At 42.4% G+C, this 144,179-nt stretch overlaps 1 protein-coding gene, 5 long non-coding RNA genes and 5 pseudogenes across 8 annotated transcripts; 7 read left to right on the forward strand and 4 right to left on the reverse strand.

Moving 5' to 3' along the window:
* Nucleotides 1-4,033: 4,033 nt before the first annotated feature.
* On the forward strand, nt 4,034-5,431 carry LOC113031812 (uncharacterized). The gene is made up of 3 exons (XR_003273793.1): nt 4,034-4,163; nt 4,435-4,856; nt 4,967-5,431. It is a non-coding gene; the product is annotated as an uncharacterized LOC113031812 (long non-coding RNA).
* Nucleotides 5,432-10,320: 4,889 nt separating this feature from the next.
* LOC113009562 (TBC1 domain family member 2A-like) lies at nt 10,321-13,491 on the forward strand (annotated as a pseudogene).
* Nucleotides 13,492-20,893: 7,402 nt separating this feature from the next.
* LOC113031842 (uncharacterized) lies at nt 20,894-21,261 on the reverse strand. The gene is made up of 3 exons (XR_003273811.1): nt 21,206-21,261; nt 21,061-21,121; nt 20,894-20,972 (listed from the first exon to the last, which is right to left on the reverse strand). It is a non-coding gene; the product is annotated as an uncharacterized LOC113031842 (long non-coding RNA).
* Nucleotides 21,262-23,854: 2,593 nt separating this feature from the next.
* On the forward strand, nt 23,855-27,025 carry LOC113009568 (TBC1 domain family member 2A-like; annotated as a pseudogene).
* A 7,109-nt stretch (nt 27,026-34,134) lies between these two features.
* Nucleotides 34,135-35,322, reverse strand: LOC113031774 (uncharacterized). Its single transcript, XR_003273779.1, has 5 exons — nt 35,179-35,322; nt 34,988-35,064; nt 34,737-34,860; nt 34,346-34,503; nt 34,135-34,220 (listed from the first exon to the last, which is right to left on the reverse strand). It is a non-coding gene; the product is annotated as an uncharacterized LOC113031774 (long non-coding RNA).
* Nucleotides 35,323-37,384: 2,062 nt separating this feature from the next.
* LOC113009574 (TBC1 domain family member 2A-like) lies at nt 37,385-40,555 on the forward strand (annotated as a pseudogene).
* A 9,206-nt stretch (nt 40,556-49,761) lies between these two features.
* LOC113031802 (uncharacterized) lies at nt 49,762-50,924 on the reverse strand. Of its 2 annotated transcripts, XR_003273791.1 has the most exons (4): nt 50,721-50,924; nt 50,571-50,631; nt 49,984-50,456; nt 49,762-49,895 (listed from the first exon to the last, which is right to left on the reverse strand). It is a non-coding gene; the product is annotated as an uncharacterized LOC113031802 (long non-coding RNA). The 2 variants fall into 2 exon arrangements; XR_003273790.1 differs by lacking the exon at nt 50,721-50,924 and having other exon boundaries at nt 50,571-50,714.
* Nucleotides 50,925-52,738: 1,814 nt separating this feature from the next.
* On the forward strand, nt 52,739-55,909 carry LOC113009577 (TBC1 domain family member 2A-like; annotated as a pseudogene).
* Nucleotides 55,910-58,374: 2,465 nt separating this feature from the next.
* On the forward strand, nt 58,375-60,445 carry LOC113031816 (uncharacterized). The gene is made up of 3 exons (XR_003273801.1): nt 58,375-58,504; nt 58,776-59,197; nt 59,308-60,445. It is a non-coding gene; the product is annotated as an uncharacterized LOC113031816 (long non-coding RNA).
* A 4,535-nt stretch (nt 60,446-64,980) lies between these two features.
* On the forward strand, nt 64,981-67,726 carry LOC113009587 (TBC1 domain family member 2A-like; annotated as a pseudogene).
* A 1,100-nt stretch (nt 67,727-68,826) lies between these two features.
* LOC113031719 (TBC1 domain family member 2A-like) lies at nt 68,827-100,063 on the reverse strand. Of its 2 annotated transcripts, none has more exons than XM_026184076.1 (16): nt 99,775-100,063; nt 93,322-94,327; nt 93,122-93,236; nt 84,794-84,914; nt 84,572-84,687; nt 81,252-81,511; nt 80,900-81,169; nt 79,273-79,401; nt 78,967-79,077; nt 78,667-78,839; nt 78,378-78,489; nt 70,448-70,648; nt 70,150-70,337; nt 69,942-70,062; nt 69,672-69,857; nt 68,827-69,048 (listed from the first exon to the last, which is right to left on the reverse strand). In XM_026184076.1, the coding sequence occupies exons 2-16, from the start codon at nt 94,324-94,326 to the stop codon at nt 68,869-68,871; spliced, it is 3,288 nt and encodes a 1,095-aa protein (XP_026039861.1). In that variant the 5' UTR covers nt 94,327; nt 99,775-100,063; the 3' UTR covers nt 68,827-68,868. The 2 variants fall into 2 exon arrangements, with proteins under 2 accessions (XP_026039861.1, XP_026039852.1); XM_026184067.1 differs by lacking the exon at nt 99,775-100,063 and adding an exon at nt 99,320-99,387.
* Between the last annotated feature and the right edge of the window lie 44,116 nt (nt 100,064-144,179).

The raw sequence follows: 144,179 nt of genomic DNA on the forward strand, positions 1-144,179 counted from the left end.
ATTAGCCCTGTTGTCAGTTCAAATCACTTCAATCTATAGCGCACTTTAAGGTCTTTAGACCTTAAAAAGTAATACACTGCAAGGTAAGCTTGCAGCATCTTACTTTAAGGTCAACTGTGAAACTTTGTGGAAAGCCTGAGACAAGTTGATGAGTCAGTGAAGCGCACTTCCTTCTGATGACGGCTATACTGAGGTGAGTTTTTAAGCATATCCTGAACTTTATTCATTATTAGACTTCTGACACCTGGCAAATAAACTCTCACGCGATATGAGAACATAACAGCAAAAAGCCAGTAGCTGGTACATGAATGGATAAAAATTGGATCCCTCAGGGAGGCGCCACCACTTGATCTTCTCCACCGTCGTGGTTGGTGTTCTTCGTCGTCGTTGGCCAAGGTTGAGTCGGAGATCCATCACAAGTAGCCGATGTTGAGGGCCAATATTGGTTGATGGTATGACTTTTACGTTCGTGACTAGGCTGAGATGGGGTCTTCGGACTAGCCAGTAGTCGATTTGGGTGTCTCTGCCGCCGCTGGAGTACGTGATGAGGTGTGCCGGCTTCTTTTTGAAGAAGGTGTTGGTCACGGCAAGATCGTGGGCCTCTGCGTAGTCCAGTACCCGGCAACCGTCGTCGTTTCTGGTCCCAAATCCTTGGCCGCCATGGAATCGGTGATATCCGTCTCTCCCCTTGCCTACATGTCCATTTAGGTCGCCGCCTACCGCCACGTGTTCCTCAGGGCTAATCGTTTGCAGGTGGTCGTCGAGGGCGCGCCAGAATTCTGTCTTCTCCTCGTCGGGGCAGTTGGTCTGTGGTGCATAGCAGGAGATCAGGGGGGGGCTAGAGGGGCTTGAGCACCCGCCCCTTTCCTGATGAGTGCCCAAAGTGCCCTTTTGTTGAGGCAACTTTTAAATTTTTTTTATTTATTTATTTATTTATTTTATGTGTGTGTGCGTGCGGAGTCCTGTCTGTGCCCCTCAACAATAATATTTAACTATTAATCATAGTTTTGCTAAATAAAAGGATCTGGCTTGCATCAGTCACATGATCACATTTAACCAATGATCGCCCTCGACGGCAGAACGCGCTGGTTACGAGCCGGGAACGAGCTCACAAAGAGCACGCGCATTTGTTGCGGTCCGGAGCTGTAGGAGAAACACAAGTTAACTCAGAGACACAGACTGATGCGACAAACCCAGTAAGTAGGTGTACAGCGCACACTGTAGTGTGTAGCACACAGGAGTATTAGCTTATTACATACACGTTGGTAAGCTGTCTTGTTGCAACTGACGAACTGAAACAAACGAGCGTGCTGTGTGTGCAACAGTGTGACAAACATTACCTGTCCTTTTATTAACTGCACAAGTAGTGCTGGTCATAGCTGCTGGCTACCTGTGTAAGGCTGTCATGGGTCTGTAGCTCTGTCACCGTTTTAGGGAACATATTTAGTTTTAAAGTAAGTTTCTGGGCATTTCCTGCCTTTCTGGAGGGATTATATTTCACTAAAAAACGATCTAATATGCATGTCCACATAATAATAATTATAATATATTAAAAAACACACGCTGTATTTTAAAGAACATACATTAAGAAGCAGATTATATTAGATTTATATTTTAAATAAGACAAAAGTTGGATTTTACAGCAGTAAAATGATTGTATCTCTACAGTTTAAAAATGTAATAAGCTTTGCCCTGCACAGAGTGGATAGTGAAACAAATGGAATCATCATAAATACATTATTTCATATTTATTACTTCCCCCTCCTCATTGCTTTATTATTGTAGCTCTAGTAATAAATAATAATGTAAGGATGCCCATAGTATATACAGTATTCTGAAGAAGGTCTAAAATGTCACTGTGTGTGCATGTGTGTGTTTTATTTAGCTGGATTTAAAAAAATATTACTCATGATATAACATTGTGCAGACATGGCTGGTAAGGACATGAGGAGGAAACAGTAGGAGCTGTATGAGGCTACTAAAGGCAGGGCTATAACATTTTGCTGTCATCATTTTATTATAGATTAAGTGCAAGAGTTGTTAGGTGTGGATAATTAGATTATAGTTTATTGCAATAGCAAGTTGTGCCTTGTTCTCAGATAGACAGCAAGTGGAGAGTGATATATGAAATGATGGGAAGGAAGGAAGAAGAGAAGCAAAGAGTGATTCACAGGCAGAGCCGAGTTTATGTCACAGTTTTTCGTTGCCTTATGGTTCCAAGCGCTGTCACCAATCTTTGCATTTTGTTATTATCTCATGAAACTTGTTTAATCAGCTACCATCTCTCCTGTGGACTTTTTAATGTCTACAGTCTCAGATCAACACAGCCCTGCCCTTCCCATATTAGATTCTTGATGAATGTGTGTTGTTGTTATTCAGCATGGTTCAATGTGCCCCTTTTTAACTTTGAGCACCCGCCCCTTTAAACCTCTCTGCACGTCCCTGCAGGAGATAATCCGTAGGACGGTCGGGTCGGCGTCGATCTTCACTGACATGATGCGATCCGATATGCGGGTAACTTCGACCACGTTGTGCCGGAGCTTTATTATTAGACTTCTGACACCTGGCAAATAAACTCTCACGCGATATGAGAACATAACAGCAAAAAGCCAGTAGCTGGTACATGAATGGATAAAAATTGGATCCCTCTTAGATTGAATTGGTTGCCCTCTTATATTACGTTGTTTTGAACCTAACCGCATCCACTGAATTAATGCAGTTTTCAGGACAGTAAAAACAGAGAACTCTGATATACACAATTTCTGATTGCTGATAGTGTTTCTTAATGCAAAATGGGCTTCCATTTAAAATGCAATTGCTTTATGTTCGATCTTTAGTGAAGAAGGGTCATTTTTGATTCTGTGGACAAGGGATGCAAATGGAATGTGAAGGCAACAGGTAGTAGGGTGAATTAGGGTTTCGTGTGGTCTTCAGTGCATGAATTTTATTGCCACTTTATTTCAACTTTTTATTAATGTACTCAAAAGAAAAACAAGAACCACAAAGGAGATTCTTGTGATTCTTGTTTGTGCTATCTGTTTGTGAAAGAAAGCACATTTTACCACATCATACTGTGTTTGCTGCCATTTATTTTACTCGTCCTGCCTGAGTGTCTGGGCTGCGTTTGTCTGTGCACCTTTGTTCTGGCCTTCTGCTGATGGGTTTCACATGCTGGGCTTTCCCTCTTGGTCCACACCCAGCAGCCTGCTGCTGACCACACACAGCCTACAAACTGATCCATCCATGCATCCATCCATGCATGCATGGCCTGGTTATTGTTGAGTTATCACCTCCAGCTCCTTGCTCATAACCAGGTAGATACTGGGCTGGGCCTGATCTCTGAGCTCAATAACAATGACAAAAATGCCAAACACTTTACTCTTCATGGTAAAAAATGTTTATAATACAGTAAAAACTGGATGTAGCCAAAATCAGTGTTTTATATACAGTGTAAGTGAACAACATTGCTACACTGCTGGTGTTTGATTGATAGAGGCTTTCTTTATAAGAACTATGATATCATTTCTTTTGCTGATTAACAGTTTTTATATAATTTTTATATCATATATAGCTTTCAAGAAGCCAAAGATCACTGGACGAAAAGACTACAGACCTGTGGCTCTGACATCTGGTCAGGAAGTCTTTTGAGCGCCTGGTTCTCTCCTATCTTAAGACCCTCACGGCCCCCCTCCTGGACCCCCTGCAGTTTGCATACAGAGCCAACAGGTCTGTAGACGATGCCATCAACATGGCCCTACACTTTGTCCTGCAGAATCTATGCTAGGATCCTGTTTGTGGACTTCAGCTCTACCTTCAACACCATCCTTTCAGACCTTCTTCAAGGATTGCTTTCCCAGATGAATGTGCCTGATCCCATCTGCCGGTGGATCACTGACTTCCTGACGGACAGGAAGCAACCAGTGAGGCTGGGGAAGAATGTCTTGGACTCCCGGACCATCAGCACGAGCTCCCCTCAGGGCTGTGTTCTTTCTTCTATGCCCTTCTCCCTGTACACCAACTGCCGCACCTCCAACCACCAGTCTGTCAAATTAATTAAGCTTGCAGATGACACCACCATTATTGGACTCCTCTCAGACGGGGATAAGTCTGCCTACAGGATGGAGGCTGAACATCTGGTGTCCTGATGCAGCCGCAACAACCAGGTGCTGAATAAGTGTTATTTTCATTTACCACTGGCCCAAGTACATTTTTATTGGCTTGTGAACAAAGCTGTAGTTTTTGTATTTTTAAATATTAACGCAATTTAATTGAGACATTATTTATATTATTTCACTTTCAATGTGAAAAATGCTGTAAAAACGTTGAAACTAATGGTCACCCCTGTTCGCTGCAATGTAAAATAGTACAACTGCTGTCAGCCTTCATTAAGTTGCATCATTTAAACATTTGCATATTTTTATTCAACTTCTGCAGGATGCTTTGATGAAAGACTCCCTTTTCCCAAGTAGAGGCTTTACTAGAGGTCACAGGAACAGCGCTGCTGTTTTGGATGCGGAAAAATGTTGTCTTTCACTCTACCTGAGCTCAGTGTCCCAGTAAGGGCTCCGCCTCATTGTAGCTGACGCTGAAATGTTTGTGTGGGTTGCCATGACAACACCAGAAGTGCATCTGAGATCGTGTCCAAATTCATGGGCTGCATCCTCCTGAGGACTCGGTGTTCTGACAAAACGTCTTACTTTGGCAAAACGTCCTACCGTAAGTAGTTCATGCGTTCTCGGCGGCTCTAGTGACCCTCGAACTCTCGGCTAGCTATCGAGGTGGTGGATAACATACGTCTCCCCCACAAGAGCACGAATCTACAACTTTTCTACTACTGGTTTTACAAGGCGTACAAGGTAAAAACATTATGCTGTTATTTGTTAAGCACTTGTGCACCTTGTGAAAAGAAATAAGTGGCTGAGATGGATGTCATATGTGCTATTGATATTATTTTACTCGTTTCTAGTTTTCACGGTGCTCCATGATTGTGAGAGGAATAAAAAAGAATTGTGGACATCAGTACGAAGCATGGATTCTTTTGACCAGAGTAGATACACTGGTCCCTTGAATATACTAATCTTTTTGAGGTGGGTGACTGTTCCTGTGTATTTACAGAAACAATGGTTGTGATAACCTCAGCTGTTTCAGAGGGTGACTGTTCGTTGCTTTGCGCACTTTTAAATCTGTACACAATGGTTTGTTCCCTTTATGTGTTCTGAGGTTTAAACAAAGATGTACTAGATGTATTATACCGGTCCCTCGAATCTACAAATCTTTTAGATGTGGATGACTGTTCATTTTCATCTGTGTTTACAGAAACACTGGGTGTTGGAACCTCAGTAGTTTCTTTTTGGCTGACAGACTCTGGAGCTGTACAAGAGGAATAAAGAGCTGCAATGCTTTTGTGAACCTGACCTGGGAAGGGAGAGAAATATATTTTTGTTTTGTTTTTGTATGTCTTCTTGTTTTATTTGATTCCTTGTGGGATTTGGATCCAACAAGTAAAGTATGCATATTATGCACACACACAAACACACATGCAGCTATTACCATTTCATGTATTCTTGAATAAAGACATTGATCTGACACATTTAAAATGCAGCCAATTGTTTTTATTGTTATATTATTAAGAAAAAAGAAAAGGTGGGGTTGGGGGGATGTAAAGAAGAGCTTAAAGGAAAGGGCTAGAGGAGAGAAAACCCCAACAATTAGCAGGGCATTTTTTTACTTGGACAAATTGTTAATAAAGTTTCCATATCTGTAACAATGATGACAGTATAATTGTTTATAAACAATTATATTGACAATTATATGTGTCCAGTATGTTGGCTCATTTTCTTTTACTTTTTGCATTTGAAAATAAAAGTTGGGCTGATTTTGACACCATTACAAGAAGTGTTGTTAATGATTCTTTTTGAATTAAAATCAGGTTACCACAAATTGTTTTTGAATTTAATTTAATTTGAAATGTTTGTCAGTGGGTAAACAATTCGTAATGCAAAGTCAGAAACATCGAGTTATTCTTGTACTGCATGCTTGCAATAAATAAGTTGTCCTAACAGTCAGTCAAAGAAGCTTGGAAAGAAAAGCGTCTGGACTTCTTTGAGTTGAAGTGACTGATATATATATTTTTTGTCTGTTTGTTTTGTTGGTTTTTGTTTTTTGCCCTTTATCACCATTCCTCTTCCCTGCTGTTTTTCTTTCCCTCTTTCTTTCTCCCCTTTCTTTCCCCCAGTCATGTCTGTCCTATGTGTAGCAAGTGAAAATAAAATAAACAATAAAAACAAAGGTGAATCAAATAGACCAATACGGCAAGGCCGGGATGGTCCATTTGGTAAAGTAAATCCGTTAGTTATATTTAACATAATGTTAAATGGCAACATTCTGTTTACAATGTTACCATTTTACATTGTGTTAAATGGTAACATTCTGTTTACAATGTTACCATTTCACATTGTGTTAAATGGTAACATTCTGTTTACAATGTTACCATTTTACATTGTGTTAAATGGTAACATTCTGTTTACAATGTTACCATTTTACATTATGTTAAATGGTACCATTCTGTTTACAATGTTAACATTTACATTATGTTAAATTGTAACATTATGTTTACGATGTTACCATTTTACATTATGTTAAATTGTCAGTAGGCCTGGTACCGGAACCGGTACTGGACCCCCTTTTACTTTCAGCCATCAGAAGAGGGTACACTGTGGTCATAACAATACTCAGACTGTAGCATTTAAAGGTCCCAAAGTGTACCAGGAAAATATCCCCCGCACGATTACACCAGCAGCCTGAATTGTGAATGTGAGGGAGGATGGATCCATGCTTTCATGTTGTTCACTCCAGGCTGATATAAAAATGATATAACTAATACTACTTCTACTAATAATGACAATAACAACATAATAATAATAATGTCAAAAATACCAGTAATAATAATAACAATAACAACATAAACAACAACATTACTACTAATAATAATAAAGATAAACAAATGTATTAAAAAATTAATAATGATAATAATAATAATAATAAAACTGATCATAACAGTAACAATATCAATCATAACAACAACAGTACTAACAACAATAATAACAATAACAATGAAGGTGTTGCTGCAGATCTGAGTCCCGACTCTGCTGCCTTTCTAGTGCGGCAAAGAAAGTAAGAAATAGAAAAAGAAAAACACAAATAAACTGAGTGTGAGGGTTTTTCTACAAGTTACACTGAATATTTGCACAGACATGCTGACTGTTTGCTGGGAGACGTCACCTGTCTTTTATAGAATAGCAGGTAAGCTGTTCTCTGCCGCTGCTCACACACAGACTCACACGTGGTCTGGCAGACCAACTCGTCATCGTACGTGAGCCGGCTGTCTGTGACGTCGTCTCTTCCGCTCATCTGGTGAACGCCGTCACAGACGTAATGTCCTGAGAGGAGAAGGCGCACTTATTAACGTCTCATAAACTTTCAAAGTTGACCTGCATTCAGCACATGTGTCTGAAAGCACCCACTCACCGCTGTAAGCTGCGGAGCCCAAACGACTGATCACGCTGACCAACAAATAGCGAGCAGTTTCCTGGGAGAGGGCAGCGGCACCACCCGTTAGCTTAGAAATGGGCTCCATCCATACTTGAAATGAACGGTGTGCCTTTTCCCTTACCTCTTCAGTAAAGGCTGTGTCCTGGCTGATCACCAGCTGCTGTGTCAGAACAATGGGGCTGTTCTTCTTCTCCACGGTGAACGATGGAGTGAATGTAAACCACTTCAGCTGGAGGATCAGCACACTGAAAGAGATGAGACAAAGAGGAGAGGCTCAAAGGAAGACGCAAGGAGGACATGACATGAACAAAACTGACACCGACTGAACTGTGGTGGTTTGAGGCCTTTGGGGACCGATTTGAGGTTACTCACTTTGGCAGGTTCAAGAACAGCAGCTCCTCTTTGATCTTCTTAGCTCCGCACTGGCATTCGTAGTCCAACAGGCCGCCCTGCAGCAGGGAGCAGGAGGAACAGGTGCATTAGAGTTAAACTCTTTTACAGATGAATTCACATATTCGTGGGAGCAAGCCTGTTCACAGAATAGAGTCTAAACGAGCTCTTACTTTCAGACTCCAGCCCCGCCCTTCAGCAGCATCCTGCTGGCTGGCACAACCTTGCCATTGGCTGCTGCCAGGGACTCAACAGGTTAGAACAAAAATATAAATATTATATCTGAGTTCTTATGTGGACCCGCCTTCCAGGCAGAACCTCACCTTCCATGAATGTCCACAGGTTAGCGGCCCTCGCTCTGCTGGTCCTCCAAAGTAAGAAAAAATGAGGAAAAAATAAGGAGCAGACCAAGCAAAAGAGGGTATTTAAAGAGACAGTGCTCTTAAGGTGCATTTTTGGCGAGTTTTATTATCTAAATGTCATTGTGTCACTTTCTTATGAGGCTTCAGTGAACTGAAAAAGCTTCTGGGATGAGAGGCGAAACGTCTTCAAAAAAGTTAAAGAAGTCCGGTTGCTTTTTTCCCCCAAGCTCCTTAGAGTTCTCTGAAAATGGTCAGGTAGAAGGACTGGACTGAAAATGAGTAAAAAAGCAGCCAAAGCCCAAGGAAGTTGAAAGACTGGAAACTATTGCTGAGGTCATGTCAGTGTAAAAAGTTACCTACAAGTCTGGCACCTTGGAAGCAAAACATAAAGAAATAAGGTGTAAGGCCAAATGTTTGGTCCTGCAGCCAACCGGACCATGAAATATAGAGCACAGGTGAACAAAGTGAGGCAGCAGTTTGCTGATTTCCACCTTGTGCCTTTCATGTTGATCAGCTTAGTAGTTTGCCAGCTTTCTAGCTGTTAAAGACTTTTGGCGAGAGGTTATTCATATTTGAACTCTAATTGAACCCCTCTTTTTTTTACTGTTTTTTTGTTTGTTTGTTTTTGGGTTTTTTTGTTGTCTTAGATGGCCTGACTCAGCAGGTGGGGGCAGTTTCTGAGTTTACCTTCGTTCAAACAGTGCAGAAATGGTTTCGCTATGCTCCAGACCGGATGGGTGGTGCAGGACGCCCGATATCCAGCCCCATCATGGAGTAAACTAAAAACAGTAAATAATACATTTAACAAACAAGCAAGCTCTAAATTTAAGCGGAGAGACTGCAGACATAGCCGCACCATTCCAGGGATTTTTGGTTAGCATGAGGGGTCTAGCCAGGACCCTTACTGGATACTGGGTGGGAATCGAACGTGCGACTCCAAAGATGTGTAGTATTACCACTACACTATCCAGCTGCGCTACACTATCCAACAAAAAAAGTTTTTAGAAAATTTGATAAAGTCTGATGCTTAATATTGTAGGGATATTAATCTCCCTATGATATTAATACGGATTAATAACACAGAGAAGTCATACTTCTGTTATGACAGAATTAATTGGGTAAATTATATTTACAATTGTAACATTGTAAACTTAATGTTACGATTTTACATTATGTTGCAATTTAACATAATGTGAAATTGTAACATTGTAAACATAATGTTACAATTTTACAATTGTAACATCCATCCATCCATCCATCTTCATCCGCTTTATCCGAGGTCGCGGGGGCAGCAGCCTAAGCAAAGAGGCCCAGACCTCCCTCTCCCCAGCCACCTCCTCCAGCTTATCCGGGGGAACACCGAGGCGTTCCCAGGCCAGCCGAGAGATATAATCTCTCCAGCGTGTCCTGGGTCTGCCCCGGGGCCTCCTCCCGGTGGGACATGCCTGGAACACCTCACCCAGGAGGCGCCCAGGGGGCATCCTTGTCAGATGCCCGAACCACCTCAGCTGGCTCCTTTCGATGTGGAGCAGCAGCTGCTCTACTCTGAGCCCCTCCCGGACGGCCGAACTTCTCACCCTATCTCTAAGGGAGAGGCCAGCCACCCTTCGGAGGAAGCTCATTTCTGCCGCTTGTATACGCGATCTCGTTCTTTCGGTCACTACCCACAGCTCGTGGCCATAGGTGAGGGTAGGGATTGTAACATTGTAAACATAATACAATTTTACATTATGTTACTGTCAGAGTCGGACGGTGCCCCGACCGGTCGACCTGTGTGTGTGTGTGTTTTTTTGTTCTCCTCTCTCGCTCCGCTTTTTCTCCGCTGCGATTGTTACGCGGTCGCGTAGCAACGGGAGACCTCCGACCCGTAAGTGCTGCCGCTCTGAGCTGCCTACTAAGCCTGGACGCGATCGAGACGGAGAGACGGAAGGGGACACTTCACTGATTCTAGGGAGTTTTGTGGACACACGAGGGGAGACGGGGAGAGGAGCACTGAAGGGACTTGCACTGTGGATAACTGTGGATTGATTTTGGCTTCACTGTAAATAAAGACACTGTTCAACTTAAACGAGAGGTCCGCGTCTAGGTTCGCTAACTCACCACCCTTAACAGCTACAATTTAACATCATGTAAAATTGTAACATCATGTTACAATTTGTAAATTGTAACATTGTAAACATAATGTTACAATTTTATATGATGTTAAACTGTAACATAAAGTAAAATTGTAACATTATGTTTACGATGTTACAATTTTACATTATGTTAAATTGTTACATAATGTAAAATTGTAACATTATGTTTACAATGTTACAATTTGTAAATTGTAACATTGTAAACATAATGTTACAATTTTACTTTATGTTAAACTGTAACATAATGTAAAATTGTAACATTATGTTTACAATGTTACAATTTTACATTATGTTACATTGTAACATAATGCTTAACAGATAATGGTTATCCTCTTTTTATATCATACATCATTGTCTCTGTAGGAGGGTCTGGAGCACTCCCTGCTGAGCCGCTGGGTTCAGTACCTTGCAGGCAGGTCCGACGATGACTTCATCATCTCACCTGAGCTCAAAATTCTGGTGCGTGAAGGCGTCCCTCGGGAGTATCGGCAGAGAGTGTGGCGCTGTTTGGTCCGAGCCAGAACTTTGACAAGCCAAGAGTGCCACACGCAACGCTATCAGCAGGTACAGCTGTAGAGAGAGAGAGTGCTTTATCCGCACCTGAGCACAGGTGGCTCCTCCTTCTTCCTGTTGGGAATGCTGGCGAGCACTCAGTAATCCTGTTCTGTTTCCAGCTGTGTGAGAAGAGTCGGACAGCTCCTAATCCTGCCTCCAGGCAGGTCCAGCTGGACCTTCACCGAACCCTGACGACCAATCAGCACTTCTCCTCGCCGTCCAGCCCCGCCCTCCAGCCCCGCCCTCCAGCAGCTCCGCCGCATCCTTCTGGCCTTCTCCGGGCATAACCCTGCCATTGGCTACTGCCAGGTACTCAACAGGTCAGAACAAAAGTATAAATTTTATATCTGAGTTCTTATGTGGACCCGCCTTCCAGGCAGAACCTCACCTTCCATCAATGTCCACAGGTTAGCGGCCCTCGCTCTGCTGGTCCTCCAAAGTGACGAAGACGCCTTCTGGTGTCTGGTGGCAGTGGTGGAAGCCATCATGCCTCAGGACTACTACACCAAGAATCTGGTGGCCTCTCAGGTCAGCAGACACACTCACCTGCTTGCCTGCTGTGATCTGTTTTAGTGATCAGTGAGGCTGATCTCTGTGAGTCTTTGTGCTCAGGCGGACCAGCGCGTGCTGAAGGACTTCATGGCGGAGAAGCTTCCTCGCCTGGCATCTCACTTTGAGGATCACAACATTGACGTCTCTCTGGTCACCTTCAACTGGTTCCTGGTGGTTTTTGTGGAGAGTCTGCCCAGCGACATCCTGATGCCTCTGTGGGACGCCTTCCTGTATGAGGGTACCAAGGTACCATACACCCGAACACACCATGACAGAAATGCAGACAACACTTGAATGCACCACAGTAGTGTCCATGGAAACAAAAATGATTTTGTTTTCACCTTTAGATGTCTTTATTTACATTTTAGGAGTAATAAGACATTGTTTACTAAGCATGGGGAACTGTCATGTGACATGAAATAGGAGTGGGAAAGCAGATCATTCTAGTAACGACCTCACAGTCTACCACAAGCAGCGTAAATCCAGACGATGAGCGGGACAATGGCTTTGGGCTTGTTTCTGCAATGTGACAAATGCAGCGCAGCTTTTACATCGTTTGTCTCAGGAAATAAAATCACAGTTCAGACACAGAAATATATACCACACAGGGATAAATGCTGACAACAGCTTCAGCCACGTAGATCCAACCCAAAAGTTTAATTTAAACTTAAAGCTCAACTACCAAGTAAGTTAATATTATCTGGCAACTGAGGAACCAAGTGGCTTATTGGAAATCGATCAGAGCTGTAATGAGTAAAGGGCCCAACTGCACCACAACTGAAAGAGTAATTTTATGACTCACCTCCTCAAAGTTTCCAATTAATTGTGTGGCGTGAGTGTCCTGTTATGAAATGCGTGTCTGTGCTGCAGGTGATCTTCAGATACACTCTGGCTCTGTTCAAATACAAAGAGGACGACATCCTGAAGATTCACGACAGCGTGGAGATCTACCAGTACCTACGCTTCTTCACAAAGACCGTCTCCAATGCCAGGTACGCACTCGCCTCCACCCGCCTTAATCTACGAGCTGTTACACTCTCAGAAGTGTAGCGGATGTGGCTGTTGAATCTTTGAGCTTCAAACCCTTTTTACTGAAATTTTGTGAGAAGTTTAAATTTCCCTGATCACAGTAACAACGATTTAAAGATTTTTAAGTATCTGCAGCTCTCGGATACATGTGGTCCAGTCAGTCCAGTATTTCCTGCTCAAACTGCAGTACCTGAAGTATCAAGCAGCATAAAACAGAAACACTCAAGCTGATCAGTTTCCAGTTCCTCTGTGTTGGTGATCGAGTCCTTTCCACCTGCGTGTGTCCATGCAGGAAGCTGACCAGCATCGCCTTCAACGACATGAACCCATTCCCCAGCCGGCTGCTGAGGAACCGGCGAGTGCTCCACCTGGAGCGCCTGCAGGCAGAGCTGCGTGAGCTGGAGGAGCAGCACAAGGAGTTCATCACCGAGAGCGTCGTACGGAAAGACAAAGAGCTCGACGTCATGGTGAGCGAGGATGACGAGGACCTCTGATCACACGGGACGCTTCAGCTGCTCACTTTGAGACGACGATGAGTTTTCCATGAGTTCAAGAGAATTTTACTAAACCGGCTGTTAACTGGTTTCCTTCACACCAAACACAGGATTGTGTCAGGTTCACCATCTCTACTAACACTACAAGGAAACAGACGCATACAGATTTAACTGCATCACATCTCTGAAACAAGCTTGCAGTAAACAAATGTGTACTGTGTTCACGTGTGTAATAAGTCAGGCTGCAGAAATGTGCAGATGTATTTCAGTGAATTCATTTGGATTAATATGTGATAGCTTATTTATTTCATTGCATCTTTTGCTTTATACCTAAAAATGCGTGACATTTCTAAATGTAGTCACATCCCTATGAAACATGGTTGATTATCAGCTGTAGTCACAGCTGGTGATAAAGTAATTAAATGTCCAGCTATTCAAAAATAGGGCATTCTGCACAATGAGTACTTTTTGGTACTTGAAGTATATTTTGATGCTGATGCTTCAGGGCATTGTGCTGCATTGTCGAAGCTCTCTGGGCTTCCGGTTAGAACGACCTCACAGTGTTTTATTTTGATCTGGTGTAAAGTGCATTGTGCAGAAATGACAGCATGATAGTCACATGATAAAACTGACTTTTCTTTTCTTTTTTTTAAATTTTACTGGGTGTGCATCTTGTTCAAATGTCTTTTTCAGCATTTGTACATAAATATTCTGTATATAAATATTTGATTTTCATTTATTTTACAGAGTCCTTTATTTTGTTTCACAAATATGACATTCATGTCAAATGACATCTGCAGACTTTATAATGACCAGCAGGGGGCAGTGTATTGCAGTCTATGAGAACATTTACTGAGACCTGTTTCATGCACTAGTTTCATGTCTCATTGAATCCAACATGATGTTGATTTTGTAAATTAAGGTCACATCTTCATCACATCTAATTTCAAAACACTGATCAATTTTTTTTAAAAATGAATTCCATACCAATTGCAGGAATAAAATAGGAATAAATAACAAACGAGAAATACATACAAAACAAGAGAAAGGCACACATGAGAGAACAGGTCACATGACAGCACAGCATTATCTACCCACAATTTGAACTAAATAACAGATAGCACAGGCAATGAAAACAAACGGAAATCAGAATAAATTTAAAAACTTTTATTGATGTTAACTTGAAGTGCTGAATTAGCCCTGTTGTCAGTTCAAATCACTTCAATCTATAGCGCACTTTAAGGTCTTTAGACCTTAAAAAGGAATACACTGCAAGGTAAGCTTGCAGCATCTTACTTTAAGGTCAACTGTGAAACTTTGTGGAAAGCCTGAGACAAGTTGATGAGTCAGTGAAGCGCACTTCCTTCTGATGACGGCTATACTGAGGTGAGTTTTTAAGCATATCCTGAACTTTATTCATTATTAGACTTCTGACACCTGGCAAATAAACTCTAATGCGATATGAGAACATAACAGCAAAAAGCCAGTAGCTGGTACATGAATGGATAAAAATTGGATCCCTCTTATATTACGTTGTTTTGAACCTAACCGCATCCACTGAATTAATGCAGTTTTCAGGACAGTAAAAACAGAGAACTCTGATATACACAATTTCTGATTGCTGATAGTGTTTCTTAATGCAAAATGGGCTTCCATTTAAAATGCAATTGCTTTATGTTCGATCTTTAGCGAAGAAGGGTCATTTTTGATTCTGTGGACAAGGGATGCAAATGGAATGTGAAGGCAACAGGTAGTAGGGTGAATTAGGGTTTCGTGTGGTCTTCAGTGCATGAATTTTATTGCCACTTTATTTCAACTTTTTATTAATGTACTCAAAAGAAAAACAAGAACCACAAAGGAGATTCTTGTGATTCTTGTTTGTGCTATCTGTTTGTGAAAGAAAGCACATTTTACCACATCATACTGTGTTTGCTGCCATTTATTTTACTCGTCCTGCCTGAGTGTCTGGGCTGCGTTTGTCTGTGCACCTTTGTTCTGGCCTTCTGCTGATGGGTTTCACATGCTGGGCTTTCCCTCTTGGTCCACACCCAGCAGCCTGCTGCTGACCACACACAGCCTACAAACTGATCCATCCATGCATCCATCCATGCATGCATGGCCTGGTTATTGTTGAGTTATCACCTCCAGCTCCTTGCTCATAACCAGGTAGATACTGGGCTGGGCCTGATCTCTGAGCTCAATAACAATGACAAAAATGCCAAACACTTTACTCTTCATGGTAAAAAATGTTTATAATACAGTAAAAACTGGATGTAGCCAAAATCAGTGTTTTATATACAGTGTAAGTGAACAACATTGCTACACTGCTGGTGTTTGATTGATAGAGGCTTTCTTTATAAGAACTATGATATCATTTCTTTTGCTGATTAACAGTTTTTATATAATTTTTATATCATATATAGCTTTCAAGAAGCCAAAGATCACTGGACGAAAAGACTACAGACCTGTGGCTCTGACATCTGGTCAGGAAGTCTTTTGAGCGCCTGGTTCTCTCCTATCTTAAGACCCTCACGGCCCCCCTCCTGGACCCCCTGCAGTTTGCATACAGAGCCAACAGGTCTGTAGACGATGCCATCAACATGGCCCTACACTTTGTCCTGCAGAATCTATGCTAGGATCCTGTTTGTGGACTTCAGCTCTACCTTCAACACCATCCTTTCAGACCTTCTTCAAGGATTGCTTTCCCAGATGAATGTGCCTGATCCCATCTGCCGGTGGATCACTGACTTCCTGACGGACAGGAAGCAACCAGTGAGGCTGGGGAAGAATGTCTTGGACTCCCGGACCATCAGCACCAGCTCCCCTCAGGGCTGTGTTCTTTCTTCTATGCCCTTCTCCCTGTACACCAACTGCCGCACCTCCAACCACCAGTCTGTCAAATTAATTAAGCTTGCAGATGACACCACCATTATTGGACTCCTCTCAGACGGGGATAAGTCTGCCTACAGGATGGAGGCTGAACATCTGGTGTCCTGATGCAGCCGCAACAACCAGGTGCTGAATAAGTGTTATTTTCATTTACCACTGGCCCAAGTACATTTTTATTGGCTTGTGAACAAAGCTGTAGTTTTTGTATTTTTAAATATTAACGCAATTTAATTGAGACATTATTTATATTATTTCACTTTCAATGTGAAAAATGCTGTAAAAACGTTGAAAATAATGGTCACCCCTGTTCGCTGCAATGTAAAATAGTACAACTGCTGTCAGCCTTCATTAAGTTGCATCATTTAAACATTTGCATATTTTTATTCAACTTCTGCAGGATGCTTTGATGAAAGACTCCCTTTTCCCAAGTAGAGGCTTTACTAGAGGTCACAGGAACAGCGCTGCTGTTTTGGATGCGGAAAAATGTTGTCTTTCACTCTACCTGAGCTCAGTGTCTCAGTAAGGGCTCTGCCTCATTGTAGCTGACGCTGAAATGTTTGTGTGGGTTGCCATGACAACACCAGAAGTGCATCTGAGATCGTGTCCAAATTCATGGGCTGCATCCTCCTGAGGACTCGGTGTTCTGACAAAACGTCTTACTTTGGCAAAACGTCCTACCGTAAGTAGTTCATGCGTTCTCGGCGGCTCTAGTGACCCTCGAACTCTCGGCTAGCTATCGAGGTGGTGGATAACATACGTCTCCCCCACAAGAGCACGAATCTACAACTTTTCTACTACTGGTTTTACAAGGCGTACACGGTAAAAACATTATGCTGTTATTTGTTAAGCACTTGTGCATCTTGTGAAAAGAAATAAGTGGCTGAGATGGATGTCATATGTGCTATTGATATTATTTTACTCATTTCTAGTTTTCACGGTGCTCCATGATTGTGAGAGGAATAAAAAAGAATTGTGGACATCAGTACGAAGCATGGATTCTTTTGACCAGAGTAGATACACTGGTCCCTTGAATATACTAATCTTTTGAGGTGGGTGACTGTTCCTGTGTATTTACAGAAACAATGGTTGTGATAACCTCAGCTGTTTCAGAGGGTGACTGTTCGTTGCTTTGCGCACTTTTAAATCTGTATACAATGGTTTGTTCCCTTTATGTGTTCTGAGGTTTAAACAAAGATGTACTAGATGTATTATACCGGTCCCTCGAATCTACAAATCTTTTAGATGTGGATGACTGTTCATTTTCATCTGTGTTTACAGAAACACTGGGTGTTGGAACCTCAGTAGTTTCTTTTTGGCTGACAGACTCTGGAGCTGTACAAGAGGAATAAAGAGCTGCAATGCTTTTGTGAACCTGACCTGGGAAGGGAGAGAAATATATTTTTGTTTTGTTTTTGTTTGTCTTCTTGTTTTATTTGATTCCTTGTGGGATTTGGATCCAACAAGTAAAGTATGCTGTAAACGACCACGGCAGACCCAGTGGCATTTTGATGCTTTTATTAATCCCTACACGGTTGCTGTACATTCGCACTCAGAGCTGCAGCTCTCCCGCTTCCAGCTCAACATAACACCAACAACAACAACCACAGGACCCAGTACAATATTTAATTCGGCGGGGCGTGATTGCGGATGCCGTGCAGGTGCGTCCGCCTCCTCTGCACGGCACCGCAGGCCACGCCCCGCCACATACCCCCATCGCCCGACTGAGGCCGGGGAACCATCCGGCCGAACGTACTCCCCCACCGCGAGCGGGAGAGGGGATCAGCCCGGACCGTCGGCGCCCCCGGGCCCTGGCCAAGCGACGGGGAGTTGTGAGTTCAGGTGGCCGCCTGCGAACCCAGCAGCGTCGGCGAAGCTGGTCCGGAGGTCGGCCGCGTGGCAGGTGGACGCGGCGCTGTTGGTACGGTCGTGCGCCCCAGCTCGCAGGCGGCTGGGCAGATGTCCGGCAGGCACCGGCCTCTGGTGGAGGTGAGGCCGCTCTGCTCACCCCGCTAACCTTCGGGCTTCGGTGGCGCGGACTCCCTTAGCACGTGCACCACCGACTTATCCCGCGGCTTTCTCCGCCCTCCCGGTGGGAGCAGCTCACGCTGCACCTCCACCGCTGCCGCTGGAGCAGCTCCCCTCGCTGCGCCTCCGGCGCTGCCTCTACCGGCTGGAGCAGCTCCTCGGGCGCCGCCTCCACTGTTGTCTCTCCCGGCTGGAGCGGCTCCTCGGGCGCCGCCTCCACCGCTGCCGGCTCCGCCGCCTTCTTCCGAGGCGCAGGAACGGGCACCGGGCCCTGCAGAGCCCCTGCGGCTCCCACGCAAGGTGTGGGGACAGGCGCTGTGGCAGGCTGCGTGCTAGTTGGTCGCAACCTGGGGGCCGGCACGGGCGCCTGCACGGACTGGATCTCCTCCACTCCAGCGCCATTGGAGAGCGCTGGTGGGGGTGGCGGTGGTGTCGGGCAGGACCGGATCAGCGCCGCCAGATTCTCCATCCTCTGCAGGTGGCGTTCGGTCTGGTCCTGCAGCTCTTCCCGCCTGCGGCGCCACACCGCCGCCTGCTCCTGCTGCGTGGCCGCCAGCTCGGCCACCATTCTCGCCAGGTCCTCCCTCTGCTGGCCCACTCCTGGATCTGCCGTGCCTCCCGTCCTGGGTTTCGGCACCACTGTAAACGACCACGGCAGACCCAGTGGCATTTTGATGCTTTTATTAATCCCTACACGGTTGCTGTACATTCGCACTCAGAGCTGCAGCTCTCCCGCTTCCAGCTCAACATAACACCAACAACAACAACCACAGGACCCAGTACAATATTTAATTCGGCGGGGCGTGATTGCGGATGCCGTGCAGGTGCGTCCGCCTCCTCTGCACGGCACCGCAGGCCACGCCCCGCCACATATGCATATTATGCACACACACAAACACACATGCAGCTATTACCATTTCATGTATTCTTGAATAAAGACATTGATCTGACACATTTAAAATGCAGCCAATTGTTTTTATTGTTATATTATTAAGAAAAAAGAAAAGGTGGGGTTGGGGGGATGTAAAGAAGAGCTTAAAGGAAAGGGCTAGAGGAGAGAAAACCCCAACAATTAGCAGGGCATTTTTTTTACTTGGACAAATTGTTAATAAAGTTTCCATATCTGTAACAATGATGACAGTATAATTGTTTATAAACAATTATATTGACAATTATATGTGTCCAGTATGTTGGCTCATTTTCTTTTACTTTTTGCATTTGAAAATAAAAGTTGGGCTGATTTTGACACCATTACAAGAAGTGTTGTTAATGATTCTTTTTGAATTAAAATCAGGTTACCACAAATTGTTTTTGAATTTAATTTAATTTGAAATGTTTGTCAGTGGGTAAACAATTCGTAATGCAAAGTCAGAAACATCGAGTTATTCTTGTACTGCATGCTTTGCAATAAATAAGTTGTCCTAACAGTCAGTCAAAGAAGCTTGGAAAGAAAAGCGTCTGGACTTCTTTGAGTTGAAGTGACTGATATATATATTTTTTATCTGTTTGTTTTGTTGGTTTTTGTTTTTTGCCCTTTATCACCATTCCTCTTCCTGCTGTTTTTTCTTTCCCTCTTTCTTTCTCCCCTTTCTTTCCCCCAGTCATGTCTGTCCTATGTGTAGCAAGTGAAATAAAATAAACAATAAAACAAAGGTGAATCAAATAGACAATACGGCAAGGCCGGGATGGTCCATTTGGTAAAGTAAATCCGTTAGTTATATTTAACATAATGTTAAATGGCAACATTCTGTTTACAATGTTACCATTTTACATTGTGTTAAATGGTAACATTCTGTTACAATGTTACCATTTTACATTGTGTTAAATGGTAACATTCTGTTTACAATGTTACCATTTCACATTGTGTTAAATGGTAACATTCTGTTTACAATGTTACCATTTTACATTGTGTTAAATGGTAACATTCTGTTTACAATGTTACGCATTTACATTGTGTTAAATGGTAACATTATGTTTACAATGTTACCATTTTACATTATGTTAAATGGTAACATTCTGTTTACAATGTTACCATTTTACATTATGTTAAATGGTAACATTCTGTTTACAATGTTACCAATTTTTACATTATGTTAAATGGTAACATTCTGTTTACAATGTTACCATTTCACATTATGTTAAATTGTAACATTATGTTTACGATGTTACCAATTTTACATTATGTTAAATTGTCAGTAGGCCTGGTACCGGAACCGGTACTGGACCCCCTTTTACTTTCAGCCATCAGAAGAGGGGTACACTGTGGTCATAAACAATACTCAGACTGTAGCATTTAAAGGTCCCAAAGTGTACCAGGAAAATATCCCCCGCACGATTACACCAGCAGCCCTGAATTGTGAATGTGAGGGAGGATGGATCCATGCTTCCATGTTGTTCACTCCAGGCTGATATAAAAATGATATAACTAATACTACTTCTACTAATAATGACAATAACAACATAATAATAATAATGTCAAAAATACCAGTAATAATAATAACAATAACAACATAAACAACAACATTACTACTAATAATAATAAAGATAAACAAATGTATTAAAAAATTTAATATGATAATAATAATAATAATAAAACTGATCATAACAGTAACAATATCAATCATAACAACAACAGTACTAACAACAATAATAACAATAACAATGAAGGTGTTGCTGCAGATCTGAGTCCCGACTCTGCTGCCTTTCTAGTGCGGCAAAGAAAGTAAGAAATAGAAAAAAGAAAAACACAAATAAACTGAGTGTGAGGGTTTTTCTACAAGTTACACTGAATATTTGCACAGACATGCTGACTGTTTGCTGGGAGAACGTCACCTGTCTTTATAGAATAGCAGGTAAGCTGTTCTCTGCCGCTGCTCACACACAGACTCACACGTGGTCTGGCAGGACCAACTCGTCATCGTACGTGAGCCGGCTGTCTGTGACGTCGTCTCTTCCGCTCATCTGGTGAACGCCGTCACAGACGTAATGTCCTGAGAGGAGAAGGCGCACTTATTAACGTCTCATAAACTTTCAAAGTTGACCTGCATTCAGCACATGTGTCTGAAAGCACCCACTCACCGCTGTAAGCTGAGGAGCCCAAACGACTGATCACGCTGACCAACAAATAGCGAGCAGTTTCCTGGGAGAGGGCAGCGGCACCACCCGTTAGCTTAGAAATGGGCTCCATCCATACTTGAAATGAACGGTGTGCCTTTTCCCTTACCTCTTCAGTAAAGGCTGTGTCCTGGCTGATCACCAGCTGCTGTGTCAGAACAATGGGGGCTGTTCTTCTTCTCCACGGTGAACGTGGAGTGAACGTAAACCACTTCAGCTGGAGGATCAGCACACTGAAAGAGATGAGACAAAGAGGAGAGGCTCAAAGGAAGACGCAAGGAGGACATGACATGAACAAAACTGACACCGACTGAACTGTGGTGGTTTGAGGCCTTTGGGGACCGATTTGAGGTTACTCACTTTGGCAGGTTCAAGAACAACAGCTCCTCTTTGATCTTCTTAGCTCCGCACTGGCATTCGTAGTCCAACAGGCCGCCCTGCAGCAGGGAGCAGGAGGAACAGGTGCATTAGAGTTAAACTCTTTTACAGATGAATTCACATATTCGTGGGAGCAAGCCTGTTCACAGAATAGAGTCTAAACGAGCTCTTACTTTCAGACTCCAGCCCGCCCTTCAGCAGCATCCTGCTGGCTGGCACAACCTTGCCATTGGCTGCTGCCAGGGACTCAACAGGTTAGAACAAAAATATAAATATTATATCTGAGTTCTTATGTGGACCCGCCTTCCAGGCAGAACCTCACCTTCCATGAATGTCCACAGGTTAGCGGCCCTCGCTCTGCTGGTCCTCCAAAGTAAGAAAAAATGAGGAAAAAATAAGGAGCAGACCAAGCAAAAGAGGGTATTTAAAGAGACAGTGCTCTTAAGGTGCATTTTTGGCGAGTTTTATTATCTAAATGTCATTGTGTCACTTTCTTATGAGGCTTCAGTGAACTGAAAAAGCTTCTGGGATGAGAGGCGAAACGTCTTCAAAAAAGTTAAAGAAGTCCGGTTGCTTTTTTCCCCCAAGCTCCTTAGAGTTCTCTGAAAATGGTCAGGTAGAAGGACTGGACTGAAAATGAGTAAAAAAGCAGCCAAAGCCCAAGGAAGTTGAAAGACTGGAAACTATTGCTGAGGTCATGTCAGTGTAAAAAGTTACCTACAAGTCTGGCACCTTGGAAGCAAAACATAAAGAAATAAGGTGTAAGGCCAAATGTTTGGTCCTGCAGCCAACCGGACCATGAAATATAGAGCACAGGTGACAAAGTGAGGCAGCAGTTTGCTGATTTCCACCTTGTGCCTTTCATGTTGATCAGCTTAGTAGTTTGCCAGCTTTCTAGCTGTTAAAGACTTTTGGCGAGAGGTTATTCATATTTGAACTCTAATTGAACCCTCTTTTTTTTAACTGTTTTTTGTTTGTTTGTTTTTGGGGTTTTTTTGTTGTCTTAGATGGCCTGACTCAGCAGGTGGGGGCAGTTTCTGAGTTTACCTTCGTTCAAACAGTGCAGAAATGGTTTCGCTATGCTCCAGACCGGATGGGTGGTGCAGGACGCCCGATATCCAGCCCCATCATGGAGTAAACTAAAAACAGTAAATAATACATTTAACAAACAAGCAAGCTCTAAATTTAAGCGGAGAGACTGCAGACATAGCCGCACCATTCCAGGGATTTTTGGTTAGCATGAGGGGTCTAGCCAGGACCCTTACTGGATACTGGGTGGGAATCGAACGTGCGACTCCAAAGATGTGTAGTATTACCACTACACTATCCAGCTGCGCTACACTATCCAACAAAAAAGTTTTTAGAAAATTTGATAAAGTCTGATGCTTAATATTGTAGGGATATTAATCTCCCTATGATATTAATACGGATTAATAACACAGAGAAGTCATACTTCTGTTATGACAGAATTAATTGGGTAAATTATATTTACAATTGTAACATTGTAAACTTAATGTTACGATTTTACATTATGTTGCAATTTAACATAATGTGAAATTGTAACATTGTAAACATAATGTTACAATTTTACAATTGTAACATCCATCCATCCATCCATCCATCTTCATCCGCTTTATCCGAGGTCGCGGGGGCAGCAGCCTAAGCAAAGAGGCCCAGACCTCCCTCTCCCCAGCCACCTCCTCCAGCTTATCCGGGGGAACACCGAGGTGTTCCCAGGCCAGCCGAGAGATATAATCTCTCCAGCGTGTCCTGGGTCTGCCCCGGGGCCTCCTCCCGGTGGGACATGCCTGGAACACCTCACCCAGGAGGCGCCCAGGGGGCATCCTTGTCAGATGCCCGAACCACCTCAGCTGGCTCCTTTCGATGTGGAGCAGCAGCTGCTCTACTCTGAGCCCCTCCCGGACGGCCGAACTTCTCACCCTATCTCTAAGGGAGAGGCCAGCCACCCTTCGGAGGAAGCTCATTTCTGCCGCTTGTATACGCGATCTCGTTCTTTCGGTCACTACCCACAGCTCGTGGCCATAGGTGAGGGTAGGGATTGTAACATTGTAAACATAATACAATTTTACATTATGTTACTGTCAGAGTCGGACGGTGCCCCGACCGGTCGACCTGTGTGTGTGTGTGTTTTTTTGTTCTCCTCTCTCGCTCCGCTTTTTCTCCGCTGCGATTGTTACGCGGTCGCGTAGCAACGGGAGACCTCCGACCCGTAAGTGCTGCCGCTCTGAGCTGCCTACTAAGCCTGGACGCGATCGAGACGGAGAGACGGAAGGGGACACTTCACTGATTCTAGGGAGTTTTGTGGACACACGAGGGGAGACGGGGAGAGGAGCACTGAAGGGACTTGCACTGTGGATAACTGTGGATTGATTTTGGCTTCACTGTAAATAAAGACACTGTTCAACTTAAACGAGAGGTCCGCGTCTAGGTTCGCTAACTCACCACCCTTAACAGCTACAATTTAACATCATGTAAAATTGTAACATCATGTTACAATTTGTAAATTGTAACATTGTAAACATAATGTTACAATTTTATATGATGTTAAACTGTAACATAAAGTAAAATTGTAACATTATGTTTACGATGTTACAATTTTACATTATGTTAAATTGTTACATAATGTAAAATTGTAATATTATGTTTACAATGTTACAATTTGTAAATTGTAACATTGTAAACATAATGTTACAATTTTACTTTATGTTAAACTGTAACATAATGTAAAATTGTAACATTATGTTTACAATGTTACAATTTTACATTATGTTACATTGTAACATAATGCTTAACAGATAATGGTTATCCTCTTTTTATATCATACATCATTGTCTCTGTAGGAGGGTCTGGAGCACTCCCTGCTGAGCCGCTGGGTTCAGTACCTTGCAGGCAGGTCCGACGATGACTTCATCATCTCACCTGAGCTCAAAATTCTGGTGCGTGAAGGCGTCCCTCGGGAGTATCGGCAGAGAGTGTGGCGCTGTTTGGTCCGAGCCAGAACTTTGACAAGCCAAGAGTGCCACACGCAACGCTATCAGCAGGTACAGCTGTAGAGAGAGAGAGTGCTTTATCCGCACCTGAGCACAGGTGGCTCCTCCTTCTTCCTGTTGGGAATGCTGGCGAGCACTCAGTAATCCTGTTCTGTTTCCAGCTGTGTGAGAAGAGTCGGACAGCTCCTAATCCTGCCTCCAGGCAGGTCCAGCTGGACCTTCACCGAACCCTGACGACCAATCAGCACTTCTCCTCGCCGTCCAGCCCCGCCCTCCAGCCCCGCCCTCCAGCAGCTCCGCCGCATCCTTCTGGCCTTCTCCGGGCATAACCCTGCCATTGGCTACTGCCAGGTACTCAACAGGTCAGAACAAAAGTATAAATTTTATATCTGAGTTCTTATGTGGACCCGCCTTCCAGGCAGAACCTCACCTTCCATCAATGTCCACAGGTTAGCGGCCCTCGCTCTGCTGGTCCTCCAAAGTGACGAAGACGCCTTCTGGTGTCTGGTGGCAGTGGTGGAAGCCATCATGCCTCAGGACTACTACACCAAGAATCTGGTGGCCTCTCAGGTCAGCAGACACACTCACCTGCTTGCCTGCTGTGATCTGTTTTAGTGATCAGTGAGGCTGATCTCTGTGAGTCTTTGTGCTCAGGCGGACCAGCGCGTGCTGAAGGACTTCATGGCGGAGAAGCTTCCTCGCCTGGCATCTCACTTTGAGGATCACAACATTGACGTCTCTCTGGTCACCTTCAACTGGTTCCTGGTGGTTTTTGTGGAGAGTCTGCCCAGCGACATCCTGATGCCTCTGTGGGACGCCTTCCTGTATGAGGGTACCAAGGTACCATACACCCGAACACACCATGACAGAAATGCAGACAACACTTGAATGCACCACAGTAGTGTCCATGGAAACAAAAATGATTTTGTTTTCACCTTTAGATGTCTTTATTTACATTTTAGGAGTAATAAGACATTGTTTACTAAGCATGGGGAACTGTCATGTGACATGAAATAGGAGTGGGAAAGCAGATCATTCTAGTAACGACCTCACAGTCTACCACAAGCAGCGTAAATCCAGACGATGAGCGGGACAATGCCTTTGGGCTTGTTTCTGCAATGTGACAAATGCAGCGCAGCTTTTACATCGTTTGTCTCAGGAAATAAAATCACAGTTCAGACACAGAAATATATACCACACAGGGATAAATGCTGACAACAGCTTCAGCCACGTAGATCCAACCCAAAAGTTTAATTTAAACTTAAAGCTCAACTACCAAGTAAGTTAATATTATCTGGCAACTGAGGAACCAAGTGGCTTATTGGAAATCGATCAGAGCTGTAATGAGTAAAGGGCCCAACTGCACCACAACTGAAAGAGTAATTTTATGACTCACCTCCTCAAAGTTTCCAATTAATTGTGTGGCGTGAGTGTCCTGTTATGAAATGCGTGTCTGTGCTGCAGGTGATCTTCAGATACACTCTGGCTCTGTTCAAATACAAAGAGGACGACATCCTGAAGATTCACGACAGCGTGGAGATCTACCAGTACCTACGCTTCTTCACAAAGACCGTCTCCAATGCCAGGTACGCACTCGCCTCCACCCGCCTTAATCTACGAGCTGTTACACTCGCAGAAGTGTAGCGGATGTGGCTGTTGAATCTTTGAGCTTCAAACCCTTTTTACTGAAATTTTGTGAGAAGTTTAAATTTCCCTGATCACAGTAACAACGATTTAAAGATTTTTAAGTATCTGCAGCTCTCGGATACATGTGGTCCAGTCAGTCCAGTATTTCCTGCTCAAACTGCAGTACCTGAAGTATCAAGCAGCATAAAACAGAAACACTCAAGCTGATCAGTTTCCAGTTCCTCTGTGTTGGTGATCGAGTCCTTTCCACCTGCGTGTGTCCATGCAGGAAGCTGACCAGCATCGCCTTCAACGACATGAACCCATTCCCCAGCCGGCTGCTGAGGAACCGGCGAGTGCTCCACCTGGAGCGCCTGCAGGCAGAGCTGCGTGAGCTGGAGGAGCAGCACAAGGAGTTCATCACCGAGAGCGTCGTACGGAAAGACAAAGAGCTCGACGTCATGGTGAGCGAGGATGACGAGGACCTCTGATCACACGGGACGCTTCAGCTGCTCACTTTGAGACGACGATGAGTTTTCCATGAGTTCAAGAGAATTTTACTAAACCGGCTGTTAACTGGTTTCCTTCACACCAAACACAGGATTGTGTCAGGTTCACCATCTCTACTAACACTACAAGGAAACAGACGCATACAGATTTAACTGCATCACATCTCTGAAACAAGCTTGCAGTAAACAAATGTGTACTGTGTTCACGTGTGTAATAAGTCAGGCTGCAGAAATGTGCAGATGTATTTCAGTGAATTCATTTGGATTAATATGTGATAGCTTATTTATTTCATTGCATCTTTTGCTTTATACCTAAAAATGCGTGACATTTCTAAATGTAGTCACATCCCTATGAAACATGGTTGATTATCAGCTGTAGTCACAGCTGGTGATAAAGTAATTAAATGTCCAGCTATTCAAAAATAGGGCATTCTGCACAATGAGTACTTTTTGGTACTTGAAGTATATTTTGATGCTGATGCTTCAGGGCATTGTGCTGCATTGTCGAAGCTCTCTGGGCTTCCGGTTAGAACGACCTCACAGTGTTTTATTTTGATCTGGTGTAAAGTGCATTGTGCAGAAATGACAGCATGATAGTCACATGATAAAACTGACTTTTCTTTTCTTTTTTTTTAAATTTTACTGGGTGTGCATCTTGTTCAAATGTCTTTTTCAGCATTTGTACATAAATATTCTGTATATAAATATTTGATTTTCATTTATTTTACAGAGTCCTTTATTTTGTTTCACAAATATGACATTCATGTCAAATGACATCTGCAGACTTTATAATGACCAGCAGGGGGCAGTGTATTGCAGTCTATGAGAACATTTACTGAGACCTGTTTCATGCACTAGTTTCATGTCTCATTGAATCCAACATGATGTTGATTTTGTAAATTAAGGTCACATCTTCATCACATCTAATTTCAAAACACTGATCAATTTTTTTTAAAAATGAATTCCATACCAATTGCAGGAATAAAATAGGAATAAATAACAAACGAGAAATACATACAAAACAAGAGAAAGGCACACATGAGAGAACAGGTCACATGACAGCACAGCATTATCTACCCACAATTTGAACTAAATAACAGATAGCACAGGCAATGAAAACAAACGGAAATCAGAATAAATTTAAAAACTTTTATTGATGTTAACTTGAAGTGCTGAATTAGCCCTGTTGTCAGTTCAAATCACTTCAATCTATAGCGCACTTTAAGGTCTTTAGACCTTAAAAAGTAATACACTGCAAGGTAAGCTTGCAGCATCTTACTTTAAGGTCAACTGTGAAACTTTGTGGAAAGCCTGAGACAAGTTGATGAGTCAGTGAAGCGCACTTCCTTCTGATGACGGCTATACTGAGGTGAGTTTTTAAGCATATCCTGAACTTTATTCATTATTAGACTTCTGACACCTGGCAAATAAACTCTAATGCGATATGAGAACATAACAGCAAAAAGCCAGTAGCTGGTACATGAATGGATAAAAATTGGATCCCTCTTATATTACGTTGTTTTGAACCTAACCGCATCCACTGAATTAATGCAGTTTTCAGGACAGTAAAAACAGAGAACTCTGATATACACAATTTCTGATTGCTGATAGTGTTTCTTAATGCAAAATGGGCTTCCATTTAAAATGCAATTGCTTTATGTTCGATCTTTAGCGAAGAAGGGTCATTTTTGATTCTGTGGACAAGGGATGCAAATGGAATGTGAAGGCAACAGGTAGTAGGGTGAATTAGGGTTTCGTGTGGTCTTCAGTGCATGAATTTTATTGCCACTTTATTTCAACTTTTTATTAATGTACTCAAAAGAAAAACAAGAACCACAAAGGAGATTCTTGTGATTCTTGTTTGTGCTATCTGTTTGTGAAAGAAAGCACATTTTACCACATCATACTGTGTTTGCTGCCATTTATTTTACTCGTCCTGCCTGAGTGTCTGGGCTGCGTTTGTCTGTGCACCTTTGTTCTGGCCTTCTGCTGATGGGTTTCACATGCTGGGCTTTCCCTCTTGGTCCACACCCAGCAGCCTGCTGCTGACCACACACAGCCTACAAACTGATCCATCCATGCATCCATCCATGCATGCATGGCCTGGTTATTGTTGAGTTATCACCTCCAGCTCCTTGCTCATAACCAGGTAGATACTGGGCTGGGCCTGATCTCTGAGCTCAATAACAATGACAAAAATGCCAAACACTTTACTCTTCATGGTAAAAAATGTTTATAATACAGTAAAAACTGGATGTAGCCAAAATCAGTGTTTTATATACAGTGTAAGTGAACAACATTGCTACACTGCTGGTGTTTGATTGATAGAGGCTTTCTTTATAAGAACTATGATATCATTTCTTTTGCTGATTAACAGTTTTTATATAATTTTTATATCATATATAGCTTTCAAGAAGCCAAAGATCACTGGACGAAAAGACTACAGACCTGTGGCTCTGACATCTGGTCAGGAAGTCTTTTGAGCGCCTGGTTCTCTCCTATCTTAAGACCCTCACGGCCCCCCTCCTGGACCCCCTGCAGTTTGCATACAGAGCCAACAGGTCTGTAGACGATGCCATCAACATGGCCCTACACTTTGTCCTGCAGAATCTATGCTAGGATCCTGTTTGTGGACTTCAGCTCTACCTTCAACACCATCCTTTCAGACCTTCTTCAAGGATTGCTTTCCCAGATGAATGTGCCTGATCCCATCTGCCGGTGGATCACTGACTTCCTGACGGACAGGAAGCAACCAGTGAGGCTGGGGAAGAATGTCTTGGACTCCCGGACCATCAGCACCAGCTCCCCTCAGGGCTGTGTTCTTTCTTCTATGCCCTTCTCCCTGTACACCAACTGCCGCACCTCCAACCACCAGTCTGTCAAATTAATTAAGCTTGCAGATGACACCACCATTATTGGACTCCTCTCAGACGGGGATAAGTCTGCCTACAGGATGGAGGCTGAACATCTGGTGTCCTGATGCAGCCGCAACAACCAGGTGCTGAATAAGTGTTATTTTCATTTACCACTGGCCCAAGTACATTTTTATTGGCTTGTGAACAAAGCTGTAGTTTTTGTATTTTTAAATATTAACGCAATTTAATTGAGACATTATTTATATTATTTCACTTTCAATGTGAAAAATGCTGTAAAAACGTTGAAAATAATGGTCACCCCTGTTCGCTGCAATGTAAAATAGTACAACTGCTGTCAGCCTTCATTAAGTTGCATCATTTAAACATTTGCATATTTTTATTCAACTTCTGCAGGATGCTTTGATGAAAGACTCCCTTTTCCCAAGTAGAGGCTTTACTAGAGGTCACAGGAACAGCGCTGCTGTTTTGGATGCGGAAAAATGTTGTCTTTCACTCTACCTGAGCTCAGTGTCTCAGTAAGGGCTCTGCCTCATTGTAGCTGACGCTGAAATGTTTGTGTGGGTTGCCATGACAACACCAGAAGTGCATCTGAGATCGTGTCCAAATTCATGGGCTGCATCCTCCTGAGGACTCGGTGTTCTGACAAAACGTCTTACTTTGGCAAAACGTCCTACCGTAAGTAGTTCATGCGTTCTCGGCGGCTCTAGTGACCCTCGAACTCTCGGCTAGCTATCGAGGTGGTGGATAACATACGTCTCCCCCACAAGAGCACGAATCTACAACTTTTCTACTACTGGTTTTACAAGGCGTACACGGTAAAAACATTATGCTGTTATTTGTTAAGCACTTGTGCATCTTGTGAAAAGAAATAAGTGGCTGAGATGGATGTCATATGTGCTATTGATATTATTTTACTCATTTCTAGTTTTCACGGTGCTCCATGATTGTGAGAGGAATAAAAAAGAATTGTGGACATCAGTACGAAGCATGGATTCTTTTGACCAGAGTAGATACACTGGTCCCTTGAATATACTAATCTTTTTGAGGTGGGTGACTGTTCCTGTGTATTTACAGAAACAATGGTTGTGATAACCTCAGCTGTTTCAGAGGGTGACTGTTCGTTGCTTTGCGCACTTTTAAATCTGTATACAATGGTTTGTTCCCTTTATGTGTTCTGAGGTTTAAACAAAGATGTACTAGATGTATTATACCGGTCCCTCGAATCTACAAATCTTTTAGATGTGGATGACTGTTCATTTTCATCTGTGTTTACAGAAACACTGGGTGTTGGAACCTCAGTAGTTTCTTTTTGGCTGACAGACTCTGGAGCTGTACAAGAGGAATAAAGAGCTGCAATGCTTTTGTGAACCTGACCTGGGAAGGGAGAGAAATATATTTTTGTTTTGTTTTTGTTTGTCTTCTTGTTTTATTTGATTCCTTGTGGGATTTGGATCCAACAAGTAAAGTATGCTGTAAACGACCACGGCAGACCCAGTGGCATTTTGATGCTTTTATTAATCCCTACACGGTTGCTGTACATTCGCACTCAGAGCTGCAGCTCTCCCGCTTCCAGCTCAACATAACACCAACAACAACAACCACAGGACCCAGTACAATATTTAATTCGGCGGGGCGTGATTGCGGATGCCGTGCAGGTGCGCCCGCCTCCTCTGCACGGCACCGCAGGCCACGCCCCGCCACATACCCCCATCGCCCGACTGAGGCCGGGGAACCATCCGGCCGAACGTACTCCCCCCACCGCGAGCGGGAGAGGGGATCAGCCCGGACCGTCGGCGCCCCCGGGCCCTGGCCAAGCGACGGGGAGTTGTGAGTTCAGGTGGCCGCCTGCGAACCCAGCAGCGTCGGCGAAGCTGGTCCGGAGGTCGGCCGCGTGGCAGGTGGACGCGGCGCTGTTGGTACGGTCGTGCGCCCCAGCTCGCAGGCGGCTGGGCAGATGTCCGGCAGGCACCGGCCTCTGGTGGAGGTGAGGCCGCTCTGCTCACCCCGCTAACCTCGGGCTTCGGTGGCGCGGACTCCCTTAGCACGTGCACCACCGACTTATCCCGCGGCTTCTCCGCCCCTCCCGGTGGGAGCAGCTCACGCTGCACCTCCACCGCTGCCGGCTGGAGCAGCTCCCCTCGCTGCGCCTCCGGCGCTGCCTCTACCGGCTGGAGCAGCTCCTCGGGCGCCGCCTCCACTGTTGTCTCTCCCGGCTGGAGCGGCTCCTCGGGCGCCGCCTCCACCGCTGCCGGCTCCGCCGCCTTCTTCCGAGGCGCAGGAACGGGCACCGGGCCCTGCAGAGCCCCTGCGGCTCCCACGCAAGGTGTGGGGACAGGCGCTGTGGCAGGCTGCGTGCTAGTTGGTCGCAACCTGGGGGCCGGCACGGGCGCCTGCACGGACTGGATCTCCTCCACTCCAGCGCCATTGGAGAGCGCTGGTGGGGGTGGCGGTGGTGTCGGGCAGGACCGGATCAGCGCCGCCAGATTCTCCATCCTCTGCAGGTGGCGTTCGGTCTGGTCCTGCAGCTCTTCCCGCCTGCGGCGCCACACCGCCGCCTGCTCCTGCTGCGTGGCCGCCAGCTCGGCCACCATTCTCGCCAGGTCCTCCCTCTGCTGGCCCACTCCTGGATCTGCCGTGCCTCCCGTCCTGGGTTTCGGCACCACTGTAAACGACCACGGCAGACCCAGTGGCATTTTGATGCTTTTATTAATCCCTACACGGTTGCTGTACATTCGCACTCAGAGCTGCAGCTCTCCCGCTTCCAGCTCAACATAACACCAACAACAACAACCACAGGACCCAGTACAATATTTAATTCGGCGGGGCGTGATTGCGGATGCCGTGCAGGTGCGTCCGCCTCCTCTGCACGGCACCGCAGGCCACGCCCCGCCACATATGCATATTATGCACACACACAAACACACATGCAGCTATTACCATTTCATGTATTCTTGAATAAAGACATTGATCTGACACATTTAAAATGCAGCCAATTGTTTTTATTGTTATATTATTAAGAAAAAAGAAAAGGTGGGGTTGGGGGGATGTAAAGAAGAGCTTAAAGGAAAGGACTAGAGGAGAGAAAACCCCAACAATTAGCAGGGCATTTTTTTACTTGGACAAATTGTTAATAAAGTTTCCATATCTGTAACAATGATGACAGTATAATTGTTTATAAACAATTATATTGACAACTATATGTGTCCAGTATGTTGGCTCATTTTCTTTTACTTTTTGCATTTGAAAATAAAAGTTGGGCTGATTTTGACACCATTACAAGAAGTGTTGTTAATGATTCTTTTTGAATTAAAATCAGGTTACCACAAATTGTTTTTGAATTTAATTTAATTTGAAATGTTTGTCAGTGGGTAAACAATTCGTAATGCAAAGTCAGAAACATCGAGTTATTCTTGTACTGCATGCTTGCAATAAATAAGTTGTCCTAACAGTCAGTCAAAGAAGCTTGGAAAGAAAAGCGTCTGGACTTCTTTGAGTTGAAGTGACTGATATATATATTTTTTATCTGTTTGTTTTGTTGGTTTTTGTTTTTTGCCCTTTATCACCATTCCTCTTCCCTGCTGTTTTTCTTTCCCTCTTTCTTTCTCCCCTTTCTTTCCCCCAGTCATGTCTGTCCTATGTGTAGCAAGTGAAAATAAAATAAACAATAAAAACAAAGGTGAATCAAATAGACCAATACGGCAAGGCCGGGATGGTCCATTTGGTAAAGTAAATCCGTTAGTTATATTTAACATAATGTTAAATGGCAACATTCTGTTTACAATGTTACCATTTTACATTGTGTTAAATGGTAACATTCTGTTTACAATGTTACCATTTTACATTGTGTTAAATGGTAACATTCTGTTTACAATGTTACCATTTCACATTGTGTTAAATGGTAACATTCTGTTTACAATGTTACCATTTTACATTGTGTTAAATGGTAACATTCTGTTTACAATGTTACCATTTTACATTGTGTTAAATGGTAACATTATGTTTACAATGTTACCATTTTACATTATGTTAAATGGTAACATTCTGTTTACAATGTTACCATTTTACATTATGTTAAATGGTAACATTCTGTTTACAATGTTACCATTTTACATTATGTTAAATGGTAACATTATGTTTACGATGTTACCATTTTACATTATGTTAAATTGTAACATTATGTTTACGATGTTACCATTTTACATTATGTTAAATTGTCAGTAGGCCTGGTACCGGAACCGGTACTGGACCCCCTTTTACTTTCAGCCATCAGAAGAGGGTACACTGTGGTCATAACAATACTCAGACTGTAGCATTTAAAGGTCCCAAAGTGTACCAGGAAAATATCCCCCGCACGATTACACCAGCAGCCTGAATTGTGAATGTGAGGGAGGATGGATCCATGCTTCCATGTTGTTCACTCCAGGCTGATATAAAAATGATATAACTAATACTACTTCTACTAATAATGACAATAACAACATAATAATAATAATGTCAAAAATACCAGTAATAATAATAACAATAACAACATAAACAACAACATTACTACTAATAATAATAAAGATAAACAAATGTATTAAAAAATTAATAATGATAATAATAATAATAATAAAACTGATCATAACAGTAACAATATCAATCATAACAACAACAGTACTAACAACAATAATAACAATAACAATGAAGGTGTTGCTGCAGATCTGAGTCCCGACTCTGCTGCCTTTCTAGTGCGGCAAAGAAAGTAAGAAATAGAAAAAGAAAAACACAAATAAACTGAGTGTGAGGGTTTTTCTACAAGTTACACTGAATATTTGCACAGACATGCTGACTGTTTGCTGGGAGACGTCACCTGTCTTTTATAGAATAGCAGGTAAGCTGTTCTCTGCCGCTGCTCACACACAGACTCACACGTGGTCTGGCAGACCAACTCGTCATCGTACGTGAGCCGGCTGTCTGTGACGTCGTCTCTTCCGCTCATCTGGTGAACGCCGTCACAGACGTAATGTCCTGAGAGGAGAAGGCGCACTTATTAACGTCTCATAAACTTTCAAAGTTGACCTGCATTCAGCACATGTGTCTGAAAGCACCCACTCACTGCTGTAAGCTGCGGAGCCCAAACGACTGATCACGCTGACCAACAAATAGCGAGCAGTTTCCTGGGAGAGGGCAGCGGCACCACCCGTTAGCTTAGAAATGGGCTCCATCCATACTTGAAATGAACGGTGTGCCTTTTCCCTTACCTCTTCAGTAAAGGCTGTGTCCTGGCTGATCACCAGCTGCTGTGTCAGAACAATGGGGCTGTTCTTCTTCTCCACGGTGAACGATGGAGTGAACGTAAACCACTTCAGCTGGAGGATCAGCACACTGAAAGAGATGAGACAAAGAGGAGAGGCTCAAAGGAAGACGCAAGGAGGACATGACATGAACAAAACTGACACCGACTGAACTGTGGTGGTTTGAGGCCTTTGGGGACCGATTTGAGGTTACTCACTTTGGCAGGTTCAAGAACAACAGCTCCTCTTTGATCTTCTTAGCTCCGCACTGGCATTCGTAGTCCAACAGGCCGCCCTGCAGCAGGGAGCAGGAGGAACAGGTGCATTAGAGTTAAACTCTTTTACAGATGAATTCACATATTCGTGGGAGCAAGCCTGTTCACAGAATAGAGTCTAAACGAGCTCTTACTTTCAGACTCCAGCCCCGCCCTTCAGCAGCATCCTGCTGGCTGGCACAACCTTGCCATTGGCTGCTGCCAGGGACTCAACAGGTTAGAACAAAAATATAAATATTATATCTGAGTTCTTATGTGGACCCGCCTTCCAGGCAGAACCTCACCTTCCATGAATGTCCACAGGTTAGCGGCCCTCGCTCTGCTGGTCCTCCAAAGTAAGAAAAAATGAGGAAAAAATAAGGAGCAGACCAAGCAAAAGAGGGTATTTAAAGAGACAGTGCTCTTAAGGTGCATTTTTGGCGAGTTTTATTATCTAAATGTCATTGTGTCACTTTCTTATGAGGCTTCAGTGAACTGAAAAAGCTTCTGGGATGAGAGGCGAAACGTCTTCAAAAAAGTTAAAGAAGTCCGGTTGCTTTTTTCCCCCAAGCTCCTTAGAGTTCTCTGAAAATGGTCAGGTAGAAGGACTGGACTGAAAATGAGTAAAAAAGCAGCCAAAGCCCAAGGAAGTTGAAAGACTGGAAACTATTGCTGAGGTCATGTCAGTGTAAAAAGTTACCTACAAGTCTGGCACCTTGGAAGCAAAACATAAAGAAATAAGGTGTAAGGCCAAATGTTTGGTCCTGCAGCCAACCGGACCATGAAATATAGAGCACAGGTGAACAAAGTGAGGCAGCAGTTTGCTGATTTCCACCTTGTGCCTTTCATGTTGATCAGCTTAGTAGTTTGCCAGCTTTCTAGCTGTTAAAGACTTTTGGCGAGAGGTTATTCATATTTGAACTCTAATTGAACCCCTCTTTTTTTTACTGTTTTTTTGTTTGTTTGTTTTTGGGTTTTTTTGTTGTCTTAGATGGCCTGACTCAGCAGGTGGGGGCAGTTTCTGAGTTTACCTTCGTTCAAACAGTGCAGAAATGGTTTCGCTATGCTCCAGACCGGATGGGTGGTGCAGGACGCCCGATATCCAGCCCCATCATGGAGTAAACTAAAAACAGTAAATAATACATTTAACAAACAAGCAAGCTCTAAATTTAAGCGGAGAGACTGCAGACATAGCCGCACCATTCCAGGGATTTTTGGTTAGCATGAGGGGTCTAGCCAGGACCCTTACTGGATACTGGGTGGGAATCGAACGTGCGACTCCAAAGATGTGTAGTATTACCACTACACTATCCAGCTGCGCTACACTATCCAACAAAAAAAGTTTTTAGAAAATTTGATAAAGTCTGATGCTTAATATTGTAGGGATATTAATCTCCCTATGATATTAATACGGATTAATAACACAGAGAAGTCATACTTCTGTTATGACAGAATTAATTGGGTAAATTATATTTACAATTGTAACATTGTAAACTTAATGTTACGATTTTACATTATGTTGCAATTTAACATAATGTGAAATTGTAACATTGTAAACATAATGTTACAATTTTACAATTGTAACATCCATCCATCCATCCATCTTCATCCGCTTTATCCGAGGTCGCGGGGGCAGCAGCCTAAGCAAAGAGGCCCAGACCTCCCTCTCCCCAGCCACCTCCTCCAGCTTATCCGGGGGAACACCGAGGCGTTCCCAGGCCAGCCGAGAGATATAATCTCTCCAGCGTGTCCTGGGTCTGCCCCGGGGCCTCCTCCCGGTGGGACATGCCTGGAACACCTCACCCAGGAGGCGCCCAGGGGGCATCCTTGTCAGATGCCCGAACCACCTCAGCTGGCTCCTTTCGATGTGGAGCAGCAGCTGCTCTACTCTGAGCCCCTCCCGGACGGCCGAACTTCTCACCCTATCTCTAAGGGAGAGGCCAGCCACCCTTCGGAGGAAGCTCATTTCTGCCGCTTGTATACGCGATCTCGTTCTTTCGGTCACTACCCACAGCTCGTGGCCATAGGTGAGGGTAGGGATTGTAACATTGTAAACATAATACAATTTTACATTATGTTACTGTCAGAGTCGGACGGTGCCCCGACCGGTCGACCTGTGTGTGTGTGTGTTTTTTTGTTCTCCTCTCTCGCTCCGCTTTTTCTCCGCTGCGATTGTTACGCGGTCGCGTAGCAACGGGAGACCTCCGACCCGTAAGTGCTGCCGCTCTGAGCTGCCTACTAAGCCTGGACGCGATCGAGACGGAGAGACGGAAGGGGACACTTCACTGATTCTAGGGAGTTTTGTGGACACACGAGGGGAGACGGGGAGAGGAGCACTGAAGGGACTTGCACTGTGGATAACTGTGGATTGATTTTGGCTTCACTGTAAATAAAGACACTGTTCAACTTAAACGAGAGGTCCGCGTCTAGGTTCGCTAACTCACCACCCTTAACAGCTACAATTTAACATCATGTAAAATTGTAACATCATGTTACAATTTGTAAATTGTAACATTGTAAACATAATGTTACAATTTTATATGATGTTAAACTGTAACATAAAGTAAAATTGTAACATTATGTTTACGATGTTACAATTTTACATTATGTTAAATTGTTACATAATGTAAAATTGTAACATTATGTTTACAATGTTACAATTTGTAAATTGTAACATTGTAAACATAATGTTACAATTTTACTTTATGTTAAACTGTAACATAATGTAAAATTGTAACATTATGTTTACAATGTTACAATTTTACATTATGTTACATTGTAACATAATGCTTAACAGATAATGGTTATCCTCTTTTTATATCATACATCATTGTCTCTGTAGGAGGGTCTGGAGCACTCCCTGCTGAGCCGCTGGGTTCAGTACCTTGCAGGCAGGTCCGACGATGACTTCATCATCTCACCTGAGCTCAAAATTCTGGTGCGTGAAGGCGTCCCTCGGGAGTATCGGCAGAGAGTGTGGCGCTGTTTGGTCCGAGCCAGAACTTTGACAAGCCAAGAGTGCCACACGCAACGCTATCAGCAGGTACAGCTGTAGAGAGAGAGAGTGCTTTATCCGCACCTGAGCACAGGTGGCTCCTCCTTCTTCCTGTTGGGAATGCTGGCGAGCACTCAGTAATCCTGTTCTGTTTCCAGCTGTGTGAGAAGAGTCGGACAGCTCCTAATCCTGCCTCCAGGCAGGTCCAGCTGGACCTTCACCGAACCCTGACGACCAATCAGCACTTCTCCTCGCCGTCCAGCCCCGCCCTCCAGCCCCGCCCTCCAGCAGCTCCGCCGCATCCTTCTGGCCTTCTCCGGGCATAACCCTGCCATTGGCTACTGCCAGGTACTCAACAGGTCAGAACAAAAGTATAAATTTTATATCTGAGTTCTTATGTGGACCCGCCTTCCAGGCAGAACCTCACCTTCCATCAATGTCCACAGGTTAGCGGCCCTCGCTCTGCTGGTCCTCCAAAGTGACGAAGACGCCTTCTGGTGTCTGGTGGCAGTGGTGGAAGCCATCATGCCTCAGGACTACTACACCAAGAATCTGGTGGCCTCTCAGGTCAGCAGACACACTCACCTGCTTGCCTGCTGTGATCTGTTTTAGTGATCAGTGAGGCTGATCTCTGTGAGTCTTTGTGCTCAGGCGGACCAGCGCGTGCTGAAGGACTTCATGGCGGAGAAGCTTCCTCGCCTGGCATCTCACTTTGAGGATCACAACATTGACGTCTCTCTGGTCACCTTCAACTGGTTCCTGGTGGTTTTTGTGGAGAGTCTGCCCAGCGACATCCTGATGCCTCTGTGGGACGCCTTCCTGTATGAGGGTACCAAGGTACCATACACCCGAACACACCATGACAGAAATGCAGACAACACTTGAATGCACCACAGTAGTGTCCATGGAAACAAAAATGATTTTGTTTTCACCTTTAGATGTCTTTATTTACATTTTAGGAGTAATAAGACATTGTTTACTAAGCATGGGGAACTGTCATGTGACATGAAATAGGAGTGGGAAAGCAGATCATTCTAGTAACGACCTCACAGTCTACCACAAGCAGCGTAAATCCAGACGATGAGCGGGACAATGCCTTTGGGCTTGTTTCTGCAATGTGACAAATGCAGCGCAGCTTTTACATCGTTTGTCTCAGGAAATAAAATCACAGTTCAGACACAGAAATATATACCACACAGGGATAAATGCTGACAACAGCTTCAGCCACGTAGATCCAACCCAAAAGTTTAATTTAAACTTAAAGCTCAACTACCAAGTAAGTTAATATTATCTGGCAACTGAGGAACCAAGTGGCTTATTGGAAATCGATCAGAGCTGTAATGAGTAAAGGGCCCAACTGCACCACAACTGAAAGAGTAATTTTATGACTCACCTCCTCAAAGTTTCCAATTAATTGTGTGGCGTGAGTGTCCTGTTATGAAATGCGTGTCTGTGCTGCAGGTGATCTTCAGATACACTCTGGCTCTGTTCAAATACAAAGAGGACGACATCCTGAAGATTCACGACAGCGTGGAGATCTACCAGTACCTACGCTTCTTCACAAAGACCGTCTCCAATGCCAGGTACGCACTCGCCTCCACCCGCCTTAATCTACGAGCTGTTACACTCGCAGAAGTGTAGCGGATGTGGCTGTTGAATCTTTGAGCTTCAAACCCTTTTTACTGAAATTTTGTGAGAAGTTTAAATTTCCCTGATCACAGTAACAACGATTTAAAGATTTTTAAGTATCTGCAGCTCTCGGATACATGTGGTCCAGTCAGTCCAGTATTTCCTGCTCAAACTGCAGTACCTGAAGTATCAAGCAGCATAAAACAGAAACACTCAAGCTGATCAGTTTCCAGTTCCTCTGTGTTGGTGATCGAGTCCTTTCCACCTGCGTGTGTCCATGCAGGAAGCTGACCAGCATCGCCTTCAACGACATGAACCCATTCCCCAGCCGGCTGCTGAGGAACCGGCGAGTGCTCCACCTGGAGCGCCTGCAGGCAGAGCTGCGTGAGCTGGAGGAGCAGCACAAGGAGTTCATCACCGAGAGCGTCGTACGGAAAGACAAAGAGCTCGACGTCATGGTGAGCGAGGATGACGAGGACCTCTGATCACACGGGACGCTTCAGCTGCTCACTTTGAGACGACGATGAGTTTTCCATGAGTTCAAGAGAATTTTACTAAACCGGCTGTTAACTGGTTTCCTTCACACCAAACACAGGATTGTGTCAGGTTCACCATCTCTACTAACACTACAAGGAAACAGACGCATACAGATTTAACTGCATCACATCTCTGAAACAAGCTTGCAGTAAACAAATGTGTACTGTGTTCACGTGTGTAATAAGTCAGGCTGCAGAAATGTGCAGATGTATTTCAGTGAATTCATTTGGATTAATATGTGATAGCTTATTTATTTCATTGCATCTTTTGCTTTATACCTAAAAATGCGTGACATTTCTAAATGTAGTCACATCCCTATGAAACATGGTTGATTATCAGCTGTAGTCACAGCTGGTGATAAAGTAATTAAATGTCCAGCTATTCAAAAATAGGGCATTCTGCACAATGAGTACTTTTTGGTACTTGAAGTATATTTTGATGCTGATGCTTCAGGGCATTGTGCTGCATTGTCGAAGCTCTCTGGGCTTCCGGTTAGAACGACCTCACAGTGTTTTATTTTGATCTGGTGTAAAGTGCATTGTGCAGAAATGACAGCATGATAGTCACATGATAAAACTGACTTTTCTTTTCTTTTTTTTTAATTTTACTGGGTGTGCATCTTGTTCAAATGTCTTTTTCAGCATTTGTACATAAATATTCTGTATATAAATATTTGATTTTCATTTATTTTACAGAGTCCTTTATTTTGTTTCACAAATATGACATTCATGTCAAATGACATCTGCAGACTTTATAATGACCAGCAGGGGGCAGTGTATTGCAGTCTATGAGAACATTTACTGAGACCTGTTTCATGCACTAGTTTCATGTCTCATTGAATCCAACATGATGTTGATTTTGTAAATTAAGGTCACATCTTCATCACATCTAATTTCAAAACACTGATCAATTTTTTTTAAAAATGAATTCCATACCAATTGCAGGAATAAAATAGGAATAAATAACAAACGAGAAATACATACAAAACAAGAGAAAGGCACACATGAGAGAACAGGTCACATGACAGCACAGCATTATCTACCCACAATTTGAACTAAATAACAGATAGCACAGGCAATGAAAACAAACGGAAATCAGAATAAATTTAAAAACTTTTATTGATGTTAACTTGAAGTGCTGAATTAGCCCTGTTGTCAGTTCAAATCACTTCAATCTATAGCGCACTTTAAGGTCTTTAGACCTTAAAAAGTAATACACTGCAAGGTAAGCTTGCAGCATCTTACTTTAAGGTCAACTGTGAAACTTTGTGGAAAGCCTGAGACAAGTTGATGAGTCAGTGAAGCGCACTTCCTTCTGATGACGGCTATACTGAGGTGAGTTTTTAAGCATATCCTGAACTTTATTCATTATTAGACTTCTGACACCTGGCAAATAAACTCTCATGCGATATGAGAACATAACAGCAAAAAGCCAGTAGCTGGTACATGAATGGATAAAAATTGGATCCCTCAGGTTGGCGCCACCACTTGATCTTCTCCACCGTCGTGGTTGGTGTTCTTCGTCGTCGTTGGCCAAGGTTGAGTCGGAGATCCATCACAAGTAGCCGATGTTGAGGGCCAATATTGGTTGATGGTATGACTTTTACGTTCGTGACTAGGCTGAGATGGGGTCTTCGGACTAGCCAGTAGTCGATTTGGGTGTCTCTGCCGCCGCTGGAGTACGTGATGAGGTGTGCCGGCTTCTTTTTGAAGAAGGTGTTGGTCACGGCAAGATCGTGGGCCTCTGCGTAGTCCAGTACCCGGCAACCCTCGTCGTTTCTGGTCCCAAATCCTTGGCCGCCATGGAATCGGTGATATCCGTTTCTCCCCTTGCCTACATGTCCATTTAGGTCGCCGCCTACCGCCACGTGTTCCTCAGGGCTAATCGTTTGCAGGTGGTCGTCGAGGGCGCGCCAGAATTCTGTCTTCTCCTCGTCGGGGCAGTTGGTCTGTGGTGCATAGCAGGAGATCAGGGGGGGGGCTAGAGGGGCTTGAGCACCCGCCCCTTTCCTGATGAGTGCCCAAAGTGCCCTTTTGTTGAGGCAACTTTTAAATTTTTTTTATTTATTTATTTATTTATTTTATGTGTGTGTGCGTGCGGAGTCCTGTCTGTGCCCCTCAACAATAATATTTAACTATTAATCATAGTTTTGCTAAATAAAAGGATCTGGCTTGCATCAGTCACATGATCACATTTAACCAATGATCGCCCTCGACGGCAGAACGCGCTGGTTACGAGCCGGGAACGAGCTCACAAAGAGCACGCGCATTTGTTGCGGTCCGGAGCTGCAGGAGAAACACAAGTTAACTCAGAGACACAGACTGATGCGACAAACCCAGTAAGTAGGTGTACAGCGCACACTGTAGTGTGTAGCACACAGGAGTATTAGCTTATTACATACACGTTGGTAAGCTGTCTTGTTGCAACTGACGAACTGAAACAAACGAGCGTGCTGTGTGTGCAACAGCGTGACAAACATTACCTGTCCTTTTATTAACTGCACAAGTAGTGCTGGTCATAGCTGCTGGCTACCTGTGTAAGGCTGTCATGGGTCTGTAGCTCTGTCACCGTTTTAGGGAACATATTTAGTTTTAAAGTAAGTTTCTGGGCATTTCCTGCCTTTCTGGAGGGATTATATTTCACTAAAAAACCATCTAATATGCATGTCCACATAATAATTATTATAATTATAATATATTAAAAAACACACGCTGTATTTTAAAGAACATACATTAAGAAGCAGATTATATTAGATTTATATTTTAAATAAGACAAAAGTTGGATTTTACAGCAGTAAAATGATTGTATCTCTACAGTTTAAAAATGTAATAAGCTTTGCCCTGCACAGAGTGGATAGTGAAACAAATGGAATCATCATAAATACATTATTTCATATTTATTACTTCCCCCTCCTCATTGCTTTATTATTGTAGCTCTAGTAATAAATAATAATTTAAGGATGCCCATAGTATATACAGTATTCTGAAGAAGGTCTAAAATGTCACTGTGTGTGCATGTGTGTGTTTTATTTAGCTGGATTTAAAAAAATATTACTCATGATATAACATTGTGCAGACATGGCTGGTAAGGACATGAGGAGGAAATAGTAGGAGCTGTATGAGGCTACTAAAGGCAGGGCTATAACATTTTGCTGTCATCATTTTATTATAGATTAAGTGCAAGAGTTGTTAGGTGTGGATAATTAGATTATAGTTTATTGCAATAGCAAGTTGTGCCTTGTTCTCAGATAGACAGCAAGTGGAGAGTGATATATGAAATGATGGGAAGGAAGGAAGAAGAGAAGCAAAGAGTGATTCACAGGCAGAGCCGAGTTTATGTCACAGTTTTTCGTTGCCTTATGGTTCCAAGCGCTGTCACCAATCTTTGCATTTTGTTATTATCTCATGAAACTTGTTTAATCAGCTACCATCTCTCCTGTGGACTTTTTAATGTCTACAGTCTCAGATCAACACAGCCCTGCCCTTCCCATATTAGATTCTTGATGAATGTGTGTTGTTGTTATTCAGCATGGTTCAATGTGCCCCTTTTTAACTTTGAGCACCCGCCCCTTTAAACCTCTCTGCACGTCCCTGCAGGAGATAATCCGTAGGACGGTCGGGTCGGCGTCGATCTTCACTGACATGATGCGATCCGATATGCGGGTAACTTCGACCACGTTGTGCCGGAGCTTTATTATTAGACTTCTGACACCTGGCAAATAAACTCTCACGCGATATGAGAACATAACAGCAAAAAGCCAGTAGCTGGTACATGAATGGATAAAAATTGGATCCCTCTTAGATTGAATTGGTTGCCCTCTTATATTACGTTGTTTTGAACCTAACCGCATCCACTGAATTAATGCAGTTTTCAGGACAGTAAAAACAGAGAACTCTGATATACACAATTTCTGATTGCTGATAGTGTTTCTTAATGCAAAATGGGCTTCCATTTAAAATGCAATTGCTTTATGTTCGATCTTTAGTGAAGAAGGGTCATTTTTGATTCTGTGGACAAGGGATGCAAATGGAATGTGAAGGCAACAGGTAGTAGGGTGAATTAGGGTTTCGTGTGGTCTTCAGTGCATGAATTTTATTGCCACTTTATTTCAACTTTTTATTAATGTACTCAAAAGAAAAACAAGAACCACAAAGGAGATTCTTGTGATTCTTGTTTGTGCTATCTGTTTGTGAAAGAAAGCACATTTTACCACATCATACTGTGTTTGCTGCCATTTATTTTACTCGTCCTGCCTGAGTGTCTGGGCTGCGTTTGTCTGTGCACCTTTGTTCTGGCCTTCTGCTGATGGGTTTCACATGCTGGGCTTTCCCTCTTGGTCCACACCCAGCAGCCTGCTGCTGACCACACACAGCCTACAAACTGATCCATCCATGCATCCATCCATGCATGCATGGCCTGGTTATTGTTGAGTTATCACCTCCAGCTCCTTGCTCATAACCAGGTAGATACTGGGCTGGGCCTGATCTCTGAGCTCAATAACAATGACAAAAATGCCAAACACTTTACTCTTCATGGTAAAAAATGTTTATAATACAGTAAAAACTGGATGTAGCCAAAATCAGTGTTTTATATACAGTGTAAGTGAACAACATTGCTACACTGCTGGTGTTTGATTGATAGAGGCTTTCTTTATAAGAACTGAAGAGAAAATCTCCGTCCCGGTTTCCCTCCAAGGCACGAGCACCAATAAGCAGAGTTCTGTCCTTTCTTTATTAGATTCCTAATTATTCAAAGTAACACTCAAGTATGCCGTTCAGCTGGGTTAGTTACAGCGCCGGGAGTAGCTTGGGAGAACAAGGAAACACAGACTGCTTCAGGTTGCTCTTCCAAAATCAACTCAAAGGTTTATTCAGTACAAAACAGCTTATATAGAGGAAAAAAAGGTTCGTGTGTCAGCAAGTTCTCAGTTCAAACCGGTACAGACCAAATAAGGAAACGTCTTCCTGCCTTGTGAGCAAAGAAGTATCCTTTGTGTAGTTTATCAGTTCAGCTACAATTTATGATCATTCCAGCAAAATACACTCCTAGACATAGAATACAGAGTTCTTTCATTAGTGAATTCTGAAACAAACCACCTGGCCTTTAACGAGCCTTTTTCTAAGAGATAAAGAAGGGAGGATGGGAGTAAGGAAGTGGTCTCGTCTCTGTGGTATTTTCGACCTTGGGGTACCAGCCTGTGAGTTTTACACATCAATTCTTGGGTCAGAGAGAAAGAGAAAAACAACTAGTAAATGGGCCTTATTGAGTAACTCTTTTCTGTATAATATCACTACAAAACAATATCCTGTAAATGCTACCATGGTATCAAAATATCAACACAAGAACTATGATATCATTTCTTTTGCTGATTAACAGTTTTTATATAATTTTTATATCATATATAGCTTTCAAGAAGCCAAAGATCACTGGACGAAAAGACTACAGACCTGTGGCTCTGACATCTGGTCAGGAAGTCTTTTGAGCGCCTGGTTCTCTCCTATCTTAAGACCCTCACGGCCCCCCTCCTGGACCCCCTGCAGTTTGCATACAGAGCCAACAGGTCTGTAGACGATGCCATCAACATGGCCCTACACTTTGTCCTGCAGAATCTATGCTAGGATCCTGTTTGTGGACTTCAGCTCTACCTTCAACACCATCCTTTCAGACCTTCTTCAAGGATTGCTTTCCCAGATGAATGTGCCTGATCCCATCTGCCGGTGGATCACTGACTTCCTGACGGACAGGAAGCAACCAGTGAGGCTGGGGAAGAATGTCTTGGACTCCCGGACCATCAGCACGAGCTCCCCTCAGGGCTGTGTTCTTTCTTCTATGCCCTTCTCCCTGTACACCAACTGCCGCACCTCCAACCACCAGTCTGTCAAATTAATTAAGCTTGCAGATGACACCACCATTATTGGACTCCTCTCAGACGGGGATAAGTCTGCCTACAGGATGGAGGCTGAACATCTGGTGTCCTGATGCAGCCGCAACAACCAGGTGCTGAATAAGTGTTATTTTCATTTACCACTGGCCCAAGTACATTTTTATTGGCTTGTGAACAAAGCTGTAGTTTTTGTATTTTTAAATATTAACGCAATTTAATTGACACATTATTTATATTATTTCACTTTCAATGTGAAAAATGCTGGAAAAACGTTGAAAATAATGGTCACCCCTGTTCGCTGCAATGTAAAATAGTACAACTGCTGTCAGCCTTCATTAAGTTGCATCATTTAAACATTTGCATATTTTTATTCAACTTCTGCAGGATGCTTTGATGAAAGACTCCCTTTTCCCAAGTAGAGGCTTTACTAGAGGTCACAGGAACAGCGCTGCTGTTTTGGATGCGGAAAAATGTTGTCTTTCACTCTACCTGAGCTCAGTGTCTCAGTAAGGGCTCCGCCTCATTGTAGCTGACGCTGAAATGTTTGTGTGGGTTGCCATGACAACACCAGAAGTGCATCTGAGATCGTGTCCAAATTCATGGGCTGCATCCTCCTGAGGACTCGGTGTTCTGACAAAACGTCTTACTTTGGCAAAACGTCCTACCGTAAGTAGTTCATGCGTTCTCGGCAGCTCTAGTGACCCTCGAACTCTCGGCTAGCTATCGAGGTGGTGGATAACATACGTCTCCCCCACAAGAGCACGAATCTACAACTTTTCTACTACTGTTTTTACAAGGCGTACAAGGTAAAAACATTATGCTGTTATTTGTTAAGCACTTGTGCACCTTGTGAAAAGAAATAAGTGGCTGAGATGGATGTCATATGTGCTATTGATATTATTTTACTCGTTTCTAGTTTTCACAGTGCTCCATGATTGTGAGAGGAATAAAAAAGAATTGTGGACATCAGTACGAAGCATGGATTCTTTTGACCAGAGTAGATACACTGGTCCCTTGAATATACTAATCTTTTTGAGGTGGGTGACTGTTCCTGTGTATTTACAGAAACAATGGTTGTGATAACCTCAGCTGTTTCAGAGGGTGACTGTTCGTTGCTTTGCGCACTTTTAAATCTGTATACAATGGTTTGTTCCCTTTTTGTGTTCTGAGGTTTAAACAAAGATGTACTAGATGTATTATACCGGTCCCTCGAATCTACAAATCTTTTAGATGTGGATGACTGTTCATTTTCATCTGTGTTTACAGAAACACTGGGTGTTGGAACCTCAGTAGTTTCTTTTTGGCTGACAGACTCTGGAGCTGTACAAGAGGAATAAAGAGCTGCAATGCTTTCGTGAACCTGACCTGGGAAGGGAGAGAAATATATTTTTGTTTTGTTTTTGTTTGTCTTCTTGTTTTAATTGATTCCTTGTGGGATTTGGATCCAACAAGTAAAGTATGCATATTATGCACACACACAAACACACATGCAGCTATTACCATTTCTTGTATTCTTGAATAAAGACATTGATCTGACACATTTAAAATGCAGCCAATTGTTTTTATTGTTATATTATTAAGAAAAAAGAAAAGGTGGGGGTGGGGGGATGTAAAGAAGAGCTTAAAGGAAAGGGCTAGAGGAGAGAAAACCCCAACAATTAGCAGGGCATTTTTTACTTGGACAAATTGTTAATAAAGTTTCCATATCTGTAACAATGATGACAGTATAATTGTTTATAAACAATTATATTGACAATTATATGTGTCCAGTATGTTGGCTCATTTTCTTTTACTTTTTGCATTTGAAAATAAAAGTTGGGCTGATTTTGACACCATTACAAGAAGTGTTGTTAATGATTCTTTTTGAATTAAAATCAGGTTACCACAAATTGTTTTTGAATTTAATTTCATTTGAAATGTTTGTCAGTGGGTAAACAATTCGTAATGCAAAGTCAGAAACATCGAGTTATTCTTGTACTGCATGCTTGCAATAAATAAGTTGTCCTAACAGTCAGTCAAAGGAGCTTGGAAAGAAAAGCGTCTGGACTTCTTTGAGTTGAAGTGACTGATATATATATTTTTTGTCTATTTGTTTTGTTGGTTTTTGTTTTTTGCCCTTTATCACCATTCCTCTTCCCTGCTGTTTTTCTTTCCCTCTTTCTTTCTCCCCTTTCTTTCCCCCAGTCATGTCTGTCCTATGTGTAGCAAGTGAAAATAAAATAAACAAGAAAAACAAAGGTGAATCAAATAGACCAATACGGCAAGGCCGGGATGGTCCATTTGGTAAAGTAAATCCGTTAGTTATATTTCACATTATGTTAAATGGTAACATTCTGTTTACAATGTTACCATTTTACATTGTGTTAAATGGTAACATTCTGTTTACAATGTTACCATTTTACATTGTGTTAAATGGTAACATTCTGTTTACAATGTTACCATTTTACATTGTGTTAAATGGTAACATTCTGTTTACAATGTTACCATTTCACATTGTGTTAAATGGTAACATTCTGTTTACAATGTTACCATTTCACATTGTGTTAAATGGTAACATTCTGTTTACAATGTTACCATTTCACATTGTGTTAAATGGTAACATTCTGTTTACAATGTTACCATTTCACATTGTGTTAAATGGTAACATTCTGTTTACAATGTTACCATTTCACATTGTGTTAAATGGTAACATTCTGTTTACAATGTTACCATTTCACATTGTGTTAAATGGTAACATTCTGTTTACAATGTTACCATTTCACATTGTGTTAAATGGTAACATTCTGTTTACAATGTTACCATTTTACATTGTGTTAAATGGTAACATTCTGTTTACAATGTTACCATTTCACATTGTGTTAAATGGTAACATTCTGTTTACAATGTTACCATTTCACATTGTGTTAAATGGTAACATTCTGTTTACAATGTTACCATTTCACATTGTGTTAAATGGTAACATTCTGTTTACAATGTTACCATTTCACATTGTGTTAAATGGTAACATTCTGTTTACAATGTTACCATTTCACATTATGTTAAATGGTAACATTCTGTTTACAATGTTACCATTTCACATTATGTTAAATGGTAACATTATGTTTACAATGTTACCATTTACATTATGTTAAATTGTAACATTATGTTTACGATGTTACCATTTAACATTATGTTAAATTGTCAGTAGGCCTGGTACCGGAACCGGTACTGGACCCCCTTTTACTTTCAGCCATCAGAAGAGGGTACACTGTGGTCATAACAATACTCAGACTGTAGCATTTAAAGGTCCCAAAGTGTACCAGGAAAATATCCCCCGCACGATTACACCAGCAGCCTGAATTGTGAATGTGAGGGAGGATGGATCCATGCTTTCATGTTGTTCACTCCAGGCTGATATAAAAATTATATAACTAATACTACTTCTACTAATAATGACAATAACAACATAATAATAATAATGTCAAAAATACCAGTAATAATAATAACAATAACAACATAAACAACAACATTACTACTACTAATAATAAAGATAAACAAATGTATTAAAAAATTAATAATGATAATAATAATAATAATAAAACTGACCATAACAGTAACAATATCAATCATAATAACAACAGTACTAACAACAATAATAACAATAACAATGAAGGTGTTGCTGCAGATCTGAGTCCCGACTCAGAATAGCAGGTAAGCTGTTCTCTGCCGCTGCTCACACACAGACTCACACGTGGTCTGGCAGACCAACTCGTCATCGTATGTGAGCCGGCTGTCTGTGACGTCGTCTCTTCCGCTCATCTGGTGAACGCCGTCACAGACGTAATGTCCTGAGAGGAGAAGGCGCACTTATTAACGTCTCATAAACTTTCAAAGCTGACCTGCATTCAGCACATGTGTCTGAAAGCACCCACTCACCGCTGTAAGCTGAGGAGCCCAAACGACTGATCACGCTGACCAACAAATAGCGAGCAGTTTACTGGGAGAGGGCAGCGGCACCACCCGTTAGCTTAGAAATGGGCTCCATCCATACTTGAAATGAACGGTGTGCCTTTTCCCTTACCTCTTCAGTAAAGGCTGTGTCCTGGCTGATCACCAGCTGCTGTGTCAGAACAATGGGGCTGTTCTTCTTCTCCACGGTGAACGATGGAGTGAACGTAAACCTCTTCAGCTGGAGGATCAGCACACTGAAAGAGATGAGACAAAGAGGAGAGGCTCAAAGGAAGACGCAAGGAGGACATGACATGAACAAAACTGACACCGACTGAACTGTGGTGGTTTGAGGCCTTTGGGGACCGATTTGAGGTTACTCACTTTGGCAGGTTCAAGAACAACAGCTCCTCTTTGATCTTCTTAGCTCCGCACTGGCATTCGTAGTCCAACAGGCCGCCCTGCAGCAGGGAGCAGGAGGAACAGGTGCATTAGAGTTAAACTCTTTTACAGATGAATTCACATATTCGTGGGAGCAAGCCTGTTCACAGAATAGAGTCTAAACGAGCTCTTACTTTCAGACTCCAGCCCCGCCCTTCAGCAGCATCCTGCTGGCTGGCACAACCTTGCCATTGGCTGCTGCCAGGGACTCAACAGGTTAGAACAAAAATATAAATATTATATCTGAGTTCTTATGTGGACCCGCCTTCCAGGCAGAACCTCACCTTCCATGAATGTCCACAGGTTAGCGGCCCTCGCTCTGCTGGTCCTCCAAAGTAAGAAAAAATGAGGAAAAAATAAGGAGCAGACCAAGCAAAAGAGGGTATTTAAAGAGACAGTGCTCTTAAGGTGCATTTTTGGCGAGTTTTATTATCTAAATGTCATTGTGTCACTTTCTTATGAGGCTTCAGTGAACTGAAAAAGCTTCTGGGATGAGAGGCGAAACATCTTCAAAAAAGTTAAAGAAGTCCGGTTGCTTTTTTCCCCCAAGCTCCTTAGAGTTCTCTGAAAATGGTCAGGTAGAAGGACTGGACTGAAAATGAGTAAAAAAGCAGCCAGGTCATGTCAGTGTAAAAAGTTACCTACAAGTCTGGCACCTTGGAAGCAAAACATAAAGAAATAAGGTGTAAGGCCAAATGTTTGGTCCTGCAGCCAACCGGACCATGAAATATAGAGCACAGGTGAACAAAGTGAGGCAGCAGTTTGCTGATTTCCACCTTGTGCCTTTCATGTTGATCAGCTTAGTAGTTTGCCAGCTTTCTAGCTGTTAAAGACTTTTGGCGAGAGGTTATTCATATTTGAACTCTAATTGAACCCCTCTTTTTTTTACTGTTTTTTTGTTTGTTTGTTTTTGGGTTTTTTTGTTGTCTTAGATGGCCTGACTCAGCAGGTGGGGGCAGTTTCTGAGTTTACCTTCGTTCAAACAGTGCAGAAATGGTTTCGCTATGCTCCAGACCGGATGGGTGGTGCAGGACGCCCGATATCCAGCCCCATCATGGAGTAAACTAAAAACAGTAAATAATACATTTAACAAACAAGCAAGCTCTAAATTTAAGCGGAGAGACTGCAGACATAGCCGCACCATTCCAGGGATTTTTGGTTAGCATGAGGGGTCTAGCCAGGACCCTTACTGGATACTGGGTGGGAATCGAACGTGCGACTCCAAAGATGTGTAGTATTACCACTACACTATCCATCTGCGCTACACTATCCAACAAAAAAAGTTTTTAGAAAATTTGATAAAGTCTGATGCTTAATATTGTAGGGATATTAATCTCCCTATGATATTAATACGGATTAATAACACAGAGAAGTCATACTTCTGTTATGACAGAATTAATTGGGTAAATTATATTTACAATTGTAACATTGTAAACTTAATGTTACGATTTTACATTATGTTGCAATTTAACATAATGTGAAATTGTAACATTGTAAACATAATGTTACAATTTTACAATTGTAACATCCATCCATCCATCCATCTTCATCCGCTTTATCCGAGGTCGCGGGGGCAGCAGCCTAAGCAAAGAGGCCCAGACCTCCCTCTCCCCAGCCACCTCCTCCAGCTTATCCGGGGGAACACCGAGGCGTTCCCAGGCCAGCCGAGAGATATAATCTCTCCAGCGTGTCCTGGGTCTGCCCCGGGGCCTCCTCCCGGTGGGACATGCCTGGAACACCTCACCCAGGAGGCGCCCAGGGGGCATCCTTGTCAGATGCCCGAACCACCTCAGCTGGCTCCTTTCGATGTGGAGCAGCAGCTGCTCTACTCTGAGCCCCTCCCGGACGGCCGAACTTCTCACCCTATCTCTAAGGGAGAGGCCAGCCACCCTTCGGAGGAAGCTCATTTCTGCCGCTTGTATACGCGATCTCGTTCTTTCGGTCACTACCCACAGCTCGTGGCCATAGGTGAGGGTAGGGATTGTAACATTGTAAACATAATACAATTTTACATTATGTTACTGTCAGAGTCGGACGGTGCCCCGACCGGTCGACCTGTGTGTGTGTGTGTTTTTTTGTTCTCCTCTCTCGCTCCGCTTTTTCTCCGCTGCGATTGTTACGCGGTCGCGTAGCAACGGGAGACCTCCGACCCGTAAGTGCTGCCGCTCTGAGCTGCCTACTAAGCCAGGACGCGATCGAGACGGAGAGACGGAAGGGGACACTTCACTGATTCTAGGGAGTTTTGTGGACACACGAGGGGAGACGGGGAGAGGAGCACTGAAGGGACTTGCACTGTGGATAACTGTGGATTGATTTTGGCTTCACTGTAAATAAAGACACTGTTCAACTTAAACGAGAGGTCCGCGTCTAGGTTCGCTAACTCACCACCCTTAACAGCTACAATTTAACATCATGTAAAATTGTAACATCATGTTACAATTTGTAAATTGTAACATTGTAAACATAATGTTACAATTTTATATGATGTTAAACTGTAACATAAAGTAAAATTGTAACATTATGTTTACGATGTTACAATTTTACATTATGTTAAATTGTTACATAATGTAAAATTGTAACATTATGTTTACAATGTTACAATTTGTAAATTGTAACATTGTAAACATAATGTTACAATTTTACTTTATGTTAAACTGTAACATAATGTAAAATTGTAACATTATGTTTACAATGTTACAATTTTACATTATGTTACATTGTAACATAATGCTTAACAGATAATGGTTATCCTCTTTTTATATCATACATCATTGTCTCTGTAGGAGGGTCTGGAGCACTCCCTGCTGAGCCGCTGGGTTCAGTACCTTGCAGGCAGGTCCGACGATGACTTCATCATCTCACCTGAGCTCAAAATTCTGGTGCGTGAAGGCGTCCCTCGGGAGTATCGGCAGAGAGTGTGGCGCTGTTTGGTCCGAGCCAGAACTTTGACAAGCCAAGAGTGCCACACGCAACGCTATCAGCAGGTACAGCTGTAGAGAGAGAGAGTGCTTTATCCGCACCTGAGCACAGGTGGCTCCTCCTTCTTCCTGTTGGGAATGCTGGCGAGCACTCAGTAATCCTGTTCTGTTTCCAGCTGTGTGAGAAGAGTCGGACAGCTCCTAATCCTGCCTCCAGGCAGGTCCAGCTGGACCTTCACCGAACCCTGACGACCAATCAGCACTTCTCCTCGCCGTCCAGCCCCGCCCTCCAGCCCTGCCCTCCAGCAGCTCCGCCGCATCCTTCTGGCCTTCTCCGGGCATAACCCTGCCATTGGCTACTGCCAGGTACTCAACAGGTCAGAACAAAAGTATAAATTTTATATCTGAGTTCTTATGTGGACCCGCCTTCCAGGCAGAACCTCACCTTCCATCAATGTCCACAGGTTAGCGGCCCTCGCTCTGCTGGTCCTCCAAAGTGACGAAGACGCCTTCTGGTGTCTGGTGGCAGTGGTGGAAGCCATCATGCCTCAGGACTACTACACCAAGAATCTGGTGGCCTCTCAGGTCAGCAGACACACTCACCTGCTTGCCTGCTGTGATCTGTTTTAGTGATCAGTGAGGCTGATCTCTGTGAGTCTTTGTGCTCAGGCGGACCAGCGCGTGCTGAAGGACTTCATGGCGGAGAAGCTTCCTCGCCTGGCATCTCACTTTGAGGATCACAACATTGACGTCTCTCTGGTCACCTTCAACTGGTTCCTGGTGGTTTTTGTGGAGAGTCTGCCCAGCGACATCCTGATGCCTCTGTGGGACGCCTTCCTGTATGAGGGTACCAAGGTACCATACACCCGAACGCACCATGACAGAAATGCAGACAACACTTGAATGCACCACAGTAGTGTCCATGGAAACAAAAATGATTTTGTTTTCACCTTTAGATGTCTTTATTTACATTTTAGGAGTAATAAGACATTGTTTACTAAGCATGGGGAACTGTCATGTGACATGAAATAGGAGTGGGAAAGCAGATCATTCTAGTAACGACCTCACAGTCTACCACAAGCAGCGTAAATCCAGACGATGAGCGGGACAATGGCTTTGGGCTTGTTTCTGCAATGTGACAAATGCAGCGCAGCTTTTACATCGTTTGTCTCAGGAAATAAAATCACAGTTCAGACACAGAAATATATACCACACAGGGATAAATGCTGACAACAGCTTCAGCCACGTAGATCCAACCCAAAAGTTTAATTTAAACTTAAAGCTCAACTACCAAGTAAGTTAATATTATCTGGCAACTGAGGAACCAAGTGGCTTATTGGAAATCGATCAGAGCTGTAATGAGTAAAGGGCCCAACTGCACCACAACTGAAAGAGTAATTTTATGACTCACCTCCTCAAAGTTTCCAATTAATTGTGTGGCGTGAGTGTCCTGTTATGAAATGCGTGTCTGTGCTGCAGGTGATCTTCAGATACACTCTGGCTCTGTTCAAATACAAAGAGGACGACATCCTGAAGATTCACGACAGCGTGGAGATCTACCAGTACCTACGCTTCTTCACAAAGACCGTCTCCAATGCCAGGTACGCACTCGCCTCCACCCGCCTTAATCTACGAGCTGTTACACTCTCAGAAGTGTAGCGGATGTAGCTGTTGAATCTTTGAGCTTCAAACCCTTTTTACTGAAATTTTGTGAGAAGTTTAAATTTCCCTGATCACAGTAACAACGATTTAAAGATTTTTAAGTATCTGCAGCTCTCGGATACATGTGGTCCAGTCAGTCCAGTATTTCCTGCTCAAACTGCAGTACCTGAAGTATCAAGCAGCATAAAACAGAAACACTCAAGCTGATCAGTTTCCAGTTCCTCTGTGTTGGTGATCGAGTCCTTTCCACCTGCGTGTGTCCATGCAGGAAGCTGACCAGCATCGCCTTCAACGACATGAACCCATTCCCCAGCCGGCTGCTGAGGAACCGGCGAGTGCTCCACCTGGAGTGCCTGCAGGCGGAGCTGCGTGAGCTGGAGGAGCAGCACAAGGAGTTCATCACCGAGAGCGTCGTACGGAAAGACAAAGAGCTCGACGTCATGGTGAGCGAGGATGACGAGGACCTCTGATCACACGGGACGCTTCAGCTGCTCACTTCGAGACGACGATGAGTTTTCCATGAGTTCAAGAGAATTTTACTAAACCGGCTGTTAACTGGTTTCCTTCACACCAAACACAGGATTGTGTCAGGTTCACCATCTCTACTAACACTACAAGGAAACAGACGCATACAGATTTAACTGCATCACATCTCTGAAACAAGCTTGCAGTAAACAAATGTGTACTGTGTTCACGTGTGTAATAAGTCAGGCTGCAGAAATGTGCAGATGTATTTCAGTGAATTCATTTGGATTAATATGTGATAGCTTATTTATTTCATTGCATCTTTTGCTTTATACCTAAAAATGCGTGACATTTCTAAATGTAGTCACATCCCTATGAAACATGGTTGATTATCAGCTGTAGTCACAGCTGGTGATAAAGTAATTAAATGTCCAGCTATTCAAAAATAGGGCATTCTGCACAATGAGTACTTTTTGGTACTTGAAGTATATTTTGATGCTGATGCTTCAGGGCATTGTGCTGCATTGTCGAAGCTCTCTGGGCTTCCGGTTAGAACGACCTCACAGTGTTTTATTTTGATCTGGTGTAAAGTGCATTGTGCAGAAATGACAGCATGATAGTCACATGATAAAACTGACTTTTCTTTTCTTTTTTTTTAATTTTACTGGGTGTGCATCTTGTTCAAATGTCTTTTTCAGCATCATTTGTACATAAATATTCTGTATATAAATATTTGATTTTCATTTATTTTACAGAGTCCTTTATTTTGTTTCACAAATATGACATTCATGTCAAATGACATCTGCAGACTTTATAATGACCAGCAGGGGGCAGTGTATTGCAGTCTATGAGAACATTTACTGAGACCTGTTTCATGCACTAGTTTCATGTCTCATTGAATCCAACATGATGTTGATTTTGTAAATTAAGGTCACATCTTCATCACATCTAATTTCAAAACACTGATCAATTTTTTTAAAAAATGAATTCCATACCAATTGCAGGAATAAAATAGGAATAAATAACAAACGAGAAATACATACAAAACAAGAGAAAGGCACACATGAGAGAACAGGTCACATGACAGCACAGCATTATCTACCCACAATTTGAACTAAATAACAGATAGCACAGGCAATGAAAACAAACGGAAATCAGAATAAATTTAAAAACTTTTATTGATGTTAACTTGAAGTGCTGAATTAGCCCTGTTGTCAGTTCAAATCACTTCAATCTATAGCGCACTTTAAGGTCTTTAGACCTTAAAAAGGAATACACTGCAAGGTAAGCTTGCAGCATCTTACTTTAAGGTCAACTGTGAAACTTTGTGGAAAGCCTGAGACAAGTTGATGAGTCAGTGAAGCGCACTTCCTTCTGATGACGGCTATACTGAGGTGAGTTTTTAAGCATATCCTGAACTTTATTCATTATTAGACTTCTGACACCTGGCAAATAAACTCTAATGCGATATGAGAACATAACAGCAAAAAGCCAGTAGCTGGTACATGAATGGATAAAAATTGGATCCCTCTTATATTACGTTGTTTTGAACCTAACCGCATCCACTTAATTAATGCAGTTTTCAGGACAGTAAAAACAGAGAACTCTGATATACACAATTTCTGATTGCTGATAGTGTTTCTTAATGCAAAATGGGCTTCCATTTAAAATGCAATTGCTTTATGTTCGATCTTTAGTGAAGAAGGGTCATTTTTGATTCTGTGGACAAGGGATGCAAATGGAATGTGAAGGCAACAGGTAGTAGGGTGAATTAGGGTTTCGTGTGGTCTTCAGTGCATGAATTTTATTGCCACTTTATTTCAACTTTTTATTAATGTACTCAAAAGAAAAACAAGAACCACAAAGGAGATTCTTGTGATTCTTGTTTGTGCTATCTGTTTGTGAAAGAAAGCACATTTTACCACATCATACTGTGTTTGCTGCCATTTATTTTACTCGTCCTGCCTGAGTGTCTGGGCTGCGTTTGTCTGTGCACCTTTGTTCTGGCCTTCTGCTGATGGGTTTCACATGCTGGGCTTTCCCTCTTGGTCCACACCCAGCAGCCTGCTGCTGACCACACACAGCCTACAAACTGATCCATCCATGCATCCATCCATGCATGCATGGCCTGGTTATTGTTGAGTTATCACCTCCAGCTCCTTGCTCATAACCAGGTAGATACTGGGCTGGGCCTGATCTCTGAGCTCAATAACAATGACAAAAATGCCAAACACTTTACTCTTCATGGTAAAAAATGTTTATAATACAGTAAAAACTGGATGTAGCCAAAATCAGTGTTTTATATACAGTGTAAGTGAACAACATTGCTACACTGCTGGTGTTTGATTGATAGAGGCTTTCTTTATAAGAACTATGATATCATTTCTTTTGCTGATTAACAGTTTTTATATCATTTTTATATCATATATAGCTTTCAAGAAGCCAAAGATCACTGGACGAAAAGACTACAGACCTGTGGCTCTGACATCTGGTCAGGAAGTCTTTTGAGCGCCTGGTTCTCTCCTATCTTAAGACCCTCACGGCCCCCCTCCTGGACCCCCTGCAGTTTGCATACAGAGCCAACAGGTCTGTAGACGATGCCATCAACATGGCCCTACACTTTGTCCTGCAGAATCTATGCTAGGATCCTGTTTGTGGACTTCAGCTCTACCTTCAACACCATCCTTTCAGACCTTCTTCAAGGATTGCTTTCCCAGATGAATGTGCCTGATCCCATCTGCCGGTGGATCACTGACTTCCTGACGGACAGGAAGCAACCAGTGAGGCTGGGGAAGAATGTCTTGGACTCCCGGACCATCAGCACGAGCTCCCCTCAAGGCTGTGTTCTTTCTTCTATGCCCTTCTCCCTGTACACCAACTGCCGCACCTCCAACCACCAGTCTGTCAAATTAATTAAGCTTGCAGATGACACCACCATTATTGGACTCCTCTCAGACGGGGATAAGTCTGCCTACAGGATGGAGGCTGAACATCTGGTGTCCTGATGCAGCCGCAACAACCAGGTGCTGAATAAGTGTTATTTTCATTTACCACTGGCCCAAGTACATTTTTATTGGCTTGTGAACAAAGCTGTAGTTTTTGTATTTTTAAATATTAACGCAATTTAATTGAGACATTATTTATATTATTTCACTTTCAATGTGAAAAATGCTGTAAAAACGTTGAAAATAATGGTCACCCCTGTTCGCTGCAATGTAAAATAGTACAACTGCTGTCAGCCTTCATTAAGTTGCATCATTTAAACATTTGCATATTTTTATTCAACTTCTGCAGGATGCTTTGATGAAAGACTCCCTTTTCCCAAGTAGAGGCTTTACTAGAGGTCACAGGAACAGCGCTGCTGTTTTGGATGCGGAAAAATGTTGTCTTTCACTCTACCTGAGCTCAGTGTCCCAGTAAGGGCTCCGCCTCATTGTAGCTGACGCTGAAATGTTTGTGTGGGTTGCCATGACAACACCAGAAGTGCATCTGAGATCGTGTCCAAATTCATGGGCTGCATCCTCCTGAGGACTCGGTGTTCTGACAAAACGTCTTACTTTGGCAAAACGTCCTACCGTAAGTAGTTCATGCGTTCTCGGCGGCTCTAGTGACCCTCGAACTCTCGGCTAGCTATCGAGGTGGTGGATAACATACGTCTCCCCCACAAGAGCACGAACCTACAACTTTTCTACTACTGGTTTTACAAGGCGTACACGGTAAAAACATTATGCTGTTATTTGTTAAGCACTTGTGCATCTTGTGAAAAGAAATAAGTGGCTGAGATGGATGTCATATGTGCTATTGATATTATTTTACTCGTTTCTAGTTTTCACGGTGCTCCATGATTGTGAGAGGAATAAAAAAGAATTGTGGACATCAGTACGAAGCATGGATTCTTTTGACCAGAGTAGATACACTGGTCCCTTGAATATACTAATCTTTTTGAGGTGGGTGACTGTTCCTGTGTATTTACAGAAACAATGGTTGTGATAACCTCAGCTGTTTCAGAGGGTGACTGTTCGTTGCTTTGCGCACTTTTAAATCTGTATACAATGGTTTGTTCCCTTTTTGTGTTCTGAGGTTTAAACAAAGATGTACTAGATGTATTATACCGGTCCCTCGAATCTACAAATCTTTTAGATGTGGATGACTGTTCATTTTCATCTGTGTTTACAGAAACACTGGGTGTTGGAACCTCAGTAGTTTCTTTTTGGCTGACAGACTCTGGAGCTGTACAAGAGGAATAAAGAGCTGCAATGCTTTTGTGAACCTGACCTGGGAAGGGAGAGAAATATATTTTTGTTTTGTTTTTGTTTGTCTTCTTGTTTTATTTGATTCCTTGTGGGATTTGGATCCAACAAGTAAAGTATGCATATTATGCACACACACAAACACACATGCAGCTATTACCATTTCTTGTATTCTTGAATAAAGACATTGATCTGACACATTTAAAATGCAGCCAATTGTTTTTATTGTTATATTATTAAGAAAAAAGAAAAGGTGGGGGTGGGGGGATGTAAAGAAGAGCTTAAAGGAAAGGGCTAGAGGAGAGAAAACCCCAACAATTAGCAGGGCATTTTTTTACTTGGACAAATTGTTAATAAAGTTTCCATATCTGTAACAATGATGACAGTATAATTGTTTATAAACAATTATATTGACAATTATATGTGTCCAGTATGTTGGCTCATTTTCTTTTACTTTTTGCATTTGAAAATAAAAGTTGGGCTGATTTTGACACCATTACAAGAAGTGTTGTTAATGATTCTTTTTGAATTAAAATCAGGTTACCACAAATTGTTTTTTAATTTAATTTAATTTGAAATGTTTGTCAGTGGGTAAACAATTCGTAATGCAAAGTCAGAAACATCGAGTTATTCTTGTACTGCATGCTTGCAATAAATAAGTTGTCCTAACAGTCAGTCAAAGGAGCTTGGAAAGAAAAGCGTCTGGACTTCTTTGAGTTGAAGTGACTGATATATATATTTTTTGTCTGTTTGTTTTGTTGGTTTTTGTTTTTTGCCCTTTATCACCATTCCTCTTCCCTGCTGTTTTTCTTTCCCTCTTTCTTTCTCCCCTTTCTTTCCCCCAGTCATGTCTGTCCTATGTGTAGCAAGTGAAAATAAAATAACAATAAAAACAAAGGTGAATCAAATAGACCAATACGGCAAGGCCGGGATGGTTCCCATTTTGGTAAGTAATCCGGTTAGTTAATTTAACATAATGTTAAATGGCAACATTCTGTTACAAATTGTTACATTTTCACATTACGTTAATGGTAACATTCTGTTTACAAATGTTACCATTTTACATTGTGTTAAATGGTAAACATTCTGTTTAAATGTTTACCATTTTAACATATGTTAAATGGTAACATTCTGTTTACAATGTTACCATTTCACATTGTGTTAAATGGTAACCATTCTGTTTACATGTTACCATTTACAATTTATGTTAAATTGTAACATTCTGTTTACAATTTACCATTCACATTATGTTAAATGGTAACATTCTGTTTACAATGTTACCATTTCACATTATGTTAATGGTAACATTCCTTGTTTACCAATGTTACCATTTCACATATGTTTTTAAATGGTAACATTCTGTTTACAATGTTACCATTTACATTATGTTAAATTGTAACTTCTGTTTACAAATGTTACCATTTTCCCTTAATGTTAATGGTAACATTCTGTTTACCATGTTACCATTTCACCATTATGTTAAATGGTAACATTCTGTTTACAATGTAAACCATTTCAACATTATGGTTAAAGGTAACATTCTGTTTACGATTTACCATTTACATTATGTTAGAATTGTCCAAGTCAGGAACCTGGTCCGGAACTGGACCCCCTTTTACTTTCAGCCATCAGAAGAGGGTACACTGTGGTCATAACAATACTCAGACTGTAGCATTTAAAGGTCCCAAAGTGTACCAGGAAAATATCCCCCGCACGATTACACCAGCAGCCTGAATTGTGAATGTGAGGGAGGATGGATCCATGCTTTCATGTTGTTCACTCCAGGCTGATATAAAAATGATATAACTAATACTACTTCTACTAATAATGACAATAACAACAAATAATAATAATGATGTCAAAAATACCAGTAATAATAATAACAATAACAACATAAACAACAACATTACTACTAATAATAATAAAGATAAACAAATGTATTAAAAAATTAATAATGATAATAATAATAAAACTGACCATAACAGTAACAATATCAATCATAACAACAACAGTACTAACAACAATAATAACAATAACAATGAAGGTGTTGCTGCAGATCTGAGTCCCGACTCTGCTGCCTTTCTAGTGCGGCAAAGAAAGTAAGAAATAGAAAAAGAAAAACACAAATAAACTGAGTGTGAGGGTTTTTCTACAAGTTACACTGAATATTTGCACAGACATGCTGACTGTTTGCTGGGAGACGTCACCTGCCTTTTATAGAATAGCAGGTAAGCTGTTCTCTGCCGCTGCTCACACACAGACTCACACGTGGTCTGGCAGACCAACTCGTCATCGTACGTGAGCCGGCTGTCTGTGACGTCGTCTCTTCCGCTCATCTGGTGAACGCCGTCACAGACGTAATGTCCTGAGAGGAGAAGGCGCACTTATTAACGTCTCATAAACTTTCAAAGCTGACCTGCATTCAGCACATGTGTCTGAAAGCACCCACTCACCGCTGTAAGCTGAGGAGCCCAAACGACTGATCACGCTGACCAACAAATAGCGAGCAGTTTACTGGGAGAGGGCAGCGGCACCACCCGTTAGCTTAGAAATGGGCTCCATCCATACTTGAAATGAACGGTGTGCCTTTTCCCTTACCTCTTCAGTAAAGGCTGTGTCCTGGCTGATCACCAGCTGCTGTGTCAGAACAATGGGGCTGTTCTTCTTCTCCACGGTGAACGATGGAGTGAACGTAAACCACTTCAGCTGGAGGATCAGCACACTGAAAGAGATGAGACAAAGAGGAGAGGCTCAAAGGAAGACGCAAGGAGGACATGACATGAACAAAACTGACACCGACTGAACTGTGGTGGTTTGAGGCCTTTGGGGACCGATTTGAGGTTACTCACTTTGGCAGGTTCAAGAACAACAGCTCCTCTTTGATCTTCTTAGCTCCGCACTGGCATTCGTAGTCCAACAGGCCGCCCTGCAGCAGGGAGCAGGAGGAACAGGTGCATTAGAGTTAAACTCTTTTACAGATGAATTCACATATTCGTGGGAGCAAGCCTGTTCACAGAATAGAGTCTAAACGAGCTCTTACTTTCAGACTCCAGCCCCGCCCTTCAGCAGCATCCTGCTTGCTAGCACAACCTTGCCATTGGCTGCTGCCAGGGACTCAACAGGTTAGAACAAAAATATAAATATTATATCTGAGTTCTTATGTGGACCCGCCTTCCAGACACAACGTCACCTTCCATGAATGTCCACAGGTTAGCGGCCCTCGCTCTGTTGGTCCTCCAAAGTAAGAAAAAATGAGAAAAAATAAGGAGCAGACCAAGCAAAAGAGGGTATTTAAAGAGACAGTGCTCTTAAGGTTCATTTTTGGCGAGTTTTATTATCTAAATGTCATTGTGTCACTTTCTTATGAGGCTTCAGTGAACTGAAAAAGCTTCTGGGATGAGAAGCGAAACGTCTTCAAAAAAGTTAAAGAAGTCCGGTTGCTTTTTTCCCCCAAGCTCCTTAGAGTTCTCTGAAAATGGTCAGGTAGAAGAACTGGACTGAAAATGAGTAAAAAAGCAGCCAAAGCCCAAGGAAGTTGAAAGATTGGAAACTATTGCTGAGGTCATGTCAGTGTAAAAAGTTACCTACAAGTCTGGCACCTTGGAAGCAAAACATAAAGAAATAAGGTGTAAGGCCAAATGTTTGGTCCTGCAGCCAACCGGACCATGAAATATAGAGCACAGGTGAACAAAGTGAGGCAGCAGTTTGCTGATTTCCACCTTGTGCCTTTCATGTTGATCAGCTTAGTAGTTTGCCAGCTTTCTAGCTGTTAAAGACTTTTGGCGAGAGGTTATTCATATTTGAACTCTAATTGAACCCCTCTTTTTTTACTGTTTTTTTGTTTGTTTGTTTTTGGGGTTTTTTGTTGTCTTAGATGGCCTGACTCAGCAGGTGGGGGCAGTTTCTGAGTTCACCTTCGTTCAAACAGTGCAGAAATGGTTTCGCTATGCTCCAGACCGGATGGGTGGTGCAGGACGCCCGATATCCAGCCCCGTCATGGAGTAAACTAAAAACAGTAAATAATACATTTAACAAACAAGCAAGCTCTAAATTCAAGCGGAGAGACTGCAGACGTAGCCGCACCATTCCAGGGATTTTTGGTTAGCATGAGGGGTCTAGCCAGGACCCTTACTGGATACTTGGTGGGAATCGAACGTGCGACTCCAAAGATGTGTAGTATTACCACTACACTATCCAGCTGCGCTACACTATCCAACAAAAGAAGTTTTTCGAAAATTTGATAAAGTCTGATGCTTAATATTGTAGGGATATTAATCTCCCTATGATATTAATACGGATTAATAACACAGAGAAGTCATACTTCTGTTATGACAGAATTAATTGGGTAAATTATATTTACAATTGTAACATTGTAAACTTAATGTTACGATTTTACATTATGTTGCAATTTAACATAATGTGAAATTGTAACATTGTAAACATAATGTTACAATTTTACAATTGTAACATCCATCCATCCATCCATCCATCTTCATCCGCTTTATCCGAGGTCGCGGGGGCAGCAGCCTAAGCAAAGAGGCCCAGACCTCCCTCTCCCCAGCCACCTCCTCCAGCTTATCCGGGGGAACACCAAGGCGTTCCCAGGCCAGCCGAGAGATATAATCTCTCCAGCGTGTCCTGGGTCTGCCCCGGGGCCTCCTCCCGGTGGGACATGCCTGGAACACCTCACCCAGGAGGCGCCCAGGGGGCATCCTTGTCAGATGCCCGAACCACCTCAGCTGGCTCCTTTTCGATGTGGAGCAGCAGCTGCTCTACTCTGAGCCCCTCCCGGACGGCCGAACTTCTCACCCTATCTCTAAGGGAGAGGCCAGCCACCCTTCGGAGGAAGCTCATTTCTGCCGCTTGTATACGCGATCTCGTTCTTTCGGTCACTACCCACAGCTCGTGGCCATAGGTGAGGGTAGGGATTGTAACATTGTAAACATAATACAATTTTACATTATGTTACTGTCAGAGTCGGACGGTGCCCCGACCGGTCGACCTGTGTGTGTGTGTGTTTTTTTGTTCTCCTCTCTCGCTCCGCTTTTTCTCCGCTGCGATTGTTACGCGGTCGCGTAGCAACGGGAGACCTCCGACCCGTAAGTGCTGCCGCTCTGAGCTGCCTACTAAGCCTGGACGCGATCGAGACGGAGAGACGGAAGGGGACACTTCACTGATTCTAGGGAGTTTTGTGGACACACGAGGGGAGACGGGGAGAGGAGCACTGAAGGGACTTGCACTGTGGATAACTGTGGATTGATTTTGGCTTCACTGTAAATAAAGACACTGTTCAACTTAAACGAGAGGTCCGCGTCTAGGTTCGCTAACTCACCACCCTTAACAGCTACAATTTAACATCATGTAAAATTGTAACATCATGTTACAATTTGTAAATTGTAACATTGTAAACATAATGTTACAATTTTATATGATGTTAAACTGTAACATAAAGTAAAATTGTAACATTATGTTTACGATGTTACAATTTTACATTATGTTAAATTGTTACATAATGTAAAATTGTAACATTATGTTTACAATGTTACAATTTGTAAATTGTAACATTGTAAACATAATGTTACAATTTTACTTTATGTTAAACTGTAACATAATGTAAAATTGTAACATTATGTTTACAATGTTACAATTTTACATTATGTTACATTGTAACATAATGCTTAACAGATAATGGTTATCCTCTTTTTATATCATACATCATTGTCTCTGTAGGAGGGTCTGGAGCACTCCCTGCTGAGCCGCTGGGTTCAGTACCTTGCAGGCAGGTCCGACGATGACTTCATCATCTCACCTGAGCTCAAAATTCTGGTGCGTGAAGGCGTCCCTCGGGAGTATCGGCAGAGAGTGTGGCGCTGTTTTGGTCCGAGCCAGAACTTTGACAAGCCAAGAGTGCACACGCAACGCTATCAGCAGGTACAGCTGTAGAGAGAGAGAGTGCTTTATCCGCACCTGAGCACAGGTGGCTCCTCCTTCTTCCTGTTGGGAATGCTGGCGAGCACTCAGTAATCCTGTTCTGTTTCCAGCTGTGTGAGAAGAGTCGGACAGCTCCTAATCCTGCCTCCAGGCAGGTCCAGCTGGACCTTCACCGAACCCTGACGACCAATCAGCACTTCTCCTCGCCGTCCAGCCCCGCCCTCCAGCCCCGCCCTCCAGCAGCTCCGCCGCATCCTTCTGGCCTTCTCCGGGCATAACCCTGCCATTGGCTACTGCCAGGTACTCAACAGGTCAGAACAAAGTATAAATTTTATATCTGAGTTCTTATGTGGACCCGCCTTCCAGGCAGAACCTCACCTTCCATCAATGTCCACAGGTTAGCGGCCCTCCGCTCTGCTGGTCCTCCAAAGTGACGAAGACGCCTTCTGGTGTCTGGTGGCAGTGGTGGAAGCCATCATGCCTCAGGACTACTACACCAAGAATCTGGTGGCCTCTCAGGTCAGCAGACACACTCACCTGCTTGCCTGCTGTGATCTGTTTTAGTGATCAGTGAGGCTGATCTCTGTGAGTCTTTGTGCTCAGGCGGACCAGCGCGTGCTGAAGGACTTCATGGCGGGAGAAGCTTCCTCGCCTGGCATCTCACTTTGAGGATCACAACATTGACGTCTCTCTGGTCACCTTCAACTGGTTCCTGGTGGTTTTTGTGGAGAGTCTGCCCAGCGACATCCTGATGCCTCTGTGGGACGCCTTCCTGTATGAGGGTACCAAGGTACCATACACCCGAACAACCATGACAGAAATGCAGACAACACTTGAATGCACCACAGTAGTGTCCATGGAAACAAAAATGATTTTGTTTTCACCTTTAGATGTCTTTATTTACATTTTAGGAGTAATAAGACATTGTTTACTAAGCATGGGGAACTGTCAATGTGACATGAAATAGGAGTGGGAAAGCAGATCATTCTAGTAACGACCTCACAGTCTACCACAAGCAGCGTAAATCCAGACGATGAGCGGGACAATGCCTTTGGGCTTGTTTCTGCAATGTGACAAATGCAGCGCAGCTTTTACATCGTTTGTCTCAGGAAATAAAATCACAGTTCAGACACAGAAATATATACCACACAGGGATAAATGCTGACAACAGCTTCAGCCACGTAGATCCAACCCAAAAGTTTAATTTAAACTTAAAGCTCAACTACCAAGTAAGTTAATATTATCTGGCAACTGAGGAACCAAGTGGCTTATTGGAAATCGATCAGAGCTGTAATGAGTAAAGGGCCCAACTGCACCACAACTGAAAGAGTAATTTTATGACTCACCTCCTCAAGTTTCCAATTAATTGTGTGGCGTGAGTGTCCTGTTATGAAATGCGTGTCTGTGCTGCAGGTGATCTTCAGATACACTCTGGCTCTGTTCAAATACAAAGAGGACGACATCCTGAAGATTCACGACAGCGTGGAGATCTACCCAGTACCTACGCTTCTTCACAAAGACCGTCTCCAATGCCAGGTACGCACTCGCCTCCACCCCGCCTTAATCTACGAGCTGTTACACTCTCAGAAGTGTAGCGGATGTGGCTGTTGAATCTTTGAGCTTCAAACCCTTTTTACTGAAATTTTGTGAGAAGTTTAAATTTCCCTGATCACAGTAACAACGATTTAAAGATTTTTAAGTATCTGCAGCTCTCGGATACATGTGGTCCAGTCAGTCAGTATTTCCTGCTCAAACTGCAGTACCTGAAGTATCAAGCAGCATAAAACAGAAACACTCAAGCTGATCAGTTTCCAGTTCCTCTGTGTTGGTGATCGAGTCCTTTCCACCTGCGTGTGTCCATGCAGGAAGCTGACCAGCATCGCCTTCAACGACATGAACCCATTCCCCAGCCGGCTGCTGAGGAACCGGCGAGTGCTCCACCTGGAGCGCCTGCAGGCAGAGCTGCGTGAGCTGGAGGAGCAGCACAAGGAGTTCATCACCGAGAGCGTCGTACGGAAAGAAAAGATCGACGTCATGGTGAGCGAGGATGACGAGGACCTCTGATCACACGCGCTTCAGCTGCTCACTTTGAGACGACGATGAGTTTTCCATGAGTTCAGAAGAATTTTACTAAACCCGTAACTGGTTTCCTTCACACCAAACACAGGATTGTGTCAGGTTCACCATCTCTACTAACACTACAAGGAAACAGACGCATACAGATTTAACTGCATCACATCTCTGAAACAAGCTTGCAGTAAACAAATGTGTACTGTGTTCACGTGTGTAATAAGTCAGGCTGCAGAAATGTGCAGATGTATTTCAGTGAATTCATTTGGATTAATATGTGATAGCTTATTTATTTCATTGCATCTTTTGCTTTATACCTAAAAATGCGTGACATTTCTAAATGTAGTCACATCCCTATGAAACATGGTTGATTATCAGCTGTAGTCACAGCTGGTGATAAAGTAATTAAATGTCCAGCTATTCAAAATAGGGCATTCTGCACAATGAGTACTTTTTGGTACTTGAAGTATATTTTGATGCTGATGCTTCAGGGCATTGTGCTGCATTGTCGAAGCTCTCTGGGCTTCCGGTTAGAACGACCTCACAGTGTTTTATTTTGATCTGGTGTAAAGTGCATTGTGCAGAAATGACAGCATGATAGTCACATGATAAAACTGACTTTTCTTTTCTTTTTTTTAATTTTACTGGGTGTGCATCTTGTTCAAATGTCTTTTTCAGCATCATTTGTACATAAATATTCTGTATATAAATATTTGATTTTCATTTATTTTACAGAGTCCTTTATTTTGTTTCACAATATGACATTCATGTCAAATGACATCTGCAGACTTTATAATGACCAGCAGGGGGCAGTGTATTGCAGTCTATGAGAACATTTACTGAGACCTGTTTCATGCACTAGTTTCATGTCTCATTGAATCCAACATGATGTTGATTTTGTAAATTAAGGTCACATCTTCATCACATCTAATTTCAAAACACTGATCAATTTTTTTTAAAAATGAATTCCATACCAATTGCAGGAATAAAATAGGAATAAATAACAAACGAGAAATACATACGGCAACACACAAGGACAGACAACCATTCATACTCACATTCACTCGCAAATTTAAACTTCTCACAAAATTTCAGTAAAAAGGGTTTGAAGCTCAAAGATTCAACAGCTACATCCGCTACACTTCTGAGAGTGTAACAGCTCGTAGATTAAGGCGGGTGGAGGCGAGTGCGTACCTGGCATTGGAGACGGTCTTTGTGAAGAAGCGTAGGTACTGGTAGATCTCCACGCTGTCGTGAATCTTCAGGATGTCGTCCTCTTTGTATTTGAACAGAGCCAGAGTGTATCTGAAGATCACCTGCAGCACAGACACGCATTTCATAACAGGACACTCACGCCACACAATTAATTGGAAACTTTGAGGAGGTGAGTCATAAATTACTCTTTCAGTTGTGGTGCAGTTGGGCCCTTTACTCATTACAGCTCTGATCGATTTCCAATAAGCCACTTGGTTCCTCAGTTGCCAGATAATATTAACTTACTTGGTAGTTGAGCTTTAAGTTTAAATTAAACTTTTGGGTTGGATCTACGTGGCTGAAGCTGTTGTCAGCATTTATCCCTGTGTGGTATATATTTCTGTGTCTGAACTGTGATTTTATTTCCTGAGACAAACGATGTAAAAGCTGCGCTGCATTTGTCACATTGCAGAAACAAGCCCAAAGCCATTGTCCCGCTCATCGTCTGGATTTACGCTGCTTGTGGTAGACTGTGAGGTCGTTACTAGAATGATCTGCTTTCCCACTCCTATTTCATGTCACATGACAGTTCCCCATGCTTAGTAAACAATGTCTTATTACTCCTAAAATGTAAATAAAGACATCTAAAGGTGAAAACAAAATCATTTTTGTTTCCATGGACACTACTGTGGTGCATTCAAGTGTTGTCTGCATTTCTGTCATGGTGTGTTCGGGTGTATGGTACCTTGGTACCCTCATACAGGAAGGCGTCCCACAGAGGCATCAGGATGTCGCTGGGCAGACTCTCCACAAAAACCACCAGGAACCAGTTGAAGGTGACCAGAGAGACGTCAATGTTGTGATCCTCAAAGTGAGATGCCAGGCGAGGAAGCTTCTCCGCCATGAAGTCCTTCAGCACGCGCTGGTCCGCCTGAGCACAAAGACTCACAGAGATCAGCCTCACTGATCACTAAAACAGATCACAGCAGGCAAGCAGGTGAGTGTGTCTGCTGACCTGAGAGGCCACCAGATTCTTGGTGTAGTAGTCCTGAGGCATGATGGCTTCCACCACTGCCACCAGACACCAGAAGGCATCTTCTTCACTTTGGAGGACCAGCAGAGCGAGGGCCGCTAACCTGTGGACATTGATGGAAGGTGAGGTTCTGCCTGGAAGGCGGGTCCACATAAGAACTCAGATATAAAATTTATATTTTTGTTCTGACCTGTTTAGTCCCTGGCAGTAGCCAATGGCAGGGTTATGCCAGGAGAAGGCCAGAAGGATGCGGCGGAGCTGCTGGAGGGCGGGGCTGGACGGCGAAGAGAAGTGCTGATTGGTCGTCAGGGTTCGGTGAAGGTCCAGCTGGACCTGCCTGGAGGCAGGATTAGGAGCTGTCCGACTCTTCTCACACAGCTGGAAACAGAACAGGATTACTGAGTGCTCGCCAGCATTCCCAACAGGAAGAAGGAGGAGCCACCTGTGCTCAGGTGCGGATAAAGCACTCTCTCTCTCTACAGCTGTACCTGCTGATAGCGTTGTGGGTGGCGCTCTTGGCTTGTCAAAGTTCTGGCTCGGACCAAACAGCGCCACACTCTCTGCCGATACTCCCGAGGGACGCCTTCACGCACCAGAATTTTGAGCTCAGGTGTGATGATGAAGTCATCGTTGGACCTGCCTGCAAGGTACTGAGCCCAGCGGCTCAGCAGGGGGTGCTCTAGACACTCCTACAGGGACAAACGAGATCGCCAGTTACTGAACATCGTAGCTCTTGATCAAAACTGGAAAAAGTTTCTTTGTAGGAAACAGCTTTCCGGTTTTGGACTGTCGGTCGGCTCTGAACAGGACATGATGGGCAAATAATATAAAACATAATTAATAAATAGCATTAAACATACAAAATAATGTTGATTATGACTATAAAGACTAAATCTTTAATAGGGGACATGTAACCACGGTAACTTCTGACCCCACTTCCGCCAGTCCCTTTATTGTGGCGGGAATGAACCCTGTATAAGTTCCGGGTCAATCAGCTGCATGTCCCTGCTCCTCTGGCTGCTGTTGTCCCTGTGGTTGGCGTACTTGTCAGATATCGACAAAGTTTACACTACAGACCAGTTGACAGCGTGCAATAACCCGGCCGATTCATCCATCTTTACACTACCTTACAATCGACGAGGTCTTCACCTCCTGCCGGACAGGTTTCCACTGACCAGCAAGGGGCACGACCGCGTCAAAGCCAGACTGGACCAACTCCAAGAGTATAACTCACAGCCCATGATCTCAACCCACCACAAATACAAAGGGTTGTTGTTGAGCATGTGGTCCGAAACCCAGACATAGGCACCACAACTTCACTACGTCTCCGTGCTTTTTCAGGAAGGATTCCTAAGCCAAGTAGTGAAGCAGATTTTGAATCATGGCGTTCCCAAATTGATCTACTGCTTGCCGACCCCAGTTTGTCAGCTCTATACGTCGCCAGACGTATTATAGAGAGCCTGTTGTCACCTGCTGCTGATTTGGTTAAAGGTCTAAGTCCCAACACATTGCCTTCAGTCATACTAAGTGTACTTGACTCCGCTTTTGGAACAGTTCAAGATGGTGAAGAATTGTATGCTCAATACTTAAATATTCTTCAAAATCCAGGTGAACGACCATCCGCTTACCTCCAAAGATTGCAGCTAACCCTCAGCACTGTTGTAAAGCAAGGAGGACTTGCAGCTGCTGACATGAATAAACATCTGCTGAAGCAGTTTTGTCGTGGGTGTTGGGATAACACTATACTAACCAAGTTACAATTAGAACGGCAAAAGGACAACCCACCACCTTTCTCTGACTTATTGTTGTCGTTACGGACAGAAGAAGACAGACAAATTGCTAAGGAGTCACTTATGAAAAAAATACATCGGTTCATCAAAACAAAAAGCCAACATCCAATCCCAAAGCACTTGTTCTTGTTGGCATTCTACAGCCAATGAAGAGCTAAAAGAAATGAAAAAACAACTCCAAACCCTCCAACAGCAAATGTCCCAACTTTTGTCCCGAAAAAGTCCAACCGAGTCAAAGTTTGAGCCATGACAAAACAAGTCCAGTCATTCTTCACCTCAGTCAAATACCAAACCCAAGCCATGGTACTGTCTTAACTGTGGAGAAGATGGCCATGTTTCTTCCACCTGCAACAACAGAGCAAACTCCAGTCTTGTTGAACAGAAAAAGAACCAATTAAGGAAAAAACAGCAAGAGTGGGACGCTAGAAATACTTCATCTTTAAAGTAGAAGGAGCTTCTGCGGTGGGACACACAGGAGCTGCGTGCACTAACAGTCCCAGAAACCACAAAAAATTTCCATTGCTGCCAAAAGGGCTTGTGGGGACCAAAAGCACAGGACAAATTCAAATCAAGGGCAACCATTTCAACTGTCTTCTTGATTCTGGCTCTCAGGTTACTACCATTCCTTATTCCTTCTATAACACCTATCTTTCAGACCATCCAATCAAACCACTGAATGATCTGTTGGAAGTAGAAGGAGCAAATGGACAAGCCGTACCTTACCCGGGATACATTGAGATTAACATGACGTTCCCAGCTGATTTTCTTGGTTCATCCATTAATGTTGATACACTTGCTCTTGTCGTGCCTCACGTCCAGCAATCACCCCCAATGATACTTGTTGGTACCAACACTCTTGACGTTGCGTACAGCAAACACTGTGATACCCTCTCTGAGCAGTCATTCCTGCCAACTGGTTCCGGTTACATTGCAGTTTATAAAATCCTCCAGTGTCGCCACGTCCAGAATTCGAATGACCAGTATGCTCCTTGAAGTCAGACCAACCACATACCATTACTGCCGGCCAAACCACTGTCCTTGAGGGATGCCTGGTCACAAGGCTATTCCAAGGTGAGAAAGCAGTTATTCTGGAACACCCCACCTCCAGTTCTCTGCCTGGTGGACTCCTAGTAAAAACCTGCCTTGTGGACTTACCTAAACATCAGCCATGTTTTCTGCCTGTTGTAGTGAGTAATGAGTCTGACCATGAAATCCACATTCCAGCTCGAGCTATTATTGCAGAAATCAGTGTCTTCCAGGAAGTCATTTCCAAAGAGCAACATATCCAGTATTCAGACCAGTCTATAGAGTCGTTACCTCCATCTCAACCACAATACAACTTTGGAGATTCCCCTTTAACTCCAGACTGGAAAGAACGAATTGTTCAAAAACTCAACAGTATTCCTGAAGTATTTGCCAAACACGATCTGGATTTCGGCAGGACCGACAAAGTTAAACACCAAATCAAATTGTCCGATCCAACTCCTTTCAAGCAAAGACCCCGACCAATTCACCCTCAAGATCTTGATGCTGTAAGGAAACACCTGCAAGAACTTCTTGACTCTGGCATTATCAGAGAATCCGACTCACCATTTGCCTCTCCAATTGTGGTTGCACGCAAAAAGAACGGGAGTGTACGTCTTTGTATTGACTACCGCAAACTCAATCTGCAAACAATCAAAGATGCTTATGCTCTGCCTAAACTGGAAGACATCTTCTCCGCACTTGTAGGATCAAAGTGGTTCACGGTGCTAGACCGCAAGTCAGGTTACTACCAAATTGAAATGGAGGAGAAGGATAAGACAAAGACTGCCTTTGTCTGCCCATTAGGATTTTGGGAATTTAATCGGATGCCACAAGGGATTACCAATGCACCAAGCACATTCCAAGGGCTGATGCATGGGAGAATTAAATCTAAAAGAAGTCCTGGTTTTCATTGACGATCTCATTGTTTTTGCACCAACTCTTGAGGAACATGAAGCTCGCCTGCTGAAAGTTCTCACCAGACTCAAAGAGTTTGGCTTGAAGCTTTCACTTGAGAAATGCATGTTCTTCCAGACATCTGTGAAGTATCTGGGCCATGTAGTGTCCCAGGCTGGTGTTGAAACTGATCCGGACAAGAGTTCCACACTCACTTCTTGGCCAGTGCCAAAAAACTTGAAGGAATTAAGATCTTTCCTTGGTTTTGCTGGGTACTACAGACGTTTTGTCCAGGGATATTCGGCCATTGTCAAGCCGTTGCATGATCTCACTGCTGGTTATCCACCTTCCCAGAGGAAACTGAGACGAACTGCAAAGCCAGAGAATTACCTCAACCCCAAAGAGCCATTTGGAGGACGATGGGCGCAAATGTGTCAACAAGCTTTTGAGTCCATTATTGACAAACTTACTTCTGCGCCAGTTCTGGCATTTGCTGATCCCCGGAAACCATACACACTCCACACTGATGCCAGTGCCACAGGTCTTGGTGCGGTGCTGTATCAAGAGCAGGATGGAAAAAACAGAGTCGTAGCATATGCCAGCAGAGGTCTTTCCCGGAGTGAGTCAAAGTATCCCGCCCACAAATTGGAGTTTCTTGCTTTGAAATGGGCGGTGACTGAAAAATTCCACGACTATCTTTATGGTGCTCAGTTTACAGTTGTGACAGACAGCAACCCATTAACATACCTCTTATCATCAGCAAAACTTGATGCTACCGGTTACAGATGGCTTTCAGCTTTGTCCACTTTCACCTTCAAATTAATCTACAGAGCAGGAAAGCAGAACTCGGATGCTGATGGTTTGTCTCGCCGACCTCATGGTGAACTGTCTGATGATCCTCTGTCACAGAAAGAACGTGAGCGAATCTGGAGATCTGCATGGCGACATCTCAATGAACAAGATCATGTCTCTATTGACCAGCATACCATCAAAGCAGTTTGTGACTGTCATCTGGTGTACAGTTCAAGCACTGATCCTGATCTTGCTCTGGTGTTATCCATGTCTGTCAATGTCAACAGTCTGCCTGACAGTTTCACGGACGACATCCAGTTCACCTCCATGGTACTCCCCCAAATCTCAACAGCTGACCTTGCAGCCAAACAACGCCTTGACCCTGTCATCCGGCATGTCATAGCTCAGGATGAGCAAGGAGAGTCACCATCACCATTCCTGAGGGAAGAACTTCCCGATCTACCTCTATTACTGCGAGAAGTAAATAAACTGGAGCTCCATAACACCCTTCTCGTCAGGAAGAGACAAGTGGGAAGTGACTTCACATACCAGCTAGTGCTACCCGAGGAATATCGACCAGTTGTACTACACCACCTACATGATCAAATGGGTCACATGGGAATTGACAGAACGCTGGACTTGGTCCGTTCCCGGTTTTATTGGCCTAAGATGACGAGTGATGTGGTCAATAAAATAAGACACTGTGAAAGATGCGTGAGATGCAAATCTCTATCTGAACGAGCCGCACCTCTCATCCCATGGAACTGGTGTGTGTGGATTTTCTCTCTGTGGAACCAGATCGTGGAGTCAAAGACATACTTGTCATAACTGACCATTTCACAAAATATGCCATTGCTGTGCCAACACCAAACCAGAAAGCCAGGACTGTTGCCAAATGTTTATGGGACAACTTTCTTGTGCATTATGGTATCCCAGAACGCTTGCACAGTGACCAAGGCCCTGACTTTGAATCCAGAATCATCCGAGAGCTTTGTGAAACTGCTGGGATCCACAAAATAAGAACCACTCCATACCATCCAAGAAGCAATCCTGTTGAACGGTTTAACCGAACATTACTGGATATGCTAGGAACACTCACAGCTCAACAGAAATCCCATTGGAAAGATTTCGTAAAACCCCTGGTGCATGCATACAATTGCACAAGAAATGATGTTACAGGTTTCTCACCATATGAGCTTATGTTTGGCCGCCAACCTCGCTTACCGGTGGACTTGGCCTTTGGACTACCCCTTGCCAAAGGAGGATCAACATCCCACAGACAATATGTGGAAAAACTAAAGTCCCACCTAGAAGAAAGTTACAAGCTGGCCATCGAAAACTCTGAAAAGGTGATGAAACGTAACAAAAACAGATTTGATAAAAATGCCACTGCATCACAGCTGAATGTTGGAGACAGAGTTCTTGTGAGGAACGTGCGGCTAAGAGGCAAACACAAGCTTGCAGATAAATGGGAGTCATCTGTGTACATTGTAGTGAAGAAAGCCGGCACTCTTCCTGTGTATACAGTTCGACCCGAAGGCCAAGACAAGCCCCTGAGAACTTTACATTGAGACCTCCTATTGCCCTGTGGGTATTTACCACCTTCTGAAAAGGAAAGGCTTACTAAGCAGAAGAGAAAAATGCTTGTCTTACCCGTGTCTCCTGTACGTGCTGATGATGCTGATGACAATGACGAAGAGGAACTCGTCTCATACCTACCTGTTCCTTTCTCTGCTGAACCGGTCACCTTCACAACAACCATTGACTTACCCAATACTCCGCAACCTGTTCCACTTATCAACCAGCCAGATGTCCCCGTAGTATTGGCTACAGAGTAAGAGAATGCTATTCTCCCAGAGGAACCTGTACCTGTTGAAGAGGAACAAGTTATTGCTAACGGAACCTTGGAAGCTGGCTTTGAGCCAGTTGATCTTGCAGAAACTTCTCACGATGAAGAAAGTCTGTCTTCTGATTCGGAAGCATCCAGAGGTAACTTGTCACAACACTCACCTACTGAATCAGAGCCTCTCAGTCCTGAGGCAGAACCACTCTTGAGGCATTCAACCCGCGCCAGGAATCCTCCTGATCGGCTGCAATACATCAAGCCTGGTAAGCTTCTGTTAAAGAGCGTTCAGACCTTTCTGCATGGGTTAAGTTCTGTCTTCTCCTTCGCTCTTCAAGACGATGAAGAAGAGGAGACGATGCCTTCACACCTCAGCCAACCAGTCATTCGGTGCCAGCCTAGTCCATGTACGAGGACGTCCATGAGATTGGGGGGGAGAGTGTAACCACGGTAACTTCTGACCCCACTTCCGCCAGTCCCTTAATTGTGGCGGGAATGAACCCTGTATAAGTTCCGGGTCAATCAGCTGCATGTCCCTGCTCCTCTGGCTGCTGTTGTCCCTGTGGTTGGCGTACTTGTCAGATATCGACAAATTTTACACTACAGACCAGTTGACAGCGTGCAATAACCCGGCCGATTCATTCATCTTTACACTACCTCACAATCGACTCAACGGTGAGTTATTTGTTTGTTTTGTCACAATTAATGAAAATGCGGAGCTGCGATCGCACATCCTAAAACGCCGGTAAGCTAATGCTAGGCTAGCGACAGTAAGTGCAATTACTAGTTTTATTTATTGAATATTGTTGTTTTTGCTTATTCCATTATGGCCGAATGTTGACTTAACGTATCTAGAGTTGAACGAGTGATTTGATTTTTGTAGTTTTGTCCGTTTTGGATGTTTTTTGTTACTTTTCTGATGAAATGCCAAAACGGCCTATGAGATTTTGCATTGAGTTAAATTCCATTTAGATTATTGAATCTGTTGCGCAACACCTGTGATTAAATGAGTTTTGTAAATATATTTGATTAACTTTGGATAATGGTTATCAGCTTTGTGGCTGATATACTTTGATGGGACCCATGAGAATGTTTTTCTATAATAGTATTTTGAATGAAATTCATTATAAGAGATGATGGTTTGTTGATTGTTGTGTGGAACATGGCATTAATTACTTGTCTTTGTTATTTATGGATATATGTATTTATTTTGTCACAGCAGTAGAATGCTGTTTCATTTTCTTCTGTGAATGATAATTTATGTTTTTGACCTTGTTTAGGTCAGGTTTTTTTTTTTTCTCCCGCGATCAGCCCTGATCAGCGCAAGATGGCGAGCCACCCGACCACCGCTACGTTGCGGTAGGAATTGTGAACCTATGGACTGAATCACTGAATCAAACTGTTGACACATGACCTATCACAGGTCCATGGAACTAAAATAAATCACATACTGGACTACACCTCATTCAACCTCCTTTTGGAACCTAATAAGCTGTTTTGTATTGTCAACATTATTTTTGGTTGTGATATATATGCATATTCTTCTTTTTTCTTTTTGTACATCCGTCTATACATTTCTCATAACAAACATTATATATATATATATATATATATATATATATATATATATATATATATATATATATATATATATATATATATATATGTATATATATATATATATATATATATATATATATATATATATATATATATATATATATATATTTTTTTTTTTTTTTTTTTTTTTTTTTTTTTGAGCTCAACTTTGATTTCCTGTGTTTTATTCACACCCCCTCAGGCTCCACAGTCGAACCTTATTCTGATAGCTCATTGTCTATGAGGCTGCAGTCAGGCGCCCTGGTTCTTTAACCGCATTACAGACAGGTGGAGACAGATGATTGGCTCTGGCAACCCCCTTAAAGGGAGCAGCTGAAAGAAGGTTTGGGCTGATTTATTTATTTTTTAGCCCTGATTAGTGACAGCAGGCCCTGCTAGCCTGCTGGGGGGGTGTCGCACTGAGTTTATTTAACCTCCCCCGGATGAGCGGCTGTAAGCTTTGATTTCTCGGACCTGGTGCAGCAGGTTGTGGGAGCGAATCTCCAGTGCCTGGATCTTTGCCAACAGCTTCATGTCCTCTACCTCGTAGTCTGGGATGATCTTAAAGCCGTACTCATCATGATCCCTGAGGACACAGCAGATGTTTAACACATTCATCAGGTCTGGAGTAAACAGTGAAAAATTTGATCTATTTAGAGTTTCTTCTTCTGAGTTTTTAATTGTCATGTCAAGTGACTCTTGAATGAGAAAGAAGCAGGTTGTGTCTGTTATTTTGTCTACCCTGCTGTTCAGGTGCTCGTACCTGTGCACACTGAGCTTCGTGACTCTCTTCAGCTCTCCCTTCAGAGCGTCCTCGATCATTTTCTGCACGGCCTCCCGCTGGGCCGGATGCAGAGATTTGATCTCCTGCAGCCTCCGCAGGACTCCCAGGTAACGGCTCTCCACCTGACAGTTAGTGGCCTCCAGGAAAGCACACTGCAGCCAATCAGAGGGCAGGAAAAGGCATTAATCACTGTGCTGTAGGCTATGGGCTGTAGCTGGCCCATAGCAGCTCTGTGTGGTGGTGGAGTGTTTAAATGAACAGAAATGGCATCAGACCGACCTTCACCATCAGGGTTTTCTCCTGCTCTGAGCTTTTCCTCCACAGTTTGGTCAGCTGGTAGATCTCAGAGTTCAGAAACTTGTTCTGAGTCTTATATGCCTCGATGTCATCCTGCAGACACAAACACAGACAACCTGGGAGGTTTAAGAGGTTTTAGACTCAGTAACGTAATATCGGCTGTTTCTTTACTGTTGATAGCTTCAGCTCATTTTGGAAGGTTTTTAAACTTTCTTTAAAACACAATCACTTACACTCTGTACCTTCAAGTAAAACTGTAATTCGCTGTAAGTTATCACTGTGCTTCACCTTGAGGTTGTTGTTCTCCTGCCGAAGCTGTCTGAGAGTCTGAGAGTTGATGCGGCCGGCAGAGGACGAGTCGGGGCGCCGCGGTTCTGACAGACACGCTGTCACCTGATCGGACAGCTTTATGATCACCTGACAGGAAACAGTCGCACAGTGAGTACAGCTGCAGATAGACTTCATGTTTTACTGTCACACAAAGCTCACAGGAAGCAAGAAAAAGTAAATGAGTACATTTACTCAAGTAGAAGTGCTTGTAACTCTAAGCACTTTCTATTTGTCTGCCAGCTGCAGGCGGTGATTCAACAACACAAAACTAGAATAAAGAATCGTTCAACTTCATTTCAGCCGTTCTCATGTTGCGTGGGTGCGTCCTGTTTTGGTTCAGGCAGGAAGAAGAAGCTGAGTCACAGAGCCAGTTACTGCCTAGATACGATACGTGACCACTGGGTGGAGCAGTTGATTGAGCTATATGGTCATAATGCACGCCACACATAAAACAGAATTAAAATGAAACCCTGACAGAGTCAAATATGCAGCCCGGAGGCCGGATTAGGCCCACCAAAGGTCCCAGTGCAGTCTTGGGTGGCTTTGAATGAAGTGAAAATTTAAAAGTTCAGATATCTGGAAAATAAAATCATCTCCTACTCGCGGTGTGAGAAAGCCAGCACAGGAGCAGAAGACTGCTCCTGTGCCTGAATGATAACGAAATGCTATTTAAACCTGCGACAGCAGAAAACTGAGTGAAGTTGTCTGTTTTAGACTTCGTAAGCAGCTCGCAGCATATTAAACATGAACCTTTTCAGAATGTGTTTGGACTTAAAAAGACATAATTTCTTTCTAAATATTTGTCTTGGATTCAGAAATCTGCAGTAAACTAATTTCACGAATTTGAGATCAAACTGCAGTGTATGTGGCACTCAAACTGACACAGCTGATCATTTTAAATAACTGAAACAACTCATGATTATGAAGGACGAGCTACCTAAAGAACCCTACTCTCAGCACGTTTTTTTTAATTTTTTTTATCGTCAGTCATAACTACTGCAGCCTCCTCTCTCCTCCTGATGAATTTTAGGAATTGAGATGTTTCAGTGTGGCGTACAACAATTCAAATCCAGGTCAAAGGTAGGCGGACGGTCCAAATAAGGAGGCACAAACTTGAAGAATCAGAAAATATTAAAAAAATTAAAAAAAAAACACCTCCTGAAGAGACCTAAGTAACATCACAGAACACCAACCTGCCAACCGCTCTTTAAAAGTGAAGACACGGAGCTCGCTCAATGAGCATTTTGCTCTGTGATCTTCCTTAAACGTTCCCCTTTTTTGTTCTTTTGGCTACAATTCTCAGTTTTCCATCGAATCACATGGCACATCCATCATCTGGGCTGGTCATTTAGGTGAAGCGTTGAATGCACAGGAGAGGCCCTCTGTCTGATCTAATCAACATCCACCCACATTCGGTTTGTTTTGTGCTTTTTTTTTTTTTTTTTTTTTTTCCTGAGCCAGCAGCAGCTCCAGGAACAGCTCCAGATCTCAGAGAAACTTTCAGTCATGGAAACAAACGTGCACAGTTTATTTTAACGTGACCAACCAGAGGTCAGTCTGACAGCAACCTCTGGTTTGTCCTCACCTCCTGTTTGGCGTTGTTCTTCTCCTTCAGCATCCTGTTGTTGTGCTGCAGCTCGGCGACCTGCATGGCCTTCTCAGCCAGACTCTTCTTCACCACCTCCACCTCCATCTTGGCCTCGTCGAGCCGCCCCCGGAGGTCGGCCGCCTGCCGCTCGCGGTGTCGGAGCAGCTCCAGACGTTCCTGCTCATCCTCCTCTGCCAAAAACTCGGCACAGGTTCGCTTCTCCAGCTGAGAAGCCTCCAGCGCTTTGTGGAGGATCCACACCAGCTCCTGCAGGAGGCGCTGTGTTTGTCACTTTTTTCAGTGGCAGCAGAGATCAATAAAACTTTATGATTACTGAACGACTGATCACCTTCTGAGCTTTGACCTCCTCCATCAGCATCTCTTTTTCCTGCTGCAAGCGGCCTATCCGGTCTGAGGACTGAGACGCCATGTCTCTGCGGCGGACAGGCAAGGTGGACGCGCTGCGAGCCTTCACCCTGCGGCTGCAACTCTCAAACAGTGATGGTGACTCCCTGCCATCTGTAGGGGGCGCCTGATCAGCGGCATTGAGCAATGGTAGGGGAGGGGAGAGGCTCGGGGATTCAGAGGGAGTGCTGAGGGTTGGAGAAGCTGAGAAGTGACAGAGAAGGATTAAAAGAAGTCACACGCCTGGATGCTGAAGCGGGTAAACTTCTTCACAAATAAAATTTTTATCATTAGAGAAAAAATTACCAATAATCATCCTACAGATGTAATATTATCTACAGCTACTTTTAGTACCATTGATGTTAAGTTAGACTCTTTTTCTCCAATTGATCTTTCTGAGTTAACTTCAATAATTACTTCCTCCAAACCATCAATGTGTCTTTTAGACCCGATTCCTACAAAACTGCTCAAAGAAGTCCTGCCATTTATTAATTATTCAGTCTTAAATATGATCAACCTATCTCTAATAATCGGCTGTGTACCACAGGCCTTCAAGCTGGCTGTAGTTAAACCTTTACTCAAAAAGCCATCTCTAGACCCAGCAGTGTTAGCTAATTATAGGGCAATCTCCAACCTTCCTTTCATATCAAACATCCTTGAAAGAGTAGTTGTCAAACAGCTAACCGATCATCTGCAGAGGAATGGTTTATTTGAAGAGTTTCAGTCAGGTTTCAGAGTTCATCACAGCACAGAAACAGCTTTAGTGAAGGTTACAAATGATCTTCTTATGGCCTCTGACAGTGGACTCATCTCTGTGCTTGTCCTGCTAGACCTTAGTGCCACAGGGTTCAGTGCTAGGACCAATTCTGTTTACATTATACATGCTTCCCTTAGGCAGTATCATTAGAAGACATAGCATACATTTTCACTGCTATGCAGATGACACCCAGCTCTATCTATCCATGAAGCCAGATAACACACACCAATTAGTTAAACTGCAGGAATGTCTTAAAGACATAAAGACCTGGATGGCCGCTAACTTTCTGCTTCTTAATTCAGATAAAACTGAGGTTATTGTACTCGGCCCTGAAAATCTTAGAAATATGGTGTCTAACCAGATTCTTACTCTGGATGGCATTACCTTGGCCTCCAGTAACGCTGTGAGGAACCTTGGTGTGATTTTTGACCAGGACATGTCCTTCAACGCACATATTAAACAAATATGTAAGACTGCATTCTTCCATTTGCGCAACATCTCTAACGTTAGAAATATCCTGTCTCAGAGTGACGCTGAAAAACTAGTTATTACTTCCAGGCTGGACTACTGCAATTCATTATTATCAGGAAGTCCTAAAAACTCGCTGAAAAGCCTTCAGCTGATCCAAAATGCTGCAGTAAGAGTCCTGACAGGGACTAGAAAGAGAGAGCATATTTCTCCTGTTTTGGCTTCCCTTCATTGGCTTCCTGTTAAATCCAGAATTGAATTCAAAATCCTGCTCCTCACATACAAGGTCTTAAATAATCAGGCCCCATCTTATCTTAATGACCTTGTAGTACCATATCACCCTATTAGAGGACTTCGCTCTCGCTCTGCAGGCCTACTTGTTGTTCCTAGAGTATTTAAAAGTAGAATGGGAGGGAGAGCCTTCAGTTTTCAGGCCCCTCTTCTGTGGAACCAGCCTTCAGTTTGGATTCGGGAGACAGACACTATCTCTACTTTTAAGATTAAGCTTAAAACTTTCCTTTTCGCTAAAGCATATAGTTAGGGCTGGACCAGGTGACCCTGAATCCTCCCTTAGTTATGCTGCAATAGACGTAGGCTGCCGGGGATTCCCATGATGCATTGAGTTTTTCCTTTCCAGTCACCTTTCTCACTCACTATGTATTAATAGACCTCTCTGCACTGAATCGTACTTGTTATTAACCTCTGTCTCTCTTCCACAGCATGTCTTTTATTCAGTCTTCCTTCTCTCACCCCAACTGGTCGCAGCAGATGGCCCCGCCCCTCCCTGAGCCTGGTTCTGCCGGAGGTTTCTTCTTGTTAGAAGGGAGTTTTTCCTTCCCACTGTCGCCAAAGTGCTTGCTCATAGGGGGTCATATGATTGTTGGGTTTTTCTCTGTATCTATGAAGCGCCTTGAGGCGACTTTTGTTGTGATTTGGCGCTATATAAATAAAATTGAATTGTAAAGAAACTGATGGTGGTAATTTACAGGACAAACACAGACTAACAAGCTCTTAATAAAAACCCGAGGACTGAAGCGGACCATGGCCCAAATCAGGTACAAAATACTCAGTACAGGTGAGTCACAGTTCAGGCTGATGTTTATGTGTTTAGTCTGAAGTCAAAATGAAAAAGTCCCAGTTCAAGTCCAATTTAAAGTCACAGGTAACTATAGATGCATCTTCTTCCTTCCACATCTGATGGGCACCGCAGGCCTCAACTTTATTTCTATATAACCCCAAATCACAAAAATGCTGCCTTATTATCTCAAAGTAAAGGCCTTACAGTATTAGAGAGACTTCAGTGATTACATGATCCTCCATGTGGAGCACTTTATGACAGAAGATGCCTTCAACAGAAGCAGGATCAGAGTGGGGCAGCAATCTGTCTCGACCAAATATGGGTGGAAACATTCATAACATGGTTTGGTTCACTGTCACCTGTCACCTACACAACACTAACTACAAGGTTTATTAAAAAGAGAAATCTAATAGGAAAAGTAGAGTGTTCCTGAATCCAAACTGGGGAGCTCGTCTGTTATATTCTGCAGAATTTCAAACAGCTGAAGGCTTTTCAACGAGCTTTAAGAACAACCTGACAATGAATTCCAACAGTCCAGCCTAGAAGTAGGAAATCTGTGAACTAATATTTCAGCATCACTTTGAGGCCATGTTCTTAATTTTGTTGATGTTGCATATATGAAACAAAAAAGGCCTACATATTTGTCTAATGTGCGCACTGACGGACATAAGTGACTCCGAGACTCCTCACAGGGCTGCTGGAGGCAAAGGTAACACCATTCAGAATAAGGATCTGGTTGGACACCAAGTTTCTGAGGTTTTTAGGGCCGCGTACAATAAAAAACTTCAGTTTGTGTGAATTTAAAAGGAGAAAATTTAACATCATTCAAGTCTTTAAGTTATGACTGTAGTTTAACTGATTTGCATCATGTGGTTTCATAGATGAATAAAAATGGTATTACTGGTGTACTCTAAGCTCTAGCTAGTTACTGTAGTACTGCTGTAGTACTGTATATACATACTGGGGGTGTTGACTGTGTCGGCAATGTTCGGGGGAATCCAGGGAGGAGCTTCTACATGAAACACGCTCTGACTCCAGTCCTGGGATGACCTCTTACGCAGACAGTGGACTGAGTTTCTGTACTCAGAAAGAAGAAACATGAAGACCAACAACAAAACAAGTGGAAGACATCAGACTGTCTGAGCCGTTTAAATGTCTCAGATTTGTGGCCGAGGGGACTCACTGGATCTCGATGAGCGGATGCTTGAGCGACACGTTGGCGAGGGGAATTCGCGTCATCGGCACACTGGCGGCCCCCTCCCCGACCAGACCGATGGGGCTCTTCAACACTGGCAGGAAGTCATCTGCACAAACACACACAGACATTCAACACCTCAGACACACACGCAAAGCCTGTGTGTTTTCTTCTAGCTGCTTATTTTCAATGAATGTGTGTTTGATGTTTAAATACTTTTTATTTGACCTTTACTTATACACTCTCTTATATAGTCTCATTAAGACTCGGTGTCTCATTTACAAGAGTGACCTGTGTCAGACAAACATTAAAATCGCAGCAATAGAAGAAACAATAGAATAGCTAAAATTGTCTAACGTTTACACATTCATGTCAAAAACAGGAACAAGTTCCCAGGGATGATTTCACAAAGTCATTTGTACGTCTTTTAAAGTCTACAAGTGACATCAGCTGATGTCATATCGTGTATCCCACAAAGATGGGGCAGAAAAAGAGGAATGCCTTCTTTCTGAGTTCTGTATGAACTGATGGTGACTGTAATAAAATCCTGAGACTGCAGACTATGACTAAACTGTTTGCATGATGTGTACTCTGATAAATAAGAAGGGAGTAAACCATACATAGATTTACAGATAAAATTATACCAATGAACCATCCTGCATATGGCCAGTGAGAGCCAGTCAACCAGAGAATATAAGTACAGTGGCGTGCCAAAGGTTTACAGCTGCTTGTAAATCTTAGTGCCCTGTGATAAACAGTCCATGAAATGGAGAGAAAGAGCAGAGGCATTCATCTAAATTTTATCGCTGTAATCCAGGAGGGGTTAACAGGTGGTAACAACGAGCCTTTTCCTTGCTGTGAAGGAGAAACACGATTGATTTTTGGAAAAAGAAGCCCAACTTCAGCCTCAGTTTCAGTAATTTTCACATAAACTAGTTTTTTTTCCTGCATTCAAAAGCAGTCTGAGCTGACACAGCTGTGACTGTATAAATTCAAAACACAATAAATAATTGTATCATCTGTGTAAAAATTAACCGAAGCATTAAGATTTTGTCCACAGCCATTAACATAAATAGTAAATAGTGCAGGCCCCACTACATAACCCTGGGGCACTCTCTGGAAGAGAGGCCACTGAGCTACATGCACTGCTGATGGTCAGAAAAGTCATTAGTAATACACCAAACTGCTTGGTCTGAAAGGCCTACGACCAGTAGCCTCTGGCATAAAATGCCATGGTCAATAGTGCTAAAGGCTTTTGAAAAACCAATAAAAAGAGCAGCGCAGTAGTTCTTTGAAGGCTTTCAAGGCTCAATAAACATCATTAAGAACTTTTAAGAAAGCAGTTTCATAGCATTGCAATTTCCTAAAGCCAGACAGAGAAGGAGATAAAGAAAAACTACTATAATCCAAGAAACTCTAAGTTGATTATTTACCAGACTAAGATCCAGAGTTTGGAAACTGGTCTGTACTGTAGTTATTGACCATTGAAGAATCACCAGTTTTCAGTAGGGGAGTAAAAAAAAAGGCACACTTCCAAATCTCTGGTAAAGGGTTCTGTTGTATGGAAAGATCAAAACACATCAACACTGGCTCAGCTATGACTCTTGCGTCCAGGCAAAAAAAGAAAGGTGACAGGAATATAAAGATGTTCACTCTTTTTAAAACTGTTGAAAAAAAGCTCAGGCTAATTGTTTTACGAGTCTGAACCTTAGCACACTTCACTGACAGGTCTTAAATTGTTTAATTATTACACTGAACAAAAATATAAACGCAACACTTTTGTTGCTCCCATTTTTCATGAGCTGAACTTAAAGATCCGAAACATTTGCTACATACACAAAGGACCCATTACTATCAAATATTGTTCACAAATCTGTCTGAGGCTACGTCCACACGTACCCGGGTATTTTTGAAAACGCAGATTTTGCTGTGCGTTTGCACCTTTCGTCCACACGTAAACTGCGTTTTCGGTCACTGAAAACGGAGATTTTTTAAAAACGCCTGCCAGGGTGGATATTTTCGAAAGCTCCATTTTTGCATTTACTTGTGGATGAGGAAAACTGAGAAAACGCAGCGTCAAAGGTGTGCGCCATGTTATTGTTTCGGTGAAATTAATTTCTACAGTGGGGGACAAAATACTGTTAACTGTACTCTCTGCAGTGTTTAAATGCTTACACATACACACACAGTTACTATCCCTGCACACATAGGTTCTGCTTCTTTGTGCCATCTTTGTTTACTATTTCCCACCGAGGTTTCTAGACTTCTGATTGGCCAACATTTCTACACGTTTAGGAATATATCGCCACCTGTTGCTTTGGCATGTTCCCACCAGCGTTTTCCTTCACTTTTGCGTTTACGTGTGGACGGGATTATTTTTTAAAACGGAAACGGAAAATCTCCGTTTTCAAAAATATCCGTGTACGTGTGGACGTAGCCTAAATCTGTGTTAGTGAGAACTTCTCGTTTGCTGAGATAATCCATCCCACCTCACAGGTGTGGCATGTCAAGGTGCTGATTAGACAGCATAAATATTGCACATGTGTGCCTTAGATTGCCCACAATAAAAGGACACTCTGAAATATGCAGTTTGATCACACAGCACAATGATACAGAAGTCGCAGCTTTTGAGGGAGCGTGCAATTGGCATGCTGACTGCAGGAATGTCTACCAGAACTCTTGCCTGTGAAATGAATGTTAATTTCTCTGCCATAAGCCGTCCTCAAAGGCGTTTCAGAGAATTTGGCAGTACATCCAACCGGCTTCACAATCGCAGACCACATGTAACCACACCAGCCCAGAACCTCCACATCCAGCACGTTCACCTCTAGGATGGTCGACCAGGTGGAGACCAGCCACCCAGACAGCTGCAGCAACAATCAGTTTGCATAAAAAAGAATTTTTGCGAAAACTGTCCGAAACCATCTCAGGGAAGCTCATCTGCATGCCCGTCGTCCTTATCGGGGACTGGACCTGACTGCAGGTCGTCACATGACAGCAGTTTGTCACATGAAAGCGTGTTCCAGTTCCTGCTAATGTTCAGCAACTTTACACAAGTATTGAAGAAGAGTGGACCAACAGCCCACAATCAACAACCTGATCAACTCTATGCCCATTGCGCACCATTTGCCTCACACAGTGCAACACATCTATATGTTGCACTGTGTGAGACAAATGGTGGCCACACCAGATACTGACGGGTTTTGCGACTTCTGTATCATTGTGCTGTGTGATTAAACTGCATATTTCAGAGTGGCTTTTTATTGTGGGCAGTCTAAGGCACACCTGTGCAATATTCATGCTGTCTAATCAGCACCTTGACATGCCACACCTGTGAGGTGGGATGGATTATCTGAGCAAACGAGATGTTCTCACTAACACAGTTTAGACAAATTTGTGAACAATATTTGATAGTAATGGGTCCTTTGTGTATGTAGAAAATATTTCAGATCTTTAAGTTCAGCTCATGAAAAATTGGAGCAAAAACAAAAGTGTTGCATTTATATTTTTGTTCAGTGTATTTTTTGTCCCCCTTATGTAAAATTATTTGCACTTCTACCTCCATTATCTTTTTCTTTTAAAATTTTCCATACTAGATGTCCAATAATGTGATTAATGTGAATTCTAGATAGTTAGCTAGATTGCTAGATAGATAAAACGATAGCTAGTTAGTTAGATGGATAAGATAGCTCGACAAATAGGTATTATATGCACAACAGTGATAAAACAAAACAAAAAAATAAAAATACGTTTAAGTTAAAGAAAAGTAGAAAGCAAGACTAAAATTGTGAAAGAGTTGCAGATTGTAGTAATAAATAATGTTTAGACTATAAATAAAAGAAACAGCTACAAAAAGGTATAATCCAGAAATGTGTGTGCCTGAAAGGTGTTTTATAATATAATAGGAATGATTTACTGAAGTAGTTGAGTAATTCTGATGCCTAAACAACACAAACGTAGATAAAAACAATTTAAAAAAATGATTCTTTTAAAAATTAAGAAATTTTGCGATTTTCACTGTATATATTGGGATGAGTCTGGGAGGATCTCCAGGCCATGTCATAAAGACCCTGCAGGGGGCACTGAAAGATCTCCACGCTGTCAGATTAGGCTCTGAACACCTACATGAAAAATAATTAAAAACAAACAAACAATGGAGCCGTCTCTGTGAGCTGAGCTGAGACGTAAAAGTGCTGAACAAGCTGGGACATGTACTGAATACCTGAGAGCCAGGTGAGCTGCTCCAGTAGTCAGACTGATAAACAGAGGAGGTTCAATGCTTGTTTTATACAAATTTTATCTCACGATAAAAAAATGAAAGAATGAAGCTCTGAGCTGTGCCACTCTGTTTTTTTTTCCTTCCAGCAGGTGTTTGCTCGCCAGTTTATATTTAGTCTGTGGGGGTTTCCTCTCATTCAGTCGCATGCAGCTGATCTGCAGTCAGAATCGCTTCCTGTCCAGATGATGATGTAACTGAACCATAACAGGAAATGATCCTCAGCTCCACAGGGCGACATCACAGAGCATATCGAGCACCACCAATATTTGGTGAAATGAGCCGTGATGGCCTCTTAAAAGTCAAATATTTTCAGAGGTGAAGTATTTGACTGCATGCTACATGAAGTACTTGGACTGATAACACTTTTTAGTACAAGCTTCATTCATGATTTCATTTAATGACATTTGCATAATTTTTGCTAAGTGAAGATTAAATTTTTAACCTTTTTAACCCTCTAATGCGCTTACTTGTTAATAGACAACAGTAGAGGCACACAACAGAAGTAAAATCACACTTTTTACTTCATCCGCAAAAGTATAATTTAAGATTAAGCCATGGGTGATTGTGGCTCAAGAGTTGGGAGTTCGTTTTGTAATCGGAAGATTGCCAGTTCGAGCCCCGGCTTGGACAGTCTCGGTCGTTGTGTCCTTGGGCAAGACACTTCATCCGTTGCCTACTGGTGATCTCAGAGGGCCTGGTGGCGCCAGTGTCCGGCAGCCTCACCTCTGTCAGTGCGCCCCAGGGCAGCTGTGGCTACAATGTAGCTTGCCATTGTGAATGTGTGTGTGAATGGGTGAATGACTGAATGTAGTGTAAAGCGCTTTGGGATCCTTAGGGACTAAGTAAAGCGCTATACAAATGCAGGCCATTTAAAAATGGTTTATTTGATCAAACACAGAAACTCAAAAGGCTGAAAGAGCTCATCAGAGTGCTTAATATTTTCAATTAGTTTGAGTCAGTGAACACTGTCACCAATTTTAACCTCATCTGTCAGTTGGAGGCTGTCCAGCATTGCACCTAAACACAGCATGACTGTGTTTACCACTGCTGTCATAGGAATGCTGTGCTTAGCTTCAGCTAGTCTCTGCCTGCTTAACACTGACGGATAACTGCCCGTAGGCTGTCTGTACAAGAGGATGTTCAACTAAAAGCTGATCAGTGAATCCCGACATAATGCACAGAGAAATAAAACCAGACTGGATTCATGTTTAGTGCCTTTCAGTGGGGAGGGAGCGGTGAATTTCCCCACCTGCTCCTCTGCTTAATTTTTAATGGCCCTGCTGGGATTTTGATGATCTCCATCTCCAAACTCAGGTCCTAATTAGGATGATAAGGGTGTAAGAAGCACAGAGAGAGACCCTGTAAACTCCTTCATGCTGACCTAAACAAAAGAAAAACAGCCACATATATGAAGACACAATGAAAGGAAAAGCAGCTTCTTCTCTGTGACAAAAGTATAACCTGAAATATTTCTATGAAAAGAGGAACAAAACCAGTCAGTGCATGCTAAATGACTCGCTCGATCCTTTATTCTGACGCAATTTTAGACTTTCAGGGAACAGTGAGTCAGTCTGAGCCCCTCCCATGCCTCATGGAAGGATTTCCCAATTCTTGCTGGGACACAAAGGAGGAAGAGGAAGATAAACCACAGCAGTCACTCACTTCCTGAACATGAGAGACCAAACATGAACATGAGAGGGCCGATAAAGACAAAAGGTCTGAAGAAGCTTCTGGTGAGAGTCACGGGAAAAGCAAGTTAGAGACTGAAAGTCTGTTTCAACCACAGACTGGGTATAAAAATGAGATGGGAAACTCACAGCTTTGTAGCTTCTGCATTCTGAAGCCTCAACATTAATAGAGCTAGAAGTGACCACGTGTGGATGAGAGGCATACACTGTACAGGTGCATCACACAGACACAGAGATCAGACTTCTTCTGGGACCACAACTCATTTGGACAGCAAATGCTGAAAGTTTAGTTTTAGTTAGTGATGTGACGTTCTGTATCGAGGCTTCGAAGCTTGTGTCGAGTAATGGAGGGAGCGTTTCCGCGATGCGCGTATCGAGGCTTGCTTCATTTATGGGAGGAGCTGAAAATGATGACGTCCGAAGCCTCGCTGCCCGGCTGTACCACGTGACTGGTTCATGAAGTGGTTCGAACTTTGCCGCGAGATATGACAGCGATATAAACCCCTCAGACTTCATTCAAAATGTGGGTGTTTGATGGAGAGTTGCAGTTAGTGAGAGTTTGGAGACAGTTTGGAGGTTTATGAGAGTGAGGAGAGAAAGTCAGGAGAGAATGGAGCCAGCTAAGAAGAGCAGGATGTCCTCCCCTGTGTGGGAACATTTTGATCTTATTCCTCCCAACAAGGTATGTAAATTTCTACAGAAGATGTATTTTCATAATACTGATGGTGCAATACAATATATGTTAAGCTGTCTTGACTTTTGTACAAGGTGAAGTGTTTGCTCTGTGCCAGGGAGCTGGGATATAACAACAACACCTCATCCATGCTTAGGCACTACAGAGCTTTGCATGAGAATAAGGGGAACACCGATTGTGGAGCAGGACCAGGTGAGCCATCAAATGTCATGATAATATAGCATGCAGTAATGTTACTAAATGATATAACAATATTATACAGCTGTAATAAGTTACGTGTGTGATATTTATATTTGTGCTTTGTCTTTATTGTCTTTCCTCAGGAGAACAATCTCAAATAGATGAAGACCTGGTTAGCATGGTGATTGAGGACTCCCAGCCATTTAGCATTGTGGAGGACAAAGGATTCAAAAGATTTGTTAAATCATTAAATCCTAGCTATGTTCTCCCCACTAAAGGTTATAAAAGCAGTGAAAATTTAGTTTTTACTGAATAAAATATGGGCAGGACTGACGCCTCAGTGTGTAGCTGTCCATACCTCAACGTTACAAAAGCACAACCACTGTCCACACCCCAACCACACCTCACCTCACAGTAAATGATCATTTCCATTTCAAGCATTTCCAAATAATCATTTTTCATACTGCCACTATAAATATACACAGTATACTGCCATCAATACAATATACATGTTTTACACACTCCTTTTGTTGTTGACATTTACAGGCTGTGTGCAAAAGGCCACACTCTTCAAATTCATGCCAACTAATATCTTTACGTCCAGTAGGTGTCCTACTAGAGCAAATGAAGCTTCAAGAAGCTTTGCGCTGGGGTGAACCAATTGGATGAAAAGCTTCAATGCTTCATGAGGCTTCATCTGCCCATCACTAGTTTTAGTCAACTGAACATCATCAGACTAGGAGACTAAATCAAAAGTTGATTCAGATTGGATCGCTGCCAAATTCGTCCTGACGAAAGTTATGATGCAAATTATGAGTTAACGAAATTAATAATATCTGTTAGCATTAAAAAGGCTCCCACAGCACAAACGCAGTCCACAGGTCCAGTTCAGGGACTCCAATTAGCTGAGGTGAATACTACTAGCTACAGCCACCTGGCAGTCATAAACGGATACGCCCCCTTTTTAAAAATCAGGCTGTAAACATGTTTTTCTTTCAGGAGTGACTCACTATGGCAGGGGTGGGCAATTCCAGGCCCCGAGGGCCGGTGTCCTGCAGGTTTTAGATCTCACCTTGGGTCAACACACCTGAATCACATGATTAGTTCATTACCAGGCCTCTGGAGAACTGCAGGAGCTAATTTAGCCATTTAAATCAGCTGTGTTGGTTCAAGGACACATCTAAAACCTGCAGGGACACCGGCCCTCAAGGCCTGGAGTTGCCCACCCCTGCACTATGGGGTCTGCTGGAGCCTCTAGTGGACGGTGGTTGAAGCTCACCAAACTGTAATTTACTGATATTTTCAAAATAAGATTAGACGAAGCAGATCTTCTGTCAGTGTTCAGGGCTTTTGTTTTAAATAAACTTTTATTGTTGCTCGCTGTAACTACATCCTGGAGAAACTTTAAAACAGTTAAGTTCATGTCTCAGCGTTCCATGTAGAAGCTCGAGCAGCAGCTCGCGCTGGTTTCTCACCTGCAGTGTTGTTGTTGTTGTTTGTTGGGTCTGAGCACATGGACATCATTCGGTGCTGCCAGCGCTTCACCTGTAGTTGCTGCAGCCAATAGAGCATCAGCTCCTCGGTCACAGCCTGGAGAGGGTGCAGGTGGATTAAGAGACTCCAAACACTTGCGACTCAAATCCAAAAATGCTTTAAGCAACATTTGGCCTCCTACCTTCAGTATGAAAGTCCGTTCAGGTGTCTTAATTTGGAAGGTACCCGGCTCTGACTTCAGTGGGTAGGTGAAGGTGGCACCGCTGAGCTCCACCCACCCGAGCGGCATCACGTCGTTTGGTGTGCGGTAGTAGAACAGCTGGTTCTTCTTCTCCTCGTAAGTGAACCAGCGCTGCTTCCAGGCCCTCAGAGGCCCACCCTGCTTCATCAGGAAGCCGCACAGTTTGGGCTCCCCGGAAGGAAAACCTGCAGGGCCGGGCTGCATCTGGTCACAGAAAGCCTCAATGGTGAGAGGTGGAGCTGGTGGAGCCAGGGCGGATCTTTTAGCTGGAGGATCCAAGTGTCTTTTCTGGTCTGCAGGAGAAGGGGGAGGAGACTTGTGGGTGTTTAGGTGAGGAGGATCTTGGAAATGCTGAAGCCTCTCAGGTTTTTTCTCCTCTATGGACTCAGAAATATGGAGCTTATTCTGGACATCCTTTTCATCTGTTAGCAAAGTTATAAATGAGTTTCTTTTCTCATCTTTAGTTTTCTGATCTGCACAAAAAAGATCTTTGTGGTTTTGACAGTCCTGAGAGTCACCCGGTTCTTGTTCATGTTTTGGTCTGACAGAATCTCCAAGGTTCCTCTGATCTGCCCCCAAACCAGAATCTGTTGATTCAGGAAGAGGATCTAGTTCGGTTTGGTCTGGAAAGAGGTTTTCTGGTTGTGGTCGATCTGGTTTTGATTCATTTTTTGAAGAAGTTGAATCTTTAGCCTTTAGCCTGTTTGTCTCTGGAGTATTTTCTGAGGTTTTCTCCGTGTGAGGATCCCGCCGGTCTGTTTTCTCTTTAGCCTGTTTGTTCCCTCCTGGCCTCTGGTTCTTCTGTGACCCAGGCACACTGGCAGACTCTCTGCTCTGGTGGTCCTTCTTCGGAGACTCTGTCTTCAGCGTCCCCTCGTTAGCGTGGGCAGGAAGTGAGCAAGACGAGGCAGAGCTGGGATTTCCTGCTGAGCCGCTTCCATTCATCCTGCAAAAAGAAAGACGGAGGAAGGAAATTGAGTTTAATGATGTTTGTGAGGAGACGTTTGGCGGTAAACCATCAAACTGGATTCTGAGAATTTCAAATCTAGACTAAGTGCCTTTTTCCAGACAAGGAGTATAAATAAAGGCTGCATTTGGAAAAAAGAAAACATAGCCAGCAGGAGAAGAAATGCAGGGACACAAATTCAAAGTAAACCAGTTACACATTCAGATACACATCAGTTTGTGTTGAAATATGCAATATCACCTGTATGCAGTAAAATCATGTGGACAGCCAAGGTTCCTCAAACTCATTTATTTATTAAATGATTTTTTAAAATTGATTTGCTTACTTTCTGAGTGTTTACCTTATATAGACTGTAAATAAAAGATGACTATACCCACCTTAATGCCACTCATTAGTTTTAGTATTTGTCTTCAACCTCAGAGATAGCATATAGACCATATCTGTATGACAGGGTGGAGTGTTATGTTATGCTAGCTAGCTTGACTGTCAAGCTGCATTCACAAACAGTACAACAGCATCACACAGACACATACCTGCTAATTACTGCACAGTAACATCTAAATAAAAGTTTAAGTTTAGAAATGGACTTACTGAATGGTCTGTTAGTACGATTACGCACACAGCAGCCATATTGTTGGCTAGATAATAATAATAATTATTAAAATGACAACAAAAGGCTCTAACAGCACAAACATGGCCCTGAGGTCTCCAATTAGCTGAGGTGAAGCCTAGCAGACAGCTAGCAGCTGCAGCCACTTCTGTGAACTATGGCTGTATCTCATTTAAGGGACGCATTTCGAGCAGCCTTCGAATTGGGACAGCCTTCATCGCGTCGCGGTGACGTAATTGGCCTTAAAATGCGGCCTTTAAGGCTGCAGACCCTGAATTGGGATACAGCCTTTCTGCAGGTCAGCCAAAGAGGCCACACCCCTTTTGAAGCACGCTGTAATCAAGAATAACATGGGCGTCTATGCTGTAGCCTCTAGTGGACATTAGAAGAACTGCATTTTTTTTCTGTCTTTTTTTAAAGCCCTGGGGTTGGTGATGAAATTCTATTGGTTCTATTTCGAAGTTCATGCTTTAATTTGTAAAACTAAAAACCATTTAAAGAGAAAAGAATCCATAAATAGTAAGAGCGTGCTGCAAGCGGACAGAAAAAAAGAGAGTTGTATTGTTATTTCTAAGTGCTGGGCTGACAGTTGAACATTTTCCTGTTTAGAGAAACATCAGCTTTGCTTTGGGTGTGGATTTTGTTGTGCGTGCAATGGCAAGCGTAGTCAGTGTCTTAATGTACAGTATAGTGCCTACTGTATATGTATATGAAGGTATACAGTCTGTGGATCATCATTTTAAAATTCAGCTGAGAATGCTAAAAGTTTTTTCTCTACTGAGAAATAAAAATCAAATAGGACCAAACCTGTAAATAATTATTTTTCCATTCTTTCTTCTTTTACTGAAGTCACGTGTTTGTATATAGTCTAAAATGTGTGTTCGACTCTTTATTCACCCGTTGGTGGTCCAGGAGCAGAGCACCATGATGCGTGAAGCTCTAAAAACACGTTTTATGGTTTTTTTCCCGCAGTGGAGGACCTGAATCCTTCTTCTACTGAAGAAAAGCACCAAAATAAGCACAAATCTGATGAGTTCTAAAGCAATGGGACCTAATTACAGGAAGTGGTTCAGGTCCAGGGAAGCAAAACATCTAAATGACAATCCATATCTCTGCATCTCTATACACACAGATATGAAGGGGGAAAGCCAAACTAGAGTAGCGGTAAGCGTGGCATGACCTTCTCATGTGGCAGGTCAGCCCACACGTATTTGTGGAATATCCAGTTCAGCTTAACTGCAGACCTGTGCTGTGCAGATCATGCATGTTACTGACTGCTGTTATATTCATGGATTTTTCCAGACAGCCTTCAATGAGTTTGGAAGGAGGCCGCGTCCTGTATGGACTGTTGGCTTTCAGTTAAACGGGTTTCAGATAGGAAAACCAGCTGCCCTTTAATTTTCTATTGACTACTAGACTCATTTTATTCAAACAGCTGAAAGGGGAAGATGGTAAAGGTTCCCCACATTCTGCCTTTGTCTGACAGTGTTTGTAGAGCATGTGCTTCCAGTTCGAGGTATTTGACATTTAGTTTGTGTAAGCAGTGGTGCGGCATTTGGTGTCAGCGCTGATTCACACTCCAGAGACTTGAATTCATTCAAAGAAGCACTAAGTTCAGAGATTTTCCTTTCCTTTAATTTAGTCTGACCGATCCCATCATTTAATGCCTTCCCTTTCCTCTGTAGGTGTTTCAGCTACCTGGAGGGCAGGGCTGACTGGGTTTTCCAGTCTATAAAGCTGTTGCTAGTACTTGCTCTGAGTTAGTTCTTTGTTTTTCTTCCTTGCACCTCTCACAATCCTGATTCTCCCAACTTTCACTTTTGTTGACTTACCATTCATTTAAGTTACTTCACTTTGTTTAATGTGTAATATTTTTAAAATGCTTCAGAATAGTGTGTTTGTTTTTTTTCATAACTTTCTGAGAATCACTGTGACAGACTGAAGATCTTTTTTTAAAACAAATTCTATTGTGTTGTCACACTTAGTGTCAGCTGTTTATGAACACCTGCTTGGGATTTTGTGGGTCATTGTACGGAAACTGATCTAACTGCGCTGATTCAGAGTGTGCTTGATGCAATCGTCATCATGGGACAATGGCTAACACTAAAGTGTGAGATAGGTTGGAAACCCTTAAAAACCACAGATTTAAAGCAAGAGTGCTCTGTGGCCATTTTAAAAGACATTTAGCTTCTGGGGGGAGCTTTTCCCTCAATGCTGTTTTGTACATGTCAGGTTTTGGATCCAGTTCCAGATGAAACTACCAGGCTAATATTAGACTGGCAGGAAGAGTAAGAAAGCTGAAAAGGTTAGATCTGCATGACACTAAAGGGTGAGAAAAGAAAATTGCTTGAAATCAAATTAAGTGTTCAACAGGGGGGGAAAGGATCCAAGCAATGCTAAAGAAGACGTTCATGGGAAATTCTTCACCTAGGACAAATTCCTTTCAGCAGTGGTGTGTCTCATGCCTGTATTTCCTCTCATGCTATTTAAGTATTGGTGTGTGTTCAGAGCGTGCTAACTGGAAAAGCTGAGACAGTGCTGATCTAAAAGCCTAAGCGCTGCTTCCAGGAACGTAATGCAAGCATTTTAAGTGCTGAAGAAAAAACAAGCGATGGTCTGCACGTGACTTGTTTCAGTTGGGGCTGCTCCGCTGCAGGTGTGACCGCTTTTAGAGTTCACCGTGTCGGTCCCACAGCATACTGCTTGTCATCTGAGTGAGCATGAAATGATTCATGTTTGCGGCAGCAGCTTTGGCCAATATGTCTTGTTATCTAAATGTTTGTTTGACTTGGAAAAGTTTTGGCATTCTCACAGCTCACTGCACTGCCCCCGAAGGCCCAACCCAAAGCCAAACCCTCAAGCACGTCAGAGGTTTATGACAGTTTGAGCCTACTACTCATTAAGCTTATTTTACTCCTGTTGCTCTATCCTTTGGTAATGACTTACAACTGTGAGATATTTATGAGTGACTCCATGTTATTTCATCTAACAGAAACAACAGACACTGTCACCTCTCTGTGTGGAAGTCATGTATATGATGTTTATCCATCAGCGTGAACAGTTACGCCATGGCAATCCCAGGCTGCAAAGGAAAAATCAATATTCTCTGATTGATTTACAAGTGGTTGCAGAAAGTTGCTGTTGCAAGGTGAAACTGCTTTGGTTGCTGACAGATTGCTGCAGTTGCCTGTAGTTTGGGTGGAAGATGCCATCTTGTTTGCAAACATTTGACAGCTGCTAGCTAAGTTAGTTAAAACAAAGACTGTGCCTTCAAAGTAAAAGTCATTCATGTCTTGTGGAATGTGTCTGGCAATGAGGCCCAACCTTTACTTTGAAAGTTATCTGTTTCCTGTTTGGTTTGCACTACTGCTAGTGGTTAGTTAGTGAGTGTTTGCAGACAAGTGGCAACCTTGCACGCAAAATATGGGTGACTATGGCAACTTCCTAGTAACCACAGCAATTAAAAGGAGTTTTTCTGGTGCAGCACCCTGTTTGCAACCAATATCACCCCAAAACGGCCAGCAACCTCTAGCAACCACTGTAAGGCACCAGGAAGAAGTGCTAGTGGCTCTTGTCTAATTTAATGCAAAACTACAAACTTAGCCAACCTATAGAGCACCCTCTGCTGGTTGATTTATTAATATAATTCTGCCTGTTTACTGGTTTTTAGCCATGCTCAACTGAGATGCTCTGCAGACAGGTGTTGTGCCAAAAACTGATTTCCAATGTTTCCGTGTGTTTTTTTTTTTATGTGTAATATCATTATATATGTTGCTAAATAGACTTTGGTGAACAGGTATTACAAAGGGGTGTATATAAAATAAAAAAAAATACCTGTGTTATTGTACTTACATTATAATCAATCAGCTCCCTTTTGTCCACTTAAAATATGTTTACAGAACTATTTTTGCATTTGTTGCAATTTCAGCTGTCCCCTTGGCCCGATTACTCTTGAAAGAGATCTTTTTAAAGTCAACAAGAATTTTTTTAACTGCATAAATAAAGGATACAAAAAAGTCACTGCCAAAAACTGATTGCGGCTTCTACCTTGTTACAGGAATGTTGTTTGTTGCTCAAGATGACTTGATATCATTCATGAGGGATACATTTGACATATGTTTCACATATTATAGACCAACAAGTTATTTATAGCAGTTTAAATACAAACAATCAGTTTTTGGCAGACAATCACTTTTTGACACAACACTGGCTCTGACTTCGGGACATTTGTTTCATTTGACTTCTAGAAAGACTTTTTGTTTTATGACGTTAGTACAAACAGCTCGTCATAACTGAAATCAGATGTGTTTTTCTTGTTCGTTTTGGAGGTGGATCTCTGACTGATGAAGAGCATCACTGACTTTGCTTTTTGAGCATGAAGTGATGGAAACATGAGCAGCAGGCAGGAACGCAGTTGATCCGGTCACAGAATGCAGCACAACACCGGCAGCCTGATAGGAAGTGAGCAAATACTTCATGCTTTTAGGAAAGCTGCTTATGCTCACTGATCCCATTCTCTCTCGCTCTCTCTCTCTCTCTCTCTCTCTCACACACACAAACACACACACACACACACACACACACACACACACACTCACTGGTAATTACTGCAGTACTTCATACAAAACTGTAAAAAATACTTTTAAATCGTCCTTCCTCTCAGTACAAAGTCTCTACACGTGTCTACTCCCGCTCATACTTACACACACATTAAAGTAATTTTTCCACTCAGCGGAACTCCACTGTTACTTTGATTACTTATTATTACTTTGATATTTAAGGACTTCTGTAACAGCAGAAACAGTTGAGGGTTTACCTGAAGGGGCGGGGCCTGAGCCCACCTGGCGGGTCTGTTCGTGTTTGACTGACAGCCGCTGCAGCTGTTAAAGAAATCACACTGAGTCACTCCACCAGCTCCTCACTTCTTCTCCTCTTCTGGACTTCTCCCTCTCCTCGTTCCTCTCCTCCTCCTAGTCTTCTTCTTCTTTTCTGCTTTACGTCCTTTTATTCTGACTTCTCTTTCTTCCGGCTCCTTGCCATCCACCCCTGCGGCTGGGAGCGCTCCTTTCAGCGCCACGGCCCAACAACACGGAGCGAAGACGTAACTTCCGGTAAGACATTTCAAAATAAGACCAGTTTTGGAAAAGTTCCTGTGATCTTCAAAATAATGTGTACTTTTGTAACATCAAAAGAATTCACGCTACTTAATAGCTAGACGAGGAACTTTTTAGGAACACTTGCACTTGAAATATTTTATTTCACTTTTTTAACTTCACTAATTACAGAACTGTTTAAAAAGTTTTAAGCCGCCCATCATTTTTTTTATTTTTTGCTTCCAAGCGTCCAGACCTTCTTGAGCAGTATTTCTTCATACTTTCTGAAGAACTGTCAATGCTTTTCTTTGGACATTGGCTCCTCTTTCATTCATTTTCAGTACACCTCCTGTACTAGACCATTTTAGAGCAATGTTTTTGGTTTGTTTATAAGCAACTTCAATGCTCACCTATGAGTCATTCAAACATAAAAAAGGCAGATAACGAAATGAATCAGTGTTGTGTCTACACACAACTTAGCAAAGAGCTAATTTTAAACTGTGTCTTTAGGCAGCCTGTCATAAAATATATCATTTGTTCCATTCCTTTGGTTACATCTATGAAAAATATCAAAGATTAGACAGTTTGACAGCATAAAATTGTATTTTTGAAACGACAAGGCGAATCCTAAAAAACTATTAGCTGGCTGTAAGGAAGAGGACACCCTTACTATATTTATTGGTCCATCTCACTGTGTTTCCAGCCGCTAAGGGCCGCCCTGTTACACTGGCATATCTCAGCATGGTGTGCAGTGTGTCTTTAAAAAGATTGACACAGGACTTGAGAGAAGCATCTTGACCTTCAGGTAATCCATCTACTGATCACTGAAGTCTCATCAGGCTGTCAGGAAGTCATTCTTAATGAAAGGGAAAAGGGAGAAGGGGCTGCAGTATGTCAAATTCCACAACAAACCCATCTGAAGATCAGTGGCAACGGGTCTGATGGAGCAATGAATCCAATTTTAAAAAATTTTGTTCAAATCACCAGTAAGTATGGAGTGGGTTAGGAGAGAGGTACAACATGAACACTGTTTAATTTATTTTACCGAACGAATCATATGTGCATACATGTCATAGTCATAGCATATAATCACACTTATTATTTCCACTACAGAAACTAAGCCTGACTAAAAACAGAGAACATGAAGTTAAAGTTTGTCTCCATCTGCTGGCAGCAGGAAAAACAACAGTGTGGGGGATCGCATCCACAAAGCAGTCTTATCTAGATCCCATTTTCCCAGTAGAGGATGGGGAGCCAGGCATTTTTATGGAACACAAGAAAACTTAAGAAACAAACATGTGAATGATAAAATAAAATAGTCTGGAATCAGGATCCAGTTCTGGCAGTAACTGAGACACCTGTGATCTCCTTTCAATCTGCTGGTTTTAAAGGAGGTCCTACAAGCTACTGAATCAGGAGATGTTTTTAGTTTGTCTGTATAAAGACCTGTGACAAAGTGAGAAGTGATCTCATCTGCACCAAAGCTGCATGAATTTATTTTGTTCTTCATTGTAAGTGTGTTTTCTTAGATATGAGCCTTAAGCATAAACAGCTCTTCTCCTCTGCATGGAAGCTGTTAGATGATTTGTTTCTATTTGGTTTTGATGATGATGGATGAAGGATGCATGAGCAGCTCATTCTGTTCTACAGAGGGCACAGAGGAGGGAGTCCATGACTAACTATCCATGACTTCTGTCCATGTCCGAGCCCCACATTCAGATCACTCCACCTTCATCATTCACAGCCAAAGTTTTAGTGTGTTGTGTTGAAGAATAAAAGCGGTGGCACACTTTTCAGTCTGCTGGACCTGGAATTAAAGCACCAGCACCAGTGTGGCCATGAAGAATCAGTGGGAAGAATAATTTGGTTATTCACATTTCTAGTTCTTGTCTCGTCTCTGTCTTGTCATCAGCATCTCTTTTGGAAGTCAGTTGTGTTCCCGGGATCATTTCTCTGTGTGTCATACCTTTGTCTGTCATGTCTGTTTGTTGTCGGTCCCTGTGTCAAGTTCACACACCTCAGTGTGTGTGTGCTACTTTTTACAATCCCTCGGCTCGTGTGTGTGATGTTCAGCTCTGCCTCCCCTATCTCATCAGTTAGTTGTGTTCAGCTGTGCTCCCAGGTGCGTCCATTCTGCTCTAGTCTCCGTCTGTGTCTCGCTCTGTTCTTTGTCACGTCCTCCCTCATGCATTTTACTGCCTTTGTCATAAAACTAATTACTGTAGTCCAAGTGATGCATGAGCTGGTTTTGCAGCATCACTCTGAGACAGGATTCTGATTTCAGTCTGAACAGCGCCACATTAACACACCTACATCAGGAAAATCAAGAGTAACAAACTACAATTTTGTTTCAGTAGCATTAGAAATTTAATGAAGACATACAAAATTTTACCTTTATCTTCATTTTACATGAAAACACAATTATTTTTTATTAAAAATCAGCAAGAAAGTAAATTTTGCATTCATTCCAAGACAAAATGCTCACTTTTTCTGTACTCTGTACTCCAGATCTTTGATCTATTTTCTGATGATTTACTGAAGAAAACTTCAGAAAGTGCATTTTCAGGTAAATGTTCTATGCTCATATCAACATGTGAGATATATGGCAGCTCAAAACAAGTCAGAGCATATGATGGGTCTCCTTTTTACACGAGGATTATCTTTTAGCTCTGAGTCATATTTTCATCCATCCATCTTCGTCTGCTTATGCGGGGCCAGGTCGTGGGGGCAGCAGCCAAAGCAGAGAAGCGCAGACCTCCTTCTTCCCGGCCACCTCCTTCAGTTTGTCTGGGGGAACACCAAGGCGTTCCCAGGCCAGCCGAGAGATGCTCTCCACCGTGTCCTGTGGGACATGCCCGGAACACTTCACCCAGGAGGCATCCTTGTCAGATGCCTGAACCACCTCAACTGGCTCCTTTCGATGTGAAGGAGCAGCGGCTCTACTCTGAGCCCCTCCCGGATGGCTGAACTCACCCTATCTCTAAGGGAGAGGCTAGCCATCCTTTGGAGGAAGCCATTTCTGCCTCTTGTATCCGTGATCTCATTCTTTTGGTCACTACCCACAGCTCGTGACCATAGGTGAGGGTAGGGACGTAGATCAACTGGTAAATTGAGAGCTTTGCTTTTACACTCTGCTCTCTCTTCACCATAACAGACCGGTACAGCGTCTGCCTCACTGCAGCCGCTGCACCAATCTGTCTGTTGATCTCCCGCTCCCTTCTCCCGTCACTTGTGAACAAGACCCTGAGATTCTTAAACTTCTCCACTTGGGGCACTCCACCCTTTTCTAGATACATGCAAATCTTATTATTATTGTGAAATAGAGAAACACCAGAGATATTCACATGTTCTGTATAATATTCTGGACAGATCATATTGATCAAACAACCTTTGCATGCAAGAATGTTTTCCAACTACTTGAAGGGCATGGATCATTTGGATTTGCTTCAAATAAGTTTGGCTGTAGTTTTTAATAGAGCTATCTCCTGTGCTTTTGTAGTTATGATGGAATTACCTGATTTTCTAACAAATGAAAAGTAATTCGGCAGCACGGTGGCACGGTGGTTAGCACTGTTGCCGCACAGCAAGAAGGTCCTGAGTTCAATTCCACCATCAGGCCGGGGTCTTTCTGTGTGGAGTTTGCATGTTCTCCCCGTGTTTGTGTGGGTTCCCTCCGGGTACTCTGGCTTCCTCCCACCGTCCAAAGACATGCAGCTTGTGGGGATAGGTTAATTGGATAATCCAAATTGCCACTAGGTGTGAATGTGCGAGTGAATGTGAGTATGAATGGTTGTCTGTCCTTGTGTGTTAGCCCTGCGACAGACTGGCGACCTGTCCAGGGTGTACCCCGCCTCTCGCCCCATGACAGCTGGGATTGGCTCCAGCACCCCCCGCGACCCTGAAAAGGATAAGCGGTAGCGAATGGATGGATGGATGAAAAGTAATTTAAAATTGCACTAAGGGCGACCATGGTTCAGGGGCTTGGGATGCTCATCTTGTAACCGGAAGGTTGCCGGTTTGATCCCCAACTCTGTCTGTCTTGGTCATTGTGTCCTTGGGCAAGACACTTCACCTACAGCCTACTGGTGTTGGCTGATGGCGCGATATGGCAGCCTCACTTCTGTCAGTCTGCCCCTGGGCAGCTGTGGCTACAACTGTAGCCTCCACCAATGTGAGAGTGAATGAATAGTGGAATTGTAAAGCGCTTTGAGGGTCCTGAAAAGTGCTATATAAATACAACCCATTATTATAAAACAGTGTGAAAATCTTCAATTAACTTAAATAAAATAGAAAAAAGAAAATGTAAGGATTTTTAAGAATGGGATTTTACGTTGTCTCAAATGTTTTTACAGAACACTTAAACTCGTAACAAACAAATAAAACAAATAAAGAAACAAATAAAAACTGAACTAAAACTCATTCTGGAAACTAAACTAAACATACAACCATTTAGTGATAACTGTTTTGTATTAACGGTTATTTATATGTTGTGAAACCATGACATCTCCCTGTAAGAGATATTACAGGATGCGATGCTCTGAGTGAACAACAGGTGGCAGCAGACTTTTACGTTTCTCTGCAGAGCATCTTTAGGTTTGCTTCTCCAGAACAACAGACGATCCTGTCCACAGGTGCAAGAATAACAACCTCAGTACTTTAAACAGGAGTATGAGAATTAAAAGTCAAACATCTAAAATCTTCACAGTAAAAACAAAAACCCCAACAAGAAGTAAAACTGAAGAAATCAACTTTCTCTCTGCAGGGCAGGAAAAGTCTCCTGTATTGGTTACCTGTGTCCTCTGGGCTTCGCTGCATGTATTTACTGATCTCATGCGAACATGAGGATCAATTATTGTCCCGTGTAGGCCCCTGTAGCTTACTGAAGCAGAGAAAAACGAATTAAAGAGGCGAGAAGAAGCTGCCAACAGGAACAGAGCCGGCGGGGCGATGAGGCCAAACAAAGAGGATGGATTTCGGACTGAAGCCTAAACCTTCCTAAATCAGTTAGTCCTGAGCCCATCCTGACCTCTAATCTGCTCATCCGGCCTTTGAAGCGTGCACTTCAGGGGGAGGAAAACCGATCAGCCAAATGTCCCACTCTTAAGTGACAAAATGCCCTGAGGTGACACACACACACACTGTGAGGCAGCTGGATGAGGTAGAAACACTCCTGACTTTGTCTGTGATTTTTGGACAGCTGCAGCAAACAGCAGCGCTGTGTCTGATCAGACCACCTCAGTCGAGTTCAACACAAGTCCAAGAGCAAGTATGATGACCGAGTGTCAGCAAAGTCAGGAGGCTGGAACGCACGTTTACAGGCTTTTCATTTCAAATGTCAAACACAGACAGACTGAGTTTCAGCTTTTACGAGACTAAAACAGAGTAAGGACATGTTGGGAAACCAATGGTGGTCCATCAGAACTCAGTGCCACCCACCAGACCCCCTCACAGTCAGCTGAGTAGTAAATTTAATGAAACCATACAATAAATGTTTCCACCACACTTTCAGTAATTTCAACAGTAACAACGTTAATTTAGAGTTTTTTAACTCAAATCATTTTTCCATCATTTTTTTAGCCTTGAGATGTATGCGTGTCATTTTCAGGACTGACATTTTAGCTCTTGAAGATGATCCTGGTTTATAAATGTAGGTAAAAATTCAAAGCTTTGTGTCTTTTCTCCAAAAGTGAGGAAGAACATATTTAATGAATGAATGTGTGAAATTTTTACTGACAGTGTGCTTCATTAGTTTTCCCTTCTAATCAGATCCTGGAAATCAGCTAACAGGTCTCAGAAACACAGGCACACATGTGCTACACATTTCTATCCCCGCAGGTAGTTAGTTAAATGTACCTCCTAAGAACCTAAAAGTGATAATGCCTTTGTTTTTGAGGACCAAAAGAGTTAAAATCTGCACTGTTTCTCCTAGATTTAAAGTTGTAGGATCGGAAGACATTGTGTATTTGGGCAAATACAAAAATAAAACAGGTAAAACATTATTTTGATCTTTAGATTTTAGTGTATGCTGAAGTTACCAGACGATCAGTACTGGACAAACACGGTCTGCCCCTATGATGGGGGTTGCAGAGGAACCGCCACTTCTGCACCTCTCTGGACCAGTTTTCCTGGCTCTGCTCAGACTCCAGCAGGTCTTGTTTGGGTTCAGGGAGGATGGTAGTGGTTTATTTTTCTCCAGAAGAGTCCAAAGAGATGAAATTACATTTGCATTAAAGCAAAAGCTGATCTCTTTCTAACCAAACCAGCAGTAACAGGGTTACAGCCTTTACAAGGTGTTAGAGTGTTATTACTATAAGTATGAACCACTTTGCACTTAACTTGCTTGCATTTAAACTGAGGCTTCAAAATAACCTCCTGGATTTGTTCCAAGATGGCTGCCAAACAGGACTTTGTGGACATCCATAACTTTAAGTTCAGTGCTACTGAAGGTGCAACATTTCCTTTTCGAGTCTTCTTTCACGCCTTCAGTAAACAGCCTGTAACTCAGAAAGTTGTGGAAATGTTTTGGGGATTTTGTTTTTAAAGTTTCACTGCTTTAGTTTTTTTTTCTCTTCTTGCTTTATTGAAGAGAACGAGGACAAGCCCCGACAAGAGCTTAGAGGATTAAGTTCATTCTCACTGCCAGCCTGAATGAAAAAGCATCTGCACAAACACACTTCGCTCACGCGCACATTAATTCAAACACACACATACTGGGGGGGGGGGGGGGGGGGGGGGGGCCTCAGGACTGAGCCCAGTCAATGGAAAGACCTCATAAGGATGGAGATCCTGCACTCGTGTGTGTGTGTGTGTGTGTGTGTGTGTGTGTGTGTGTGTGTGTGTGTGTGTGAGAGAGAGAGAGAGATCCAGTCCAGTGAACCCTGAAACATCCTGAGGCGTCAGACTGCAGCCAAAACTGAAACTGAATCTGCTTCGTCTTCACGTCCACACCCGGCTGCGTTCACAGGTTCAGCAGAGTTTGCAGCAGGTTCACTGAAGATGGAGAAGCGCTACCGGACCTTCTGCTCTACTCTTATATGGGAGAAAAGTATGGAAACTTGTTTCCACCTCTGAAAAAAAAAACATGTTTTTGCCATCCATAACTCAAAATTTCAACCAGAACCAGAAAAAGTAGGTGCACTGTTCCCACAGACTGTATATCAAAGATGGACACTTCACATTCAGAACCCTTGACTATGGAGCTTGTGACATCACCATGTAAGATTTTTGTTGTCAGAAGTGATGCAAGGGTGGAGTGATGCTGTTACTAAGCGTCAGTAACATCCAAATAAAATCCTAGAATTTCACTCACCAAAGCAAGTGGTGAGAAAATCAAGCTGGAGGTGGTGGAGGGGTAAAAGGCAGAAATATGGAAAATAGTGGGAGGCAAACAGGGAAATACCAGAGGTACCAGGAAAAAATGAACAAGGAAACACGAGAAAGAATATTAATTAAAATCTAAAATCTAAATAAATTTCTCTATAAACTCTACCAAAGAACCCAAAACTGTGACAGCTACAGACTTTCTGTGCTGTGTGTCACATGTGAGAAAGGAAAACTGTGAAAATATCCCAAAAGTAGTCATTTGAATACCTATGTAGCCACCATAACACCATCCACTATTTTTCTATATTTTTAGCCTTAGCGTTACCATTTTACACCATGCTAAGTGCTGAGTAACCTCCAAGTAAAATCCTGGAATTTCACCAAAACTGGAGCCCAGACTTCTTAAACGTTTATTTGTACAATTAACTGCCCAGCAGGCACATTATTGGTCAGATAATCGCATCAAAGGGCTCCAACAGCACAAACACGGTTCAGAGGTCCAGTTCAGGGACTCCAATTGGCTTAGTTGAAGCCAAGCAGCTACAGCCGCTTGCGTGACCATCCAGCTGTCAGCCAAAGAGGCCACTCCTCCGTTATATAACAACATATTTAGAATGTAATTATAATGTATTCACTGTCTTTAAAAGTAGGATCAGTGCGAGTGCTTAAAGTTCATCAGCAGTGTCTTTGCTTTCTGATGGATTTGAGGTTTATTTGTCTTTATTTTTCTTCATGTTCTCGTCTGCTACACACCAGATTTCTGTGATTTCAAAAATCCTCCAAGAATGAGCTAAATGAAGATCAAATATACGTAAACCTGAATCATTTCTTATCTTAATGTTATTTGGTTTTCTGGTAAATGTCTTTCTTTCTTTGATTCCATCAGTTGTCCAAGCACCTGAAGCTCGTCAGTGACCTCAGCTGTTTGCCGTCTGAGGAGCATGACTTTGAAAATGTTCTTTAAGCCATCAGAGTTTTGCTTCGACGTGATGCTACTCTTTGTCTCTGCTGTAGAACCTGTTCAGTTTTTCCTGGTCATAAAAAAAATGGTTTCTCAGTGAGACGGTCTTGGCCTCTTGAACCCGGCTCCGTGTCCTCGGACCACCCTTCAGCACAATACGCCGACTCTCCACCAGCAGCCTCCATCTCATTAACAGCTCTTCACTCCCAATCAGGCTGGTCCTTTCTGTGTGCCGTTTGCCCTCGGTATTATCTCCGAGCTGAGAGCAGATCATCACGCCGGAGCCTCCTTCATGAACAAACAGAGCTTGTTAAAACCTCCTCGCTCCCACCGGCTCCTTTACAAGTGTGAAAGGATCCCAGAAGGATTCATTAAAGCTGCTGCTGAGCAGAGTGAAGCTGATTTAGCTTCCAGAAAGTCCCCTCATCTCTTTAAACCACAGCACATTTCTGCAGAGACCTCGTTGGTGGTAAAACACCTGCTTGGTTTATCAGTTTTCCTCTCCCGGGCTTTAACATGTCAAACTGGTAATTTACAGTTAATTTGGGGCAAAAGCTTTGTTCATATGACGAAAAAATGCTTTGAGAATTGAAAATGGAAAAGGTTTGTTCTCAATACAGGTAGAAGAATGAGGTGTAAAGTTTAAAAAAACTGAAACTTAGGGATCAGTATAAAAAACTGACCTTCAGAGAGTTAACATATAAAAGCATCCATTTATATATAGGTAGACTGATTTATCAAATATCAAATAAAGAATAAACACACAAAGAAACCAGTTGATCAATTAGTTCATCAAAAAGTTTAATTATCAAGAAATCGACCGAGAAGGCGATGAAGAAATCTATCAAGATCGAGATGTCTATCAAGATGCATGAAGGGATCTATTGTCAAATCAAGCTAGTTAAAAAACCTGTTGTAAAATCACCTATGAAGAAATCTATTTAAGTGTATTGATCAAGGAGTCTATGAAGTTTTTTAATAAATCAGTCAATTGAATCTATCAAGAATTTTGTATTTTTTATTAATCAATAAGTCTAGCATTAAAAAATGTATTAAGAAATCTAGCAAACTATTTAAGCACTGAGAAATCTACAGCAGAATACAAACATTTTGTAGTTTAATCTGTTGAAATTATTTATTTAGTGGATAGATTATCAATCACCATGAAGTAAGCTAATTACTGAGTGCATCCGGTGCTGGACTGAAATATTTAGCAATGAGATTTAATCGTAAACAGGAATGAAGCCTTTTAATTTGTGTTAGCAGATGATTTTTCATTACCTGCTGCACTATCAAACTCACAGGTGTAACTAATAAAAAGGTTAAAGGCATTCGGGGCTCATGTGTTTCCTGAACTCAGAAGTGAACCACCGGATTTGGTTGCACTCGGCTCGCTCTTATTCCAGATCTTTCTCTGTGATTCTGGATTAATGGCACAGTGTCTGGAGAGAGAAGTGATCCTAGCTCGGAGAGTTAATATCACCTCTGAGTCCGTTCACAAAAGCTTCCTGTGAGGCAACACGGAGATAACAAAGGGCTCTTATCTCTGGACTGAGGAGGAATTCTCTCCTTTCTTTCTGTCTCTCTCGACACCCTTTTGACTCCAGGGTTTGTGTTTTGTGTCCCCACGCTCGGAGGTGACTGACCTGCTGGGAAAAGATGTGTCAGACGAGGTGCTCAAGCCACCAGATTGGAAGAGAGAAGGGGGGCGCTTGGTATCGTGATCCAGATCATGCGAAGGAAGTTCTGGATATCTGCAAACATTCATCACCTTCCAGCTGCAGCCTTTTCAGGAAGTACGAATGGCAGAGTATCATGCACCATTTTCACATTTCACTTGTGTCTGATCAACAACTGAAAGCTTTGGGCTACTCTGTATGTGACAGTTACAGATAACAGAGTTTGAGGGTAAAGCAGAGCTCCCCGGGAGGGTATTATGGCAAAGATGGGGCCGTTGGGTATGTGCATGGGTGGCAGGAGCGCGAACAAAAACTAAAGCCACGGTTCATCTGAATCAGTGATGAGCAGAAACCTGGTCGAGGCTCTTGACTTGGATGATAACTTTTCATAAGGATGTGTCTCAAAAGTGTTTAAGAGTGCAGAGAGGGTTTACAAGAATGTGGGAGGGGTTTAATGGTTTAAAATATTTAAAAATAATGTAAAAAACATGGTTTTTACTTATGGATTGTCACCTATCATTGGGGTACACTACAGGGATACGGTAGTGTTTCTGGCTTCCTCGTGTCTTTGAATCTTTGCTTATCAGATTTATGTCTGGCTCTTCTTTTTTGGAAACTGTCCGTCCTGCACTTTGTCTCTTTCTTATCTCACAATCCAAACACACTGCAGTTTGTGACTCTCGTTACATTCAGCTCTGTCACTGTTTGATGATCTAATGAAGGAGACGGGGAAATTGCTTCAATTTGTTACTGGATTAAAAAGAAAAAACATTTACTGACTACATATGAGTTAGCAGCCGATTATAACCCGATTTTTGTGCATCACCATCTGAATGCGTTCAGATTTCCTCAACAGAATGAGGCATTTTGAGATGCCGTAACTTCACAGCTGGGCTTCATTTGGTTGTTTTAATAAAATGAAGGGCAACAGGTTGCAAATATAGCATGCTTCCTGCAGCAGAGAGTCTATATCACACTTACAGGCCATGTTAAAAATGAAAAGTCAAAGAGTCATTCAAAATGTGACCCTTACAGCCAGTGTAACTAGATTACATGTTCAGATTGATGGTAAAAATCCCATTAGGAGAGCAACATTGTGAAAACTCAGCACCTAATAAAGCTGGGGCATGCTGTAGTTGATGATTTACAGTGTTTTTAGAAGTGAGTGTGTGTGCGTGTTTAGACATTCTGGGGGTGGAGGGGGCTGTTGTATTGTTGCTCTGCTGACAGTGAATGAAGAGGCTCAGGCCTTGTTTGGGATTAACGATTCAGCAGCAGAGATTCAGTCTTTGTTCACGCTCGTGTGTCAGTCTGCAAACCTACATATGAAACAAAGGAGAATTCATGAGTTCAGACTGTCGGACCCACTTTACAACAAAAACAGTGTCATTACAAAACACGCAGAATAACTGATGGCTTAAACTTTATTTTGAAGATTACCCTATGGCTAAGGTTTTCTTCTTCTTCCGCTGCTGCTGCAGCTCCAAACGGTCCAATAAGAGCAGCGTCCGACGGCTGTAATCCTGCCGATGACCTTGCTTTGTCACACAAGGTCTCCAAGTGTGTGCGCCAGTGGAACAAACAAAACAAGCAGAGACAAAAAGGGAAGAAAGCTCACATTAAATCCAGCACACTGCTCGCCTATGCTGCGACTGATCGCTGCAGAGAGCTGAGCTGCTCCTCTCTTCCATCACTCTCCTCTGCCTCTTCTGCTTTTCTTTTCACAAGACATGCAGGTTGATTCATTTAGCTTTGCAGCTCTTTTTTTAGTAGTTTGGTCATCTTTTCTGACACAAAACAGGAAGTTCAACAGGAAAGAGTCACAAGAACTCACAAGAAGGTCAGGAACAAACCAGCAGGTCTAACCACATGACTTTAAAGGGAAATTAAACCATCACTAACTTCCTGCTTCAGCTCTGCTGCACTTACTGTAGCTGGAAGAGTCCAATTAATGGTTGCAATATTAGGGGCGTGGCCTCTTTGACTGACAGCCAGCTGTAGCTGCTAGCTGTCTGCTGGCTTCACCTCAGCTAATTGCAGTCCCTGAACTGGACCTCTGGACCCCTTTGTGCTGTTGGAGCCTTTTATCTGACCAGTAATACGGCTGCTGGGAGGTTAATTGTATTGACAAATCATTCAAAAAGTCTGAGCTCCAGTTTTTGTGGTTGAAATTCTGGGATTTTATTGGGATGCTACTTAGCACGGTTAAAAATGTTAACTCTGTTGCTGGACAGCATTGTGGCGGTTTTCCTGTCTCACACCTGACACACAGCAGACAAACTTCTGTAGTCACTGTGATCTCAAGGTCTTGTCGTTGAGATTTGATTGGTATTTTTATTTTTAGTAATTCTTTTCTTGTGTTGTCTTGTGTTTCATTTTTGCCAGGTGCTTTGGTGTATCACTTTCCTTGCTTCCCTTTTTCTCGTCTCCCATTGTCTTCTGGAGTTCCGCTCTCCACCACTTCCAGCTTGTTTTTTTTGACCACTTATTTTACTCCATTTATTTTCTGGGTGATAGAGTTAACTTGAAAGTTATTTTAAGGTCCTTTAAAATTATGAATTATAATCATACCTCATCAAGGTCATCTTTAGATGCACCTCCAGAAGGCTCTGAGGCCAGCTGCAACTTTGTATCTCTCAGTGGACATCCTGTTTTCACCAGCTTTACCCCAAATTTGAGATCAGAGCTTCAGAAAAAGTTAAAAGGAAAGTTTTCACAAATTTCCTGCTGTACGCTCTGAGAATTTCTTTTTAGAGACCGACTTGGTTGCGGATTTACGCTGAGCTTAAACCTCCTGCAGGTTTTTAATTTATCAAATCTGCTCAAAAGGTGCCATGGTTTCACACGTTTATACATTCAAGATTTATAAAATGTAACTCAAGATTTCAGCTTGTGATGCTTTCTTCTTGGAAGCAAAGCTTGTGTGTTTGTGAAAACTGAAATGAAATGAATGAATCTGAATCCTTTCACTGGATTGAGCTGGAGGAGATGCTGTTGCTCCCGGCCAATCACAGAGCAGGATTTTCTGTTGCTGTGGTTTAAAAAAAGGACATGCAGACATTGCGCAAGAACAACGTCAACAAGTGTGAGAGATGCAGAGATTCAATCAGGCTCACATTACAATGGAGGAGTGTGTGTGTGTGCGCACGCACCAAGAACACAAAGGGGCAGAAAAGCATTGCATCTAATATCAAAATGATCGAGTTATTATAATAATACATTTAATCATAAAGCACCTTTAAAATCTGAGTTTCAAGTTTCATGGTTATTAAATTTAATGCAATTAAAAGTGAAAAATTATACAAGAAACTTTTAAAAATGATACACAAATGATTAAAAGATTGTTAGATGTGATGAAAAGGACGATGCCACATAAAAAAGTGTGTGATCTGAAGGAAGTCGTTTAAGGTGATCTCTGAAGTTTTCCCATTAGTTGGACGTTTTACTCTAAACTCTTTTTATTCTGGACTCTTTGAAGAAGAAAGCTGCACACACACTAATGAATTCCATTTCAGACTTTGCTAAATGAGTTATTTGGACAGCGAGGAAAACTGCGAAGGGTCAAAGGCAGCTAAGCTCAGAGTCACTCTCAAATAAGGCATTTTCAGAATTGTCAGGGCTGTTTTTTAAATTTTTGCATAAATTTGCTGTTTTCTTGTTTCAGGGTTTGACTGTGAACTGAACGTATTCTCACTTGTGGAACGGACTCTCTCTCCTCTGTCTTAATTGCCTTGGTCGGCCACTCCGTCTCTCTGCAGATGTCTCGCTCCTTAATTTGCGTAAAGAGCAACAATCAGCCCCATCTGTCCCAGTTTTTACTTTCGTCCTCCTCCTCCCCCTGAAAAATCACCTCTGTGCCCCCCTTGCCCTTCACTAAATCTCCTTAGTAAGCCCACCACACACACACACACACACACACACACACACACACACACACACACCCACACACACACACACACACACACTCCTCCCATACAGAACCTTGTCAGTGGTGTGGGGATTGAAAGCCAATCAAAAAGCTATAGAAGAGTGCTTTGGTGCACAGGAACACAATCGGGGGTCTGCGGGGTGGGGTTTGGTGGGATGAGGTGTGTATATGCGTGTGTGTGTGTGTTTGTGTGTGTATGGGGGGGAGGGGGGGGTGGAAGAGAGGTGAGGTGGACCCCCCTCCTGTCAGTCGCAGTGAAAGAGGCTGAGGCCAGCAGAAACGGGGACAGATGGGAGGACTCTGAGGGAGGAATAATCACTGCTTCGTCCTTCTCCTCCGTCCGTCCGTCCTTGCTGACAGGACGCACAAGAAAAATGTGCTGTTTGTTTCCAAAACAAACGACCGCTGCTTCTGCAAGCGGTGGACATCAACATACTTCAGGCTGGAGCAGAGCAATCTCCAAGAGTCCCTCAGATTCGCGTTCTTTCAGATAATTACACACAAAACGTTTTGTGCTGAACTAAAATGATCTCTCAGGTCTTATCCATGCGTTTTGCTGTGCCTGTGTTTGCAGGTTTATCACACACTCTCATTCCCTCATGCCGACTCATGGTCTGACCTCTTTACGAATGAGTTTCTGGGTTTTTGTTAAAAATTTAAAATGTGGTCCTGGTTTTGATTTTACTCTTTTTTTTCCTGGCTTTGAGTTTTGGGATCTTATTCTCTCCTCTACCCAGTGTCCCTCTGTCTCTGTGCTTCTATTACTTGTTATACTCTCAAAGTTGGTTTTCTCTTGTGCATCTTCTTTCAGTTTTTACTTCCTGTCTGTTGGATCGATGTGCGCCTGTGTCTCTGTTTATAATTTCTATTTAGTCCTCTGTCCTCAATTTACTCCTCAGTGTGTTTTTACTAATATGTCTTAGTTTATTAGTTTTACTTTATATTCATTCCAGTCTTCGGTATGACGGGTTTGTCACAAGGCTACTCAGAAATGTTCACATTTTTTATTATTATAATTATCAGTGTCTGATTAATATTCAAAACCTGATTCACCTGTTCAGGACTGAAACCACATGGATGTGTTCAGTAAGTCTCACTGCAAAGCATCATTATATCAGCAGCAGTGAGGAGGATAGTCACATGGTGCCTTCACAACTAAAGCAAAATAAATAAATAAAAACTTTAAATTCTTTTCTGTTTTCAAATATATTATAATTGTGGATAGGATGTCATACTTACAACGCCTAATTAATGTAAGTTTACATACACCACAGAAGAAGAGAAAAGTGTAGCTCACGGGTTGTTGCATGCCACATGAAACGTAGTAAAACCTGGAAAAACGTTTTGCACCATTTTCACACTAACTTCAGCACAACATGGTCGAGTTGGTCTCACCACAGCACACCGGTCAAATGTTTGAACTTCAATAGTGAACCATGCGCTCGGTTAAAGTGCGCTTGGCTTCACATCACTTAACAGACACAGCTCCAGTAGCAAACTAACAAAACTAACAGACCAAAGCATGTGGGATTTAAGTGTCACCAATTAATTCACAAATTTCATGTAACTTAGCCAAAATTTAGCTGAATTTAAAATTTTAAGATTCTTCTTTAGTTTAACTGGACATTTTCTTTTAAAAGTTTATTCCTGAACCACTTTTCTTTGACTGTCGGCCAGTGTGTCACAGGTTAGCTTCCTCTGTGTTTGTGAGGCGCGTCTTTTACCTGCAGTATTTGAAGATCGGCACATGTGCTCACTGAACACAGGCAACACTTTTCTTTCCTCCTGGCTCTACTCGTGCTCCTCGTTTGTCTGTCTGCAGGTTTCCACCCAGCCCCTCCTCTGCCTGCTCGCTCTCCACTCATCATGTCAGCTTTTTGAGTGGGACTGCTCCGGAAATAAAACGAAAGCCACTGCATTAGAGATCTACCCAAAGCAGGGATATCTCATCTCAGTCTGGGTTCAAACACATGCAGAAACATGTAACTTTTTGGTCAACTTTCATAGGTCAAACTCAGACACTGAATGATCCATAAAACGACTCTATTAGAAAATTGCTTTGAGCTAGAAGGATTTAGATGATCTTGGTGTCTAAATGTAGGTGAAAGGGAGGCCTTTCATATGCTCTAACCTCTTGTGGGCAACTACTTATGCAACATGATAATACGAGCCTTGAAAATTTACCCAAAATGCACTTTTTAAAGTTTTCTTCAGAGAACGATCAGAAACAGATCAAACTTGCAGGATATCAATGTTTGTTTCTGTTCAACGACACCACAGACATTAAACTGGAGCATTTAACTGAAGCTATGATAGATCCTGTAATACTGACACTCAGAGCTGATTGTTTAAAAAAAGCTTGAAAGCCTGAGTGACAGAGGAGGATGCTGGGATATGGTGAGCTGGATGACCCACTGTAGCGACCTCTAAAGAGAGTAGCCAACAGAAGAAGAAGACGACTTGGAGTGGGTGTAAAATTGATTTGGTTTGACTTTCAAACGGAGCTTAAATGTGTTCTTCAGCCCTGAAATTTCCATGTGCATGTCTCCTGTGCTTATGAAGTCATCAGGGCTCTGCTGGAAAACATAAGGAGATAAGAAATACCACCCTTATCTATTGTGATTGTATTTTTTTTAAAATACTGTCATTTATCCTGTCAGATTTGTAATTTTCATGCACAACAGGTCTAACCAAGCCGTCTCCTGCAAACACTGACCAAGACTCAAAGTGTGGGATTTGTTTTCATCCTGAACGACATGTCCGCTTCGCTCCTGACAACATTTTAGCGCTTAAACGCACCACAACCTCATGATGCTAAGTGAAGGTGGCAGGTCAGGTGAGGTAAACTTTCCCTCTCAGCTTTTTGGGAACACTTCTGTAGGTTTGGGATGATTGATGCTTCTGTGTGAACATGTAAATCAAGTCAGCCGGAGCACGACTGATGGGGTGATTGATGGCGTCTTTAACAGAGAGCACAATCCCAGATGAGTCCCTCAGATTCGAGTGGTGCTTCTCTTTTGGAGCCTCTATCTGTGTTTTTTACGCCTTTGTCTGAGCTCCCAAAGTGAACCATTGAGACGAGTGAGTCTTGTGTTCCCCTGCAGCCGCCTTTGTGAACCTCACAATGACCATTCAGCTCTGTTGGTGGTGGAGCGGCTTTTCATCTCACACGCCAAACATTGCAGCAGTGGAGCATGAGGCTAGAGAGAAGATCCTCCACAAAAACATGGGTAAAAGGACAGCAAGGAGCTGGAGAGGAACGGGTAAAAATGCAGAAGGGTCACGGCAAGACTGCAGGGAATCAAACCTGTGGAACATTCACCTGTTGAATAATACAATCCTGCAGTCACACAAGTGTCCAAACACAGGTTAAATTTACCCTTTTCCCCAAATGAACAGTAAGAAGAATTAGCCAGATACCGTTGATGTTGAGTCTAGTTTGTAAAAGAGCTAAAACAACAATTTATCATGATTCCGATTCAGGCATTAAATTCAATATTGTTATTTTCAGAGCTACAAATATTCTCTATACAATTACAAATGTGTTTTTAAAGTTCAAAAAGAGTCATATTTAATTTCAGGAACCCAAATTATTCTGGACACACATTCCAGAAAACTGTTTTATTTTCAGCACACTCCCAGTCGAGGAAAAAATCATCAAAATAAAACCACCTTGTGTTTTTGTTTTTTAAAATCCAGAGTTATTTTGTTCTTGGACAACGTTCAAACAAAAACTATGGCAGGCTCTAAAAATCACTGAGGGTTTTTCATGTATGACCTTCACTATCGACTTGAAACTACTTCCTTTAATGAGGATGAGCTGCAGATGTGCAGAGTCGCTCTGATTTCAGGACCCTGCAGAGATGCGTGCTCCCTCCTTTTCCTAAGACCTCACACTTATCTGTATCCACGTCCTTTCAGCCTCTCCTCCTCTTCACGCTTGACAGTCGGCTGAGTTTGGACTGTGTCTGCTCTGAAAGGCCTTTGTGTCGGGCCGCTGCGCGTGTTATCCTCCGTGGCCTCTTGTGTCAGTCACAAGAGGTCCGAGGAGCCCGAAGGGGCCGAGGCCCGGCGATAGACTGAGCCCGGGGCCTCCGGAGCTGGCCTGCGGCCCGGAGCGGCCCCCTCTCCGGTCACGGTCTCGTCTCTTTCACTGACAGTTTGTTCTCAATTAGATAGCTTTTGTCCCAGAGTGAAAGCCTTCAGCCGACGGACTCTGCGCTGCCAGCTGGGGAGGGCTTTCTGTGCGGCTCAGGAGATGGCATCCGTGCCATAATGCCGATGTTTCGCTTCTCCACAAACCCCCGCCGCGACGCTCTTTACACTCTCGTTTTGGCTTTTTCAATGCTTTCCCTTTGAGGGCAGCTGAATAGCACTTAACTAGCTTTTTAAAACTTCCTCGATATCTAAATCTCATTGAGAAGCCATGCAGACAGTCAGGAACAGAGGCGCTGGCGCAAAGTGTCAATTGAAACTTTATTATATACAAACTTGGAGCTGGTATCAACAAGGCATTCAGTGCATTCAGTTTTCCATTGTGTTGAGTTGCTGATCAGAAATCTCAGAAAAGCTTATGCTAGTTAGAGATAAATAAAGCCGTTTTCTTGGGCTGTGAATTTAGTCGTGTTTGTATCAAAACACTAAGGCATAGGCTTAAAAATGCAGAGGAGAGAAACTACTGGGTGGTGTCTATGGTTTTGTTTCATATTTAATTGTGATGTATCGAGCTGAAACTAATATTTAACTTTAAGTTTTGTGATTTGTTCTGTTGGTTGCCTGTTTGTTAACATTTATCTACAACATAAGGACAGATTTGCATGAAAATGCTCCCAGGGGTGGGGCTTGGCACAACCTTGGAAGTCAGTCCAGATCTGGGTCCAGGAATGTCAGGAAGAATGTCTGTTTACTGTTTTAAGACCAGGCAAAATTTGCATCACATCTTCATAAGTACAAAACAATTTTATGAGAAAAACTGAAAATATTACAAACTAATCTGGGTCCACATGTCCTTCTGGTCCAGGGCTTGGTGTGGAGGCAGTTTTAAACCTTTTGTGTGTTTGTTATTGTTACTGTTTTTTATATCAGTTTTTGTTATGATGATGACATTTCTAATCTGCTCATGACTGAAAATGAGTCTTTTTGTGTTTTTGGTTCTTTCTTAAATTCACTCAGCCAAAACAAAGGAAGTCTCTTTCCAACAAGGCTATTAATTCTTCTTCGAATGATTCTCTCATGCGGTTTTGTATTTCAGCATCACCGTTGTGTGTTTTGTTGTGTGAAGGACCCCAGGCAGCCCTCAGCGGGGCCTCGTGTGGCCCTCCGACCACATTTGGAAACAGTGCTGATGTATCTGAGCGGCAGATGGCTCAGTGTGTGCAGTTTGTCATCATGGTGTTTTTCAGGTCAAATGTGTGTGTGTGTGTGTGTGTGTGTGTGTGTGTGTAACCATTCATTTGTTGTGATAATTCTCTGGTTAAATCTATTGAACAAAACATGCTCACTGCTCATTACTCTGCAGCATTGACTCAACTCTGCTGCAGAGAAACAACACATCAGACAGAGCATCACTTAAACTGTCATTCACACCTCATCTAGACGTATAAATGCCCCATTATGGATTAAAGCAGACACAGTTAAATGAATGTGCAACATGTGCAAATGGGAGGGGGTGAACCCCAGCAGGTCACATGATTTTAATCATAGGAAATGTTCTCTTGAATGAAAACGAAGGATAAAGAAAAAAAGTACAGCACTCAAGGATTATTAAAAAACAACAAAATCACAGAGCCCATTTGATAATTAGAGTTAATTACATCAATGTTTTAAAAATAAAAATACATTAATTGTGGTTTGAATCTTTAATTTTTGTGTCACATGCACTTTGGATTTGCATTTCAGTTTCATACGCCTTTGATAACATGAAGAGTCCTGAAGTCGGTCTGTAATTATAATATCCTCACATCAACACAAACTTCTTCAACTTAAAGCACTTATTCCATGTCTTAATCAGAACATCCTGCAGAAGTGAAACATCGACTCGGCGCAGCTCAACATGATGGCTTCTGTAGATTAATTACAGGGGTTAAAGTGGGAGATGAGGGAACCCATAGGATCAAGTGTTACGGTGCATTGTGGAGAAAAGAATCGCCAAGAAATAGTCACAAAAACTGTCACGGCTGGCTTAAAAAAAGGATAAAAGGAAGACTTTGGTGAGTAAAGCTAATCAGCATCATGAGCTTCATTGTAAACTGATGTGTGTTACCCCTGGTGTAACCTAACACTGACCATGGACACCATGTCTGCTCTGCACCAGTCCAACATAGTGGATCACAGTAAACTTAAAAAACTTTATTTACACCTGAACCATGAATGCATCATTATGAAATATCTCCATACTGTCCGCTGAAAGCAACACCAAGCTGCAGTATGCAAAAAATAAACTCAGCTGATTATAACATATATTGATGTTATTTTTAATGGCAGGTCTTCAATTTCCGATTAAATATGAGAGTGGCCTTTTTTGGAGATGACACTTTCTTGTCCGTACATGACTCTTAGTATTTAGTATTAGTATTTATTTATTTATTGTCATTGTCAAGAACAATGAAATTGCGTTTGGGGCTTCCATACAACCCCAAAAAAAGAAGAAAATAATAAATACCCCTTAAAACCCAAGTGTACATATTTAACCCAGTGTGACTCCAATGCAATAAGACAATCCTTAGCAATAATGTTCGTAGAAATTCAGACAAAGACCTGAGAAACATGACAAAATACAACAATGCAACCCATTCAATATTATTGTACTCTTCTGCATTCATGCATGTGCTGAATTGAAACAGTTCTTTGGTGTAATCTCTGTTTTGTTTTGACTGAATGTTCTGAGCCTGAAGATGAATGAATGTTGTCTAAAGTTCACTTAGTGTAACAGAATAACAGCTGCAGGACAAAGGTGCTCATAAAACATTTTTTACACAGTATTAATGCAGTTTTGTTGTTGTTATTAGCCAAATAATATAAATGTACCAGTTAACTTTCAATAGTATGTATTAGAGATGGCACGATACCACTTTTTTATGTCCGATACCGATATCATAAATTTGGATATCTGCCGATACCGATATGAATCCGATATAGTGTTTTTTAATCAACAAAACTGTTTTTTAAAATATCTTGCTGCATTTTGTATAAGTTCATACTCAAGTTTAAAACAACAACTACACTAAAGCTATTCTGTTATACCTGTATGCAAAAAAAAATTTCATAGTTCAGCAATACTGATCAATCTAATAAACTCAAACCTACACCATCCTCCCTATTCTGGTATTTTAAAGAGTACTTAGTGTAAATATTAAGCAACCTAACTAATAGGGTTCCAACTCCCAGCAACAAAAATAAATAAATAAAAAATAGGGAACCACCCCTCACGCTTCACCTTATGATGCTTAATCGACGTAATCAACCTTAATTTGATGCAGTGTGAAAAAAAATGCACAGAAATCAATTATTTTTCAATATATTAAAATATTAAATAGATTCAACATCTTTCTTCAACAAAATTGCAGACTGCACAGATGGTACCTTCCCAAAGGAAAAAGTACTATAGCTTACATATTAGTACTATAGCTTATATATTAGTTAGGTATATATATATTAGACTTAATAGTTACTATATACAGTAATGGACTTCTATATATTTTACATCAAATTAAAACTTTGGGTGTCAGATAATTATTTATTAAAAGCTAGACATTTTAAATGAGAATAAGAAAGAAAAGTATGTCTTTGTGCCCCCTTTTCCCTGTTAATGCCCTATCGGCCCCCCTGGCTAAACTTTGCTAGATCCGCCCCTGCACAGTTACCAGCGTCAGCTACGTAGAAAAAGATCCTGGTGTAGAAATTAATATTAAATAAATGCTAATAACAGCTTATCAAGCTTAAACGTTCTGCTGTTGTTTATCCACTGGTTTCCTCTTTCTGGTGCAAAGTGGGCCAAAAACAAACAAGACAGACGGACTCGCGACAGAAAAGCCGATCAGCTGATCATCAAGCAGTTTCATGAATGAAGTAGCTGCAAGAAGAGGCAGTCGCTCCATATATCGTTTGTTAAGCTTAACGCAGGAATGCTTTACAAACATTCAGAGATGGACTTACACACTTGCTTTACTTCTCTCGGGATAACTTTGTCGGAGATGAAATGCCGGGTTGCTAGCGAAGCTCCACATGCTATCCAGACCACCGACAGGTCCCGCATGCCACAGCCGCTCTATCACGTGATGCATACTGCTCCGACGTGCTAACGTTCTGAGGTGAGTTACGGCGTGTTGCAAGTTTTGCGAGGTGCTTTCGTGATATTTAATGGATCGGATTACATTTTTTATTTTTCTCCGATATCCGATCCAGTAATTTAGGTCAGTATCGGACCGATACCGATACGTAATATCGGATCGGTCCATCTCTAGTATGTACTCTGTGATGAATTAAGAGATCAGAAACTCATCATTTGGACACAAACCACTGAAATGTTCGTGTCACAAGCTTATATTTGTTTACCTGTCTTTGATTTAGGCACATTATGTATATTCCACATACAATAGCTTACATAATCATGAGTGTGGGAATCATTTTTGGTCATTATTATCTTTGTTTTAATTCATCATAGGTGCCACATACTATTAGTTTGGAATACACCTGGTTTTGAAACAACTCCCATCTAAAACTGAGACATTAATACCCAAGAGATACATGCAGTGAAATGTGAAATAGTTATTTCCATTGCTGTTCTACCCGATGACTCTGAAAGAGTCTCAGCACTCACCAGCTGCCTGACGTGCCTCATGTGAATGTCTTTAAATCAGTTTTTTTTTTAAAAATATATTTCTTTGTCTTTTTTCCAAACATGTTTATCTGCAGTTAATTTTATTCAGCAGACACAAATCTGTCAGGGGCTGGGACACAGCAGTTTCAGTTTGTTTTGTATTTCTGTTTCCTGATATTGTTGGAAATATGTTGAGTTCTTGTGTTGCCACTGTTAGTTTCATTCTAATTTTACTACTTTTACAACTCCTGATTTATAAGTCTTTCTCTTGTCTTCTCAGTGTCAATATGTCGTGTTTCTTGTCTGCGTGTTTCATGTTATCAAACTTGTTTGTCGTGTCTTCATCGCTCCATGTTTCCTGTTATATTTTGAAAGTCTTGTGTTTCTGTGTTTAGTTTTACTCTTCCCCGGTGACGTTTTCATGTTCATTTGTGTCAGCTGTTTCACCATGTGTTTCTACTTCCGCTGATCACCTCCTGTGTGTACAGTGGGGCAAAAAAGTATTTAGTCAGCCACCGATTGTGCAAGTTCCCCCACTTAAAATGATGACAGAGGTCAGTAATTTGCACCAGAGGTACACTTCAACTGTGAGAGACAGAATGTGAAAAAAAAAAAATCCATGAATCCACATGGTAGGATTTGTAAAGAATTTATTCGTAAATCAGGGTGGAAAATAAGTATTTGGTCAATAACAAAAATACAACTCAATACTTTGTAACATAACCTTTGTTGGCAATAACAGAGGTCAAACGTTTACTATAGGTCTTTACCAGGTTTGCACACACAGTAGCTGGTATTTTGGCCCATTCCTCCATGCAGATCTTCTCGAGAGCAGTGATGTTTTGGGGCTGTCGCCGAGCAACACGGACTTTCAACTCCCGCTACAGATTTTCTATGGGGTTGAGGTCTGGAGACTGGCTAGGCCACTCCAGGACTTTCAAATGCTTCTTACGGAGCCACTCCTTTGTTGCCCGGGCGGTGTGTTTTGGATCATTGTCATGTTGGAAGACCCAGCCTCGTTTCATCTTCAAAGTTCTCACTGATGGAAGGAGGTTTTGGCTCAAAATCTCACGATACATGGCCCCATTCATTCTGTCCTTAACACGGATCAGTCGTCCTGTCCCCTTGGCAGAAAAACAGCCCCATAGCATGATGTTTCCACCCCCATGCTTCACAGTAGGTATGGTGTTCTTGGGATGCAACTCAGTATTCTTCTTCCTCCAAACACGACGAGTTGAGTTTATACCAAAAAGTTCTACTTTGGTTTCATCTGACCACATGACATTCTCCCAATCCTCTGCTGTATCATCCATGTGCTCTCTGGCAAACTTCAGACGGGCCTGGACATGCACTGGCTTCAGCAGCGGAACACGTCTGGCACTGCAGGATTTGATTCCCTGCCGTTGTAGTGTGTTACTGATGGTGACCTTTGTTACTTTGGTCCCAGCTCTCTGCAGGTCATTCACCAGGTCCCCCCGTGTGGTTCTGGGATCTTTGCTCACCGTTCTCATGATCATTTTGACCCCACGGGATGAGATCTTGCGTGGAGCCCCAGATCGAGGGAGATTATCAGTGGTCTTGTATGTCTTCCATTTTCTGATGATTGCTCCCACAGTTGATTTTTTCACACCAAGCTGCTTGCCTATTGTAGATTCACTCTTCCCAGTCTGGTGCAGGTCTACAATACTTTTCCTGGTGTCCTTCGAAAGCTCTTTGGTCTTGGCCATGGCGGAGTTTGGAGTCTGACTGTTTGAGGCTGTGGACAGGTGTCTTTTATACAGATGATGAGTTCAAACAGGTGCCATTCATACAGGTAACGAGTGGGGACAGAAAAGCTTCTTACAGAAGACGTTACAGGTCTGTGAGAGCCAGAGATTTTCCTTGTTTGAGGTGACCAAATACTTATTTTCCACCCTAATTTACGAATAAATTCTTTACAAATCCTACCATGTGAATTCATGGATTTTTTTTTCACATTCTGTCTCTCACAGTTGAAGTGTACCTCTGGTGCAAATTATTGACCTCTGTCATCATTTTAAGTGGGGGAACTTGCACAATCGGTGGCTGACTAAATACTTTTTTGCCCCACTGTATTTAGTCTGTTTGTTTTCATTCATTCCTTGTCAGGTTGTCTGTTGTTTCTTGCCATGTTTCCAAGTTTCATGTCCAGGTTCGTCCAGGTTCTTCATATTGTTTTTTTAGTTCTCCCAGTTTAGGTTAATGTTTAGTTTTGCATCAGTTTTCTTGCCTTTTGTTTGCACTTTTTAAAAATCTGCCTCATTACCTCATGCTGCCTCATTCTTTTGTGTCTGCATTTGGGTCTACTATTCCCAATTCATACAGTCTGCTTCTGCATACTGTGACACAAACCAACAATAATAAACATCAAATATCACATCTGTACAGAAGTGAGACGGGGGGGGAGGAAATACTAGTTTGTGTTACAAAAGTCAGTGTCACAGCTGTGAAGAAAAACAATCACACAAGACAAGCACATACATTTGAGACAAATAGTTTCCTCCAGTTACAAACAACACGACAACTAATATTTGAATTGCCAGATAATTTTCATCAATATTTCTGCTACTTTACATTCTTTGAAAGTGAAGTCACATTTGATGAAAATGTTATTAATCCCAGCACACATAAATGAAACTTTCCTCTTCCAAATTAATCAGAGTTACAATAAATAGTTCCCAGCAGCAAGACCCAAAAGTCAGCAATTACTCAATGAAAGAAAATGTATTCTGTTGGCTACAGAAGGTGAAGGTGTCGAATCAGGATACTTTAAATGTCTTTAACCTTTCAAACATAGAAATGTGACTTGTTGAAATAAACACACGATCCGACAGCAAAGCTGCAGTTTGGTCACACGACGGCAGCGATGGCTCATCATCACACCGCTAATCTGATCCGATCCCCAAAGAGTAAGCGAGGCTGAGAAAGAATAGAGTTAAAGAGAGGGAGTGTGGGGAGACTATAGAGAGGGGATTAAAGGCATGTAGGGGTGAGAAGAGAGGGTGAGGGGGGCGAATCTGGTTTTAAATACACAGAATGAGAAAGAAATTAGATGTCTGGGAAAGTTTGGAAAGATTCAACAGGGGAAAAAAGATGCAACGAATGAGAAAAAAATGTAAAAACTAAACTAAAGATGCTGTAAAATGTGCTCAGGTGAAGCAAAGTCCACAGAGAGACTGGTTAGTTCAACATGTTAAATATTTTTTTAATGAGCAGGTGAAGAAGTAAACAAAGAAAAGCAGGAAAACAACAAAAAAGACAGAAGGAGAGAGAAAAAGGAGATAAAGTCTTGCCAGGATTTGAGTTAATCCTCTCAAACTCTTTAGATCCATGGATCCCAGCTTTGGGGTCAGGACCCCCCTGAAGGTCCCACAATAATCCCAGGGGTCAAATGATGATTAAAAACGAGAAAAAGCCCAAACCAAAGTGACAGGTTCAAGTTTTTAAAGCAGCTATCAACATACTAGAAAGCAGGCAGGACCCTTTTTGTTTATCAGCTGACCCCAAGTTGGGTCGTAACCCTTTGGTTGAAACACTGTGAGAAGCTGAATGCCTGGTAATTAAAAATTAAATTTAAGTCTAAATGTTTTCATTGAATTAGAAACTATTTTGTGAACTTTGAATCTAAAGTGTCTACAACAAACTGGTTTGTAGTAACAATGTATGAACGAAACATTGATTTATAATGAAGTTAAGCTCTGAGTGTGTTATTGTTGCCAGGAAGAGTAAGGCAGACAGATGGAGGAGAAGGTTTGGGGGGTAAAGACAGAGAGGTGTCACTAAGGAGATTCATCAGGTGGGCATCAGGTGCTTTCCCGCAGAGCTGGTCTGTCTCTTCTCTCCCTCTCTGTAACTGTAGCTAGTTTCTCTCATTTCTCAGTTCATACATCCTCCATTTGTGTCCTTGCCTCCTCTCTTCACGTTTGTTCCTCCTAAAGATCTGAAAGGAGGACGAGCCACGAGAAGAGAGGAGATGAGGCAACAGGCATTTTAACCAACTGAGACCTCCTCACCTCATTTCAAAGTGATATCAGTTAAACATGTGTGACTCTGATAGTCAAAGTCCAGAAGAGGTGATGCAGAGGCAGTTTGAAGGCTTAAGTCTTTCCTGCAAACAGGACTGTTTTAGCAGAACGTGCTAAGTGGAGGTTGTGCTGACATCAGAGCGCTGCTCGGCTTCACAACAAAGACTCGATAAGCAGGAATCCAAAGACGGCCGTTGAGCTTTGTGTTTTCTACCTTTAAAAGGATTCAAAATGAACAAAGGAGAGAAACAGAACTTCTGAAAGTAGACTCAAGGGAACTCGTAGCCATGGGGGGCTCCCTCAGCGGCGGCTGGGCTCTGAAGCTCCGCCTTTTGTTTGCCATTTGTTTACCTTTGGCCGGCCGAGGTGTGGAGGAGAGGACAATGAGCTGGTAGATCAACAGCTCGGCCTGAATGAGGCGGCACTCCTTTATCTGCTGCCCCCTGAACGCAGCGCACCTCAGAGGGCCGGTGATTAAGAGCCCAACAGGCCACCTCAGGCTCCAAGGCACAAAGGAAGCCGCTCCACTTATCCAATAAAAAAAAGTGTCCCACACAATGAGCGCAGGCGACGTCCTGCTGACATCACACTCCAGTGATCAGTGGAAGGACGGAGGATAAAGAGGGAGCACTCGAACCGACAGACTCTCCTCCTTTCAGGCCGAGGAGGGTGGGGGGTCAGCTTGTTAACTCCTCACTGAGGATACTGAGAAGCTTCAAGTGTGTCGAAGCTTTTTAACTGGCTGTTAGAGGACGAGAAGCAGAGTCAGAGCGGTTTACAGACCGAGGAGGAGGAGGAGGATACGCACCCATGTAACTAACATGTTAGCTCATTTAAATCCTCAATTTAACAATCACTCCCACCATTAAAATGCATCTTAATGGCATCGTTACTGTCCCTGTGAGAGGAAGAAGAACTTTAGGGAAGCATTAAAAGGACAAGGAATCACAAGAGGGAAAGAAGGGGTCATGAGCACAGACTGTATATAAAAGATGGATGAAGCCATCCATTGGTTTGTGAAGCTTGAATTGTGACGTTGGCCACCTCTGAACTGCTTTCTTTTTTAAGGCAGAAGTGACCATGTCCACAACAAGATGGAGTGCAAAGTTAAAAACACCTGCTAATTATGCAAAGAATCCACTCCAAAGAAAATCCTACAATTCACTGCACAGAAACCAGAAATCCATCCACCTGTTCACCTGTCTTCCCACCTGGGTCCTGCACTACCAGGACAGTTTTTCCTCGTCAGTCAGGCAGTTGCATGAAGGATGTTATCCTCTCTATAACTCAAGTCTTTATTTCTAAATCTAGCTACAAGTGCATTAATATGAAAGTTGATCAATGTGGATGGGTCGAAGCTTTACAAAGGAAACAAAAATCCAGAGAGCTTAAACACTTAAAATTAAAAAACACTTTTGGATTGTAGCTGTGATGCTTTCAGTGGATGGATTTGTGACAGGAAAAGAGACTTTCAAAAAACGAGACCTTCTGTGGTCAGGAAGAAACGATCGGCAGTGATGCAACCAGAGACTGTGACACGTCAGTGAAGTTTAGCGACTTCAAGAGCTGGCAAGCCAAGTAACCGTTGGGAACATGAAAAATTCAAACAGGTAAGTCATCTTCAGTGGCAGGCTGGCCAATCAGGACATTTCCTGGTGGCTTGAGGGTAATTTTGGATTGTCACGAATTTGAGCAGCAATGTTATAAAAGCAGGGATGAACAGAAGGACGCTCATCTCCGATAGACTCTGAGCTCTCAACACAGTATCCCCAACACCTTCAGCTCAGGCCAGGATTATACTTTCCAGCATCTGCAAGTCTGCGGATGTCCATGTGCCTGCCTGTTTTTAGTGTATAATTGAGGCCTTAGAGCTACACCTGCTGGTGTGGGATGATCAGACTAACTGGTATTTAAGGCACGATGGCCACATTCAACTACACCCAAGATGCTACATCCCTTTGTTGAGTTTACTTAAGTTTATCCTCCCAAACAACCTTCACAATGCTAACACACCCACATTTACACCGCTGCTATTACACACAAACACGTTATATTTAAAATAATGTTTCTGTTTTAAATCAAAGTTTTCACAATAAATGTTCAAATTATGCTGCTGTGTCTTCTTCTATTTTTCTCACAGCCTGTGGGAAAAATTTCTGGAAGTTTTTAACCACGTAGGGAAAATCAGTAGAGTATTTAACTATTCGCATAAAATAATTTAGAGAAAAGAGAAAGAAAATGTATCATCAACAAGTTAAAAAGTCAGAAAAATATTTTTCCATGCTAACCTGTAAGTTTAGAAATTATAGGAAATTATAGGAAACATAAAACGATGAACGATCACATGCTGACAGTCCTAAGAAACATACAGAGTTAATTTGGCCCGAGTTGTGTGGAACAAATGAAGTTTAAAACAACAGGGCTTTCTTTGTATTACCTGGCTCAACAAAACCTGAAGCCCCAGTCAGAGATAACGGTATCACAATGGTGGTTATTAACTTTCTGTTAACCCAGGTTCTCTGCTTCAGGCTCGGTGCACACTCACATAAAAGAGAGTGTTTCACGATCCCTATGAGTGCCACCTACTCCAATCAGAGACACAGTCAGATGATAATGATAAAATTGTGACTAAACTCTATTTAAAAAATAAATAAATAAAGTAAAATGCAGCACTGTTGCAAATAAGATGATAATAAAAATGCATTAAGCATAAAAAAATTAATAATTTGTCGATTTTGCACAAACAGCTGCAAAATAAACATTTTAACTCCAGTTAATTAATCCCTGAGTTCACTCTCTACCTTTCTAACATGATGGTTGCACTTCAGTGCTCTCAAACTTTAAACTGGACCCATTTAAACATTAAAGCTTTCGGTCTCACAGCCTCATAACAGGGACGTGGAAATCTTCAACAAGTTTCATGTCTAGTCACCTATGTTCCTACGTCTTCCCAGTTACTGTGTTAAGCTTGTGTGTCCTGAGTTTCCGTCTGTGTTTCCTGTTTTACTTTGATAATCCATGTCCTGTGTGCACTGTCTGCAGTGGCGTGTCTAGAAAATTTTTGTTGGGGGGGCCAGGTAGGGGCACAGATTTCAGATGTTCAGCTGATCATTGATCAGTTTTATGATTGAAGTAGAAACAGGAGAGGGAGAGGGGAGAGAATGAGAGAAGAGGCAGCTGTGCAGCATAAAGACAGAATAAATCCAGCTTTGTGTCTTTTTTCCATTCTAGCTAAAGTTCGGGACAAACTGCGTCTCTTCTCAGCTCAATATGAAACGCGTAATATTTTCTCTGAATGAGGGACCATCCCATTTTTTTAAGGAGCCGTTGGCAACTCTACTAACTAACCTTATGAATAAAATAAAGTTCACTATCAGTAACATCACCCACCTAAAAGCTCCATCAAGCTGGCTAGAACGCAGTACGAGTTATTGCAACTGACAGTAAAAAGTCAGCACAACGAAAATAAACTGCACCTAAACTTAGTTTATATCTGACCCAGATAGACTGCAGGTCATAACTTCTTACCTGAAGTTCAGTTCACCTGACACTCGGACTGGCGGCTGCTTCGGGTCTCTCCTCCTGCCTCCCTTCCCTCATCCACCTGCTGGCCTCTGTGGAAGCCCCGCCATAGACACCACCAAACAACTGAGTTATTTTTACACATCTGCCAGCATCTGGCCAGCCCACCACCTGTCATTGTTCATGCCATTACAAAAAAAATAAAAAAAAAATAAGTCACCAGGCATATGCCCGGTATGCCCGATGGCCAGTCCAGCAATGTTAACCTGCAACCAAATCTGCAGCTCCATACAGCAATGTTACGACTTAGATTATATCTTATAACTCATAACTCTTATGTTAGCTGCCCTCAGTAGCATACTGTCTGAAATATACGACGGCTGCAATAATTCTTTAAGTGTTATTTTTTTCCTTGGTATTCTAATTTCACCGAAGTTTACTAAACTCAACAAACTTAATATTACTTACCGGGACATTTATTCTGTCTTCATTTTCTTTCACCGAAAAATTGTTTCCTGCAGTGCCGTCTTTCGCGCTTGGCTCTCCTACCTTTGCTAACGTGATGCACATAGCACAGAAGCCGATGCTGCATTCACTTACACTCGGATATCTGAGCTTCACCGTGAAAACATAATCGTACATTTGATTGAATTTTATTGTTTTACCTTTGGGGTGGCACCTGGGGTGGCCAGTCTGGTTGGGGGGTGGCCTGTGCCCCCCCAGGCCACCCCGCTGGACACGCCATTGACTGTCTGGTTTTGCTTCTCTTGTCTCGTTAGGTCTGATTTGTCCCAGCTGTGTTACTACCTGTTCCCCATCCTCTCGATGTCCTGCTAATGTATTTAAGGCCTGTGATTCTCTCTGTTAGTTGTTGCGTCATACCCTTACTCTGCTATGTTTCTTCCCTCCTTTTTCTATGTAATTCCTAGTTCCCAGTTCGTGGTTTGTCTTCTAGTGTCTTAGTTTAAGTTTTGAGTTTTGTTTTGTATTCGTAGTAGATATTTCCAGCAATAAAGCTTCCGCTTTCAGTTAAATTTCCTGTGTGTGATTCCTGCGTTTGGATACTGCATCCTGCCTGCCTGCCGCACAGCAAACCATGACACAGACAAATAAGATTTTAAGGGTTGTTGGAAGCAAACAGGAAACAAATGCGGGAATAAAGTTTCTTAATTAAGCTCCTTAGTGAATGTCAGAGTCTTTAAAAACTTGTGCCCTCATGCCATTTGCACACTGAGGCTGAAGGCTCTTCCAGGAGGACAGAGGAGGAGGAGTTTTCCAGCGAATCAGGCAGCAGTGACATGCCTGTTAATCTCCAGTGCAGGTTACGTAAACCAGCGAGACAGAAAAAACTGAACTGAACTGAAGTTAGTCCAGTAACCACTCTCATCCCCACAGCACTGATGATGATGATGATGATGATGTGAAGTGAGGTGAAGTTCAGAGGAGGATGAAGACCTAAAGGCGTGTCCTGGTCTTCTTGTCCTGGGTGTAATCCTGAATTGTTGGGGGAGGAGGGGGAGGCTCTGCCAGCTGCATGGCAAAATCAAAGCCCCTCCCCTTCCTGCTCAGTGCCACAAAGGATGAAAGAACTGAGTCCCGCTGGGTGGCACCAGCTCCAGGTGACCACAGCAACCTGACCAGCTCACTGAGCTGCTCCCTAATGTGTAAAACCATCTCCCGTCGTTGTATAGAGCCCATTTAAAGCGCGGGGGTGGGAGGATTGGAGGGCGGGGGGCTCTTTCTCTTGTTTTCTAACCTGACGACATAATCTCAGCCTTGGAGCGTCCACACAATGGAGCCGGTGTGAAGGTGGCACCTCAGAGGCTGGGCTCTAACTAGCAGTTTGAGTTGTCCAGGTTCGATAATAATACGGCGGGCTCGAGTTACATATTGGGCTGAATGGGGGGTCGCCTCGCAGGACATTTCAGACCTGCTTTTTATTCTGTGTCTGTTTTCACAGGACCAATTAGAGAGGACTGAGGACGGAGGGGGGGAATCAGATTTACACCTCAGCATGTTGGCTTTCATTTGATTTATGCACACGGATAGCAGAATCATTCATATGCTCTTGTTCTTTGGCCACATGTTTTTATTTTAAAACAATTAATAACGGCTCAAAGACACACAGATGACATGTAATGGAGCCTTTTTTTTCTACAGATCTTTTTAAATCAATGAGATATTCCAGAAGCTTTCCTTCAGGAAGATCAAAAACCATTAAAAAGTAAGAGCTCATTTAAATAATTTGATTTTAATGAGTTTGATCTGTACAGTTATCCCTCGTTATAATGCAGTTAACCCTTCACGGCCTCGCTGCATGCTTGCATGCTTTTTTTAAACCTTTTTTATTGTGTTCTGTGTCCTGATTGGCTGTAGACCATTGTCAATCACTCTCCTGCCGTGTCCTGTACAGTACAGAATGTGTTCAGCTTGTCAAATTTGCATAAATCTTCGATCGCTAGCAGTGTGACTCTGAAGTGCGGCACTGTATGTTTGTAAGTTTGCTCCCCAACAAACATAGCAATGTTGACGAAATGCTGTAGCACCGAAAAGGCGGAGGACGATTCTAACCATCACACAAAAAATTGGACTTCCTGACATCCTTAAGGAAGGTAGAAGTTACTGTATTTTTCGGATTATAAGGCACATTAAGTGAAACAAAACAGTCAGATAAGTCAAACTTTACTCAACTCATTCTTCTTGCTTCCTCCACTTCCGTACCATTGATTCATTAATGTTGAATTCTCTCGCAGCTGCTCTATTCCCATGTTCTGGAACTGAAAAAAGGATTTGATCTTTGGTTTCATTCTTTAAGACTGAATTTATTTTCTACGAAGGTCTGAACTTTGAGGGTGTTTAAACAAAAGAGAGAAGTGTGAAAATGTGCATGCCTGTCTGCAAAAAGTGTATAAAGTGTGTAGTGAGGGGTTTTATGGCCTTAATTTGTAAAAAATGAAGTTGGCTCCTTTGCAGATTTCACCTATCGCAGGTGATTTTTAGAACGTAACTCCCACAACAAACGAGGGACCACCTTAATGATGCTTTTTGTAGCAACACTTTATGACCAATACATTTTGAAGTCATAGTTAAACTTTATTAGGTGGTCATTTGCTGTTAATTAATCATGTTTATACATGAGGTGTTTTTTTTTAATGGTTCTATGTCATTATTTTGTGTAATTAGCTTTACCATAGCCAGTGTTGGGTAAGTTACTTTAAATTAGTAACTTAGTTACATTACTAGTTACTTCTATCCAAAGTAACTCAGTTACTTCAAGTTACTCGTAACTTTCAAAGTAACTAGTTACTAGGGAAAGTAACTTTGGTTTTACTCAGAATTCTCTTGTTAATGTGTTGCTTCCGTAACTGAATACCCAGCAAGAGTGCCAGTCTTCTAGCTTGCTTACATGTTAGCACTATCCTGCCACAAGTGCACTGTGCCACCTACCAACAGAAAGGAAAAAATAATGTGCATATTTCCATGACAGAAATCCCACGCCTGGACCGTCGTTGACCGCCGCCATGATTCTAGCCTACGTCACAGCGTCATGTGCGCTTTTTACATCCAACACGAAAACTGCAGTCGTGGTGCTTTCAATTGTACTCAGAGCTCGGAAATTCTGCCTTCTGAATAGGAAGATGTAGGTAACACCAGACTGCAGATGAGCTGCATACAGGGCTGGACTGGGCGTTTTGTCAGCCCGGGCATTTTGTCTAGAGAACAGCCGCCATTATAGGAAAAATCATAAAGCCTTTGAATGAAAACAAACACTGTTGTGACAGTGATGTACACTGTCTTGATGGTATATATGCATCAGTCTATCAATTGTTTGTTGTAAGATTCAGATAATTATTTTTTAAAAGCTAGACATTTTAAATGAGAATAAGAAAGAAAAGTATGTCTTTGTGCCCCCCTTTCCCTGTTAATGCCCTACCTGCCCCCCCTGGCAACACTTTGCTAGACTCGCCCCTGCACAGTTACCAGCTGTCAGCTACCTAAAAAAAGGATCCTGGTGTTGTTTGTCTCTCAGAAACAGTTCATAACTTCCCTTCAACTCATTCATGTCACCTAAAAGGTAAACCTGTTTCTCCATCACAGCTCTGATGATTCAGTAAGGACATCTCCTGGTTTCATCTTCATGTTTCCCTCTCACCAGATAACCAAACCATATCATGACCAGCAGCTTTACAGCTGTGGCTCCAGCAAACATCAGCTGATACTAGATATTAATGTTAAATAAATTCTAACAACAGCTGATCAAGCTTAAACGTGCTGCTGTTGTTTAGCGCTACATCCACTGGTTTCTTCTTTCTGGCGCAAAGTGGGCGATAAAAAAACAAGAGAGAAAAGCCGATCAGCTGATCATTGATCAGTTTCATGATTGAAGTAGCAACAGGAGAGGGAGGGGCAGAGAATGAGAGGAAAAGAGACAGCTGACAGCGTAAAGACAGAATAAATCCAGATTTGTGTCTTTTATCATTGTAGCTAAAGTCCGGGACAAACTGTTCCTTTTCAGCTCAATACGAAACGTGTAATATTTTCTCTGAATACGAGACGATTACGTTTTTTACGGGACGGTTGGCAACTCTAATAACTAACCGTATGAACAAAATAAAGTTCACTATCAGTAACATCATAGCACCCACCCAACTGTATAGAAACTCTGTCATGCTAGCTAGTACGCAGTACGAAAAAGTCAGCACAACGAAAATAAACTCCACCTAAACTTGGTTTATATCTGACCCAGATAGACTGCAGGTCATAACTTCTTACCTGAAGTTCAGTTCACCTGACACTCTCGGACCGGCAGCTGCCTCGGGTCTCTCCTCCTCCTGCCTCCCTTTTCCCTCATCCACCTGAAAGCTTCCACCACTTGCTAATGTTACTGAATCTGTGGAAGCTCCGCGATAGCCACCACATGAAGTAACGAATAACGAGCCTATCTAAATCCCAGTAACGATTAACGCATTCCTGATTTTGGCATAATAACTAGTTACCGTGCTCGTTACCACAATAATAATGTAGTTACTGTAACGCGTTACCTAATAACGCGACAGTCCCTACACTAACCATAGCTAACAAACGCCCTTATGGTGACATCAGCATAGACATAACGACTAGCTAATGTGATGTCACCTGCTGATTCTGAATTTGTGTTTTGCAGCTTCTCGGATGACCTGGACGAGTAAGAACCTTCGCAGACAGGATCTGGTATATTTCCAAAATAAAAGACCCTGAGCAGACTAAACATCTGAAATGCTCTGAAATGTATACCTGTCTAATATTGCATATTGCACACATGCATACACTGTGATAATTAGGACATATAAACGTAATTTTGTGAAAACCGCTGTTTAAAACTTGAGTCGTTTAGAAACTGTCTGACAGATCATATCCTTGAGAACAGTTAAAGACATTTTTCCTGCTTATTTAATTTATTTTGATGAATTCAGTTTTGTGAATCCTTGTTTTCTTCCATGAGTGCTAATCAGTGGCACACTTTCCCTCTGTCCTTCAGTATTTTTTGCCTCCTCTGTTGCTCAAATATCAAGACAACACACTCTGAAACGGCCTCTCACTGAAGCCCTTAAACAGTAAAATGAGCCTCATTGCTTAGGCCACCAACAGTGAAAAGGTCAGAGGTCGGAGGTCGCAGCAGCCTGTGGAAGAAATATTCCTGCCCGCCCCACAATGACCATGAAAGGAGGGAAAGTTTTTGTTGTTGTTGTTGTCCTTGTAGGTCATCATTACCACCGGAGTCTAATAACTCACCATCTATAAAAACAAAAAGGCTCGTTTCATTGGCGGCTCCCCACGGGGTCGTGGGGGTGGAGCCAGCGGGAGAATTTGGCTCACCTGTCAGGCATAAATTCTGCATCCAGCTCGCTTCACCTTCATTTTGAGCTGCTGCTCAGTTCTGATGACATAGTTCATTAGACGTTTAAAACATCTAACACAGCACACCTTTACCTGAGCAAAAAAAAAACTGGAGAAGGAGAATATACTTAAAATAAAGGCGACACCATCTACTAAGTATGAATAAGACAACGAGCGTTACAAAAGGTGTTTCAGCACGTGCTCTGAAGAGGTTTACTTTGAATTATTTGGTACTTTTAACTTTACTGAACTGTAATATTATGTTGTTGCTTTTATAAAATGATAAAACCACAGTAATAAAGGAAATATTCGTTTTTCATGCTCTAGTCAACATGCACGAGGTCTTTTTTGTACTGATGCAGTTTCTTTATCTTTTTCTACTTAGTTTTGTTCAATATTAACTGGGATTTCTAAATAAACCAATCTAAAACCAGTGAAAGTGTTGACTCACATTTAAAGATCCCCTGCTTGTCCTCCAGCTGTGGGAGGAAGCTCCCTGCAGCACCATGCTGCCCTTAAAACAACTGACTTTCAAATGATTCTGTTAGTGATGAAGGAGAAAGAAAAGAAGAGCGTTTAAAGATGCAAAGTGATGCCTCGTCGATCATCTCCAGCCGCCTCTTTCATATTCACGCCGTCCCTGCTGCTGCACCTCAGAGTGTCTTCAGCACAGCACTCTTCATCATTGGCTTTTTTCGTTTTAATATATTATGTCCCACCAGACCCTGTAGAATTTCCGTAGTTTCAGTGAACTGCACCAGTGTATTTGATGAATAGAGAAACAGTAACAGAATCACTTTTAATCTTGTTTGATTTTTGATTTGTTTTCTGATAATTCACTAGAGAAAACTTTAAAAAGTTTCTCTAAATCTCAGGAGTTTGCTTGCTGATTTGACTAACTCAACAGCTTTAAAATCGGAGTCATGATATTTTTCTTCTTTAAGGCTTGTTTAAATCATAGGTCCCCTCAGCTCAGCCAGGTCTGTTCAGTCGAACAGTTAATGTTTAAAATCGTGTAGCTTATTATGTATTAATAATCTGAATACAGACACAGAATGTGGAGTTTCATTCAGAGGCAGAAAAGCACAAGTCGTCTAAAATCACACATCCCATTTTGTTCATTGCCAAACACAACCTCTTCTCTCTCCCCTCTGTCTCCCCTCTTCTGCCCCTCACCTTCTTCTCCTTTGGCTTTTTGCCCCCACCCTCCCTCCTTTTGGCCCGCCAGCATCACAGAACTTGCAATTACAGGCGATTTCCAGCTCCCAGTGGAACTAATGTGATAAAATCTCAGAAAAAGACACACTGGACAAAGAGACAGAGATGTAGCCGGGGGCACAAGGGGGGGTTTTGTAAGGGGGGGGGGGGGGCTCAGCCAAGGCAACAAGTGCCTTTTTTGGGTTTTGGGGGGACCTAATGGGATTTTCCAAGGAGCTTTGCCAGATCTCCTGCCTACCCATTCAGAATCAGCCTTTTGGCTGCCAGGCGACACACTTCAGCCCCCTGATGGCCTCGTGTCACCCCCTCCAGACCCACCCATCACTTAGTTGTATGACCCCCTCAGATCCCCTCAGTGTGATGGACTGCAGGCTGCAGATGAGCCAGGTGTCAGAGGTGAGATCCTGAGGAGATCTGGGATCTGTTTAGCTCCTTAATCCTTCACTTTTCCTTCCTTTGACAGAGGATTGTTGTACCTGTACGAAGGAGTATTAGGGCCACAATAAGAAAAAAAAAATTATCGATAATTTTGAGAATGAAGTTGACATTTCGAGATTAAAATCCTAATTCTATTACGAGAAAAAAGTTGAAATTGTATTTGGAGAAAAAACGTGGCGATTACAGCTGTTGTTTCAAGACAAACTGCCACCGTTGCTGTTCTTTCTGAGTGAAATCGTACTTCAGAAGGAAGGAAATAGTTTTTTTTCCCACACATAAACATATTGTGTTGACAAGCATAAGGATGTTGAAAAAAAAACTCGGAAGAGTGGATTTGTTCAAAATGAAATGGGCGGACTGATGCGAGGTTATTGATGATTACATCCTCGTGCAATAAAGAGGATGCATGCTGTTACACGAGTTTCACAAAAAGTCACCTACGCGAGGCATTTTGTAGAGCGTACAGTAACTGTGGCAGTTTGTCTTGACAACAACTGTAATCTTCTCAGTTTGACTTTTTTCTCAAAATAGATTTTCAGCTTTAATCTCAAAATTTCAGCTTGATCAACTTATATTATATATTTTTTCTTAAAATGGCGCTAATACTCCATCTTATACCTGATGTGCAGCTCACTGTTGCTATTTTTTAACCAGCAAACAGGAGCAGATCAGTCTGGTTAAATAAAGCTTTCAATTAACTGTCAGCTTTAATTCTGAGGCAGAAACCAGCAAGAAAGCAGGCTGGCAAGTAAGGCAGTATCTAATTAATAATTTAAGAATTATTTATTTACAATAAAACTTGTAAAAAAAACATTCATTAAATAAAATATTTAATAAAAAATATTTTAAAATGAATAAAACAGCTGTGGGGCTAACTGTCAGCTACAGCTGAACTAAAAACCTTGAATGTAGTAACTGGAACAACAGCCTCTAAATCCCTTGAGTCAGGATTCCTGAGTGCGCTTCGGTCCGAGTGACAAAAATGTCATCATAAAATGGTGAATGTGTCTTTGTAGATGTTGCAGTCTCTGTATCTTGGGACATTACAGTGCATCATCTTGGCATGCAACCAAGATGGCAAATTTAAATGAAATACAACAGAAATGTGCTGGGCCTCCAGCTGTATGTGTTCTGAATTTAAACTCAGCACACTGACTTTAGAAACATCCATTTGCTGCCTCTCTGTGCTGTTTACTTACTGTGCAGCGTTTTGTCCCAGTGTTGGGCTCATGTCTCTTCTTCTGAAACAGGTAGGCTCTGCAAATGTAGTTCATTTTGTTAACTGGGAGATGTGGGTAGTAAATAAAATAAAGATAGTGTTCTCGTCCATAGGCTTCTCTTAATTCATCTATAAGCTCTGCATATAATCTTTAAATTGCAATAAGCCTGTGCCTTGATTTTCTAGAGATTTGTGGCCCTTATTGAACAGCCACATTAGTGTGTAATGCATTTATATCTGATATAATATATGAAGTCATAGTATTAATAGGGAGCATTGTTTGTAGATTAAAACTTTTATTTTTCATACTTTAAGTAAAATGTGCCAATAACACAGTTTGTTTGTAGAGAGGTGTTTCTCTAGAATTTTATTACTATTTTTATTGAATAGTTCTTCCAGTTCCTCCAAATTCCTCCAGAACTCAGTATTGTCTGCTAAAGGTAAATATTTTGGTGACAACTACAGAATTGAAAATTTTTACAGTTCTTATGCCAGGAAGATGTGCAGAAAAGTGAAGAGAACCACGCATGGGGCAGCAAGATGAAGGAGGCCTTCAGCGTACATAAAAGAATCAAAGACAGTGTTGGAGGGGAGCTGCAGAGCTGAGTTTCTCAGTCCTGTGAACGTGTAAAGCATTCTCTGGAGAGTGCCGCCTTTTCTGGTTTTATTTGTTGATCTGGAGCTGAACAGTTCCCCGCTGAGGACCAATTAAAGCCTCAGTTTACCAGCAGTAGCAGGTGTCAGGTGTCTCTGAATCAATGTAGTGATTTGAGCTCATGTTTCAGAGGTCTGAGTGATGCTTTAGGCAGCTTCTGTTGGCTGTTTCTCTTCTGTTACAATCACAGAGCTCTGCAGGAAGAAGCCTATCCCAGCTGTCATAGGGCGAGAGGCAGGGTGCACCCTGGACAGGTCGCCAGTCTGACGCAAGGCTAACACACAGAGACAGAAAACCATTCGCACTAATCTTTATTAAACGTCATCTGATTTTTATTGGCACTGACCTCCTACCTAACCATTTTCTGTTCCTTGCCTGTGCAACCTCTGGTTTCAAGCATCCATCCTTCTGTGTCAGTCTGAGAGCTTCGTGTTCATGGCGCTGTGGTGCAGGATATTTACCCTGAAGCATTTAAAAGACTGAGCTCATGCTGTCACTTCACAATGATGCCAAAAGTCTAACATCCTTATATTTTTATGGCCAATTTGAGATGGTTGGATGGGAAGTATTTCAATTTGTCCTCAAGATGCATATTTAATATTTTTCCTGTTAATCCTTCAATTGCAGTGCACTCTGAGGTACTGTGGTACCTTTACTTTAGCACAGCATGTACAGAGTATGTCCCGCAGCGCTGTCCCAGCTGCAGTCAGACTCTCAACGAAAGGCGATACTCACAGCAGTAGCTGCAGGTCAGAGAAGCGCGACCACTGCCAGTTGTTGCGTTGACCTCCGACCTCTGTGGGGAAGGGAGGGGAGGGGAGGAGGAGAGTCTTTTGTTGCAGAACCACATACAGTTTTACTGCCTGGATGAATATAGCCTATAAAGGGCTCAGAAGCACTTCAGCAGCAGCTCAAGAGGAAATGACTTTATAGAATATCATTTAATCATTAATAAACATCAAAAAACTCAAAGTTCTTCTCTGAAATATCGATCATCTGCTTGATTCAAGAATGAAATTTATTATATAATGTTTTATTCATTAAAGGTTTTGGAACATCCTGTGTTAAGGTAACAACTGTAAATAAAACCATCAATATAAATAAATAAAATGAATAAATCAATAAAACAAAAATAAAGACATAATAAAGTAAATATAACAAGAATTATAAATAAAATAACAAAGGAATGGCAAAAAGAAAAAGTTAAATGGGCGAGTAATAACTGAAAAAAATAAACAAAATACTGAAAAACAAACAACAACAAATACTAACAACATAAATAAATTAAAGCTATATTAAAGGAATAATGATAAAACAATTAAAATATTAAACAGACTGCAAAAGTAATTATTATTAATTAATTATAACAAAAGAAAATAAATAAATTGCAAAATATTGATGAAAAGAAATACACACAAAAATAATAAAAACTATTTTTTAAAAAGCACATCAGTAAGTGAAACAGTAACAACAAATAAAATAAATAAATAAATAATAACATAATAAATAAATAAAGTGGAGTAACAATAAATTAATAAGTAATGTGGAAGAGGATGTATAATAAAAATAAACATAAATAAACTGAGTTTTTCTACTCCTGCCTCATGTCTGGAGAGAAGTCCAGATTTAATAATCTGGACTGATGGTTAATCCGGTTACTGAATCAGGTGCATCAGTGTGGTGGCTGTCAGTGTGCGCTGCCTTCAGGTACCCTAAACTCTGACCTCTGACCTGCAGGAGGTCGCACTTAGTAGGAATTGACTGTGTGGGTTCAAACGGACATGACCGCCGCTCCCTAAAGTGAGACAATTTTTATTTTTTTTCTGTTTGAAGAGTTTGATGTCCACAGGCGACCTCCTCTTTTTCATCCTCCGTAAAACACTGTTTGTATTCTTCCCTCCACCCCATCACCCTGACCTGCAGGCCACTGTGAGCTGGTCCCTTTTAGAGCAGAGAAGAAGAATAGAGTCACTGTAGGACACTGATCTGCAGCAGGACAGTCAAAGGTCTGTGGTTGGTTCCCAAACTTCCCAGCATGCACTTTAAACTGACCAATATTCTCACAAAGCCTCTGAAAAATGAAAAAGTATCTTTTATTGTCCATTGTTGAGCCGCTCAGTGAAAACGCTTACACCAAACTGCTTTTAATTGAGTCCACCACACATTAATTTATTTAATAAACCCATGAATGGATTCCTATTACAGAGGAGGTGGAAAATCATGAAGGAAACTAACAAACAGAAGCTTTTGCCTCGTACCTGATGGTTACAGCAACTGCAAAAAAAATCACAGTATGTATAAATACACCTGTCCTCCATATTGATCAGTGACACACACAGGTGTGTCAAACGCAGGTGTAGCAGGAAATCCATCATCCTTTACCTGATGTAGCTGCTCTGAGGTCAGTTTATCTTATTTACACAGAGAGATAAAAGTCTGCAGCACCTGCTGAATCCTGCAGCATCACTCAAAGCACGCTGACAGTCCAAACCTGAGTGTGTGTGTGTGTGTGTGTGTGTGTGTGTGTGTGTGTGTGTGTGTGTGTGTGTGTGTGTGTGTGTGTGTGTGTGTGTGTGTGTGTGGTTGCTGTATCAGAGCACCCTTGTCTCCTGCAGAGGTTTGGGATCTCTACAAATTATTATTACACTTTGTATCCATTTGGTATTTCTAAAGAAATATGTCTCAGGTTGTCATGGACCTGGGGTTTTGCTTAAAATAATATTTTAATTTTTTAAAATACTTTTATGCCCTCGCCGTTTGATGTGTGTCCTGTGTTTTTGTCTCAATAAATCTATCCTCCTGTGCTTCATTGTCTCCAGGTCTCCAGATCTGAATATCCAGTTATAAACTGGACATCACTCGTGACTTGTGTCCATCATATCAAGTATCCCATTCATTCTAATTGCATCAGAAAGCTGGTATCAACCAACAGCCAGCGGAGCACAGAGTCCACAGAGCTCACATAGTGAGTTTCCTCCTGCACAGCAGTGAGACCTCGATGTTGTGGTGGATATACCGTGACAGGAAGTGTTAAATCACATCTAGCCTGTACACCTTACTGAACCGATTAGAAGTGATGTAAGTGGTGAACAAACTGCTACACTGTTCAGGCACCTTTAAATAATTAATTATACAGATAAATATGACTGAAATCTTCCATAGTGGGCAGATGTGCATGCTGTTCAGGGTGATGCTGGCAAAGTCCGAAATCTGAAAAGGCATCTGCTTGAGAGAGATTTGCTCAGTTCTTTTTATAAAATGGGTCATTGTATGTGAAGTCAATCAGATTTTGATAAAAAGGTCATCATCTGTCCCCCTCAAAAACATTTGATTTTTATTTATTTATTTGTTTGTTTGTTTGTTTGTTTGGTGCAAACTTTAACCCTCACACTATAAAAACAGAGTTGCAGGCTAATGTTCACACGTCATCGGAAATTTTCAGAGCGGAAAAACTGCAAACAAATCACTTTTACATCCACTCAAAGCATCACAATTTAAATTAATTATTTTATTTCAGACTAAACTTTTTTTTATAACCAACTCTGAGTATCAGTATCATGGGATATCTGCAGCAGTTGAATGTTTGTGATCAGAAACCAGCATTCACCGGAGGAAACTTGAGCTAGGAGTCCCTGGATTTCAGATTCAGGGATGAGGGGCCCTGACTCCTAATCCTGTGTGTATGTGAGGATTAGATTCACCCTCCTCCTCCTCCTCTTTGTATCTGCAGCCTGTCGATCTGACATGTTGTCGAATCACGTGTTGTTGAACTTCTGCAGCGTGCACGAGAGCTTCAGACACATGTAGTCACTCAAAAAGTGGACACACAAATAAAGAAGGGACTGCCTTTGCAGAGAGGTTTTATGGAATATCCTCTGATGAAGCGTGAGAGTAAAAGAACATCAGAGATGCTCCAGTGAAAGTGGTTTGTTTCCAGCTCGTGGATTAAATGTTCTTTGGATTTCAGGTGCAGAAAAAAACAAATGCCTACATCATCATCAAACATTAAAAACCTGCAGTTCCTCTAACGTCCACTAGAGGCTCCAGTAGTTAATTATGTTAAACATGTTTACAGCTACGGAGACACTGTTTTGGTCGGTAAGTTATGCTTATGGCTGAATTGTTTAAGTTACTGGGGGCGTGGTCTCTTTGACTAACAGCTGGATGGGCAGGCAGGCAGTTGTAGTTGCTAGCTGTCTATTAGGTTTCTCTTCAGCTAAATTGGACATCTGCACCATGTTTTTGCTGTTGGAGACTATTGAATCATTTTTAATGAGATTATCTTACCAAACATATGGCTGCTGTGAGGTTACTGTATTACCTGTTCAAGAGGTCCAGTTTTGGCGAGTGAAATTCTGGGATTTTGTTGCATGTTAGTGCTCATTTGCAGGTGCAGTTACTACTGGATCCAAAAAATAAAAAATGGAGGTGGGCTAAATGTTGAAGT

The sequence above is a fragment of the Astatotilapia calliptera genome, chromosome 2 (genome assembly GCF_900246225.1).
Source record: "Astatotilapia calliptera chromosome 2, fAstCal1.2, whole genome shotgun sequence".
In the NCBI taxonomy this organism is placed as follows: domain Eukaryota; kingdom Metazoa; phylum Chordata; class Actinopteri; order Cichliformes; family Cichlidae; genus Astatotilapia; species Astatotilapia calliptera.

Coding starts and splice junctions, on each gene's coding strand:
- LOC113031719 (XM_026184067.1), bottom strand. CDS start 99,351: ATGTTTCCATCACTTCATGCTCAAAAAGCAAA. Junction 84,915..93,121: donor CAACAACAACAACACTGCAG/GTGAGAAACCAG, acceptor GTGTTTGTGCAG/ATGACTTCCTGCCAGTGTTG. Junction 70,649..78,377: donor CCCACAACCTGCTGCACCAG/GTCCGAGAAATC, acceptor TTGTCCCTGTAG/GAGTGTCTAGAGCACCCCCT.